Source organism: Oryza brachyantha, chromosome 2 (genome assembly GCF_000231095.2).
Source record: "Oryza brachyantha chromosome 2, ObraRS2, whole genome shotgun sequence".
NCBI lineage: Eukaryota > Viridiplantae > Streptophyta > Magnoliopsida > Poales > Poaceae > Oryza > Oryza brachyantha.
Window position 1 is genome coordinate 18,800,815 of NC_023164.2, and position 115,001 is coordinate 18,915,815.

General features: G+C 40.8%; 14 protein-coding genes, 1 long non-coding RNA gene and 1 pseudogene across 16 annotated transcripts in view; 7 read left to right on the top strand and 9 right to left on the bottom strand.

Moving 5' to 3' along the window:
- Positions 1–2,487, bottom strand: part of LOC102722928 (wall-associated receptor kinase 4-like) — a 3,987-nt gene extending 1,500 nt beyond the window's left edge. Inside the window, exons 1-3 of the mRNA XM_006647498.3 lie at positions 1,587–2,487; positions 579–1,097; positions 63–203 (exon numbers count right to left, since the gene is read on the bottom strand). Coding sequence (XP_006647561.2) covers positions 63–203; positions 579–1,097; positions 1,587–2,487 — 1,561 coding nt within the window. The remainder of the gene's footprint in view (positions 1–62; positions 204–578; positions 1,098–1,586) is intronic.
- A 7,786-nt stretch (positions 2,488–10,273) lies between these two features.
- Positions 10,274–16,299, bottom strand: LOC102699373 (wall-associated receptor kinase-like 6). Its single transcript, XM_015833663.1, is given in 6 exon segments — positions 10,274–10,462; positions 10,464–10,719; positions 10,721–11,522; positions 11,620–11,772; positions 14,311–14,829; positions 15,384–16,299. Coding segments are annotated over 6 exon segments (2,835 nt in total).
- Positions 16,300–24,538: 8,239 nt separating this feature from the next.
- Positions 24,539–27,918, top strand: LOC107303579. The gene is made up of 2 exons (XR_001549540.1): positions 24,539–24,748; positions 27,750–27,918. It is a non-coding gene; the product is annotated as an uncharacterized LOC107303579 (long non-coding RNA).
- Positions 25,534–28,846, bottom strand: LOC102699657 (annotated as a pseudogene).
- A 3,801-nt stretch (positions 28,847–32,647) lies between these two features.
- On the bottom strand, positions 32,648–45,396 carry LOC102699931. Its single transcript, XM_006647500.2, has 18 exons — positions 45,023–45,396; positions 44,209–44,614; positions 44,046–44,117; positions 43,887–43,949; positions 43,472–43,657; positions 42,444–42,828; positions 41,391–41,482; positions 40,491–41,240; positions 39,972–40,250; positions 39,081–39,236; positions 38,597–38,961; positions 38,023–38,485; positions 37,604–37,948; positions 36,153–36,978; positions 35,977–36,035; positions 34,653–35,099; positions 33,084–33,122; positions 32,648–32,962 (listed from the first exon to the last, which is right to left on the bottom strand). Exons 1-18 carry the CDS (start codon positions 45,394–45,396, stop codon positions 32,780–32,782), a joined length of 5,490 nt encoding a protein of 1,829 aa, XP_006647563.1. The 3' UTR covers positions 32,648–32,779.
- Positions 45,397–45,804: 408 nt separating this feature from the next.
- On the top strand, positions 45,805–47,408 carry LOC102700212 (pentatricopeptide repeat-containing protein At4g36680, mitochondrial-like). The gene has a single exon (XM_006647501.1). It carries the CDS (start codon positions 45,830–45,832, stop codon positions 47,189–47,191), a length of 1,362 nt encoding a protein of 453 aa, XP_006647564.1. The 5' UTR covers positions 45,805–45,829; the 3' UTR covers positions 47,192–47,408.
- Positions 47,409–54,397: 6,989 nt separating this feature from the next.
- LOC102717411 (probable metal-nicotianamine transporter YSL14) lies at positions 54,398–59,615 on the top strand. The gene is made up of 6 exons (XM_006648796.3): positions 54,398–54,954; positions 57,257–57,420; positions 57,495–57,592; positions 57,688–57,822; positions 58,050–58,239; positions 58,320–59,615. Exons 1-6 carry the CDS (start codon positions 54,474–54,476, stop codon positions 59,427–59,429), a joined length of 2,178 nt encoding a protein of 725 aa, XP_006648859.2. The 5' UTR covers positions 54,398–54,473; the 3' UTR covers positions 59,430–59,615.
- Positions 59,616–59,694: 79 nt separating this feature from the next.
- On the bottom strand, positions 59,695–63,306 carry LOC102717686 (replication protein A 32 kDa subunit B-like). Its single transcript, XM_040520454.1, has 10 exons — positions 63,072–63,306; positions 62,878–62,988; positions 62,360–62,457; positions 62,233–62,274; positions 62,068–62,145; positions 61,370–61,448; positions 61,168–61,260; positions 60,993–61,081; positions 60,349–60,417; positions 59,695–60,233 (listed from the first exon to the last, which is right to left on the bottom strand). Exons 1-10 carry the CDS (start codon positions 63,198–63,200, stop codon positions 60,149–60,151), a joined length of 873 nt encoding a protein of 290 aa, XP_040376388.1. The 5' UTR covers positions 63,201–63,306; the 3' UTR covers positions 59,695–60,148.
- A 2,214-nt stretch (positions 63,307–65,520) lies between these two features.
- On the bottom strand, positions 65,521–66,864 carry LOC102717963 (putative protein phosphatase 2C 23). Its single transcript, XM_040521496.1, has one exon. The coding sequence runs from the start codon at positions 66,862–66,864 to the stop codon at positions 65,860–65,862; it is 1,005 nt and encodes a 334-aa protein (XP_040377430.1). The 3' UTR covers positions 65,521–65,859.
- Positions 66,865–68,666: 1,802 nt separating this feature from the next.
- Positions 68,667–69,641, bottom strand: LOC102700497 (putative protein phosphatase 2C 24). Its single transcript, XM_006647502.1, has one exon. It carries the CDS (start codon positions 69,639–69,641, stop codon positions 68,667–68,669), a length of 975 nt encoding a protein of 324 aa, XP_006647565.1.
- Positions 69,642–71,545: 1,904 nt separating this feature from the next.
- On the bottom strand, positions 71,546–75,575 carry LOC102718245 (UDP-glycosyltransferase 82A1-like; the record flags this gene model as incomplete). The annotated part of the gene is made up of 2 exons (XM_006648799.3): positions 71,546–72,627; positions 75,077–75,575. Coding segments are annotated over 2 exons (1,530 nt in total), but the record flags the coding sequence as incomplete, so codon positions are not given.
- A 5,162-nt stretch (positions 75,576–80,737) lies between these two features.
- On the top strand, positions 80,738–82,008 carry LOC121053594 (ATP-dependent Clp protease proteolytic subunit-like). Its single transcript, XM_040521170.1, has one exon. The coding sequence runs from the start codon at positions 80,901–80,903 to the stop codon at positions 81,786–81,788; it is 888 nt and encodes a 295-aa protein (XP_040377104.1). The 5' UTR covers positions 80,738–80,900; the 3' UTR covers positions 81,789–82,008.
- Positions 82,009–84,491: 2,483 nt separating this feature from the next.
- Positions 84,492–87,615, top strand: LOC102701057. The gene is made up of 4 exons (XM_006647504.3): positions 84,492–84,655; positions 85,023–85,135; positions 85,554–85,810; positions 86,232–87,615. Exons 1-4 carry the CDS (start codon positions 84,626–84,628, stop codon positions 87,047–87,049), a joined length of 1,218 nt encoding a protein of 405 aa, XP_006647567.2. The 5' UTR covers positions 84,492–84,625; the 3' UTR covers positions 87,050–87,615.
- A 5,787-nt stretch (positions 87,616–93,402) lies between these two features.
- Positions 93,403–101,895, top strand: LOC102718524 (serine carboxypeptidase-like 34). The gene is made up of 10 exons (XM_006648800.3): positions 93,403–93,725; positions 99,610–99,717; positions 99,805–99,900; positions 100,009–100,101; positions 100,221–100,309; positions 100,401–100,706; positions 100,811–100,947; positions 101,052–101,144; positions 101,279–101,384; positions 101,487–101,895. The coding sequence occupies exons 1-10, from the start codon at positions 93,440–93,442 to the stop codon at positions 101,637–101,639; spliced, it is 1,467 nt and encodes a 488-aa protein (XP_006648863.2). The 5' UTR covers positions 93,403–93,439; the 3' UTR covers positions 101,640–101,895.
- Positions 101,896–102,745: 850 nt separating this feature from the next.
- Positions 102,746–106,643, bottom strand: LOC102701332 (protein PEROXIN-4). 2 transcript variants are annotated; one of them, XM_006647506.3, is made up of 6 exons: positions 106,507–106,643; positions 105,853–105,888; positions 105,220–105,339; positions 105,000–105,128; positions 104,555–104,684; positions 102,746–103,056 (listed from the first exon to the last, which is right to left on the bottom strand). In XM_006647506.3, exons 2-6 carry the CDS (start codon positions 105,856–105,858, stop codon positions 102,968–102,970), a joined length of 474 nt encoding a protein of 157 aa, XP_006647569.1. In that variant the 5' UTR covers positions 105,859–105,888; positions 106,507–106,643; the 3' UTR covers positions 102,746–102,967. The 2 variants fall into 2 exon arrangements, with proteins under 2 accessions (XP_006647569.1, XP_006647568.1); XM_006647505.3 differs by having other exon boundaries at positions 105,853–105,907.
- Positions 106,644–106,810: 167 nt separating this feature from the next.
- On the top strand, positions 106,811–111,458 carry LOC102718808 (proteasome subunit alpha type-2). The gene is made up of 11 exons (XM_006648801.2): positions 106,811–106,969; positions 107,090–107,166; positions 108,092–108,156; positions 108,265–108,311; positions 109,077–109,152; positions 109,290–109,357; positions 109,971–110,040; positions 110,200–110,285; positions 110,435–110,497; positions 110,581–110,646; positions 111,205–111,458. Exons 1-11 carry the CDS (start codon positions 106,929–106,931, stop codon positions 111,251–111,253), a joined length of 708 nt encoding a protein of 235 aa, XP_006648864.1. The 5' UTR covers positions 106,811–106,928; the 3' UTR covers positions 111,254–111,458.
- The last annotated feature ends 3,543 nt before the right edge of the window (positions 111,459–115,001 follow it).

The following is a 115,001-nucleotide window of genomic DNA, read 5'->3' on the forward strand; positions in this document are numbered from 1 at the left end:
ATTACCAGTTTGCAGTCCATGAATTCAAATAAACGGTGGAAGTTCAGTTGAATTTGACTTACCTAGTAGTTTAACTGATGTTACGCATTCCCTTTTTGCTGCGTCGAACTCTTTTCCATGCGAGCAACTCGTGCAATTATAGCCTCCAGGGAAATTTTTACATGGACCATTGCATGAATTTTGCAGTAGGCACTCATTGACATCTGTAGGCAAGAACAAAATAAGGAGTTACACTGAAAAATGTAGCTCTGCTTTGTTACTCTTATATAAAGATCTTTTTAAGTCAAGTAGCTAGCTAATATTAGGTGAGAGCAAATTTGTAATTTTTAGTATGTAAAATAAATCAGATAGAAAGCTAGATATATACATAGAGCTTAAAATTATGTGATTGATTTGTTCTGTAGGTTAATGCATAGTTTCCCCACATATCGCAAAAAAATAGCCCCACCTGATATTAGTCACATTGCTTCAAGATTCATAACTTTGCTATTAAATTTAGAAAAGTCTTGTTTTAATTGTCATAAACAATTTTCTATCATTTAGAGAGGGTATTTTCTTTAGAGGAGAGTGAGATCAACCTTTGCAGCCATCATGAACATATGGATTCCCTTCGTAACCGATAGAGCACTTGCAGCGATATCCAAGAGGTATTCCATCACGGGTGACATCTTGGCACCTGCTTTGCACACTGCGGCACGCGTAAGTGTCGTTCCGTTGCGTAGCTTCTTGACAAGTCATATTTGTGACACCCCACCATATCATCATGTCATAGTCCTGAGACAAATCAAAAAGATCCTGCAGAAAACTGTTTGCTTCCCTGTCCTGGCTGTTACCATTTGTTCTGGCCATCTCTTCATCGCTATATCTTGAGCTGTTCTGCAAGTTTCGGACGACAAAATACCCATCGTTCACTGATACGTTTGTCACTAGGTATGTCGCCCCTTTACGGTCCGTGAAGATAGTAGAATTACTTGATGTACAATTAAGTCGAAATTTTCTGAGTGCAGAGCAACCGTCTTCAAGCCCAAAGGGGAATGGGATGGGCAAGTTCCCACAAGACCTCGTGCAATATCCTCTGGGACTGGGATTGTAATCTGCTTCATCAGTACAGAATGAATGACACATGAGAAACGAGATAAGATATATGGTTTCAGGACTCTCTTCGAGCACAAAAGGGAAGGAATGATTCTTCAAACCAGCCTATTCTTAGTTTTTTCGTTGGCTTTTGTGTACACGCTTCATGAACCGCTAAACGGTGTTTTTTTTTCTTCAAAGTTTCTATATAGAATTTTATAGTCTCATCCTTTTAAAGTAGACTTTTAACTTTTTAGTAGTTATTTTATTGTTTATATCATTATATAAGTCTCACAAAAATCAGAAAATATTTCATAACACAGCCTAGTCAGAATACTTCATGTCCTATTATTATGTGACGTTCTTAACTGTGACCACTGACAATTGCAAGTGATGATACTAAAAGCATGTCGTAAATCTGAGTAGCAGTGTCACGAATGTATCAGTATTCTACTCTATTAGACTATTCAAAACACATATCTGTAATGAAAGCAGTGGTGCATGTTACGAACCTTCAATGCAACCATCCAAAATGTACGGGTTAGCACCTGATGAAGAAAGCGGATTACAGTAACACAAGTATCCTCCGCCAGGCATGTTTGCGCACAAGCTATTGGTGCTACATGCATAACTTGCCTTGTTCGCCAATGCGCTTTCACAGCTTGGCTGATCCATGATGAAAGCTTCTAAGCTCGTAAAACCCCTGTTGGCCATCCATGTCGAGTAAGGGCCACTCGTGTTAAAATTGTAGTCTTCTGACAAGAAAACACTGACAGGCAACGACTCTGAGTGTGCTGTTTGTTCATCTATCTGGGTCAGTGTGAACTCAAAGCCTCGAATGTAATCAGGCAGGTCAATTATGCAGCAGCCCAAACCATTGCAGTGGCCAACAACTGCCAGTTCCTTCTCCATGTTCCTTTTGTCGCCAATGCATATGGTCTTGCAAGAACCGATAGTCATGTTTGTATCATTGTCGAACAACTGAACCTCGACACCGCAGCCAACGACGTACAGTTTGGTGTCAGAATTGATGTAAAACCCGTCAGCAGGGGACTTCCAGGACCTGTGGTAGGCATTCGTGCCTGGGACCATGGTGATGTTGAAGGTAATCGAGGCATAGATGAAATTGCGATCTGTCGGGTCCGTGGAGAGAATCCGGGTATCCGTGTTGCCCCAGAATAGACTTGGAGGAGCTGTGGTGTTGTCGCAGGTGAGCCCGAAGCCTCGCCGGAAGCAGCCCGGCGACGTCCCGAAGGGGTAGAAGAATTTGGCGTCTCCGCAGCGGGAGGGGCAGCGAGCCTGCAGGTAGGCGGCGGAAGGGATGTGCGTGATCCCTCCGTCGCCAACTCCGGTGGCTCCTGACTGCTGCAACGCGACTCCCAGCAGCGCCCACAGCAGCAGGAGCAGCGACATCGCGCGCGTTTTGCTTCTGTGCTGTGTCACGAGCAATCGAGGGTCGAGGCCAAGCTACTACCTGCCGGATGATGGACGGAGTATATTATTTTTCTGAAGAGAAGGCGATGGATATCATTATATATGATGATATAGGCTGATAGAAAGGTAACCATGGCCCTTTGGCTTGCTCCACCGTGGTCTTTTCGCTTTCGATTATATGTTAGAATTTAAATTTTTAGTCCTAAATTTAAAGTTAATATTCGGGTTTTTTTATAATAGTTTATTTTTAGTATTGGTTTTTAGATCGTTAACGATATGTATATAAAAGTTTTATTCATAAGCTATTTTTCGTTTATAAATGTGTCATCTGGCTTATTCGTGGAATAAGCCAAAAATCGGCACTGTGTTGACCATTCCTGTTGAAGATGTGCACTCTCGTATTTTTGTTTATGTTTATGTTTTTATAAGCAAAAAAAATAAATTTTTAACTTTAAATTTCAAATTGATTTTAGAATTTTTTAATGAAGTTTATTTTTAGTATTGACTTTTAGATCAGTATATATATATAATTTTTTATTTATAAATTATTTTTCATTAACAAGTATGTCGTTTGATTAACATGATTAACATGATTCCTAGTGCAAGGCAGCTAAGAAACAGGCTAAAAATATAGCCAGCAAGTTGACTTAAGACTTTTTTACTCTTAGCCCACCCATATAGCAATTAGTTCTTTATTATTAATATATGACTCACTTGTTTTTCTCATAAGCTTGCAACCCATTCTGCTCTCTCTCTCCTCCCATCTTTGCTACCCCTCAATATTTAGCCGGTTTACAACGAGCTATTATACATACTCTAATAAGTCTCATCAGATAGCTGAGGTCGTTGCCGGCCGGGGCTGTCACGATTCATTATTAAGCTAGCTTGTCCGCGCGCACATGTTGCCATTTCTTTACTACTTTAAAATTTCTTTACTACTGTTTCGCCCGTCCTCCGTCCGTTCACCCCTCCCCACCCCACGTCGCACCTCACCCCTCCCCTCCGCACGTGCGATCTGTGCACCAGTGGATTAAGTATAGGGTTAATTAAATTAAAGCTCAACTATACCATCAATTAGCTTCATAGCTTAGTGGTAAGGTCTTCTTCTCTTTAAAGGGAGGGGAGATTCTGGATTCAATTGTCCCGTAAAGCATCATTAAAAATTTAATTTTTTATTATTGGACAAAGTTGACAAGCAAAAAAAAATTTCTACATAAATATTTTATTTATGTATACAGTTATGGACAAAAATATTTTATTTATGTTTAAATTTTGTGACTAGAAATATTTTATTTATATATAATGTTTATGAATAAAAACATTTCGTTTATTTATAGAGTTTACCGATGGAACCTATTTTTCCTATATATAATTTTAAGTAGAAGTTTGAAATTTTTTATTCACTTTTATTTGATAAGAGAACCCAATCTAACAAAAAAAATGCTGAGAAGGTTTCATACTAAATACAAGAAATTATATTTTTATTTTCCATAGATTTTTTTACGGTACAATGAAAATATTTTTTAAAATATCTAGTAGGGGTAAGTTAACAAAACCTCAAATTAAATTGTTAAAATAATGACATAAAAAATTGCATGTATGCATGAGCTTTTGAGTTACTCTTTTATGCACTAATAGAACTAATATCCATGATGTGTTGAAGTATTCATGGATTCTTGACAAACACAACATCTAAATGGAATCAGTAAATGAGAACACAATTTACCTTTTACTTTTGTAAAATCCAAGTAAAAATACAATTAACAATAAATCTAGAATCACAGTAGCACTATGATTATATTCTACATTTTTCTATAAAAAAACAAAACATATATTTCGCCTGAATAGGATGAGAAATTCTTGTTCAATATAGCTTTTTATCCACGACTATAGAATTTGCGTGGGGTAGAAAGGCTTGCACACGGGGGGAAGAAATGAAAAAAAAGGAAAATGAAGGATAAAAGAAAGAAAATGAAAAAAAAAGAAGATAAAAGAAAAACAAAAAGGACAGAGCATGTGCCTCGAGATTTACGTGCCTGGTGCGCTGCAATGGCTCGGGGGGTCCTCCGCTGACGGCAACGGCGGCGGGGTTGACGGCACGAGCGCGTACCCGAAAAAATACGATCTCGACCGCCAAGTACACGTTGGTGAGTTTTGTGTCTAAGTCATTGGTTGAGTAGTTCCGTCGTGCCACCAACTACTTCTTCCTCGTCGTCGTCTACTTCTCCTTCAGCCCGTTCCTGCCTTACCAGGCAACCTCCGTCTTAGTTATGCTCATCGTCGTCGTCGGGGTTACCATGGCCAAGGGGGGCGTCAAGGACCGATGGCGCAAGTAACAATTGTCTGTCACATATACATGTATCTTTGTAAATATAATCTTTTATTTATCATAAAAATATAGTTTTGTTGCGAAGCATGGGCATATAACTAGTATGATTAATATCAAAGGCAGCCAATGACAAAATATCACTATTTTAAGATTATTTCTTGACTTTTGCTCATAGATTTTTTAATCTTCTAAATGGTGTTTTTTTTATCAAATGTTTCTATGAAAAAGTTCGTTATCTCATCTTTCTAATTTAAAATTTTAACTCTATAGGAGTTAATTTCTTTATTTATATAATTAAATAGCTAACATAAAATAAAATTAGATATTTTGTTTATCTTTTATGCTTTGTCTTTTCGTTAACAAAAGAACACAATCGCAGTCTACATCTGACAGGACGGCTTGACTGGTAGCGTACGTGACTTCAAAGGAGGCTTCCATCTTGCATTCCTCCGCTGGAGTGGAAAGGCCAACCTGTTCTACCATCTCGGTACACATTCACTGGTAAGATCGCCGCAAGATGGAAGGGGTGTTTGGTTCCCTTAGCCTTTTCTAATTACCTGTCACATCTAATATTTAGAAATTAATTAAAAGTATTTAATATAGATTATTAATAAAACTCACCTCATATGATGGACTATTTCGCGAGACGAATTTATTGAGCCTAATTAGTTCATAATTAGTAAATACGATGCTACAGTAAACATTTGCTAATCGTGGATTAATTAGGTTTAAACATTTTGTCTAATGAAATAGTCTATATTTATGCGATTAATTTTGTTATCGGTCTATATTTAATACTTCTAATTAATGTCCAAATATCTGATGTGACAAGGGACTAAAAAAAGTCTCTGGATCTAAACAGCCCTGAGACGGGCCGAAATGGATCAACCCGGCGTTCCGCCGAAATTTTTTTATTTTTTAAACCTTTTTAATAAATAATTTTATTACTAAACCTTTAAAAAATTCCACTGTATGAACCTTTTGGCCTCTCCACCAACATTATCGGTGGACATTGGCGTAACAAGATTGTCACGCCATACCATACCAATCAGGCTGCTTGATATCGTTGTCTTGCCACACCACCAACACTCGCGTGACCGAAAGGTTTAGTTTTAAAATTTTTTTGTCTGGTGGTTTAGTAATAAAATTACTTACTAAAAATATTTAACTAATAAAATTTTTTCGATCTCTCTCTCTGTCTCCAAACCTCGTTGCATCAGCGGCTCCATATCGCCTCCTCCCACCGGTTACAATTGCCTGTATTTAAGCGCGGTGTGTGAGTTACAGTCAATGTTAAATTTTAAAATTAGTTTACAAATATTCTGGTCTCTTCCATCATGCTCGGCTTGTTTCTAGACTAGAAAGAGAAGAATAATAATAGTCTTATTCTAAATCCTTTTTCATTGCTTTTGTTACTCATCTCTCGCTTATAAACGATAGAACATAGCTAGCCTAAAAAACTAAAAATAATGAGCATCTCCAAAATACTGCTAATCTCACCTATCATATTAAATTTTGGTAATTTTATATAAAAATTATTCTCCAATAGACTGCCTGTTTAACTTACCATGATATTTGAATAGTTAAACATAACTACTTACCGACTAAATCTGACAATTCATTTTCCCACTAGCAAGATTGATATCACGTGGATGAAACCCATCCGTCATCCTCCCTTGACCAAATTTGGAGAGTGAAGATAGAGAGTTCGTTGAAGTGCACATCAGAATTAGAGTTACTAAATATAATATTAATAGCTAAATTTAGATTTAGAGAATTAAAATTTAGCTATTTTGTTAGAGCAGCGCGCTGACTGTGCTATCACGGATGCCCGAAGACAACCTAACCCCGCCACCGCAATCCCATCTGCCGTCCTTTGCCACCGTCGGAGTGGACTCCCACCACCACCGTTGCAATCGTCACCAGCTGTCTCACCTTTATGGCCGCAAGGCCCGTAAGGCCGTAATGGTGCTACTTATGGTATAGGACGTGAATTCGTCGTCTCAGCGTCCAGCCACTGCGAATCGACCCAACCGCTGGTATTCAACGTGGTTGTTGGGGCTCCTGTCCTGCTACACGTGGCCTTTAATATAATAATAAGAGTAAGGTATATGGTCGATTATTAAATATGTGACGTGGTATCATCTAGATCTATATAAACTTAAAAAATACACGTTTAGGTATATGAGCTCTTTTTAACATCTAAAATCATGGATCTGGATGGTACGTTAAAATGAGTTTATGGGCCTGGATAGTACATTTAAAATAATTTCATGGATCTGAATGATACATTAAAATAAGTTTATGGACCTAAATATGTATTTTCTAAATTTATGGACCTAAGTGGTACTACGCCACCAGTTTAAGGAGAGACGATAAACTTTACTCTAATAATAATTAGTTTATGCGCGACGCATCGCCAAAGTGCCGGGAAATACGTACTACAAGGGATACGCTACGTAAGTGGTCGTTGGCACCGAGAAGTGGCTGCCGCGGCGGCGACATGGTGGCATGCGCCAGCATCTGCCGGTTACATCCTGTGGTTGCCGCGCGTCTGTTCCCCTGCATGCCCTGCCCAACCAAGGAAACGCACACCCCGATGTACTGAGTAATCGATCGATCTCGGTGATGACAAGGTCTGGTGAGGTGTTTACCGGATGCAGCGACGTGTGTGGGCATCCTTGTCTATGGAGCAGTGTGGATAGGAGACGACGACACGCGCTCAAGCCCTACTCCTATACCTGTGCCGGCCCGGCCAGGGTGGAGTGGTGTGCATGGTGAAGCCAGATGTTGCCCCATCGCCTTGGAGAAAGATGATTCGCATGGTCGCGGCCTTTCAAGACGGGTGGAGGCAGGAGCAACTATCGTTAGAGCAAATATAATAGCGGGCTATAAGTTGACTATATACTTATGTGAAGGAGAGAGAGGATGAGAGAGTGTAAATATGCTGTTAGCTTTGTAGCTAGTTTGGGCATAGAAACCAAGAAATTCTGTGAGAGTGACATGTAGGTCATGTATTAATGATGAAGAGCTAACTAGTATATGGGTGGGCCAAGAAAAGGCTATAAATAGTGTTATAACCAGTTTATTGGCTATATTATTAGCCTTGCTCTTAGAGCAGGTACAATAGCAGGCTATAAGCCAACTATAAGCATATTTTAAAGAGATAAGAGAGGAGAGAGAAGAGAGGTGGGCTACTAATTTGTAGCAAGCTGTACACAGACTCCAAGACACATTGTGTGTATGATATGTGGGGTCATGTACTAATGTTTTTGTAGGTAACTATTGTATGTGTTGGCTATTAGATTGACTATAGATAAATTGGAGCTAGTAGTTGGCTATGCTATTGAACTTGCTCTTAGAGCATTCAGAATTAAATAAGTTATTACATATAGAATAAAAATGTAATAATGTATCAAGTGTGTAAATTAATAAAGGAAAAAAATACATCTAACATGATGCATAGTTTGTACAACATTTAATTATTTAATATATAGAGATTGGTTTTCGTGGAGAAGTGAAATGCATTACATATACAACGGATTTATTACTAGAGCCAAGAAATCGGTACTCAAAGAACATTAATCGGTGTCCCAAGTACGGATGCCTCCTTACTTTTGAGATGAACCTGCATCCCTCCTAGTCCTTGCCTGATTGCAATCAGCCATAGAGAGAAAAGAAGAGAGAGTGAACCGTTCCCAATAGTTTTGGATGTAGAATGAGCCAAAAAAATAGTTTAGGAATAGAGTTAAGTGCTTCAATGAAATAGTTAGAAGGAGTAAAATAGACTTTATTTTAATGAAAAAACAAAATACAAACTAGTGTGGAAGGAAAATTCATAAATATTTATCATTAAACGAGAGATGGTTGAGAGTAGGAGCAAGGTTCAGGGTACTGTACAACCAAGGCAAATTTGACCAAGGGATGATTGGAGGGAAAAAAATGGTACTTTAGAATTACATTTTTTAGGATAAAATTTAATATCATAAGTTTATCTTTTGGACAGAGTTAGTATAAGTTTTTACACCACATCCTATTTTTCCCCAATCACTCTTTCTTGAACTAGCGAGAACTAGAAATATAAATACAAGAGTTATATATCTTAAAAAATATCGTCATATCTTAAAAAAGTTCGCAGGCCAGATAGAGTTTCTAGGCCTCATCGAGGCCATTAGCCTATCCTCAAGACCATGACCACTCGCATGCGCAACAGGAGCCTGCAACTCTGGATCTCAAGTCCAAGAACATCTGGGCAGCAGATCCCCTCGGCCCCGTAGCGGTAGCGCCGCTCGTCGCTCTCGCCCTCACCTCACCTCAGTACCTCACCACCGTGCGCTGCACTGCGCCACAAGCAGTTGGCCACAACCGCAAGAGTGGTCGGCGGAAGGGGCCCGTGGATCCGTCCACCCCCAGGTTCCAGCACCTCCTCCCAACGGAGGTAGCGGCAGGCCATGCCGATGAGCGCCCTTTGTAGCTCAGCGCCGGTTTGCTGCTTGAAGTTGGTACGCTGACGCCCTCTTGTCAAACTGCAATCCGCATGTTTTGCTTGATGCATTGGTTGTTTTTTGTGCGTATGTCCTACGATCCATGCTGAAGTAGTTCTTAGAAGAGAGATGTTTTGCGACCATTAGTTGTTTTGATGCATTAGCTGTTTTTATGTGCGTATGTCCTACGATCCATGATGAAGGCAGACATGTTGAGGAGATGCCCTAATAGTGGTTAAATGTTGAGGAGTAGTATAGTATTAACTTAATTAATTAGAGGCTACTGGCTGGAACTGTCCTCTTCCATTAGAGATCCAGATCCCTATGCTTGTTTTGTATCTCTGTATGAGTAGATTCGCAAATATAGTTGTGCAGACTGCAGTCACCTACCAGAACACTAGGAACACATGACTTTGTATTTGCGGGATGAAAAATATGCCAACTTTGTCATGCTCTAAAACAGAACTAACATTTGTGCTCGTTATTCAAAGCTGTCCAATTTAAGAGATCACTCTGTTCTTATTTTGCCTAGCCTACTACTGTTATGTTCCAAGTTTGAAGTCATTAAAAATGTCAGTGCTATGTGAAAATTGAAAAATATGATATATGTTTCTTTAAAATAAATTATATTCTTCAAAAAGAAAAAATGTCAGAAACCAGGTAAGTTTCCCAATAGATGAATGGAACTTGTTGAAACTTGACAATGCTACAAACTTGTTTTTTATCCACCACAAGAGCTTAAATAGAATATAAAGTGTCTTAAAGTTATCCCTTACAAGTATATCAATTGCAGAAAAATGCGACAATATACATCTGCCATGGGTGCATATATATTTATAAGGCATAACGTCATCCAAACTGAATTATGCATAACATAATATTCCATAGAAAAGATATGGCAACTCGAGTAAATCCTATGTCACCCGCTGTGATGCACACTGCACAGACATAATTAGCGTGGGATATTGATTGAGGATGAAAATTCTTGTTCTAGCCTGTAGCTACTAGACTTTCCTTGAATTCCTTCAGATGTTGAATCACCAACATTGCCAGAGTTGTTCTGTGCATGAGATTTACTAGACTCTTGGCATATAAGTTCCTTAATCTCTTCATCACTTCCTGTAGGAAGTTGGAATTTTTTTTAACCTCTTGGTTCTCAGGAACTGCAGCCTCATCTCGACTTTTTTCATAGTAGGCCTATCTCCTCCTCTAGGTTTCAAGCATACCTCTGTAAGTGAGGCAATATCATTGATCTCTTCCTTATTTGCCTCTTCAACAACCCGCGGATCCATTATTTCGATGAAAGATCCCTCTTGAAGCCCTTCAACGAAATAATGAGACAAGCTCTGTTTTGCACCTTCATCATTGATAAAAATAGGTTTCTTTCTTGTCAAAAGTTACAAGTATCACCCCAAAACTATATACATCACTCTTTTCGGTTAGTTGTCCAGTATGATAGTAATCTGGATCTAGATAGCCAAATGTGCCTTGGACAATTGTTACCACATGTGTCTCATCAAGTGAAACAGATCTCGAAGCACCAAAATCAGAAACCTTTGTAGTGAAGCCGTCATCCAAGAGTATGTTAGAAGACTTTATGTCTCTATGAAAAATTGGTATTACAGTAGCTGAGTGTAGATAAGCAAGTGCCCCTGCTGCTTCTACAGCAATCCTAATACGATCATCCCATGACAACAAGCATTTGGCACTTACTTCGGTATGGAGGTCGTATAACGTTCCATTAGATATGAACTCATATACCAACAATGGTACCTCGGATTCAAGGCAACAACCGAACAACTTCACCACATTGCGGTGGATAATTTGAGACAATATAGCAACCTCATTGATAAACTGATCTATCTCTGTTTGTTCTACAATTTTTGATTTTTTAATTGCCACCACACGCTGGTCAGATAGAATCCCTTTGTAAACTGTGCCATGTCCTCCACGACCAAGAACACGTGTAGCATCAAAGTTGTTGGTCGCCTCCTCTAATTCGTCCAAGGAAAAAATCTTTGTTTTGTTTGTAGCACTTTCATCAAAGATTAGTTGCTCTAACAGTAGCCCTTGGTTTTTCTTAAAATATGCTCTTCGGACTCTCTTCTGGATACCTTTCTTCCACTTACTGGCAAGCATAGTTGCACAAAATGCAAGATTCCATATTGAGCCAAGGCTACAACTGATTCCAACCGCAACACCTTCAGGAAGATTTCATTGCTTAGACAACACAATTGCACACCTACATCATATTTCAATTTGATAATTGCAGTGCTCGAATGTTATGTATCACTTTACCTACGAAAAGATTGTGCTTCTTAGCTGATGTAATGCATCTTCTTTTTGTCTGGTCAAACTCCTTACCTTGTGGACATTTGGTGCAATTATAGCCCCCAGGATAATTTATGCATATTCCATTACATGAATTTGGCTGTAAGCACTTGTCAATGTCTGCAAACAAAATGACATGAAGTGAGCTCTCATCGTGGTTTATTTCTCAAATTTATAGTTTGGTGGTGACAAATGTGTACTTCTTTCTGAAAGTGGATTGAATGTAGATTTTCCTATGAGAAAGTTTTAATGGTAGAGAGAACTACTAACTATAATATATGACAATTGCGTCCAACCACCACATTTATGGCGATGGGAGGGAGCCTGGCGCAACGTGCCGCACTCATGATGGGCGTAGGCATGTGCTCCGTGCACGCCCCTCCCGAGAAAAGGTGGGGGAGAAGGGACATCCCTGACAATACAATGACCTCGCTGTCACTGCAGGGATAACCTGTCTCCCTCGCATCACCATTGCATTAAATGCGACGGACGACCGTGTGAGAGCAGGGGCGGTTCGCCGTTCAGACCGCTGAGTCGAACGTGGGGTGCTGCCCACTCATCACCGACTGATTGACGGGACCCCATCAGTAGCAGCATGGCGACTTGTTGACCTGTAACGGTGTCCGCAACAGTCCCAAGGAGAAAGATTTTCCTGCCCATCATAGAGGAAAAACCAAGACCGTTGTGGTGTCCCCTTGTGCTATAAAAGGAGGCCCTGGCCAGTAGAATGAGGACAGGAGAAGACAGGTAGAACATTCTCATACAAGCTTGTAACGCATTTACTGTCAGAGTGCATAAGCGACAGAGTAGGGTATTACGCCTCACAGTGGCCTAAACCTGTATAATTGCCTGGTGTCCACCGAGAGGCCCGACTCCTCAGATCTCTCCTTCTTTCACTTTCCTCTCTTTGACGAGGCTTTCGGGCCCTAGCCTGTACCCCTGGGCCAAACTCATAAAGGGGTCCCACAGACTCCTACTCGAGGAGCTCACACTCCGACACCTCGATACCTTCATCCTCCACTCCACGTGGGAGGAATGCAGTAGAGAGGGAACTCTAGAGGGAGAGAAGCATACAGAAGCAAGCATGACAGGCAGAAGATAATGAGGGCAGTGAGAAGCTCACAAGTAAAACCATCTCATCTCCTCCATCCCTCCTGCACACGCATGGCATTGACAGGAGCGAGTGGGACGTGCAAGGCAAGCTCCCTGCACCGGCCGCGCTCAGTGCTTGTCGCGAGGTCGAGGACATCCACAAAAGCTTAAGTTGCGCTCAATGCTCCTTACTTCCACATGCCCTGGTCGAGCAAGCTCTTGTGGTATTGGAGAAAGGAAGAAGAGTCTAGGGTGGTATTTTGGCGTAGACACTCTGATTGAGAGGGTCATTTGAAGTTGAACGGATCGCTTTTAAGTGATAACATTCCAGTGAAGCCACTTATTTTTTTTATACTATAATTTCAGTTCTCTCTCCTCAGTTGGCTAAGAGATAGAGCTGGTGCAATGTTTGGAGATGGTGTTTCAGATGAAGTGGTTGTGGTTGTCTGGCATTCTCATCATGATGGAGGGTACGGCAAATCAAAGGCGATAGGTGACAACCCTACCTGGCTTGCTCGATGTCAATGACAGACAACATATTCGAGTCATTCTTCTCTATGAAGGCATCATTGCAATGTGTCTATAACGTGTGGAAGGCATCATTGGCTACTCGTGTACTTAGAGCATTCTCAACAGATACTCTATACCATCATATATTCTAAAAATAGAGTATGTGAGGAGGAAAATGTTGTTTTAGTATATACTCTATCCCATCATCTAAAAATAGAGTATCATCTATATTGGAAAGAGAAACTCCAAATATGGATGTTGTCTCCTCCCTTCATATCTCAACATCCGATCATAAGATGATAGATCAATAACAACATGCGAGAATGTCCGATCAAAAACAATATAAGAGAAGGCGGTTGCAAAATATTAATAAAATATATAAACGATGTAATGGATATTCTATTGGAGTAATAACTGATATGGATAGATAATATATTTTGGATGTTCATCCAAATATTAATATGGAGGAGAAATTTTGGATGAGATATTGAGCATACTCTTAGAATACCGATCTTTGGCAGGACAACTCTAACATCTGGTGTAACGATTGTTGTTGCATGAGAAAGAAGAAAATTTGAGGCAAGACAGAAGAAGATTTTAAGCTTAGTCTTCTAGTCTTTTCCATTTTGTTTTGTCTGATATTTCTCTGTTTTGAGAATTGAAGTTTAAGTACATGTCTAACCTCTAGTTGTGTATATCTACTTGTGGATATAGACGGAATTTCCATCCTTTGTCCGGCATAATGGCATGGCAGTATAGGTTCATCTTGTTTTGCTTTAGTCATTATCTACTCTAGTGATGAATTTTGATTCATTTTGTGTTATTTTTAGAGCATTTTTTTCATCCTTGAGGAGGTATCATTGTTTTCTATGTAAAATTTATACCTTCTAGTATCTAAGGTATCAAGAGGTATCAAATTTTAAATAGAAAACAGCAGTGTCTTCTAATACCTACTTAAGAATGGTAAAATTGCTCTATTTTGAATGGAATACCAAGAGGATATAATTTATGTTTATGTGCAATTTTGCGCCCAGTGGGAGGTAAAGAGAGATATACCTCTGCAGCCATCTAATTCGCCTTTGACGTATGGATTTCCATCAAATCCTTCAGAGCACTTGCAACGATATCCAAGAGGTATCTTCCCGCGCGAGACATTACGGCATTCACTGTTGGTGCTGACGCACGCATATGTCGCTCTCTTCTGGGAGGCTTCTTGGCACGTTAGATTGGCAATCGCCCATTTCATATTCATGTCAAATTCTTCAGAGAACTCAAACTGATCTTCCGTGTCGTCCCCTAGGCGGTACGGCTCATTAGTTTGAATTATGACCAATTTGTCCTCGTCTTGGCTGGTCCCATTGAGCATATTGCTAACAGTCAGGTACCCTTCGTTCACTGATACCTTAGACACATGAAATTTTGTTCTACCTCTGGCGATAATGGTAGTATTGTCTGATGCACAGCTAAGTAGAAATTTCTTGTTTGCAAAGCAGCCTTCTTCAAGCCCAAAAGGGTATGGAATGGGCAAGTTTCCACATGTCCTCCTACAGTTTCTTTTAGGATTGGGGTTGTAACCTGATCCAGGCCATATATAAATATATGTGTCAAGTAAGCAAAATATTTGAATTGAAATTAAAGATATTACTTGTTTCTTTGATGAATTAGGTAATTCTATCCTTTTTGGACAGCTCAATTGTGGAGGTAATAAATATTAAGTAAACCTAGAGTGATTCTAGTGCCTACTAGGAGTTGAGGAGTAATGATTTTGAAAATGGGTGATTACTAGTTACCATCGAGAATTGTAGACAGCATGTTTAAAAATAGAGTTTTTTTAACATCCTTCAAAAATACCTCGGATACCATATTTTTTAATGTAAAAATTTTATACCTCGACGTATAATGTACCTTAAGATATCTGAATTTTGTATTAAAATTTTTAATATCTCAATATACTTTTTAAGGATGATAAAATAAACCCATAAAAATAACTTGTTATTTTAAGAAAGAGCTCTTTTTTTTGGCATTCGTCGAAGATAATTGTACTTGTTAACCAATCGCACCATACCATTTCCTAAGGAAACGGTGACTATATAATGTGAAAATTAATTTTAACGGGGAGTATCTCAAACCTTCGATGCAACCGTCTAGAACGTAGGGGTTGCCAACACGATTTTTGCAGTAGCAGGAGTAGCCTTTGAATGATGCATTTCTGCAGAGGCTGTTAGTATCACAAGCATAACTTGTCTTGTTTGTGGAGGCTATTTCACAGCTTGGCTGGTCAACGACAGCAAAGTCAAGCAACGTATTATAGTCAATATTGCTTGTATTTATCCAACTTGAGTAAAGATCATTTGAATCAAATTCATAGTATTCCGCTACGAGAATCTTGACGGTGGAGGGCACCGTGATGCTATCACGGTGAACTAGCTTGAGCCTAAAGCCTCTTAGCCCTGCACCTTCCAACGCATAGAAACTGATTTTGCAGCAGCCCAATCCATTACAATCATAAGCACTTGCTAATTCTCTTTCCATGATTTTTCTGTCGCCTATGCACTTGCTAATGCAAACACCGACGGTCCGGTTTGTATCAATGTCAAACAGGTAGACCTCGACCCCGCAGCCAACAACATACAAATTATTGTAATCACTAATGTTGAAACCCTTAGCAGGAGACTCCCAGGACATGCTGTAGACACTCGTACCTGGAGTTATGGTAACGTTGAAGCCAGGGGAGACACGTACATCATAGAAACCCGTTTGTGTGATCTCGGTCGTACTGTTGCCCAGGAAGAGCTTAGGACGATGGGTGCTGTTGTCGCAGGTGACCTCGAAGCCTTGCCGGAAGCACCCAGCCCCTATTCCAAATGGGTAAGAGATGTTCGCGCTCCCACAAGTGGAAGGGCAGCGAGCAAGGGAGTCATTAGACGGGACAGACAAGAGCCCCCCGCCAACTCCATAGACTGCACCCGATGCTGGGGGCGTAGCCGCCGAGCACACAAGCACATAAGAAATGGCACAAACTACCAGTAATAATCTCGAGCTCATCTTTGCGCCAATCGGCTTGCCTTTGCGGGTGCAGATGTCTGTTGGCTACACGATCAGTTTCATTCGGAGGCAGACACCGTCGGTCTCTTTGTACCCGGCCGTGAGCTTGCAGACTTGTTTAGCACACTCGAGATAAGGACACGTTTGAGTGAGTTTTAGATTTTAAAAAGCAACTATTTGGTATTTGGTATGGTAGACAGATTCTGAGTATCTGAAAAAACTCTAAAAACTAAATGTTTGGTAGTCAGCTTCTGAGTATATATCTGAAAAAGCTCTAAAATTCAGTTTCTTTAACTTCTAGCTTCTTAGTTTATTTTTCAAAATTTATAACTATAGATTTTTATTAGAAATTATGAACCGTTTAGAACAGCTTCTAAGACTGAGATAAGCTTCCCCAAACATACTGTAACTGTGCAACTTGTAGACTTCTTGAGGACTTGGAAGCAAACAATTCTTGTATTGACGTAAGAAGTCGAGGGGCGCTAATTCCTTCGAGATGCCACTGTCGTTGACTCGTTGCTGGGGCCAACGACTCACCCAGCTGCCGGTCGCTGCTCGCTTCTACGTTCTGTTTTTTTTCACACATCCAAATTAATGCTACAGCCCAAATGCTAGTATTCCTGTTAAATTCCAAGGTGATGATCGAGTTTTTTCATCAACTTTCAAAGGGAATCTTAACATATCATATTTTTCAGCATAAAAACTTTATATCTTTAGACACTAAGTATCTGGAGCTATCAAATTTATTATAATTTGGTTTATCGATGTATTTTCTTAAGTATTATAAAATTTCTCATGATGAAAATACTAATTTTTTACTTCGTTCAAGAACTATCTGATGAAAATGAGTTTTTTTCCATCCTTGAAGAGGTAACATGAGATACCACTCTTTTCTATATAGGTACTAGAAGGTACCAAGTTTTACATAGAGAACAATGGTACCTCTTGATACCTCCTCGAGGATGGTAAAATTGCTCGATGAAAATAATAGCGTTTGCCAAACTAGAACTGTAATACAAGACACAGAAACTTCTGTAGGTTCTTTTGCACTCCAGCAGTTAATTAGGCTGGGTTTGAAGGTGATGGAAAAAGAAGATGATGATCATATAAAATAAGATATTTCATCAGTGAATCACTAATTAAGTATGAACTTATTGTAAATTTAAAAACAAATTAATATTGTTTTTAATTTTTTTGCAAAAAAAACACATTATTAACCAGTTCGAGAGGCATAGAGGCATATTTCACCCCTTCCTACAGTATTGCACCCTCAGCACTTCTTTGTGTTCTTCCCCAGGCATCCTGCAGCCAATTCACTCACTATATTCATACTGAAACTACTCGAAATAATCCTTATTATTGAAAAAAAGATAAGGTAGGGTGAAAATAAGTTTAGATATTATATTAAAGAGATGTACTAAATTTTACTGCACTTGACAAAATAACTAGATGCACTAAAATTTTAATATAAAATTTTGGTACCTTCAGGTACTAATTTAATTTTATGTATCTAGTACATAGATATATCAAATTTTACACCAAAAATATCATACCTAGGTATCTCCTTGAGGATGTTAAAAGAATTGTTATTTCAAAAGGTGATAGCCACATATAAAAGAAATAGGTGGTTGACACAAAATGAGTTAATTTTTTAGGAGAAAAATAAGTCAAATTGAGGTGTGAACATATTTAAACTTGGGTTCTTGGCATTTTCATGGAAAAAGTCCAATGACATTTTTGCAAACTAAAAAGAATTTATGAATAAACTTTTATATGCTTATTATTATTGATCTAAAGTCAAATAAAAAATAAACTATGGTGAAAAAAAAACTAAAATCAACTTAAAGTTTAAATTTGAAAAAAAAATAAATTTGGCTTATAAGGCCTTGTTTAGTTGCCAAAAAATTTTGGCCAAATGGCCACGTCGAACGTTTGACCGGATGTCGAAAGGGGTTTTCGGACACGAATGAAATGATTACGTTTTCTGTACCAGGGTAAGTTAACTTACCGGACTTATAAACGAAAGCGGCATAAGTAGAGTAATAACTGGGTAGCTGGACTCCGTTGATCAACGCCCCCGGATGTGGAGGGCGTTGATCAACGGAGTCCAGCTACCCAGTTATTACTCTACTTATGCCGCTTTCGTTTATAAGGCCGGTAAGTTAACTTACCCTGGTACAGAAAACGTAATAATAGATTAATACATGATTAATTAATTATTAAAAAATATCAAATAGATTAATATGATTTTTGAAAATAACTTTCCTATATGTTATATTTGCAAAAAATACAACGTTTAGCAGTTCGAGAAGCATGTGTGCGAAAACAAGACGGATAAGTTAATTTATAGGGGAGGCCGAACGCGGCCCTAGCACGCCTGATCGATGTAATCAACTGAAATATTGTACTGGAGTTGAAATAGATTACATACAAAGCAAGTCCACAAAGATCGAAAGCAGTGCACCTCGACCAGCTGGAAATGCCTGGAATGACAGCTAGGACGGTGGAAATTTGTTTTAGCTGAAACCTATGGGAGCTCTGCATGCATTAGAGCAGGTAAAATAGCAGGCTATAAACCGGCTATAAACATATTTAAAAAAATAAGAGAGGAGAGAATGGTAGCGGGCTAGTAATTTGTAGTTAGCTGCAACACGAACTCCAAGACTTATGTGTGTATGACATGTGGGACTGGATATTAGTTGTGTAGTCTTATGCTATTGTATGAATTGACTATTAAATTAACTATAGACAAGTTAGAGCTAACAGTTGGCTATACTATTGAACTTGCTCTCAAGGCTCTTCTTAGTTTCTAAAATTTTTTTTCTAAAAACATCGCATCGAATCTTTGGACATCTAAATAAAGCATTAAATATAGATAAATATCAAAACTAATTACACAATTATAGAGAAAATCGTGAGACGAATCTTTTGAGCCTAATTAGGATATGATTAGTCATAAGTGTTACAGTAACCAATATGTGCTAATGACAGATTAATTACACTCAAAAGATTCGTCTTGCGATTTTTAGATAAAATCTAAAATTTATTTTATAATTAGACTGTGTTTAATTCTTTAAATATATGACCGTACACATCGACGTGACTACTCTTAAAAAAAATTGGGATGTAAACGGTGCCTAACTTTGAACTAGGACATCGACGACATGACGGTCGGCCGTGTGTGACCAGGTAGATGTGCTCCGGGATGCTCATGCAAGATGTCGCAAAACCGCAAGCGTTTCTATCAATACGCTTCTGGCAGCAACTGCTGCTGACAAGTTGTGAGATCGGATTAGGCTACAGAGGAGAGGTGAATATAGCTAAAGTGTAACTATTCTCGAAAAGAACAAAATTCTAATTCGATCGTAAAACTCCGAAAAAGATATCTTCGTGAAAAATAGGAGGACAGGAATGGAGATATCAAAAATAAAACAGAGCAGAAAATATCGACGGGAATTTAAATACGGAAAGCGTAAAATTTAAATACGGTAAATAAAATTCATTTCACAGGTAAACTTCAAATTTCATTTTTGAAGTTTATAAAGCTTGATTCACAAGCTTAACAATAACAATTCAGGAGAGTTATTGTCACATCTAGCCAACACAAGCTAGAGTAACTAACCACTCTCGAAAACATTTTTCATTCCATCACAAAGTTGCAAACTCAAGCAACCATCGTTCCCCTATTTATAGGACTAATCCTCCATTGCAAAATGACCAAAGTACCCCTAAAACTTGGCGGCTACTCTTAAGTCCTCACAACCGTTCAATCTAAAATCGGCGCTCCAGAATAAGCCACGTAGGCTGCCACAATTGATCCCATCAGCCATAGACGATCCGGTCTCCAGCCGGCCCCAGCATACGCGCACGGGAGATTGCCTCTGCCACGCGTCAGCGATGGGTTAGCCTTCTCCTTCCCCAAATCAAAGAACGCCACGTGCCCTCCTCTGCCTGAAGCCGATTGCTCCTTTGCATGCACTGCACCGAGTCCATGCATGCATGCTAGCTTCCGTGCACCAGCTATCTAGCTTGGCCACAGAAGCATGCATGTGTGAATAGTTGACCAGGTCAACTATCCATGCACGTGTATGCATGCACCCATGCAAAGTTATATGCATGCAGTGCTCCTCCATTTCGATTTTCTTTGCTATTTTTTTTCGCAAAATCCGACGCTTTCGCACGATGTCCGTCCAATGCATACGTGCATGTGTCCCACCTTATCATCCGACATCCTCGATCGTGCTAGATCACAACTCTCCCTGAGTTTGATCTCAATCTGTAATTAACCAAGGTTGACCCTAAACACCTACACATAAACAATTCGAACCATTGTTTTGCGGGTACAGTTTTATGACCTGATCCTCGTTAGTCAATACATATGTTTCTCACACTTATCAATTTTCCATCACAATTAATCAAAACCACTCTTGGTTTTACACAAGTACGCGACTGTACTTGGTCCGGTCGTCCCGGACAAGCCAGCAAGTTGATCGGAACAACCGACGAACCCCCGACGCGCACAATTAATATAATGTTTCTAGGCGATTGAAAATGTATATTCTGACGAATGAATTTCGAGCTGAACTGGGACGGACAACCCACAAATTTATGAATTTATTCTATTGGGGTTATGGAAGCGGTGTAGACTGGATCAACTACGAATTTGGTGTTGCAATCGTAGTTCAGCATTTGTGAATGCAATTCCGCAGACTACACAATTCCCTATACGGTACAAGGAAAAGTGGAGATTAATGTTTGATTTATTCAGAGAAAAAGACAAACGACATATTTATAAATAAAAATATTTTCTAAATAAAAATTTTATATGTGTATTCTTAACGGCATAAAAGTTAAGGATATAATATAAATTACGGTAGGTAGGACTTTGCCCAACGGAATAGCTATATCTTCTCTTCTCTCTTCTCTCTTCTGGTTCTTGCCCGCTAGTTCTCGGACTACCTCAATATTGAATATTATTACTTCATCTTTACTACTATAAAAGGCTCTAGTGATGGTAGTTGTGAATCTGCCACCGGCACTACACCTACTCCTATTGCATTTTTACATTTTACCCCTTAACTTTGTAATATTAAAAACCAATCAAATCTAGATGGATATTCACATAAAATCAAGTTGATATGGATATTTCCTATATAAAAAAGATGGCCACATATTTCATGAAAAATATTTTTCTATTTATTCTAGGAATAGCATAATATGTTTTTATCCTTTACAAAGCACGTGCATTCAGCTAGTAATTCATAAAATCAGTTTACTTATGTTGTGTGCTAGAAAGACTAGGGGAAGTATATGATGAGGCCTCTCGGGACAGTAGGCAGCAGGAATTCGTGGATATAAAGAGTGTGGACATTGGACAAGGAACAGGAAGAGAGGATCAGAGGAGGAGGAGGAGGAGGAGGGAGGGAGGATAACCTGATAAGTCACAACGACGCATCAAACCTCTTAATAGGGTGGCACTTACAAGTTGGACTCTAAGACCATTTCATTGGGGTTTCATTTTTATCAATCATAGGGTTATGTTAGCGCTTTTGATGTGACAATGGGTTAATGAAGAGAGATAAAAATGAGTTTCATCTCTCTTGCATGTATTCCCTAGGAGGCAACAAAATGAAACAATGCATTGTATAGGCCATTTCAATCATCAGTTGTTACTTACATGGCACTCTTAGAGCATCCCTAATAGCTCATCTAAATTTGGTCATCTACATCTTTATTTGGACGATCATTTAAAACAATTTCATTCTTTATATCGCTTTATACTCCAAAAGATCATCCATATATGACATCGTTCATATCTCTTTAGAGGATGAAGAGAGAACATCTAAATATGGAGTTTCTCTCCTAATATTGATGGCATCCAAAAATAGAGGACGAGATAAATGTTCTGCTGAAGCTTAATTTTTATCATCTATCCCTTATTTTCAAAATAGATGATGGGATAGATGGATTGCTAGGGATGCTCTAAGGTAGTGGAATGACCGTTTTATTTTTCAAATATAGATTGGGACACATGCATGTGCACCACACTCATACGGCATACCCACCCATCTCACATCCGAACAATAGTAATGCAGGCCTAACCTCGAATATACAAGCTGTATTTATCTGTGCACGAAAGATGAACGATGAAAAATTATTGGTATTTTTATTTAATAGTATAAATAATGAAATTAACTATTACTAAATTGAAAACCTATTTAAAAAAGTAAGATAATAAACTTTAGTATAGAAACAGATTTGCAAAACATGTACTATTTAATAGCTTGGAAAGTGTGCACGCAAAAACTAAGAAAAAATATAAGGATAATCTGGTATAACAAAGGCAGCGATATAGCCAAAAGTTTTGACCATGGAACACACTCACGTGTGTATATACTACCTTTTAGAATTTAATCCCAAGGAAAATGTGAACATTGATGCTGAGTCCTGAAGTTTGTACGTAGGTTTTACGTTTCCTACCCCTTTCGTATTTCTTCATCTACCGCTCTCGTCTTTTTCTCCATATTGATATATTAATAGCATCCACTAGTGAAAGGATGCAAGCCAACTTGCAGAGGAGAGCCCAACTGCTCCAAATTCTTATCCATGGAGCAAAATGAACCGTCCTGACAAAAAAGGCCTCATAGGCTAATTTGGAAGTGTTGGTTCCCAAATTAGTAAGCTTTCATAGCTATTGATCCGGCACCTCGTTTAAAACCACATCCTGTGCCAACTCCTGAACTCAACAATACTCTGTAATGGCCACAACAGAGAGAGGCCCTTTGATATCTGACACCCATTTACAGATCTCCAAGACTTGCTCCACCGTACACTTTTTGACAACTTTCTTTGAAATCAACTGAACAAGATTAGGCGTTATCTTCATGAGAGACCATAGCCATTTTAAAACGATCGTTCGCCATGCGGGGAACCTCCACCAAAAGTCCTTGCCAAGCCCGGGTAGAATTCGTCTTTCGCAACCAAAGCCAACGGATTTAGAGTACCCAACAGATGCTCCCTCTGTCCCAAAATAAATAAATTTTTCACTTTTTGCCTTTAATTTTTGACTCTTCATCTTATTCAAAAATTTCTGTGATTGATATTTTTGTTTTTATTAGATGATAAATCATAAATACTACTTTACGTGTGACTAATTTTTTTCTAATTTTCTGAAAATTTTTCAAATAAGACGAATGGTCAAACGTTGGACACGGAAACCGGAGAATTCATTTTTTTTTTTGGACAGAGGAGTATACTCTAACTTCAGAATTCCCAAATTGCCATGCATGAGAGGATGACATGCCCTTTGTGTTCTCCCTTTAGAAAGTATAAACAATCAACTAATAGTCGTTATAATTTTTTTCAGGATAAAATTTTTGGTGTGGGTAATGCATAAATTTTTCATAGACCCGGAACATATATAGCTACATTAGTACTATGAAAAATCTTATGGTCCTCGAAAAGATACATATAAATATCATATTTTCTATCGTAAAAATTTGGTATATATTAAACTATCACTATATTAACATACGTATAAATATCATATTTTCTAGTGTAAAAATTTAGTCATCCATATATTCATTTGGATGATCATTTAAAACAGTTTCACATTTCATATCTCTTTGTAATTTAGCAGATCATCTATATATGACATTCTCTATATCTATTTTTGAGGATGGAGAAATAACATCTAAATATAGAGTTTCTCTCTTCTAATATGAATGGCATCCAAAAATAGAGAATGAGATGAATGTTGAAACTCAATTTTTACTTTTCATCCTCTATTTTTAGAATAAAGGGTGTGATTGATGTTCTGCTAGGGATGCTCTTATACTGTTGAAGCTCATCCTGCAAAGTACGTAGTACTAGAAAGAGCGTACAAAGAAAAGAGTGCATTTGTGTGTCTACTGGGCACATTCGCAAGCAGCCTCCTGCCAGGCATAAAACGTCCAGATATTAGTGGCAAGCGGGCTTGCAAAATATCACAGCTCCATCAGACGGTCATTAGACGACCGGCATTCGTTGTAAGACATATCGAATTTCACGTTTAGAGAGTATATTTCGCCCACCCGCTAGGCGGAAGGAAAATAGATATGTGACTTTTTCTAAAGAAAATCTTAAAATTTTCAATTAAAAAATATAAAAATGAAAAGAATTCTTCATGGCCTGCCAGGACGTGTAGGCCGACCGAAGACCACTAGCCTGATCGCGCATAAGCCCCCGTGGGCCGTGTGGCCTGGCACAACCACCGAACTCAACTGCGGTGAAAAACGCTCTCGATTCTGTGGATCCTGCAGTGCGAGTAGGGGAAAGGGGGCCTCCGCTCGCCGCCGGCCCCTTCTCCCCGACGCAGCCGGCAGGTGGTGATCCGCCGCTAGCGCAGCCGCAAGTGGAGACGCGCAGTCGCCACGGCGGCCGCACCGGTTGTCTGTTCGAACCGAATTTGGTACGCTTCCTCGTCAAACGGTAATCTCCATGTTTTGGTTGGTCTATTAACGGCTGCTGTGCGCCAAAGCTAGGTTGGGGAACTGTCCACTACTCCGGTAAAGTAGAGGTTAATAGTCGTACCAGTCTAGAGTTAACTTGATTACAGGCCATTGGCCGTTGCATTTTCACTGTTACTTAACCAATTTGTCTTTGTTAATGGTAAATCAGTACATCACCTTTCCTAGTTCAGCTTTAATAATACTTACTAGTACTTCATAGTGCATAGTACCTGGCTGGCTGGATCCGGTTGGGTATTGGGAGGGAAATTCTGATACCATAATCCAAATCAATTTCTCAGTTGCTAGGCCACACTGTGACTGTGAATGCAGTCTACGGAAACGGATTGGGTGAAAGAAAAATTCCACTGTGCCATTTCTAATTTATGTAAAGGACATTAATTTCCTTCCTTTTGCCTAGCCTAGCCCAGTATTTCTATGTTATATTAACGATGTCGCTGCTATGTGGTAAAATCAGCAAATTGCAGTGCCTCATACCTCTAGACATGGTAATTTTTATTAAATCAGCCATTGGCAAATTGTGCAAGTCAGACAATTAACTACTGAAATCATTCACAACGAGATGTGTTTACTTGTTCACCATCGTAGTTTAAATACAACGGTTGTATCTCAATTAATTCCTTACAAGCATATTCATGGCAAACAATTGTAGTATATGACTACCATGAACTATATACATACATGCTGCAAATATTCAGGCAGTGAAACAATACGACATACTCTCCTCTAAACTGAACCCGCATAATATGCATAACACTGCATAGAAAATATATAGTAACTCAAAGCCTATGATATATATTGCACATCTCGAGTTAGCGTGGCAAACTGACTGAGGATGATAATTCTTGCTCCAAACTGTAGCAAACGGAGATCCCTTCAGGTGCTAAATCAGCAGTACTGGTATAACAACTATATGCATGTGACCTAGTCTTTGGGGCCATTAGATGCTCTATTTCTCCATCACTTCCTGGGAGAAGTTGGAATTTTCTTAACCTATTAGTCCTCATGAACTGCAGCCTCATCTCTACTTCTTTCATACTAGGTCTATCTCCTCCTCTGAGTTTCAAACATGCCTCTGTAAGTGAGGCAATATCATTGATCTCTTCCTTGTTTGCCTCTTCGACAACTTGAGGATCGATTATTTCCATGAGAGATCCCACTTGAAGTGCATCAACGAAATAATGAGACAAACTTTGTTTCGAACCTAGATCATTGATGAAAATTGGCTTCTTTCTTACCAAAAGTTCCACAAGTATTACTCCAAAACTATATACGTCACTCTTTTCAGTTAGTTGTCCAGTATGGTAATACTCTGGATCTAGATAACCAAATGTACCTTGGACAATAGTCACCACGAGTCTCATCAAGTGAAACTGATCTCGAAGCACCAAAATCAGAGACCTTTGTAGTAAAACTGCCATCCAAGAGTATATTGGAAGATTTAACGTCTCTATGGAAAATTGGTATTGCAGCAGCCGAATGTAGATAAGCAAGTGCCCCTGCTGCTTCTGCAGCAATTCTAACGCGATCATCCCATGACAGGAAGCATTTAACACTAATATCAGTATGAAGATGGTCATGAAGTGTGCCATTAGATATGAATTCATAAACCAACAGAGGCACTTCAGATTCAAGACAACAACCAAAAAGCTTCACCACATTGCGGTGTATAATTTGAGATAAGATTGCAACCTCATTGATAAACTGATCTATCTTAGTTTGCTCCATAATTTTTGATTTTTTAATGGCCACAACACGCTGATCAGAGAGAATACCTTTATAAACTGTCCCATGTCCTCCACGACCAAGAATACGAGTAGCATCAAAATTGTGGATCGCCTCTTCTAGGTCCTCCAAGGAGAATATCTTTGTTTTGTTCGTGGCATTTTCATTTGATATTAGTTGCTCCAATAGTAGGCCATGATTTTTCTTGAAGTATGCTTTTCTAATTCTCTTTTGGATGCATGCCTTTCTTCCACTTATTGACTAATATCATTGCCCCCAACACAATAATTATTGATCCAAGACCACAACCAATTCCGATTGCAGTACCTACAAGTATATTGTCATCATGAAATCATTTTGCATATTCCTAACTGTATTTGCAACTTAAACTTCTTACCGAACAGAAGATTGTGTTGCCTAGCTGATGTGACACACCGCCTCTTTATTGGATCAAATTCCTTTTTACGCGGGCAACTTGTGCATGTATAGCCCCCAGGGAAATTTTGACACAAGCCATTGCAATAGTTTGGCAGTGAACACTCATCAATGTCTGTAGATAATTGTAACTGGTCATATATTGGTTATGGTACATATGCTAATATTTCTAGTTTCTAAAAACAAACAATGGTGTTGAATTTTCTTCTCATATTGTTAATGTGGTTTATTGAGCTATGACCTTCTGCATACAAGATGCATCTCTGTTTGTTAGATTATCTGCAACTTTGATTATTTTTCAGTACAGTTGCTGGTGTGAACATATATATTTGTTACACTGTGTAGTGTGGGATGGAAACGAACCTGTGCAGCCATTCTGGATGTATGGATTTCCTTGAAAGCCAGGAGAACACTTGCAACGATATCCCATTAATATTTTCCCATGGGTGACACTAAGGCAATCGCTGTGGGTGCTGCAGCATGCATATGTAGTGTCCTTTTGCATGGCTTGTTGGCAAGTAAAATTGGAAGCTGCCCACTTTATAATAATGTCGTATTCCATAGAGAAATCAAATTGATCTTCTACCGGGCCCTCCGTGGATAGTCCTCCATATTGATTTGTCTTAACTATAAATTCCTCCTCATAACTTGTATCGTTGATTATGTTGTTTACAGTTAGAGTCCCATCTTCCACGGAAATATTACTCACATGATATTGTACATATCCTGAACTGAAAATTGCCATACCTGCTGTACAACTAAGTTGAAACTTTTCATTTGCAGAACAACCTTCTTCAAGACCGAAAGGGAAGGGAATGACCGTGCTTCCGCATGATGGCAGACAATGTTCTTTGTGCTTGGGGTTGTAATCTGCGGCTCCTCACAGAAAGAAAAGGAAGATGAAAGTTAGATATGGAATTTCTATAAGTACGCCTTAATTTTCGGGGGAAAAGATAAGCAAGAAGCACCTTGCATGTTGCATCCTTCTAAAGTGTAAGGATTGGTGCCTTCTATATAACGATTGGTGCAGTCACAGGTGTAACCTCCGGATGATATATTTTGGCAAGTAGAACCGATGCTACTGCAGGCATAACTTGTGTTTTTCACTCGTGCGCTTTCACAGCTTGCTTGGTCTATATGATGGCAAATTGAAGCAAGGCTCCATAGACATTGCTCGCGTTGGTCCAACTCGAGAAAAGATCACTCGCATTGCTTACGTAATCGTCATCGTATGACATGAAAGCCATGATCCCATGGGGAAGAGGATCTGATATCGATTGTGCTGCAGTAGCATCAACTTGGACAAGTGTTGACTGAAACCCATTCAGGTCCCTTGATAACTGGATGGAGCAACATCCCTTCCCATTACAAGGCCCTTCTGTTGGTATCTTTTCACCATCGCATCTACTCATGCAGTAACCAACAGGGTCCCTCGTACCATACTCGAACAAGGTGACATCAATATTACAACCGATAATGTAGAAGTTGTTACGGCTATCAATGGTGACACCCTTGGCAGGAGATAGCCAGGACATGTTGTAAGTATCCATAACTGGCCTCATCGTAAGGTTGAATTGCATGGGTGCATAAACATAGTTGTAAATTTGGTCTGTGATCTGGGTGGTACCATCTTCCAGAAAGAGAGTAATATTGGTGCTAGTGTTACACTTTAGCTCGAAGCCTTCCCGGAAGCAGCCTGGCCCAATCCCAAAGGGGTAGGTGATGTCAATGTTCCCGCAGATAGAGAGGCAGTGAGCCAGGGAGTGATTAGAAGGGATAGACAAGAGCCCTCCGCCAACTCCATAGACTGCAGATGATGCTCGCAGCGTGGCTGCCGAGCACAGCAGCACAAAAGCAATGGCCACTAAGCTCGAGCTCATCTTTGCGGCCGGTTGGCTTGCCGTTGTGGTGGATGCCGGTGTGTCTCTGTTAACTACACGATTAATTTATATTCAGTAGTCATGCGTTTGTGGACTTCATAAGTAAACGCGAGATTAAAAAAAGATCGACTCCACAGGAGCTATATAGGGGGTGATCGCCAAACGTTATATTTACAAACAAAAATTATTTATAAATAAAATTTTATATATATGTATTCCTGGCGATTTAAAAGTGAAGATTGAAAAATAAGTTTTGATAAAAAAACTCTAAATTTTCTTAAAATTTAAATTTTAACTTATAAGCATAAACATAAGAAAAATGACGGAGATGATAACATATATGAGACATTGATTGATAGGTACAACTAGACAATTTTATGGCAATTGGCCAATGCTGAATATTGACGAATTTAGCCTAGGCGCACTCGTCCCATCAGATACGGTGGTCGTTGTTTGGGCTAAGTCGCCAACGACTTACCCAACTGCCGGTCGCTGCTCGCTAGAGTACGTTCAATTTATTTCCACACGTCTAAACTACTTTCTCTTTTTCAAAAAATAATCATCTCTGATCTTTAAATCATGTACTACAGTACTAATAGAATATAAGCATTTCTACCACTATCTATAGTACTACTTATCTCATTGATCATTTATCATTAAAGATTTTTGTTTCTATTTTATCTTCACCTACCCCTCCACCCATATCCATTGGTTACTCATTAAAAGCCATCATTGTCTTTTTTTTTTTCTAATCTATACTAATAATTCAAAAATCCTTATATTTTTAGAGTATCTATCAAGACATTTGGGTCCTAATACTAGTGATCCTAATGCACAAACGTGATGCCAATAGTTATAGCTGACGTTGCCAAACTAGAGGCTGTAGCAGTACAAGACAGCGGACTTTTGTCGGTTCTTCTGTTATATATTCTCTCTTTCTCCAAATAAATGAGATAGATTCCTAAAACCCCCATGCAATATTAGAAGAAAGAAATGACCAAAACACCTATACATAATATTGATTGATAGGTAGATAATGAATGGTAAGTGGTAAAGTATGGATGAGTAACAAGCCAGCTCGGCTCGAGCCTCGTTAGGCTCTTTGACGAGCTTTGCATCATTTAAGTCACCTCAATAATTTGAAATTTATCAATTTTATATCACATATATTAACATAATAATAGTGAACAACAAATAACTCACTGGATACATATAGTTTGGATGCAATTATGAGACATAATTAGTTAAGAGGCACTAAGTATATGGAGATATAGTGCTCTTTTGTACTTAAGAGCTAAAAGCCAGCTCAGCTCTACTTGTTCAAGCCGACCCGAATCTAGCTGGATCCAAGTAGGGTTGGCAACTTTCCTCTCGGAGCCAGGGCCCCGTCCCTACGGGGACGGCGGCGGGGGACGTTTTCGTCCCGCAGGGAGTCAGGGCCGGGGCCCCGGGTTTGGTCGGGGCCGGGGTCGGGGGACGTTTTGTACCCACGGGGACCTGAGGAGGCAAATTAGACTTGTGAATAGAAGGCCCAATACATAAAAGCCCATTAAAATTACTAACCCTAGCTCCTCGTCTCTCACTCCCTCAAAGCCTTCCTCACTCTTAGGGATGGCAACGGGGCCATGATACCCAATACCCAACTGGTATTTGCTCCATTAGGGGACGGGTATGGGATCGTATCTCTCCCCGCGGGTATCAAAATGGACAAGAATCTATCCCCAGCGGGTATGGTGGGTACGGGGACATTCTCTGTATACCTGTCCCCGTTACCCATTGGGGAACCTGCTACTGCTATTCATGCCTATATCAAAATAAGCCTAGTAAGCATATATTGGCCCAAGCCAGTACAACCAGAATTCTAACCCTAAGTGTGGTTGTGGCCTTGTGTTCCTATCTTCTGTTTTTTTTTCATTTTAAAGTGCATAATTTGTTATCTTTATTGCCATACAATAATGATTTTAGATGAGTATGTACTCGGGTGTGGATACCCGACGGGTATGCAATACCCGGTCGGGGACGGGGATGGGGAAAAATCTGTCCCCGCGAGCGGGGACGGGGATGGGGACGGGACATATTTTAACTCGCAGGGATGAGAATGTTCTGCCCATACCCGACGGGTATATCCTCGTTGCCATCCCTAGTCACTCTTAGTCTCTCTCCCTCAAACAGAACACGCAGGCGGCGGCGGCTGGGGCAGCCCGGCGCGGCGGCGGCTCGGCGGCCAGGCGGCGCGGCGCTGGCGGCAACGGCAGCGTGGGGTGGCTCGACAGCCAAGTGGTACGGCGTTGCGGCGACGGTAGCGCACGGTAGCCCGGCGCAACGGTGGGAGCGGCCGCACGGCAGAGGGGTGTCTCGGCGGCCGGCCGGGTACGTAGCGCAACGGCGAGGCTGGGGCTCTCGACGACGCACGGCGGCGGGGTGACTCGGCGGCCGGGCGCGGTGGCGCGGCGTCGCTCTGGCACGGACGCACGGTGAGTCCTCTACTCTTCTCTCTGTGCTTGGCTTCTCGGGGATGTCGGAGCCCCGTTCGGGTCAGGGGACCCAGCGGGGGTGAGGACGAGGATCGTTTTCACCCCGAATTTCATTTAGAGGCCGGGGCCGGGGACCCAATTCAAGGTCGGGGCCGAGGGCGTTCCAATACTCCCCGTCCCCGTCCCCGTCCCCATCCCCGTCCCGTCCCATCCCGTTGCTAACCCTAGATCCAAGCCACAAGATCCAAAGTCTTGGCCCACCCCTATGTTAAAGGGGCTTTTTAAAAATCGATGGTGCACGGGAGTGTAGAAGTCAATTTATTTGGGGATAAAGTTTAAACATTAGAAATTAGTTTATTTTGGGATAGAGATTAGCTTGCAAGTTAGAATTCTAATAACACATCAGTCTTCCTACAATGCAATTAGCACTCCGTTGTTTCTACCCAGCAAGTCATTTCGTCCCATACTTGTTGAATGTATTACCTCCGTTTTATAATGTAAGATGTTCAATTTTTTTAAACGTTCGACTATTCGTCTTATTCAAAAATTTAGTATAAATATAAAAAATGATAAGCTATGCTTAAAGTTCTTTGATAATAAATAAGTCACAAGTAAAATAAATGATATTTTTATAATTTTTTGAATAAGACAAATGGTCAAAATTGTTAGTAAAAAGGTCAAACATCATATGTTATAAAATGGAAGGAAAATGGAAGGAGTAATGGGCTGCAGTAGAAATATAGCGTAGAAACTATATGCGACACAGATAAAAGAAATATGTGGCTGAGATGAAATGTCATCTCGACCTGTGTAGATGTGACGGTCGGCCGTGTGCGACAAGGTAGATGTGCGCCGGGAACGGGATGCTCCTGGAACGAAAACTACCCACACCCAACACGCACTAGTGCACAACTTTTCTAGATGATTGGGAATGTCAATTCTGAGCTGAACTGGGATGGGTTACTCACAAAAATATTGAATTTATTCATATATTGGATTTAATGGAAATGGTGTAGACTGGATCAACTCTGAATTTGATGTTGCAACTTGCAATCGTACTTCAGCAATTGCCAACGCAATTCTGCATGCTGCACTGGCAATGACTATTGCCCAAAGGAAGAGCTATTCCTAATCTGACTTTCTTCCTGATTTTTGCCTACTACTTTCTTGCTCCAACTTTTAAGCCAATTCTCATGTTGTATATGCAGATGCAACATTATATACATACACCGTACATATGTCAAATTGAACCGCATAAAAAAGCTACATGAACCGCATCTCGACCGGTGAACCATTGCCTTTTGGATTTGTGAAAATATTTCCGGTGTTGCTGAAAATACGCAGAACTTGTTTAGCATTCGGCTTAAAAGCAAGTTCATACCAGAACCAGACTATAAAAAGCATGTTCACCAGCTCATAGCAGATATCACTTCACACTGGATGGAGCCATCCGCGTCCATTACAGCAGAAATGTACTCGTTGGATTAGCAAAGTAACGCTTTTTACATTTGGATGCTTCTTTACAAAGATCTTGCTTCAAAAGACTCTGCAGTATGGTAGGACCTGTAGGGGCAGGTTCATCAAACACCCGAGCAAATAGGTGTTTATCAAACATCAGCTTTCCCAACAAGGTCCGGCAGCTCTGCGGAAAAGGCAAAGCAAACCAACGAGGGAAACAGTGTAAAAATATTATTACTTAAATCACTATCATTTGAATATCGAATATACAAGTACAACAGGGAGATAGTAGAGGGGCAACGTACCTGCGGATTCAACACATCCATCCGATGGATAATATCCTCCTGGCACAATTTGAGCAGAACAAACGATCAGAGGGTGATTGTTCCGTTTATTCATGAAAAAAGCCGAACGGCATATTTACAAATGAAAAATAATTAATAAATAAAACTTTTATATACGTGTTCTTAGCGATCTAAAAGTCAGACTGAAAATAAACTACGATGAAAAACCCCAAAATCTAATCCAAATACTCCCTCCATTTATTTTTATTTGACGCTCTAGTTCAAACCGGAATCGTTTCTTTTGTTTGACGTTTGCAGTTAAGCCCACCTCCTCTCATACGCGAATTTCCACCCTTGCCCCTGATGCCTCCATCATCCAACAAAACAGGACGAACAAAACAGGACGCAAGGGATAGGAAGGAAGGGCAAAAGCGTCAATTCACAGCTTCCTTAATTTTGTAAATAAATAGAGGGAGTATAAGGTTAAAAATTCAAATTTTGGCTTATAAACATATGCAGAAGTGAAAGGGGCTGAGAACAATTATGTTGTTGATAATGGAACTGGAATAATAAATACATACAGGGATGAAACAATCTGTCAGTACATAACATTCAAAAGAACCACCTGGCAATTCAAGACAAACCAATCATATCATGCTACTGGAGGGATACGAATAACTTGAACAGTAAGAGATGAACGAGTAAACAGAAGCATACAATGATATAGGCGGCATATTTGCAAACAAAAAATATTTTATGATAAAATTTTTATACGTGTTGTCAGCAACCTAAAAGCAAAGGCTGAAAAATAAACTATGATGAAAAAACCCTAAAATCAACTCTAAATTTATGATTGAAAATTCAAATTTTTGGTTATAAGCATAAGCAGAAGCGCAAAGATGAGGATGATATACCAAACAAACACTGTGGAATAACAAATTCACAGACATACAGGGCATGTTAAAACCATAAAATACTCAACAAAATTTTCACCACTTAATTTAGACAAGAGTACATTTCATAAAACTGCAATTATCTTGTCAAAACTATCAATTTGCTACAGCTTTAGCTACTATACATTTCACAAAATGACAACAATAGTGAATTGTTCCATCAGAAACTACAACAGTGCAAGTGTCTTACTGGTAGGCCCAAACTATTCGATAAACAAAGTTTGCAGTTCTCTGACAAAATCACCAACTATTGTTACAGTCTTTGAAAAGCGCTGCTAACATTGCAGAAAACCTCTTTCAACAATAATTGAATCTAGCGTTGAATTACCCACTGTTCACTTGAATTACTGAATAAAATGGATTTGATTCAAAATTCAGATTTATTCTTGCAAAGTTCAGACTTCCAGAATTCCAAATATTGAAGGTCTCGTGTCTTGCTTTAAGAATGGCACTTTTTTTCAAAAACAAGGATAAAGGTGAAGAATGTCATATAACATTATTGCAAAACTTTTTGAGAAACATATGGATAAACAAAAACAAATGCTGGCTGATCCAAGAAATCACAACCTTCAGTGGCATATATAAAATTTTCCTAATGCAAAAAACAGGTATAATAAATAATAAAACAAACACATACCTCTACTATTCCTGGATATTGCATGATATATCCAATAATACGACGACTTAGACCTTCATAGACAGTGTTATTCATGCTTCCATCACCATTTATCCATGGCAATATTGGGTGATAAATATGCCTTTCACTGCCCCTGTTGTCTTGTGATGAAGTAAATGACCTTTTCTGACCTACAGGACTTTGACTGCATATATGAGGTGAGTTCGACTTGCTTTGGACATTAAGAACTGTCACAGTGTGCCCATCACCAAGCATTTTCACAGTCCCCTGAATATCACTAGACATTCCATGCTTCTCTTTCAGTAGATTTTCTGTATCTCCAGTGTCTACCATTTCAAAAGCAGGAGCTTGCAAACAACTGCAATGTCTGCAGTCTCCAAGTGTAGTTATATGATATTTTGACTTATGTATAGAGTCAACAATCTGTACACCATCATACGCATTGACCTGTAAAGCAAGAAAATAGAGTAACCCTATGAATGAGTTAATGGGAGAGGGAAAAAATGTAAACGAGGAAACAGCAGAAAGTATAGCTTCTTATATGCAAGCATTGCATTGTTAATCAGTTTCACATAAATATTTAACTATGTCAATGATATGAAGTGTTTATATAGAATTCTAGAAGTACAGAAAAATATGTCAGTAACAAGATTTGCTTGTTGACATCTACAGATCACTGGTAAGTGGTGACAAACAAAAAGAATAAACAGTGAAGACATTCATAATTAGGCACGTAGAAGAAAAAAAGATTGGGGCAATTTCGTTTTTACCCCTGTTTCGATTTCTAATGCTGATATTACCCCTCCTTCTTAGGGTTTTCATTTTTACCCCTGTTTTTTTAAACTCAGTTCACATTCTGCCTCTCTTTTGGATGGAGTATACTAACGATGTTAACTTAGTCGTTAAAGTACCATTTTACCCTTTGTTGGGAATTTCATTTTTATCGTTGTATTCTTAATAGTGCATTTGTTCATGTATGTATATGTTGTGGTTTAGAACGGAGGGAAACACACAAATGATAAAAAATACAGAGATAAAAATGATATTTTCGACAAAGGGTAAAATGGTACTTTAATAGCTGAGTTAACACCGTTAGTACCCTCCATCCAAAAAAAGGGGCAGACTGCTGATTGAGTTAAAAAAAACAGGGATAAAAATAAAAACCATAAAAAGAAGAGGTAAAATCAATATTAGAGATCAAAATAGGGGTAAGAACGAAATTATCCCAAAAAGATTTTGCATAATTCAACCAATAAACACTAATCAAATAGAACAAATGAGTAGACTACTAATCTACTATATGCATGCATGCTTACAGGTTTACCTTAATAACCAGCTGAAATCTCTCAAGAGTATAAACAATCACATCGATGAACTGCATGCCTGCAGGGGGTAACAATAAAAGAATGAACTATACTAACCAAAAATAATAATGCAGCTTAGTCTAACAATCTTAAGTTCTACGGAAGCTACAAATCTTTGTTCATGAGTAATGAATACCTAAAGGACCCAGCGCTTGTGACATCTCTCTCAAATTAACTCCTTGTTCACCAGATTTATGAATAACACAAAATGCATTTCTGAACAGATCAGAAGACAATATGAGTGGTTCATTTTTATTGGATGGTAACTGCTCAGCATATGTTTTCATAGCATCCCAAGGCCATCCACCATAAGAGTTCTCCAAATGAGATTCTGACAGTAAACGCCGACATGAACTGGAGTTGCTTGGATACGATGAAGACATATTGTGGCTTTCTACCTGTGACTCAACATCCTTTCTCCCCATTTCCCAGGCTGAAGTAAAAATAAGGCATTCTTTATCATGCAACACTTGCATGAGATTACTTGTTTGGATTCTTTCTTGATTCATAGCCACTTGGAGACCTGGAAAACCTTTCTCTCGGCGATAGCAAAAGTCACTTTCTATCTTGGGCAAAGGTTTGTGTTTCTTAGTTTTATTACTGCTTTTAAGTTTAACCATATCAGCATTGCGTTTGTGAGGTCTATCATCCAATTCACTGTTATCTTCAACGAACAGACTAGAGCTATTAGGCTCATCAGCCTCACCAACTCCTTCGCTTGGCAATGAGGGTGAAATGAACAACTCTCCTGACAAAACCAGAGAAAAAAGCTGAACAATTTCTCCACATTGTAGATCTGGATACAAACAAACTCTATCATCCATGGTATCCTTTTGCTGGTCTATAACCCATTGGTAAAACTCAGAAGCCTTTTTCCCTGAACCAAATGGGAAGGGTGAATGAGAAGCATTAAAAAAGAACTTTCCAGAGAGGGTGTACGGCTTTGTTCCATCTCCAGTTACCTGCAAAATAGGAGTAAAGTAGATGAACAGTTAAAGCTGCCTTAAATTGCAAGCTTTAAAGAACTAAACCTTACCTATGCTGGCTATGTACCAAAAATTGAGCATACAATATCATTCCCTTTTTCTTAGAGGTATAATATAATACCTAATAGGGTTCAACGTATATATGCAATGGGGGCCAAATGATTCTTCCTAGTATCTTACAAATATAATGACAGTGGAGATGCCATATCAATCAATCAATCTTCACTGTGCATTTAAAGGTAAGAGATTATTAACATAACTCCACTGCAAACTCAGATACTTATACTACAGGGCAAGTAAAGGCTAGAAACTTTCAACTACACAACACAAGCATAGATTATAGATATGTGAAGGTGTGAAGCGTAAAGAAATCCACAATGTAGGAACACAGCCTCATCGCATTTATACATATTGGTTTCAGAGCCAAAGAAGCTGGGTACTGCACATATGATCTTAAATTTCACAGAATGTTGTTAATGCATCTATTTTTCTATCGTGTTTTCCAATAAATGCAGATCAAAAGGCCTGACAGAGCAGAGCATACTGAAGTAGAGAAAAATAATAGATTCATCGATGGGAAGATGAGTTAGCAAACTCTAACCATGAAGTTTTTCTCCCTGAGAAAGGAAAAGGCAGTAAAAATTTCAGTCTCTGAATAAAGCTGGAGGGTTGCTGCTAATGAAGCTTGTACTTCTGGCCCTGATGAGGTGCTGAGGAAAGTCAATTTTAGAAGCTCTAAGGCATTTGCAACTGCCAAGGATCTGCATACATCTCTTTTAGCAATTTCATCTTTATTGTGGTTAATGTCCTTCTCATGAGATTTGCATGGAATATCCATGTTTTTGCTTGCACGGATTGCATTTGAACGCCTGAATTTCACATGTTCATGGAGTCCACTTTCTGCAATTCCAGTGCTTGCACTGGATGTACTTGCACCTTGCATAACCTGATATATTCCAAGGTAAAGCATCAGTATTAAATAAAAAAATGTTTATTGAGATTAAAGAGATCATTGCTTACTGGCTGTTCCTGGCCATTTGGAACTTCCTTGGTGACATCATTTTCATCATTATTCCTTTCATTCTTAGGCCCAACTCTCCTGGTCTGCTCCATTTTTTCTACTCGGATGAATTCAAGGACTTCATCAAGTGCACTTTTTATTTCTGGATCCTCAAAATTATCCCAATCAAATTGCTCAGAATCTGGATTCGTGCAGTTCTCGTGACCAGAATTTGAGATTTCAGATGGTAATCCATTCAATTTCCATCTCTTTTCCTTTTCAAGGTACCTAGTGTATTGTACCCCTAATAGGTCACAGACTCGGCTGACAGCTGGTCTTATGTTTACTTTGTTTCTCAAGTATGCCATCCTTCTACGACATGCAGCTGGTGGAGCTGGAAGATCAGAGAGAGAGTTCCAATCTACGCGATGAGTTCCTGCTCCAAGCATTACACGGGATCTAGTGTATATCATCAGCAACTTTCTGTAGATAATAATAGCCAATCAAGCTCCCACAGGCCAGCATCATGGAAAACATTTTAGCTCCTGTAAGGACTAACTGAAATAAAAGAATGGATGAACAACCAAGAAATACCTGTCAGAATCGTATGTCCACATAAATCGTTTCCCTCTCATGCAACTTCTTCTTAAGATGGTAGATCGACTGATCCTTGGGCTGCTTGTCTTATCTTCATCCGCATTTTGGGGAGAACCAGTGCGGAATGTGGATGGAGAGATTGTCCCAGATACCTCCTCGGCCGGGATAGACTGCGCTGCTCTGGGTTCAGTGGATTCACCGGTTTCAACATGCTGTTTGATAAATTTCTGGGTAATCTCACCAGCAGACCTTTTCCTTTTTTTAGAGGTTGATCCTGAACTAACTTTTCGCTGATTTCGTGCAGCAGGGATGCTAGACTGTCCATGAAGTTGCCTATTCTGAGAGGAGGAAGCACAGAGCACCTACATAAATCAGTTCATCAAATGAGTGATACTGGATAGCAACCATGTACATAACAGAAACATAAAAACATAGTCTTCATATCTCTAGATGAAGTTGGAGATAAATATCATAGGCACACCTGCTGTACAGAAAGATTCAGTTCCCTTGCAATTATACGACAATCTCTAAAAGGAAGTTTTCCATTCTCACTGGCATTCACAATGCGCCGTTGTAACTCCATTCTTTGCTCAGTAGTCATTACTCTAAGTGAACTCCATGAACGAGGATGAGAAACCTACATAAAACAGGGTGTCATATAACAATTTGTAAAACAATAAAAGTGAAAATCACAACTAAGATGTAATTATCCAGCAAAATAGCCAATTCCACCAAATATTATTTACACCGGGTATAATGGGCTTCAAGAATAACTAAAAAGATATTGGAAAATTTCACAACTACTCACATACTTGCTGCTCACAACAATACAGTTAAACAGAAAGTACAAACAAATATTGGCTGAAAGTCGCAACAATTATTATCATTATTATTATTATTAAAAGTCATACAGTTAACAATATACAGTTAAATAGTGGTCAATCATGAATAACAATGCAACAATAATGGTAAAAGTCACATCAGATGGCAGAGATCAGATACCATGAAAACACAAAATAATATTGACACAGGCCAGTATTGCCATTCAAAATAGTTCACATTTTAGTGGAAAGCATCTTATAGGTGGAAACTTTTACTGCAACAAGAAAAGAGAGCAGAGGAGATATCTCCATAAAATGCAGGGTATGTAGATAAAGGAACAAGGGTTAGCATAAAACATACAGGAGAGGGAAAAAAATGCACAAATACACACTGTATATTATGGGATAAAAAAAAGAAAATGGTCACTAAAATTGGACAGCAGATACTGCTACTGGTACTGCTATTATTATTATCATCATTATCATTATCATTATCATTATCATTATCATTAGGTAATAATATGCAATGATAAACATCAACGATGACAAACCTCTGGTACGGAACAGCCAGGAAAGGTACTTGATGGCTCAGCCAAGCCAGCTGTTAAATAACAGTACTCTAGCGTTTCCCAGTAAGCATCGACAAACTCCTGCCTTGAAAGTACAAAATCATGCCGAATTTTTGGTCCATTGTTTGCATTAACATGGGATGATGGAAGAATTCTTGGTGTAGGTTCTTCAATGTAAGGCCTCAGCTCCATCGAATGTGTAGGCAAGGCATCTGATGGCCCACCAGAATCCTCTACAAGTTCCTTTGCAAGTTGGACCAGCTAGCAAACAAAACAAAAGAACTAATCATTTAAATTCTGCTGTACCCTTCGCAATCAAGATGGCATGCAAGCTGAATTGCAATAAACATAAACTAAAATTGATAAGCCAGAATATACAACAGGCCAATGTAAACCTAAAAATATCCAGTCTTATACTCTTCTTTAAGGAACATCCCTAAGGTTCACAGGTTCACTGCTCGCACAATGTTAATTGCAACATCAAAGATAAAAAAAAAATACCTTGAGCTTATCTAGAATATTTATTAAGCGTGAGAGTCGGCCTTTGGCATGAGTATCCATGAGTTGGTTGTATTCCTCGGTAGGAATTTCTGAAAGTGTTTTTCCAAGCTTACACTTAGTAGTCATGTGATCTATCTTCTTTGCTGATCCCACAACTTGCAGAAAGAGTTCAAGTGGCATTTCTTTTGTAGCTGCCACCATTGAAAACAACACAGACGATTGATTAAGGTTCTTGTCATGATGTCCTTCTTTGACATTGTCAAATGGGTTACACCAATTTGGCAAAGCACTAATATATACCCATAGAAATTTATGGAATAGCTTTGCTCGAATCATCTTTGCACCAATGAATCCATTGGCATGCATAGCTTCTAATATCAATGGTTTGCTATCTTTAACTCTGCGTGGAATCCTAAAATCAAGTACAGCAGTTGTATGTTGATTTTGCTTCACTTTACCTGCTGCACCTGAGCGAATTTCAGTATCAAAGTCCCTTTGTCTATTCCTAATTTGATCCACAAGTTCCGGTGACAAGTCTCCAACATTAGAATGCAGTATTACGTCAATGAGGCGACTGCGGGTGTAGTTCGTAACAAGAGGGATACTAACTTTGATGCATCTACAGCTGCCCTCTTCCTGAAGCTTATTCAAAGTGCGAGTCAATGTCTTCCTATCCATTATTTTTCCATTTTCCTTTTCAAGTCCCTCTAACCATTTATGCAACTCCACCTTTAGTACAAATTTCTTTTTCTGCGAAGTGAAAAGGAAAAGTTGTCATATAATACGCAGTCATGCATGCAAAGGTGCAGTTACACCATGCATGCACATGATAATGCAATTAGGCATTTTGACACATTATTCATATTAAAACTTTTGAGTGTTGTATACTCAACGAGCAACCTTTAACATGTGAAGAATCCTCCTATGTCGTCGATCATCAGAAGTCAACGGAGGGCAGCGACGCCTCTTCCTCTGACCCAAAGCAATTTTATCTAAAAGAGAGAAAAGAAGGGGTTTGATTTTAATAAGATGCTCATATGTCTCAACATGCAAACTTAGTAATGCTTTTACCAGCACTTAATCAAAACTGCATAGGTTCACTTGCAGTGCAGCATAGAAACTGTAAAACAGATTCATATTCAAAAGTACACTCAGGCCCCGTTCGGTAGAGGGGTGGATAAGTTAACTTATCCGGTACGGAAAACGTAGTAATAGATTAGTACATGATTAATTAATTATTAATTATTAAAAAAATATAAAATAGATTAATATGATTTTTTAAAACAACTTTGCTATAGAATTTTTTTGTAAAAATACACCGTTTAGCAGTTCGGGAAGCGTGCACGCGGAAAACGAGGGGGTTAAGTTAACTTACCTAGGGGGCCGAACGTGGCCTCATATGTTCATGTTTTATGTTAGTATGAAAAGTACTAAATGAAATTTATGATCAAAGTTCAGTTTGGCTGTCATGCTAACTCAAAACTGATCCTTACAAAAAGACAGAAACAAAGGGAGCACAGATGAGAAGTACAAATAACTCAAACTTAGTTCACAAGAAGTTTGGCACATACAATTCTAAAAATTGCACTCCACTAACTGGATGGAATATAACTCAGCCATATAAACCCCAAACTTTACGAACTTGCCTTTACTTTGGATCTGACATGGACTACTCGAAAGAAGAAAAAACTAGGTGCAAAGTTTGAAATAGATCATCTACCTAGCTATGAATGTATTAAGCAGTGCATATGAATATATGATTGCACATTTACCTGGATGAAATATGTGAAGCCATTTTGATATATGCAACCATAGGTGTTCAAAAGCAAAGTCAAAATATGTGAAAGTTTTAGGCAGCACAAAATACCACAAGCATGCCACTTCCCAAAGAGGTACTAAACACATTATTTAAAAAGAATAAATAGAATCAAGCAGAAACTTAGATCGCTATACCTTGTTCGACAAGTTGAGAAACTCCAACGCGAGCTCCATGGTTACTCTGGAGGTGATGCCCTGCTGATTTATTGAGACATTCTTCTTCCAACAAAACCTTGTTATTATCAACAAATAAATCACCCTGTGATCTTGGAGATTCTGATCCTTTAGATGGAACTAGTGACCACAAATCAGAACACTTGTCATGATCATCTGGCGGTTCCTCAAAATTATGCAGAGCAGTACCAGCTTTGTAGTGTGAGAAGTTTTTCAAAGTCCAAACTCGGTATTGTGATGTCTTGTCTGGAACTTCAGCTTCCCAAGTCAAATTGTATTTTTCAAGCATGGATGACACTCGCTTATGAAGCCTTTTTGAATTGTTGTGCCCAAGACGTTTGCCAAGCTACATGGAAGTTACATGAGAACAAGAGTTGCAAACTTCAAGAAATACAGAAAACTAATATGCTGCACTAGATGACATAAGAAGCATTTGTCCATATTACACTAGCAAATAGCATGTGCATTACAATGGAACTCAAATGAGTACATGATAACTCTTACGCTTTAAAAATGCAAAAACAACTATGCTCAAAACCTAAAAAGACTTGCATCATAGTATAGAGATGATGACACTCGATTACACTATATAATCATCAGCATTAATCTTGCCATGACAGGATGTTTTGCAGATGAGGTGGTTTTTTTATTAGGGACCTCAATCCAGAAAATTATTGTATCAGAAAAATATATATATATATCATAGAAAAGCTTCTTATCTATTTTAATTTAGTCAGTCAAATAAATATATTTGTTATAGGCAAATACATCAAAGAGTCTATATGTTATGCTACGGAAAATGAGACAGGTACAACCCATGAAAATGCATGCATATATGCCATTCAGACAACTGTTCATTGCCTGTACGCCCAAAAAAAACAGTTTGTAGGCTTGTATAACAGCTCACTGAAAAGCACAGATGTTGGTCTGTGATTATACAAGAAGGTCATATCCAGGTAAATTAACTCCTGAAAAGTTAAGATAAATACCTCAACAAGGGTTATTCCTTTTGGACCTTGAGCATTGATCATATCGTATATACAAGTCTCTAATGGGAGCTCCATAACTTGATCAGTTGACTGGTCTTTCTTTCCAAGTTTGTAATTTGAGGTTGTACTTTTTGGCTGAAATTCATTTGGATCAAATTTCTTCAACAGACGTAAACAGCGAATAACCTGAACAAAAGGAATATCTTAAATGCTTGTTGGCTGACAAAGTATACAACCAGGTGAAAGATAAGATAACAGCAGAAAAGGGGCTTATATGGACATGATTAATTAGAAGCTCTTTTAAAAAAAAATCCAGTTCCTTACAGGAAGCACTGAAAACCACAAGAATGAACCCCAAAACTATTAGAACATTATTGACTGAAAATACCTACAGGAGAGGAAAGATCAATATCACCTTGTCATCAACTTTGGCATCAAATTCTTCAATAAGTTGTGCATCCTTTAGCCTATGCAGTACCTAAGCAAAAGGTGTCACTATAAACCCCGTAAGCAGCAGAAAAACAGAGAAGAAGAAACTAGAGAACATGCAATAAGTAATTCGAAGCAAACTTACATTTCTCCATGCTCTGTGCCCATATGCCATCCTGTAATTGAGATCTACTTTTATATCCGACACAACAAGAGTCTACATGAAATAATTGCACAACATTAGTAAACTGGTAAAACAAAATAAAATCCAGCAAATTACCAAATCGAAAAGAACAAGAACAGCTAACCTTTCCACTAGCTTCTTCTAGTTTATCGCATATGGCTTTCATTGCTGGAAGATAATCATGAATAGATACATCGTTCTTGTCATTTACACTAAAAGCCCCATCTTGCAAAACATCTGCATTGGTCTCTTCGTTGCTGCCCAATAGTTCAGGCTTTATGATCTCAATTCTTTGGTGTGAATTCATATTAAGGTTTTTGGCATAACGTGAGAGATATAGTGAGTTAGTATTGATGATTTGTTTATTCTGGGCAGCATCATCGACATCAGCTCCATGGTCTTTAACCTTTATGATAGTTGAATGCCGAACAATTAACCGCTGCGATTCAAGGCTCTTTACAATAAAATGGAAGTTGTTTCCTTTCATTCGGAAAGTTTTGCTTAGATCGTTTTGTGTTACACCAGAAGTCCTATGAGAAATACAGGAAATAAATCGTGGCACAAATTATAATCAAAAGCAGTCAAATTGTTTGCGTACATAGACATTAGAGAGCAATGTATATATGGCTAACAGAAAGGATAACACTGCTATTTGACAATGCTTATTATGCTAGTATGATCTGCATTAAACTTGAGGTGTGAAGGTAAGACCAAAATACATCTAAGCAACTTTGATAGGTCCATAGTCCAACATGGTGCTTATAACTATGCGAAATTCTAACAAAACCACCAAATTTTACTTTACCAGGACAATAGTGCAAAATGTAAATTAACTGACCAATAAGAAAATTTTCCCAATTCATAGGATCACCTGCTCATAGTAGCTCAGCACTTGGGGGAAAAGAGGAAGCATAGGGATCATATGATAATTTGCGCACCTGCTTGCCCCGATACGTTCGAGCGTAGCCTTCTGGACGGCGCTCAGCTCCGATTTTGCGAGCCTGCGGTCATACATCCCGAGGAAGTTGTCCCTGAGGGCTGCGCTAGCAACCAACCGCACGCTCCGCCGTTCGGCCTCCTCCACGTTCTTCTCCACCGGGTCGACGGGCACCCCGTCCCCCTCCCCCACCACGAGGCTGATGACGGGGAGGGCGATGAGGCGGGCCCAGAGGGCGCTCTTGACAGCTAGGCCGAGAGGGAGTCCGGCCGCCTCGAGCGCGCCGCGGAGCGCCGGCCAGAGGTCGGTCACCGGGAGGCCGGGCGAGAGGCGGGCGCACACCTCCTCGAGCGCCGCCGAGACGAGCGCGTCCATGCCCGCCCGCTCGACTAGAGGTTTAGGGTTTTGGCTCTGCTCGCATCTGCTTCTGCAATCGAGGAAGAGGTCCCCGTGGTCAGAGGAAGTAAGAGACGACTACTCGCTCCGGCGAGGTGGAGGAGGCGCTGCGCCGCGCAGCGCGTGCCGCGCTCGCCGGTGGGGGTGGCCGCGGTGGCGATGATGGCAGCAAATCGGCGAAAAAATTGGAAAAATACGACTCCGTGTTTCGCAGATTTGTCTGGACTCAACACTCCGAGTGTCAAATTTACAAACGAACTACGATTTCTCGTACGAGGAGTTCGGGTTAGCAGCGCACGGCCCATGTAGGCCCAGTAATGGCCTCTCTCCCGGAAGTCCACAAAAACCTAGTGGACGCGGCGGAGCAGAACCCAAAACCCTTTGTGCGCTCGCCGTCGCCTCTCCCACGAAAATGGCAGCGCTCGCCTCCCTCCTCCTCCGCCGCCGCCGCGGCGGGCGCCGCGCCGACTTTCTCCTCCGCGCGCTCTCTACCGCCGCTGCCGAGCCGGCCCTCACGGCCTCGGCCGCCAAGACCCGCCTCCGCCGCGAGCACGACCCCGACCGCGTCGTCTCCCTCTTCGAGGCCATCGACGACGCCTCCCTCTCCGCCTCCTCCACCCGCCACGCGCTCTCCCTCGCCGCCCGCCGGCTGTCCCGTGCCCGCCGCTTCGCGGACGCCGAGGCTCTCCTCTCCTCCCACATCCCGGCCTCCCCCACCGAGCCGCAGCTCGCTGCTGTCCTCTGCTCCTACGCCTCCGCATCCCTACCCGAGAAGGCTCTCCCCGCCTTCCGCTCCGCCGTGCCGTCCCTCCCGACCCCCGTCTCCCCGCTCCCATTCAACGCTCTCCTCTCTGTGTTCCTCCGATGCCGCCGCCACCGCCGTGTCCCGGTCCTCTTCGCCGAGCTCTCCAAGGAGTTCTCCATCACCCCTGACGCCTCCTCCTACGGCATCCTGGTCAAGGCCTACTGCATGCTTGGCAAAGACGCTAAGGCACACGAGGTGTTAGATAAAATGCGTGGGCAGGGTTTCACACCGACCACCAGTATCTACACCACAATGATCGATTCCATGTATAAGCAGAAGAAGATCGAGCAGGCAGAGCGCTTGTGGAAGCAGATGTTGGAGAGTGGATGCAAGCCTGACCAAGCGGCATATAATGCAAAGATCATGCACTACAGCCTCCACGGTAACACGGAAGATGTGCTTGAGACGATAGCAGAAATGGGGGCAGCTGGAGTGAAGCCGGACACTATCACATACAATTTCCTCATGACTAGCTATTGCAAGGATGGTAAGATAGAGTCTGCCAAGGAGTTGTACAATTCACTAGGTGAGAAGGGGTGCTCGGCAAACGCTGCCACGTACAAGCATATGTTGGCACAGCTGTGTGCCCATGGAGATTTTGACGGTGCATTGGAGATTTTCAAGGAAAGCTTCAGGAGCAACAAGGTGCCAGATTTTAGGACAATGAGAGGATTGGTTGAGGGATTGACAAAGGTTGGCAGGGCTGCTGAGGCAAAGAATATTGTTGCCAAGATGAAGAAGAAGTTCCCAGAGCAATTGCTGTCAGGGTGGATAAAGCTTGAGAGGGAGCTTGGGTTGAACTCGGATAGCGGAGATGCAAGTCAGGCAGAATGCATATCTGAAGAAACTCCTGCTGAGGCTGGGACTGCTACTTTAAAGACACTTGAGCTGGAAGATCCTTCTGCGGATGATACAGAATGTACAACAGAGGCATCCACTAATGAGAAAATGCCACAGGGTTTTGCTTGATCAGATATTATTATGAATTTCAAGTTTAATTCAGTTAGTATGATTTTACATTGTGCGCATTTTCTTCAAGGAAGAATCTCTAATGTTGCCATGTACAGAGGTAAACATTAGTTTCTATAGGTGGACTACTGAGCCGCTAAGAGTTTATTATGCTGACAATGCTTATATATTTTGTCGTTATGGTTATTGTGGTGTTCACTTTGAATAATAGCTGTTAATAATAATTTGATGGCTGAACTATTTGGCATGGAAGTGAATTTCATAATGAAACACATCACTGCCTAAACTTCAGATATCCTGGAGTTTTCATTCATCACCTTGAACAATAACTGTTACAGTAATTTTAATTGATGGAACCATTCGGAATGGAAGTGAATTTCACAAAGAAACACATCACCGCCTAAACTTCAGATATCCTGTAGACTTCATTTCAGTTCCTGCTTGGTTTTTTTGAGTAATAGTTCCTGTGCGATTCCAGGCATGCCTATACCTTTAGGTGTTGATAGAAAAATTGTGCTGCTCGTGAATGCTTCTGGTTTCTGAGTTTGTACTGCTGTAAGATTGTACGTTAGGGGTGTTTAGTTGGTGAAATAAAAATTTTTGTATGTCACATCAGACGTTTGACCGGATATCGGAAGGGTTTTTGGATATGAACGAAAAAACAAATTTCACAGAGGGTATGTAAACTACGAGACGAATCTTTTGAGCCTAATTAATCTGTTATTAGCACATGCGGGTTACTATAGCACTTATAGCTAATCACGTATTAACTAGGCGATTTTTTACATAATTGTGCAATTAGTTTTTCATTTTATCTATATTTAATACTTTATTTAGATGTACAAAGATTCGATGTGATATTTTTATAAAAATTTTTGGGAACTAAACAGCCCCTTATTTCCCAATACATTCAACTGAATTTGCTCAGAAGTCGAAAAATATGCTCCTGGTGATGCTTGTGGTTTCAGAGGTTATGCTGCTGTAAGATTGTATATCCTGTTTCCCAATACATGCCACTAAAATTGCTCAAAAGTCGTAATAAACAAACGTTCTGCCGAGGTTGCATACGCATCCGTTCTTGCAACAGTAATGTACTCCTCGTGTTTCGGGTAACTATAACAGTATACGGTTGTTATCTATTTGATATATACAGACAGCAAAATAGACAGCTTGTATAATAACTTGTCTATTGTCTATTTGTTTGTCTGCAAAATATTTAATTTATCCTTTGACATATAAATCAAGGTAATCAATAGTATTAGCGGATAGACGAGACGTAGCATACAACAGTGTTAGCGGTGTCGGTTTGGCATTGGAGCACGTACCCCTGTCGTCTCTTCACGAAAAGACGCTGCGGTCGTTTGTTAGATGGAGAGGGGTTTTTTTATAAATTTCGTAACATCCAGACGGCCTAAAGACAGGCGTTATACGTATACAGAGAAAAAGAAATGTGCTCGTTGGATTGGCGAAGTAACGCCAAACAGATACTTTTTTTAGGTAATAATTACTCGAGAGCCTCATGTTTTATCCTAAAAGGATTTCACCAAATCCCACAATAACCAGAACACATGGAGTTAAGGGCCAGTGAGTATAAAACGTGAGTTTTTATATATGCATGTAGTACAGTAGAAACATCCGGTTTCTGGACACGAGTGCATTACATCTATACAAACTTTCAAAAGTTCACAGGATCGTACATTTGAAGACGGAGGAAGGTTCATGATAGTGCTTAACATACCCAACAGTTGGTCTCTCTCACCTTTCTGAGATATTTTCCTTTGGTATTACTATCATTCTGTTCATTCTTTTTATGCTTAACGCAGTTGATTTTTTGTCTTATTTAAATAAATTATATAATTATAATTTATTTTATTCTGGTTTGTTTTATTATTGAATAAACTTTAAGCATTATATATTCATACAAAATTTAATAAGGCAAGTGGAATACAGTGACATATTTTTAAATACACTACCTGAAATATACTATGCTAAATATACAATACAATACAAGTATAGAATAAATCAAAAAAATCACTATCACATATTACTAAGGGATTTTTCTTTTTTCTCTTCACAGGATTTTTTTTTCTTGTTCACATACATACGTGTCTTGAATTAGGAATTTTTCGGTGGCCCTAGCCCACCAAGACCATCCTCTGGGTACACCATTGATTGAATAAATATTTAAAGGTAAGCAATGCCAAATATTAAAAATGAGTTTTTTTACCATCTTTAAAAAAGTATCTCAAGTTAACACTTGTATCTTAATGTATAAAAATTTGTACTAAAATTCTTGGTAAGATATTTTTCAAGAATGATAAAAAAACCCATTAAAAATTGTAGCTTTGCTATTTATTAATCGCTTGAAAATTTTTAGTCTATTAGATTTGCTTAAAGATCTTTGCTCGTTGCCCACATAATTGATAAATTCAGTTTTTTTAACGATTGTCTAATAGATGGTCCCTGCAAATTGGGGTAGTAATTTAGGATGTACTGCAAAACACTGTGAAATGGAACGACATGCATACATCCTATATGATGAGGCTCATGCGCCCCTCGGTTTGCGGGGATCATCGTCCCCAGGATCGACTAGACTAGCTAGCTGGCTGCAGCTTGCACAAAACGATCGAGAAGGTAGCCGCCCTTTCGGCGATGATGCATGGGAGAGCTCACAGTTTCCTTCATAAATCCAGCACGCAAGTTGACAGTTGAAACAAACCTTTACCACCTATCCGTGAAAGACATAAACAGCGCTGCCTGTATTTCGCTGTCGCAGCCCCGGTTCATGATATGTGCATGGTGCTTGGATCCTGGCATCCTGCTGATAGCACAGCTGCACAGGTGCAACCAGGCACTCTCACAAGCCAAACAGATTAGGTTCTTCTACAGTTGAAGTGAAGTGATTTTGTTAGTGGCATGTAAGGTCTAACAGACTCTAAGCTTATATATCAGTGACAAAAGTAAGATAACTTCAACTGCAGCAGAGGATGCCAATCCCAAACTTGCAAATGCTTTCCAGTTTCTCTCTGGCTGTCAACTCCCCTGACCTCTGTAAACTTGCTCTTGTCTCTCTGGAGCCAGCAAGAGAGAACGTATCGTTTTGCCTTCTGCAAACCAGGTCTCTAGCCCAGAAAGAACAGGTAGATTATGCTCCATGATTCCATCTAACCGCTACTCCTATGGCAGGTAGCCAGGTATCAGTCTTTCAGAAGATGTGTCACAAACGGTTGCTTTCGGCGGATCTGGTGCGTGAAAGCAACCAATTTTTTGTGTGGACAGAAGGATGCACGAGCCACGGCATGCCATGATACTTCCAGCACTAAATGGTTTACAGGTTTAGTGCTGGAGACGTATTGCTTTAGCCGATCCAGACGTCCCATTTTCATTTCGTACAAATTGTCCACCATTTCTCAATGATAAGAGTACTATCATAGCATGCTGTCATGGATATGCGGTCATGGATTCCTAACTTGTGTTTTAAGATGAAAGATCCATTTAAAACAGTATAATGACAACTTCTCGATAAAACAAGAGTTAGACCAGCGTTGTGTTGCCGTCACTCTTATCTCATATGTTGCCAGTGTACTACTGTATTTAGGGGGTGTTTGTTTATAGGGACTAAAATTTAGCCCCTAGTCACATCGGATGTTTAGATACTTATTATAAATAGTAAACATAGACTATTAATAAAAACTTATCCATAATCTTGGACAAATTCGTGAGACGAATCTAATAAGCATAATTAATCCATGATTAGTCTATATGATGCTACAATAAATATTTACTGATTATGGATTAATTAGACTCAAAAAATTCGTCTTACGGATTAGCTCTCATTTATGAAATTAGTTTTTTATTAGTCAATATTAAATACTTTAAATTAGTATCCAAACATCCGATATAATATGAAACTAAAAAGTTTAGCCCTATCTAAACAACCCTTTACACACTGCGGATTTCTTTTGTAGTAGTCAGCTTTGTGAAAAGCTCCCTCCATTTCAATTGTCGATAAGTCTTCTCTATCCACCATTCCGTTGACGCTAGTACAAATTCCTTGCACATGAAAAACCTTAATATATGCTTGTGTTCTTGCAACATCGCTCAGACACACCCCATATATATTTTGTCCTAAAGGAAATTGAGAGGAAAAACAAGGTTAAGAATTCTATGCATTGGAATAATGGAACCCTTAGCAAAAGAATTTTGTAAGCCAGCATAGCCGGCAATTAATCATGCAATACTCATCCATAGTACATCAGTATTCCTATTTCCATCGCTTTTCGTGAGAGATCGCGATCATGGACAGGCAGACAGAGTAGCGTTAGCACCCGTGCCTAACTAGGATCCAACCGCTGCTGTTTGATCGCTTTCACATGCCAAGCTAGCCGCTACGAAATTATCCAATAAAACATATTTTTGTACATAATTTATATATATAATTATTAGTTATTCTTAAACTTTACTAGATCAATTATAATAAATAATTATATATTATATATTTTTAAATTAAGACAAGTAGTCAAACGTAACATGAAAATCAACTGTATCAAATAAAAAAAGGAAGGAGTAGAATTCAAGAGCAGAATGTAGACTGTTGTGGATAATCTATATCTCACTATAGTTTAATTAAATAAATGCCTAAATTTTATCTTCAAGGGTTGTTTAATTGCTTCAAGAATCAAGACATGTTCAGAGTATGTTCTAGATCATCACGTACAAAGGGTTGCGATCGGTAATTCAATAATAATGTGTGTTTGGTTGCAAGGTTTTAGTGCATCTTCGGTTTGAAGGATTTTCATAGGAAAAATGCAGGAATTGAACTGTTTTCTCTGAAATTCCTGTGATTCGAAGAAGCCTTAGTGATTTAGGTCAGAGTAATTTTATTTTTATGGGTATTTGGTTTATAGATGAAATGGGATGGGATGTCCCATTGGAGTTGGACCCTGATAGAAAATATTCACTAAGATCCAGGCGCCAAAATTAATCTGACAGTTTCATCCCACTTTGTCATTGATGCATAATTATTTGTATTGATCTAACTTTTGGTGAAGTGGCATATAAAATTCTGTTTCTTATTTGTCTACTATTATTTAAAATGACACCACAATTCAAATATTCCTTGTATTAATATTAATACAGTTATGTTAAGTTACTTTTAAAATATGAATAAACATATTGTTTTATTTAAAACTATTATTGTGAAGGTAAACTTACCAATATAATATGAGAAGATAAATATCAAGTCATTCCACCTCCGTCCCTCATATCATATTATCCCTAAAAAACAGGGTTCAAATCAACTCATCTCACAATCTTACCTAGGCCGTGTTCGGCTGAGGGGGAAAGAGGGTAAATTATCCGGCAAAAAAACGTAGTAATAGATTAGTATATGATTAATTAGTTATTAAAAAAATATAAAATAGATTAATATGGTTTTTTAAAATAACTTATCTATAGAAAATTTTCGTAAAAAATATACCGTTTAACAGTTCGGAAAACGTGCGCGCGGAAACGAGGACTCTTATCTAAGAGGCTGCCGTACGGGCCCTAGTGTGCAAACCCGAACTCATACTATAGGAGATTTCTGATATGAAGCAGCGATCAAATGATTCGATGCCAGTCACCAGGCAAGAAAGTGTGGGTTTAATTGGGAGAGCTTTTCCTAACTGTAGCTTTTCTAAAAATTGTTTCTACCAAAAGTTGCCCTAAACGGTTTACAATCTTTGAGAATCTGTGGTTACGGATTCTTAAAAATAAACTAAAAATACAGAAGCTGGGTTTATAAGTTTTTTCAGATTCTCAGAAACTGACTAGCAAACAACTACTTTTTAGAATTTAAAGTTCCGCTAGATATAAGAAAAGTAGTGAGCTTGTGGTCACGTTTTTGCTGGTAGTGCTAGCCGTGGAATGGGAAGCTATGCGAGGAGCTAGCTGGACACATAGCGGGCGCCTGCCAAGAGCTAAACGCCCGTGCATTGCGGTGGTCCATGTCACTGATCGATCCACTGATCCACGCGCACCGAAACTCGAAAGGCGGAGGGATATTTCGGGCTTCGATTTCACGCAATATCCATTTCCCAAATTAACACCAGTGCATTAGTGATAGGATTTTTGATACTGGTGGTAACTGTGTTTAATTGGGTAAAGTAATGACAAAACCATGATAAACGTACTAAACTTAGGCCGGTTCCACTCAAGATTTTATAATCTAGATTATTATGAATAATTTAAAATAAACAGATAAATTATTATGATAACTTATTACAAAGGTTACTGTAATCTGATAAGTATCTTCGTAGATGTTTCTTTCGGATTATTGGTTGGCTAAAGACCCACTGGTCTTTTGACATTTTAAAGTAATTACCCATTTTACCATCGCAAATCCAATAATAATTGAAGATATTCTAGACTTTAGTCATGCAAACCCAGTAATCTAGTCTATCCAATAATCTGATCAACAAACAGATTATAACTTATTCTCCAACAACTTATTGTAATATAGCTTAATAATCCAACTTACAATAATTCTAAGTGGAAACAAATAGAGCATTAAGCAAGTTTTAAAAATAATATAAAATTATGAACTTCATTTGTTTTTTAAATATATAAGCTGTGGTTTTTAATGTTAGTGATCTGGTCATAAATCCTCGGTGAGAAAATGATGTGGTTTTTAATGTTCAAACTCAATCAAACAATGATGGAGACCTGGGAGCGACGGGAGAGAGAAAATAAGCTGCCACTCGTGGAACATATAATGCAGTTTGCTACTATCATTAGAGCAACTTATCCGTCACGAGAGATCATCATTTTTTTTTCTCTGAGGGCAAGTTGATAAACACGGCCGATCGATCCTGATTGGGTTAAGATCCCATTTCAGTCCAAACCGGTGAATCACCTGTTAAATAAACAATCATTTCTGAAATTTTAATCTATTTTAAACAACCCCAATATAATCATTTAATCAGTACTCCTGCCGTTACGGCTTTGGTCAACAGTTCAAAACGCAACACCTATTTCACTACCGCCCACTGCGCCCGACTGATCGCGGCCGTCCGATCCCATCTCGACGGCTACTGGCTGCAGCGGAGGAGGTGGGCCCCACGGGTCAGTGTCACATAATGGGCTACTCTGACCGCCGCCTGCGGGGGCCACGCCCCCACAATAAATTCGCACAGCGCACGCGCTCTCCCACCCATCGCCTAGCCCCCCTTTTTTTTTTTTTTTCCTTTTTCTCCCCCACCATTTCGAAAAATCAATCGCGAGGTTACCACCAACCAACGGAATGGCGCAGCACACCGCCGCGGCGGCGGGCGGGGACGAGGAGGTGGCGGAGGCGGCGGCAGCGGCGGTGGGGGGTGCCACGCTCCGGCACCGCCACGCGGGGAAGGGCGCGGAGGAGGAGCACGGGGCGGAGGGCGGGGTGGGGCGCAATGCTGCAGGCGCCGACGACCCCGACGCGACGTCGGTGGAGCGGGTGTTCGCGGACAAGGCGGTGCCGTCGTGGAGGGAGCAGCTGACGCTGCGGGCGTTCGTGGTCAGCGCGCTCCTCTCCGTCATGTTCAGCGTGATCGTGATGAAGCTGAACCTCACCACGGGGATCATCCCCTCGCTCAACGTCTCCGCGGGGCTGCTCGGCTTCTTCTTCGTCCGCCTCTGGACCTCCGCCGTCGAGCGGATGGGCCTGCTCAGGCAGCCCTTCACGCGCCAGGAGAACACCGTCATCCAGACCTGCGTCGTCTCCGCCTACGGCATCGCCTTCAGCGGTAATCGTCTCGACGCTTTCGGCTTGCTGATTTCTACTGTAGCGCGTTTGTTGGGCTGGTACTGCTCGAAACTCCTCGTTGTAGAGAGTGTACTGTGTTTTGCTTACGTCTAGCTCCGAATTGAATGGAATGAATACGAGATGAATCCATTTGGTTAGTGCGTGTAAGCGTGTTTCTGGTAGATTGGTACTCTGGTAGTTGCGGTTTTGGCCTGTGGCATGTGGGAGTATGATACTATGATGCAGATCTGGATGTGGGAGAGTCACTGGGGAAGCATAGCATTTCGCGGTAGTAGGTAGCTGGGGAACATCAAGGAATCGTTTGTTCTTTATCCCTGAAGTAAAAAAGCAACCACAATATCGTCTTAAAAGTGACCTCTGATAAGAGGACTGTGCCGAAAAACTTGACGATTTCTTATTCTTGGATTTGGACTTGCCGACTTGAGTCCTATAGTCGCAGTTTAGTGGACTACGCTGTTTCTACCTTTTCTGATTTCACGAAGTAGATGCTTGACTTCAGTGAACCTGGTTTGAATTGTGTAGCGTACGGGACGAACCTGTAGAAGATTTTGAAGTTGGTTTATTAGGTGAACCAACAAGTTGTGGATAATAGATAGTCCACGCTATTTTTTCCGTGTACTGGCAAAGAAAGATCTCTGCATGCTCTCATTTGATGGGAGAAGCAAATTGCGTATAGGATGATGCGTTTGCAGAAGTAAGGACAAGCTGAAGTGGACCAGCTTGCTTGGTTTGAGTGTTTGACTCCTCACCCATAAAATTGATGCATGGTGCACGCTCCCTTTTATTTTTCTTTGTTTTCGCAGACATGGCACATGCATCTGAAAGTATTTGAATCGGCATAAACGATTATAATGGTCTGCGCGCTTATTTGAGAACCATGCTACGTGGTACACTGATGATCATTCGAATAATTTCATGTGGCAGGCATGGCTTTTTAGTGCATATGCTTGAGTATATGAGGAATTTAGATGAAAGCTCGTAAGGATGTTCCATGTGTATAAGTTAGTCTAATGGATATAAGTTATTGTTTATGGTTTCCTATTTCAAAACAGCAAAATAATGCAAGCAAGTATTTATAGGAAAGTAGTGAACTACTCCATCTTATATTAGAAGTCATTTTGGCTTTGTATTAAGTCAAATCTCTTTAAGTTTGACTAAATTTATACAAAAATATAACAACATTTCAAACATAAAGTTAATATGCTATAAATATATTCAATTGTGGTTTTCATTAAACTAATTTGGTGTTGTAGATGTTAGTATATTTTTTTAATAAACTTAGGCCGCGTTTGGTTGGGGGGCTAAGTTATCTTAGCTTCCTCGTTTTCCACGCGCACGCTTCCCAAACTATTAAACGGAGTATTTTTTGCAAAAAAAATTCTATAGGAAAGTTGTTTTAAAAATCATATAAATCTATTTTATATTTTTAATAATTAATAACTAATTAATCATGTGTTAATCTATTACTACGTTTTTCGCGTCGGATAACTAACCACCCTCTCATCCCAAACGAACGCGGTCTTAGTCAAAATTGTAATGGTTTAACTTAGGATAAACTCAAAGTGACTTATAATATGAAACAAAGGGAAAAAAAAGTTAACTACTCCCTCCGTCCCAAAAAAACCAACTTTTCAGTTTTTGTGTCGAGCGTTTGACATCCGTCTTATTTGAAAAAAATTTAAGAAATTTTAAAAAAATTAGTCACATATAAAGTACTATTCATGTTTTTTCATCTAATAAAAATAAAATTATTAATCGTAAAAAAATTTGAATAAGACGAAGAGTTAAACATTGTATCTAAAAACTGAAAAATTGATTTGTTTTGGATGGAGGTAGTAGTTATCTATGTTTTTAAAGTGGTAATAATATGTGAATGCATCACGGATTCACGCATGAGATAGTTGCTTGACTCCTTACCTTAGGTGCTCAAAGCATGTCATAAGGCCCCATCTTTTTGCAGATGCAACTGCTTATAAGCCAAAATTTAAATTTTAGAACATAATTTTAGACTTGATTCTAGGGTATTTTCATCGTGGTTTATTTTACACATTTTGCTTTTGAGTCGCTATGAACACGTGTATAAAAGTTTTATCTATAAATTATTTTTTGTTTGCAAAAATGCGTTTTCACTTATTGCTCCGAAAAGCCAAACGATGGGAGCCAATTTACTTTTCATATATGTTTGCTTTTATGAAACTGTATTTGCTAGAACGTCAGAATGTATAAATAGAAAGGTTTTGCTGGCTGACATATTACTGTACTTGTTTGTTCCAATTGATCAGGTGGGTTTGGCAGTTATCTATTTGGAATGAGTGAGACAATAGCTAAGCAAGCAACAGAGGCTAAAGATGCTCAGAATATCAAGGATCCTCACCTTGGATGGATGATAGGATTTCTTTTCCTTGTCAGTTTTATTGGGCTATTGGCACTTGTGCCCCTAAGAAAAGTATGCCTGTTTACCTTCTATGTTCTTTCTGAATTGATGTATGCAACCTATCCTAAACTTAATTGTTGTTTCAGATTATGATTGTTGATTACAAGCTGACATATCCAAGTGGCACAGCAACTGCTTATCTCATCAATGGTTTTCACACACCAGAGGGTGCCAAGCTAGCAAAGTATGCCTACAAAATGCTAATTTTTCGTAGGTGTAGCCAGTATATCCGTAAATGTCATGCAATTTAACTGACAGCAATAACCATCTTTTTTTAAGGAAACAAGTAAAGACATTGGGCAAGTACTTTTTGTTTAGCTTCTTCTGGGGCTTTTTCCAGTGGTTCTTCACTGCTGGGGACGACTGCGGATTCAAGAACTTCCCAACGTTAGGCCTTGAAGCTTATAAAAACAGGTCAGATCTCAGAAGTATACCATTATATTGTTTTCAACAACATCATTGGTTATGATGTCGGCTGTCTCAAATTAACATATAGGTTATAACAGCATTAACTTTGTCCTCTCTTGCTATGGTGAAAACTGCAGTTATTTTTTGTCTAGTGTCTGGCCATATGGATAATAGTTAGTTCTTAGTTCCAAGCCTTTGGTCTCCCATATTAAACTTGACCTGTTGTCTTTCAGGTTTTTCTTTGATTTCTCTCCTACCTATGTTGGAGTTGGCATGATCTGTCCATATATTGTGAATGTGTCAGTTCTGCTAGGTGGTATCCTCTCATGGGGTGTGATGTGGCCTCTCATTGCCAAGAAAAAAGGGAGTTGGTACCCTGCTGATATCCCAGACTCCAGTCTCCATGGGCTTCAGGCTTACAGGGTAAGCATTCACCTTTCTTCTGATTCTCGTTGGAGTATAAAGATTACAGAGCAATGTTTACTGTTTCCTTATCATTGCAGGTTTTCATATCCATTGCTTTGATCCTTGGGGATGGTTTATACAACTTCCTCAAGGTGCTTATCCGCACAATTGCAGGCTTCATATCAATGGTTCAGAACAATTCAAAAGGCATGCTTCCTGTTTCAGACAATGGCATGTCCATCTCCACCACCGAAGCGGTATCCTTTGACGATGAACGTCGCACTGAAATCTTCCTGAAAGATCAAATTCCAAAGTCAGTTGCATATGGAGGCTATGTCGTAGTTGCTGCTCTATCGATCGGTACCCTCCCTGAAATCTTCCCACAGCTCAAGTGGTACTACATTTTGGTTGCCTATGTCGTTGCACCTGTGCTGGCCTTCTGCAATGCCTATGGGAGTGGTCTCACTGATTGGTCTCTTGCATCGACCTATGGCAAGCTTGCTATCTTCGTGTTCGGCGCGTGGGCAGGCCTTTCTCATGGCGGTGTGCTCGTAGGACTTGCTGCCTGTGGTGTCATGATGAGCATCGTGTCCACTGCTTCTGACCTGATGCAAGACTTCAAGACTGGATACTTGACTCTGGCATCACCGAGGTCCATGTTTATCAGTCAGGTGATCGGCACTGGTATGGGCTGTGTCATTGCTCCCTGCGTCTTCTGGCTCTTCTACAAGGCTTTCAGCAATATTGGTACAAGCGGCACCGAGTACCCAGCGCCTTATGCCATCGTGTACCGCAACATGGCCATCCTGGGTGTCGATGGCTTCGACTCGCTTCCGGAGAACTGCTTGACTCTCTGCTACATCTTCTTCGCCGCGGCGATCGCCATCAACCTGATCAGAGACTTGGCGCCGCACAAGGTTTCGAGGTTCATCCCTCTCCCTATGGCGATGGCAATTCCTTTCTACATAGGATCGTACTTCGCGATCGATATGTTCCTGGGCAGCCTGATACTCTTTGTGTGGGAGAAGCTGAACAAGACAAAGGCAGATGCGTTCGGACCTGCGGTTGCGTCAGGGTTGATCTGCGGTGATGGGATCTGGACACTGCCCCAGTCCATTCTTGCGCTTGCCAAGGTGAAGCCTCCCATTTGCATGAAATTTTTGTCTAGGGCAGCCAATGCCAAAGTGGATAGCTTCCTTGCAGGCTAGTCGTGGCACTGTGGTCAATTGTGATCCTGAGGGGAACATCCTGTAATTACTTCCTCCAAACGTATTTCCAGATCACCTGTTTTGTAGATAAGCCAAAAACTCGGTTTCCTCCTCGTAGGAAAGAAGCATCCCCAAATCCAAATGTAAAAACGAGAAAAACAGCTGCAACCAAGAAGAGTTTTATCATTTGCACATGGGTTCATGTTGACATGAGATTTTTCCTTTTAGCTAAAAGGGCATAATGAACTGATAATCTGTGAGGTGCAGCCGTGCAGGTCACATTCCAAAACTGAGCTGTCCTGGAAACTCACTTTGAGCTTATTACTTTGGAGCTAATTTACCATCCTATTATTGATTTCTTACCATCTTGACGTTATAAGTGCAATTGCGCAACGAGCATTGATAATTTTAAGTAGTACGAGGCATGAAGGTATCTTGGCCTGTACAAGTGCAAGATGCTTTAATTGCAAGAACAGGCATAGCTGTTTGAAACACAAAAGAAGCTCCTAAAGATCTAACCTGCTATTAAGCTGCTTGCCTAACTGCTAATGGAGTAGTAATTTAGATAGGCAACTTAACACTTAAGTTGCTTGCCTAGTGACCTTCTGTAGAAAATCATACGAGGCATTCTGCAGTAAGTACTCTCGCGGAGTGCATACATTTCTTGGCTTCACAGAGGAACTTGAAGCTGTGAAGCATGCGTATGGCCTTGAATACGATCAACCATTCATCGTGGACTTGTAATGGTTGTCATCAATAGTTGCATATAAATGCCCCATTTCAACTTGTTCTTGAATGATCTTCCTGTGAAAGAAAGCAGGACTATGTTGAAAATTCAAATTTTGGCTTATGAGCATATGCAGGAGCAAAAGGACATAGGTGTAAGTAAAATAAGACAGTGTGATGGGGAGGGATATACCTGACTGTATCCTCTGGTAGATTAAGTCGACTGCTGAGATACTCTGCGTCTATTCCATGGTCATTGTTTCTGTACAACACAAAGATCAGTATAACTAAACCAGTGAAACTCCAGACCATGTCAAAATAATGACAGTACCAAACTTGAATTTGGTATTAGCATGGCACTAGAAGCTTCCCATTCACAGCATACATCATTTGCGACAAGGGGTTTTGGAGAACCATCAGTCCAAAACTTTGAAGCATGTAAAAGTTACTGCGAAACATCTATATGAAAGATCAACCACTGAATCATGTAAATTCTATATTGTATGGAACATATATTTTTTCACGTCTGGTGATATGAAGAAACGAAATGTCAATTTATTATTCATATAGTCATATATGAACTAATTTATTCGACCTTTCTTATCAGAAGAACCATGCAAGTCATGAGAGTGTACTGCATATCTAATTAATAATTTCAAACTTGGACAGAAATGGTCAAGTGTTAAGGACAAAACCGCATAATATTGTTAGCTTTTCCATAGGGAAAAAAAAGCATATTCAGGAAAGTTCATGCAGCTTAATTACAATAATGGATCAAAGACAGAAACTGGCAAGTCAAGCGATATCTATGGGCAGAATCATCAGCAATTAACTTACATAACTGATGGGTCATGAAAAACATTCAAGACCAAGTTGGACATATCTGTTCCAGTACCAGTATTTTGTGGTGCAGAAAATGTTGAGGCCTGAGTAGATATGAATGAGAAATTTCAGACAAAAAAAGGTCAGTATGTCTTTCTTGGCAAAATAAGAAGAAACACAAAAAAACTACCTGATTAAGGTGTGAACCTTGGTTATACGCCATACCATCCCTAAACATAGTTTGGTTAGGAGTTCCTGTTGTTATATTAGCATTTCCTTGGGGCTGTCAAGTATTTAAATAACTCAGAAACATGACATCGCCACAAAACCTTGGTAGATGTTGTACTGTATAAGCTAAATGCCAATAAATGAAATATTTATGATCGCACTACCTTTGGCCTGGTAAGCTCCAAGTGCACATGAATGCAGTGAAGAAAGTGATGTGTTACATCATTGAAGTTGGTTACAAGCCTGACAACAGACCAGGAACAAAAACATAAATATAAGAATATTTGCAGAAAAATATTTGTCTAGTCTGGATAAGCCTCTGCCCTGAAGGCCTGAAGCAATATAGTATTGAGCTATCCTGAGTTTATATTATGGCCATCTGATATAGTGACATAGAAGTTAGTCATTAGTCACAAACTTCTGCATGAATACTACTCCCTTTTTTTCTAAGTACTCGGCATTTCTGGCAACTGTTTCCTACCTAAAAGGCTAAAATACTGACAAATCCCAATGCATACTTTTACTAAATTATTATATTAGATATATTCACCATTTCCTCAACCCGTTCCCTGTACCTTAGCTTTAAATAAGGTGCATTTTGGCCACTTTTTGGCCAAAATATGATTGTCTTGGTAAGCATGTTTTAATGAAAAGAGGCAAATACTTAGAAACGTACGGAGTATTCTACTTACAAATCATTAGGTATTTTATTATAGTGCTAGTTAACCACAAAATAACATTATTCAATATAATGGGGCAGACAATTTGCAGTTTTGCACACAATTCAGTATACTCAAAAGCAGCCTTCAGTTATTGGAAACCCACATCACAGGTATTATATACGGAAGACCAAAGTGTTCACCTCACAGAGTAAGCAACCACTTGACGCTTCCCTTGAAAACCTTTTAGACCACCATTAACAATGGCATAGTCACCATTCCTTGCAAACATAATAGAGCAAATCTATCAGCTTTGGGGCATAGCAAATCAAGTTCCCAAGACAAGTCAAATACTATGTAGCCCTTACTGAACGTCAGCCATCTCTTTAGTGTCAGTACTATCGTTTTCCCTGAGGAAAAAAATTAGAAGTCAGTACAAAGCCTAGCGACAATCCAAATTTTGTTAAACAAAATAAAGCAGACACAGCATCCCACCAGCGGTTCACAGGTATCCTGCCTGTACCATCGTCAAGAGTGAATGATACATCCGTGACCCGATCAACCTTATTTAAAATGCGTCCTACAAGCCTAACCTGCAATCCAGTGTTATAAAAATTCAGTACACAACATATTATCTTTGCCAACATCTATAGAAAGCAAACTGATCAAAGTGAAACCTCTCAAATCAACAGAATTAGATTCTAGAAAAAAAAACAGTATGAAAAAGCAAAGTACAATTATATAACTAGGCTAAACAAAATCATAAAGGGAGACAGAATTTTATTTTGAAAGGACCATACATATTTTCAAGGAGCTAGTTTCAGATCCAAGGAATCATTTTAATCCAACTAAAATTGCTCTATCAATACTATAGGCGACCTTCCACCGAACCAACGCAAGCACAAGTAATAGTGTATAAAAAGTGTTATTTCCCAAAAACAACTCTAATTACCGCCCGATTGAAGTTTACTTTCAAACACCAATCACCACAAGAACAGGTATAAGATCGATACCGTGGATACTTCCAAGCCATTGACAGCAAAATTCGACTTGTCGTCGCTGGTCTGGGACGCATCCATGATCTGCTTCACGGTGAGCGGGAGCAGCGTCTGGGCGTTCCGAGCCTGACCACATCGCGAGTCCACGGAGCGTCAGCGTGAGCAGCGCAAAAGATACCCAAACAAACACACAAACGGGAGAGACGGACCTTGGGGAAGCCGCCGCCGCCGCTCCCCTCCGCGGGGTTGGTCGACTGCGAGGGCATGAACCCCCCGCCGCCGAACAGGGAGTTGGCGTTCCCGGCCCCGCCATCGTAGCTCCCGCCGCCGCCGTACATCGGGAGGGAGGTTCCCGCCGCCTAAACCCTAGCCCCGCCAAGTTCCAACTGAGCCGAGCCGTCGAACAGGTGAGCGCGGGAGAGGAGGGCGGCGGTTCGGTTTTTCTTTTTCGTCGACGAAACACCGACTTCGCGTGGGCGTTTTTTCGCCACGTGTCGCGCAGCATTCGCGCCGTGCGCCGGGGTCGCGCGGCGAGACTACTGGTTAAACGCGTCAAGCGACAAGCGTGGGTGCGCGGCCGCGCCGCGGTGCGAGGTGCGGGCGGGCGGGCGGGCGCGGCAGCCTGCACGGCTGCGCGTACGGTGTACCGGTGGGCGGTGGAACAACTGCGGGTAGCACGCCCGGCTACTAGCGGTGTATCGGTGTGCGAGGCAGAGATGGGGATCATGGTGCGGTCTGGCATGTCGCTTGGGGGGACTTGGGGTGGAGGGATCGGCCTCGCTCTCGCATCGCAGCTCACAAGTATCGCAAGTTCGCAACTGGTGTAGGTGTACTGCACGGGCCGATTTCCCGGTTGGGCTTACGCGATCTCATATTTTCACTCCTACTTATATCTAAATTTAAATTTATAATCTGAAATTTAAAGTTTTAGGAAATATTTTGTTATAAGTCTATTTAATTTTTATTCGTAAATATGCCACCAAAAAATTACCCCTCCCGTGTTCCAACGAAAGCACGGCACGAAACACATGGGATCCACTACGCATTTAAAATTATTCAATAATAGTGTCATTACACATGAATAAAAAATAATTTTATATGTGTGTTTTTATTGATTTAGAAGCTAAGGCTAAAAATAAACTATGATTAAAAAACTTCAAAACCAGTTCAAAACTTAATATTTATATTTTAAGTAATGGGCATGCGCAATCAGCGAATAATGTGACACCAAATAGGCCGGTGGAAAAAACTCCAAACCGGTACCCAGAAAAGCGAACTTTTTTTTAGTCGACAAGGCAAACCTTAAATCCCGACAAAAACCCTTACTTTATACCACGTATCGCCCCACCCCCCCATGTGCTCCACTCACACTCATCTGCATTTCCATCCAGCCTATCTAGCCTTTGCCGTTGCTTCCTTTTAGTGCATCTTCTTCTTCTTCCTCTAGCCTGTTGCTTCCTTCTTCCTCACCGCACATTTTTCTTTCTTTCTTGGCCTTCTACACGGTGCAGCTTGGTGTACGTCTTGGCGATGGATCCCCCACCGGCTCAGGCGATGAACACAGACGACTTCCAGGACAGGACCATGGATGAATGGTAAGGATCAGTTCCTTCCTCCTGCTCTATTTTGTTCCCTTTTCTTCTCGTCATGCTCTGTTTTAATTTCTCTTTGATTGATTGGCTACTGCTGTTGCTGTGTACCTCCGTCGTGCGTCTGCAGCTGTTCTTGCTGCTACGATTGCTGCTCCAGCATCCTGGATTTCCTTTGCTGTTCTTCTTGATGCTGCTCCTCGCGGAATTAAACTCCTGACGAGCAGTGGAGGTCGTCGTGATTTGGGTTCTGAAAGTTCTCGGGGTTATTGGATGGCTCCCTATTTAGGTTGTAGTACCTGCGATCTGTTTGCAATTCACTTATTTAGAGATGATCTTGGGAGGAAGTCCGTGAAATATTGATTTGTCTTCCAGCGTTTGTGGTATATCAATGAAGTGCTCTATGGTGAAAATCTCTTGAAAATGCGAGTTCGTATTTGACGCTTCATGCCATCAGGCATCAGCTAGTGGAAAGTCACGAAATCCAAGCACTACGATTATGGTTGAAGGTGCAGGTTAAATTGGAGCACGATGGTTAGCTAGCCTTCTTTTGAGTAGCGTTCTCTCTTTTGCTTAGATGACATCGTGTCTTCGTGACAACTGACGTCTCATCTTTTTACTTTTGTTTATACTTATAAGTCAAATTTTAAAGTTTTAATCTTAAATTCAGAGTTTATTTTAAGATGTTTTTATCAAAGTCTATTTTTTAGTTTTGGATTTTAATCATTAAGAATACATATATAAAAATTTTATTTACAAATTATTCTTCGCTCATAGATATATTGTAGATATATCGTTTGTTTTTTTTTAAAAAAAATAGTCAAACAATCACTGCGTGCTTAACTGGCTGACAGCCTGATCTGATGGGAGACCGACTTTTCTGTCCCTTGTTAGCGATGATGTCAAGTTGTCCACGAGTACTTGCACTAGAAGTGTTTCGTAATAAGCAATTCATTGTTTCTTGCCGCGGTGCGACCTCAAGAGGGGCAAATATTCATCGAGGCATCGATCATCAACGAAGATTGGTCGTTTGGTTTTTGAAATTCCTGTTGATAACGATGACAACAATCATAACGAAAACGAGAAAACAAAAGAGACACATGGCCGGATAGGTCACGAATCCGACTAGACGACATGGACGCCGATCCTCTCGTTAGAATTTCATGAATGAGATTTGCTTCAGTTCAATAAAAAGTATCTCGAGATACCGGTACCTCGCGGTAGCAAATTGTTTTTGATCGTTGAATCTAACCGTGCACATTCTACTTAACTAGATCCACTGGTAAAAAATGATTTGGTATCTCGAGGTACTTTTTGTTTGGACCGAAACAAATCTCAATATGAATACATGATCATTGATCATTATGTTTAAGTGATGGGCAGCCTACTCTGACGAGAGGATCGCAATTTACAGTATACGTGCGACGACAACGGTGATGTCATCAGCCTTTCCGCCGTAACGATGCCGCTCTACCCTTTCCTGCTTCCAGCTCTCGACGGCGAACGGCGAGTCTTTCCCCGTGCAGCGCGACATCTCGAAGGCGGCGCCGCCGATGACGTCCGCCATGGTCCTGGAAGAGAAGCCCAGAGCCGTCCCGATCTGCACGATCTTCTCGAGATCCGCGTCGGACATGTTGTCGAACAGCCCGTCCGTCCCGGCCACCACGACGTCGCCGTTCCTCACCCGCATCTCGCTCGCCTTCACCTCGGTGATGCTCTTGCCGCCCCCGCGGCGGAGATAGTAGGGCGCGTTGAAGTGTTCCTGCTGCGGCACGGAACACTCCACGACCTTGCCGCCCCGCAGCACGGCGAAGCCGCTGTCGCCGATGTACGCCCACTTGAGGACGTCGCCGGCGAGAGACAGGATGACCGCCGTGGACGCCCCCGGGGCGCCCGACTCGACCGTCTCGTCGTAGGCGCGCTCCAGCAGCGCGTAGGGGCAGACGGGCGTCCCGGGCTCCATCGCCACCACCTGTGCGAGCGCGCTCGTCATGAGCCCGCGCGCGAACGCGCCGGCGTCCTTGCAGTACCTGCGGAACCCGCCGACGCCGTCGGCCACGCCGACGACGCCGGGCCCGTCGTGCCCGAAGTGCGCGTCCTCGTCGTGGTAAGGCACGTAGCACGACGCCCAGTCCATCCTCAGGGCCTTCTCGCCCTCGCCCTCGCCCTCGCCCTCGCCATCGCCATCGCCACCGCCACCGCCATCGCGTCCCTCGTCGTCGCCGTCCTGCTCCTGCTTAGGCTTCTGCGGCGAAGAGGTCACCTCGCTTCCAGTCTCGCCGCCGGTCCCCGTCGAGACAGCTTGGAAATGGTGCTCGAGGCCGACGGCGGCGCGCAAGATGTCGGGGATTAGCCCGCCGATCTCCTCCAGGGTTCCTTTGATCTGCACCAGCTTCTCCATACGTGCCTCCATCTTGGCTAGAGTTCGCGCGGGAACGTGCATGTACCAGGCTGCGTCAGTATTAATGTACCTTTATTATATAGGCGAGAAACCGGCGAAACTCCGTCTCTATGTACATGTCCTGTTCGGACTGCGTGGGACATACATACTGTCCGGTATGCAGTCGGAGTCGGAGCACAAGGCGACGAGCAGCTTCACGGTGGTGATGGTTGATCGGACGGACGCTCCGCCGGCGTCACCAAGCTCGATCGACCCCGTCTTCTCCATCGCCATGGCTGTTACTCGGTGATGCTTCCAGAAAGCAGTTTTTTAGCACACGGATGGATATTCACGTGTTACTTGTATGACATTTATATATGTATAAAAATATTTTTTTTGATAAAATATGTTAATATGAGTTATATCACTTCAGAGACATGCAAGTTCAAATTTGACCTCTACGTGTTTTAACAAAAATAAAAAAATTATGAATATGTGTATATTAGTTTTAGTTTAATTAGTTTAATATTGGTACAACTTGTAAAACTTGAATTTAACTTTGCATGTTTGTGGAGTGATATAACTCATATTAATATATCTTATCAATTTTTTAAATATTTTTTATTACTATATAGATACATATAAGCACACGAATGAAAAGAGTTTCCTGATGCTTTGACAACAGTAGATGAGAAGTGAGATGAGCAAACATATTTGGACATAGGAGACGGTGTCGCAAGACATTCGCCCCATCTTTTCGTTTCTGCTTATACTTATATTATAAATTTAGTTTTTCAACATTAATTTACCCCTATTGCCGTGAAGCAGCAATTATAAAAGATATTCCCGACATTATTTTTGTGTATACAAGCCACTTTTTATTGAAGAAAATATATTATTTTCCTCTAAGAATTCCAAGAGCTTTATATATATAATGGCGGTTTCTCTTTGCGGCCCTGGTAACCTGATTAGTCGATCATACATTGCACGATCACACCTGTCATGTTCGAATTCTACAAGAGGGTATCTCTTCACGTGCAAATGGATTACTTAGTTCATAGCCTAATTAATCAAGACACACGTCAATTTTTATTCATAGCCTTATTTCATAAACAAAATTTGTTACTGTATCATTGTTTCTACAGCCATGATCCAAATTATGCATTTTACAGTATATCTTCCGATTGGCCTAGGTAACATATTGATCCACATGACGGACGTTAAGAATATATTCGGATAAAATGAAACGTATGCTCCTTGGAATGAAACTTTAAGGATGGCCTGAATATTCTTCCCCCACAAAAAGAATATTTGTATCAAAACACTGTGAAACTTGGTGAACAAATAAAAAAGATTAATTAATAAATGTGTTTTTTAAGGATCACCGGGGGTAGAGACTCCCCACCTAAACAAAATGCATTAATAAAAACGTTTTAGGGTACAAGTTGCAAGATACAAAGAATGAACCTTATTGCCATGAGCCCTTTGAACAAAGTCAGGCTCAAATTACAGATTAGCAATTGCATTGCAGAACACATTTTTACAGTGGCAAGTGACACTAATTAATAAATGTTACCTCATCCAACTGAATCTTACTGCATTAATAAATGTTACCTCATCCAATCCAACTGAATCTTATTGTAAAACAGAACGAATAATGCACATCTTATACAAGTATTATTTGCTCGAGACATCGATCGATCGACAAACTAATCGATCGTGTCAATAGAATTAGTACATTACACGCATCGACTCGACACGGTGAATAATTAGAGATCACATACACTGTCAGAAATGCACACTAATCCTGCGAGAAACTAACCCTAGGGCTACAATCAGACGATGTAGGCGACGACGACGGTGATGTCGTCCCTCTTCCCTCCCCGGAAGGACGTCCCGTTGTGTGCCCGGCTCTGGGCGCTGAACGGCGTGTCCCTGTTACTCGTCATCGACGCCTCGTAGGCGAAGCCGGCGATGACGTCCGCCGTGTGCTTGGGCGACAGCCCCAGCGACCTGCACATCGTGACGATCCGCTGGAGCTCCAGGTCGGACACGTTGTCGAACAGCCCGTCCGTCCCGGCCACCACCACGTCGCCTTCCTCCACCTCGACGCTGCCGCGCGCCGCATCGGAGGCGGTGTTGCCGCCCTGGGCGGAGAGCTGGAACGGGAAGTTGAAGCTCCACTGCTGCACCTTGGAGCGGACGAAGAGCCTGCCGGCGCGGAACACCGCGAAGGCGCTGTCGCCGACGTAGGCGTACCTCAGCGTCGTGCCGGCGAGCGACAGGAGCACCGCCGTCGACGCCCCCGGCGTGCGCGCCGCGACCGCCTCCTGGTGCGCGTACTGCAGCAGCTCGTAGGGGCAGATGCCCGTCCCGGGCGCGGCGGACACCACCGCCTCGAAGGCGTTGTACATGAGGGCGCGCGCGAACGCGGCGGCGTCGACGCCCCGTTCGCGGTACCCGCCGACGCCGTCCGCCACGCCGATGACGCCGGACTCCTGGCGCATGAAGTGCATGTCCTCGTCGTGGTCAGGCAGGTAGCACGACGCCGGCAACAGCTGCAGTGACCGCGGCGCCATGACGCACTCCAGACCTCCAGATGCACCCCCGGGGGAATCGATCTCCATGGGGTCGTCCTCCTCGGGCTGGTGCTGCAGGCAGGCCGCGGCGAACCTCGCGATGTCGTCGCGCGCGCCGGGGGTGAGCGCCGGCGTGGCCCAGAACCGGACGCCCATCGAGACGCGGAGCGCCTCCGGGACGCGGCCGTCGATCTCGCTTAGGGTCTGCCGTATCTGCGGCAGTGCCTCCATTGCTGGATCGATCGGTCGCTGGCTGATCGAGTGGCGTGTGCGTGCGCGCGCGCGCGTACGTTCGCTGCGTCTCTCTCCCCGGCTTCCCGAATTCCGAGGTTTTGGGGGGTTCGTGGTTGGGGGATGGAACGCCTGAACTCTCGACACGACGCTGGCATAATGGCATAAGGGCGCCGTGGTTATATAGCCCTCGCGTGCCCGGCCCGTCTCGAGTCGGACTCGGGCCACCCGCCTAGACATGCACGGTACGCCGGTTGTGACCCGAACTCAGCTTCCGAGTCGGACTGCAGGGCCCGTACATGTCCCGATCGATCTCAGGTAATCCGATTCGGATCAACTCTAGCTATCATCGAGTATAGACTGGGGTTGCATTGTCTTCGGGGAATCCGGCTGTGTGGTTTCAAGGAAAAAAAACTTTCTGCAAAATTTGTTGCCTGTTTAGGTGAATGATTAATACTATTTATTTTGTAAATGTACAAAAAGAGTGACTTTCTTTTAAAAAATCTAACAAATATCATAGACAAACGCATAATTCTAACAAATGTCATCGACAAGTATGATTTATATGAAATATCATTGTACCGGCAAATTTGTCTCTAAAATACTATTGCCGATAAGGTTCCGTCATTAGTCATCCGTTAAGTGCTATAATATAAATAATGTATTTAACAACACAAGTTGAATGAAACTCTAACGACGATAATATTTTTTTATTCAAACCCACACCATACTTCCTCAAGTTCATATCTCTCCAAGGTCAACGGCACTGTACTTCCCGATTGTGTTTAACTCTTGTTTCGATTCAAACCCGCATAGTCGATAGTATTGTGTTCTTTTTTTTAGCTTATTTCTTTCTACATTATTTATCGGTTTTTATATGCGTGTTTCTCGAACTGCTAAATGTTGTATGTTTTAAAAAAGTTTCAATAAAAGTACACCATCTCACCTTTCTAAAGTATTTTTTCAATTTTACGCTAGTTAATTTTATTATTTATATTATTAAATAACTATAAAAATATAATCTTGAGCAATTTTACAGTCTTTAAGTAGTTACTGAGAGGTACCAAAATTTTAATGTAAAATTTAGTACCTCCTATTACCTAGGTACCTCATGGTCACTTCTCAAGGACCGTAAAATTACTTTATAATCTTTCATTTAAAAAGGAACAATACAACCATAGTGCCCTACCGTATTTGTGTTGGTCACATAACTGATGGGAATAAAAAACATAAATCTGAGTTAATTGTGATTATACCAATTAATCTTGAGTATATATCGCAACACAAAAGGCACAGATGAACATATACTGTGGAATAACATAATAATATGCCTATGTGAAGCATGCACGGTGGAAATGGACATCTTCATCCTTAAGTAAGAAGATCTTTATTTAAGCAAACGAGTCAACGGCATGACACAAGTTGTTATAGCACTCATAAAATATATACGCTCTCTGTCTTATATTAAAATTATTTTGGGTTTATCCCAAATCAATAATTTTGATCAAATTTATAGAAAAAGAATATTTTTAACATAAAATAAACATACAATATAAATATGTTTAATAAAGCTAATTTAGGCTGGGTTTGTTGGAGTGTGAACTAACTAGCGCGGAAACACTCCGGTGGATTACTATATGTTAATTATTAGCTTAAAAAACTTGAAAATTGATTAATATAATTTTTAAAGCAACTTTTCTATAAATATTTTTTAATAAAAAATACATACTTTAACCGTTTGAAAAACGTCAATACGAAAAACGAGAGAATCTGATTTAGTTAACAAAAGAAAAAAAAACACGGCCTTAGTGTGGTAGGTGCTATTTCATTACTTCTATCAGCATAGTCAAATTTGAAAAGGAAATTCTAAAGTGAGTTATAATATAGTAGTAAAATAGAGGGAGTACTTTTTTTTATTTCATACGAATTAATAGTCTTTAGAGATCTATCGAGTATCAATATTTATTATCCCAAAACAAACCCAGCCTTGGCCCCTTGATACCATCAACGAAAGCCTCGATATTCCTCTTTGCAACGCAGCTTGAGCTTGCCTCACCCGCCATAACCCTCTCCCTCAGCTCGTCCATCTTCTCCTGCAGCCGTCTCCCGTCCTCGCCTTCCATGATCCTCCCGACGCAACGCTCCACCTCGCCTCGGTTGGTGCTGCCCAGCCGGAACCCAATCTCCCACACCCTGACGATGTACGCGCAGTTGATGAACTGGTCCCCCGCCATCGGGTAGCACAGCATGCGGACGCCGTGCCGTATCGCCTCCAGCGTCGAGTTCCAGCCGCAGTGCGTGAGGTAGCACCCGACGGCGCCGTGCGCGAGGACGTCGTCCTGAGGCGCCCATGCCACGATCTTGCCGTGGCCGGAGATGGATATGGCCTCCGCGTACCCGGCGGGGAGGCCGGCTCGCCATGACGGGTCGTCCTTGAGGACCCACAGGAAAGGCCGGCCGGTGGCCTCCAGACCGGCGGCCAGCTCGGTGATCTCGGCCGGCGCGATCGGCGCGACCCAGGTCCCGAACGAGACGTACGTCACCGAGCCGGGAAGCTGCTGGTCGAGCCACTCCACGCAGGTTCTGTCTGCCTGACACATGCCGCCAGTGTTGTTCAGTGGCGAGCGCTGCAGGTTATTGTTCTCTTTTGGGCGATCAAGAACGACGTTGGCTAGCAATGGTCCGACTGGGAGGATTTGCGGGTGCTGCAATGGCTGTTGCTGGTCGTGGTAGACGTCGACGCCGCCGCCGGGGGCCTCGCCGGGGAAGGAGTTGACGAGGATGCAGCGGAGGCTCCTCGCACGCTCCATTGTGCGGAGCCAGAAGGTGAATCTTGATTTCTGGGTCGCTGCGTCACCGACGAGCCATGGCAAATCTTTGGTGCTTAGCTCTAGTTGTGCAGGGAATAAACTGATGATTTCAGCATGGAGGTTTGCTTTTACTTTGCTCTGGTCTTCGTTGAATCCGTTCGCCAATATGGGAATGCCTGTTTCCGAAAGGAAAACGTTAGATTGAAGGTGTTAATCTGTAACCCTAATCACAGCAGTAAACTGAATAGGGGCACAACTACAAAAGTACCATGACCATGAAGATAAAGAAGTGTTGCATATATACGGCATTACGGCATTGCCATACTTTTCAGAGTACGATGGTGCAAGTATTCTCTAACCATGGATAGAGATTTACGGCCCCATCACTTCTCTTATAAGCAAAAACTTGAATTTTTAACCTTAAAAATTGATTTTGAGGTATTTTTATTGTTGTTTATGTTTCAACATTAGATTTTAGATTGACGAGAACAAGTATATAAAAGTTTTATTTACAAATTAATTTTCGTTTACAAATATATTATTTTTTTCTAAAAAAGTTCAAACAATCACCCCTTAATAAACTAAAGTTTTTAATATTTTCTAATATATACAATATCGACTTTTTTTCCTAATTTGGTATGTTACAACTTTAACCGGTAAACTTTTGTAGGATGCCATTGCTTGGCCAAACGACATATTTATAAAAGAAAATGATTTGTAAATAAAACTTTCATGTGCGTATTTTTAGCGAGCTAAAAGTAAGACCAAAAAATAAACTTTGGTGAAAAAATCTCTCAAATCAACTCTAAATTTAAGATGATTATTCAAATTTTGGCTTATGATAGTTTATGGCTAAAACTCTCGAGCTGAAGTGTTGAAATTTATTTCCATTATCAGATAAAAGAACTGATCACATGGGCACATGGCCGAGAGACTATTCTGACAAACAAAAAGATCGAGAGCAGATATATATAATGATATAATAATTAAGTTGGTTAGAGCAATATTGAACGTTGCTTTGAAAAACAAAGACACGTACGGTATACAGATTGCTAATAAGGCTACCAAAATAATTACAAGTGAACAAACGTGGTGAGTTGAACACATCTCAAGTTCTCAAAGACCTGGCATACCTTGTATTCTTCTATGAACTGTCTCCGTACGGAATGCATTTTTAAAAATCCGATCTGTGTTTTTAAAAGTCTTTTACGGTACCTCTTTGGTACTATAGTATATTTGTGAGCGGCTAGTACCGTTAAATAAGGCATGCTAACATTTTGACTTCATAACCTACCATTTTGTGCTAATTAGTACTCTTCATGTCACAAAACACATGCCATTTTAGACAAGTTCCAAGTCAAACTTTACAAACTTCGAACATCAATATATATCACATTAAATATTTGATTAGATGTAGGAAAATTACACGCGTGATTTACTTCAAAACTACATTTTATATATGGCTACACTATTGGGTTTTTTAATTTTGAAAAAAAAGATCAAAATAGTATTTTGAAAACTATGATGATGTTAAAAACATTTTCTTTTTACTAAAGATTATAATAGTAGTCAACTTTATATAATATATAAGACTTTGCAAACTACTATTACTAAACAATGTGTATTTTGAATAAAAGCAGAAAAAAACTATAATTAATCATGTGTTAATGGCCGGACCACCTCGTTTTTTTCGTGCTGTGTAAAATCTCACCGAATCTTCACTAAAGAACAGGGCTAGCTAGTTTATTGCTGTTTCAACGCTATGTTATGATGTGTCTTTATCATAATTCAAAAGTCATTAATTGCAGAAATGATATTTATTATAGTCCACCACAATGCCAGACGGACATTAAATAACCCATTAAAATTCTGGCGTATTAACCTGTGTACTTTTACCATTTTCATGTTTAATTTCCTTTTCAAATTCATGCATGAGCGTTGTGGGATGGATCGCTCACGTGGTACGTTGTTTAGTCGTGAGCTTCTCTTTACTCCTATGGCTGTAGGATGCATGGTGTCTTAAGTGGCTCATTTAGGATGCGTTCATGAGTCATTGGCATTTTATGTCAACCAGGATGCAATCAAACCACGTAAACATATATCAGTTCTTATGGTTAGACCATGACAAACTATATCCACGTGGTGCATATGTATGTTTCTTGTTTCTATCTTTTGGTTTGGAACACGTAGGATCGTGATCCGGAGCACAAAACTACATAGGCATTGATTATCTTGTAAGGATTTTTTTTTATTTTTTTCATTTTTCAATTTGTCTTTATTAGAATTGATATATTTTAAGATATTATTTACTTAATTTTAGACTATTATCTTAGTATCGACGTGTATCATGGTATCAATTGTTGCCGATAGGTTATCCCTCGATATCATTCTAGTATCGGTACCAACTGAGTATTAACTGGTACTACTTTGATAATAGATCTAATACTGTTAACATATCATATTTGGTACCTTACAAAGATCATTTCGTTCTAAAATATGATACCGTACTCTAACAGTTGTAAACTCCCTATGCTACTGTATTATCGATCGAAAATCGAAATTAATAGGTTGAAGAAGAAAAAGCAGAAAATGGATGCATATGGGCGTACGTGTAGAAGCGAGTACCGTATTCTGAGACGAACCCTTTGTCAATAAGCTCGGGTATGGCCGCCACGGCGCGGTAGCTCGCCAGCATCGCCGGCCAGAACCCCACCGCCTCCACGCCGCACTTCGCGGCCACCGGCACGGCCCACGAAGCCAGCACGTCGACGACGACGCACGCGGCCCTGCGGCGTCCTCCTGGCAGCGCCAGGGCGCCGCCGTCGTCGCGCGTGAGCACGCGCTCCAGGTGCGCCGGCACGTGGTGCTCCATGGCCCGCACGATGCTGGCGAAGCACGGGGCAGTGTCGCCGTCGCCGTCCGCGACGACACCGCTGGGGAAGGAGGCGAGCGCCACGCCGCGGGCGCCGGCCTGCACGGCGACGCGGCGGTGCACGAAGTCGGGCAGGACGACGGTGGCCGCCACGCCGCGCGCGGCGAGGGCGCGCGCCAGGTGGAGCATCGGCGTAACGTGGCCCTGCGCCGGGAACGGCACGAGGAGGACGAAGGCGGCGGCGCCGTCGACGTCGCCGACGCCCACGCCCACGCCCATGCCGGCGGCGGCGATCGCTACGCTAGCTTCGATCGCGTCGTGCGTGGTGGGAAGACTGGATCGAACCGGAATGGATGCGTGGACTCGCGCAACGTGATGTGTCTGAGGAATTAAAAGATCGATCGGTCGAGGGGCCGGGGGCGCGGCGCGCGGCGCTTGGGAGGGGCAAGCTAGCCTTTATTTTGCCAGCTGGTTTTCTAGCCCGTTTTGACATTCGTTTAATTAAACGCATGTTATATCTTGTCATTTCTTAACGCAAAGTAAACGCTCTCCATTCTTATCAGCAGCAAGCACCTGACGACACGGTTGTCCATCAGCTGATACAGAGTTATCGTCGAAACGGTGTGCTGAATTGCTGATAGCCTGATACCATGCACCACACGCACCTGATGACGGACAAGCGGGAGAGAAGGTGACGGTGGTTGATTTAACAGATGGTTTAATAGACCGATCTGTAGCTATATATTACGCATACAATAAATTGTTACATACACAAATCTGTTACATATAATTATATAGCAGATAGCATGTTGTCCCAGTTGACTATGCACAATTTTAATATGATATATTATATACTGGTCTAAAATATAATTAATTATTTCTAGTTATTTAGTATAAACTATGGCCACGTTGGTTTGTAATGTTTTTGGGCAGGTTTTCCGGCAAAAAAAAATAATACATTAGTAAATAATTAATTATTAATTATAAAAAATTAAAAATAGATCAATATGGTATTTTAAAGCAACTTTCCTATAAATTATTTTTTTAAAAAAACCATTGTTTAGCAATTTGAGAAGCGTGCGCGTGAAAAACTAAAGAATTTGGATATCTAACCGTCATAGCCGAACACGACCTAAGTAGATATAAAAAAAATTCCTTTAATTAATTTAGTGGTCAATTTTTAAATTTTGAATTGATTAGATTTCCTTCCTATGTATCTTATTGGCTCTGTAATCATTATAATGTTTAAAATCATGTGTTACCTTATAGACATACTTATATATAGTATAAAATTTGAATTCTAAAAATGGTTTTGGAATTTGGAACAGAGGGAGTAGCTACATAGCTAGCACCTAAGCAGCCATCTAATCAACAACTTAGCTCTTGTTTATTTTATTTATGAATTATTATATTCTAGATTATTGAGTTAAATAGTTCTAGCTAGATTATTATAAGTCAAATGACAAAGGCCGGTAGTTAAAGTATTCAAGGACGGTGACTTCACCAAAATGTCATGGTTGAGCGAGGTAAATGAGGGATAACTGATTTTGTGGTTAAGCGAGGTAAATCAAATCTCGCTCTATAGAGGTATTATGGACTTTCTCTTGTGGTAGAAGTCACGGTATCCGAAAGCCCATAAATTGGTGGTACTAGCATGACTCATGGAGTAATAAACATGGCCTTAATTCTAAAAGAAAAAAAAAGAAAAATACGGCAAACAGCCCGAAAAGTTGGATAGAGCGACCGAGGCAAGAAAGTGCAAAAATCAAACTTGCGAGCTTAGCTTTCACCTGTAAAGAGGAAGAACCAGCGACGGACCTAACCAGCGAGCACTACGTTAGAACCCTACATATATGACGGGATAATAGTGACGGATCTAAGGATTGGTCAGAGATGCCGGTTACCTTTGACGGGTCATTCGGTTTGCCGTCATCGGTGAGCCATCCGGCCACAGCCCGTCACAGGTATTCCCTCATCTGTGACGGTCTTAAAGAAAAAAACCGTCAGAGATGACTCAGTGACGGATTTCCCGACTAATCCGTCACTGGTATCCCCTCATATCCCCTCACCTGTGACGGGCCACAACATTATAAGCCGTCACAGGTGATGGGCCGCCACCTGTGACGATTTGTTTTTCGACCTGTTACAGATGAAGTCATAACAGTGAGGGAGGAGATTATATTTTCTCCTAGCGGGACCCGTTAGAGATGAGGTTTACTCACCTCAAACGGGTTTAAGCTCTCACCCGTTTAAGGTGAGGGAGGATATTTTATTTTCTCCCAGCGGGGCCCACAACAGGAGGAGATAAGATCGGCCGATCTCTCGGTTCTCTCCCCCATTTCTCTCGGTTCTTTCTCCCATTCCCCATTTCACTATCTCTCCCTCTCTATGTGCGTGAGCGGCGGCCAAGCAGGGGCGGGAGGGGCGGCGGCGCCCTCCCTCCAATAGATCCGGCAGGGGCGGGAGGGGAGGTGCGGTGGGATCAGACGGATCTGGAGCCGTGGCGTGGTGGCAACCAACGACTGGAGGAAAGGCGGCGGCGGCCTGATGGCAGAGCCCTCCACCTCCGGCCGCCGCTTACGCCACCACCCGTGGGCTCCGCCGCCTCTACTACCACCCGCGTCTCCGCCTACGCCTCCACCGGCCCAAGCTTGCATGCGTCGGCCGGATTTGGAGCTCCTGGGCGGATCCGGGCCCTAACCGCCAGATCTGACAGTGGTGATGATTTTTTTTGATTTTGTTTTGTGCCCAAATGATTGTGAATGTGAAGTAATTTTGTTCTTTGGCTAGATGAACGTGGTTGTGATGTTTTTTATGATTTTGTTTTGTGTTTAAATGATTGGAAATGTGATTATTTTTTGTGATTTATGAATGCCTAATGAAAGTCTACGACTAGCTATGCTTATAATTTTTTTACTGTCATGTATCTGTGTATTCAGAGGGCATGGCTAGCGAATCCTGAGGCTAGCCAATTTTTAGCTTTTTTTTTTAATTTAACTCTTCACTTACGGGTCTATAGTAAAATCCATCATAGGTACTATCTCCTCTGACGTGTTTTCACTAACGAACTATCACATGTGTGTTACCTGTGACGGGTGCTACTCTTTGGGCCCGTCACAGGTGAGTTACCTATGACGGGTCCTAACTGGCCTAATGGTACCGACGATGAACACCTCCGACGGACGGACAAATATACACTCGTTAGAGGTGGGAGTCACCTCTGACGGCTTTCTACCCGTCAGAGGTGACTCCACTCACCAGTGACCACTGATCACTGACCATGGTCAAAACCGTCACAGGTGAGAGTTTGGGCCCGTCACAGGTGACCATGTCCAGTGTAGTGGAGATAAGGGTTCTAAATAAGCTAGGGCCACGCTCGGCTCGAGGGTGTAAGTTAACTTATCCTTGGCATGGAAAACGTAGTAATAGATTAGTACGTGATTAACTAATTATTAATTATTAAAAAAATATAAAATAGATTAATATGATTTTTTAAAACAACTTTCCTATATTTTTTTTGCAACAAATACACCGTTTAGCTATTCGAAAAGCATACGCGTGGAGAACGAGAGGGTAAGTTAACTTATCGGGGCAAACGAATGCGGCCTAGCCTAGATAGAGTTTTAGCTCTCTCTATTGATCTTTGCCATAAAATTTTGTAGGGTCTTTGTAGGAGCTCCAATAGATTTAACGGGTATCTTTACCCTAAAATTTTATAGGGTCTTTATAGAAGCTCCAATAAATTTAACGGGTAGTTGATGTTTGAGCCATGCCTCTCATTAAATCCGTCCCGGGAAGAACCGAAGAAGAGATGGAACGGCCGTGCCATCCTAGCAGCTTGTTTGTTCTGCTTTCTGAAAAATATCCAAGAGAAAAAAAAAACTGACCTGTTTCTCTGGCTGCAAGGCGGTGAAGTAGCTGCACAACTGGCCGGAAATCGCCGTAGCGGACAAGCTAGCGGCAGACAGAAGCCCTGAAAAAAAGCACACAACATATTTACAAATAAAAATAATTTATAACTGTAGCTTTTATATATGTGTTTTTAATTATCTAGAATTAAAACCAAGACTAAAAAATAAAAATAAAATAGAATAAATAATTGTACAATTTACTTTAAATTTAAAGTAAAAAATTTAAATATTGGCTTATAAAAATATGTGGAAGAGAAAAATAGGGCTGCTACTTTATCCCAGCTAGGAGTTGGAGGGGTGATTATTCGGCGGGAAAAAACTAAACAACATTTTTAAAAATAAAAAATAATTTACAAAAAATATTTTTATATACGTGTTCTTAGGAATTAAAAAATAAACCGTGATAAAAAACCTCAATATATATATATAATTTAAAGTTTAAAATTTAAATCTTAATTTATAATGAAATGCATATACTAAAAAATGGGACTAGGAGTGTGCATGGGGACGGCGGTGTCACCTTGGCGGGCCCACAGCCTCACCTCACCCGCAGGCAGGGAGGAGCGCCAATTAAATTTAGATGTGGCTAAACTTTTCAGTCCATATCACATCGGATGTTTGGACATTTATTTAAAGTATTAAATATAGATTATTAATAAGATCCATCTATAATCTTAGACTAATTCGTGAGACGAATCTAATAAACCTAATTAATCTATGATTAACCTATATGATGCTACGGTAAACATTTGCTAATTATAGATTAATTAGGCTTAAAAAATTCGTCTTACGGATTAGCTCTCATTTATGAAATTAATTTTTTATTAATCTATATTTAATATTTTAAATTAATGTTAAAAATCCGATGTGATTAGCGACTTAAAATAAGTTCAGAAACAAACACCACCCTAGAGTCGGAGAAAATCCAAAGTGAGAGGAGCCGCCTTTCACGCATCAGCTTCGCGCCGTACAGCCGCCGCCACTCGCCCACTCCTGCCACATCGCAGGCTTCCGAGCCACGAGGTGCCGCGCTTTCTCGACCAAAGGGACTCCCCTGCCGACTTGGAGCGGTGCCGGCCGTCGATCTCTCATGGCGACCGAAGATAAGGTGAAGGGAATGGATTTCAACGGGAAAGGGGTTAGCTTAAAACTTGCTTGTGTTGCACAACACTGTGTGTACGCACGCCGGACCGAACAATCTCCGTCTGGCTACTATGCCTGCCGCTCCACAACAATCTCGGTAACTCAAGTTGAAACTGCATGCACAGGGTGCACAGTACTAACACGACACTACTACTAGATAGCTGCAGCCTGAAATCTGAAGTCTGAACTTGTGAGCAATCCATCATACTCCGAACCTGACGGAACAAAACAAAACAACATCAAGAGGATCAAATCCATGAACGCAACGAGCATCTACTATTCATATGGGCCTAATTCTTTCTTGCCACACAAGCAAGGCCCAAGACGACAAGCCACCGCAGGAAAAAGAACACCAACCCCACCACTCCACCGAGAAAAAAGATCCAAGCCGAGGCGCACCGTCTCGACTTCTCTCCCCTCTCGCCCTATCCGTTCCTCGTTATAACTTGGCTGCCTCACCATCTCGTCCCCAGATTTCCATTCCTCCGCCGTTCGCCTCGAATCCAATCCGGCAGCGGCAGCCATGACGCCCACCGCTCTCGCGCACCTGGCCTCCGCCTCGCCGCTCCCGGCCCTCTCGCCCAGGAACAGGGCGAGGCCCGGGCAGGGGCCCGCGCTGCGGCGGCTGGCGGCGGCCGTGCCCCCGCCGCGGGCGTTCTTCTCGTCGTCGCCCGCGCCGTACCAGCCGCCGCAGCAGCCGGCGGGGTACTCGTCGCACCAGGCGTTCGGGCTGGTGCCCATGGTCATCGAGACGACCTCGCGCGGGGAGCGGGCGTACGATATCTTCTCGCGCCTGCTCAAGGAGCGGATCGTGCTCATCCACGGCCCAATCGCCGACGAGACCGCCTCCCTCGTCGTCGCGCAGCTGCTCTTCCTCGAGTCCGAGAACCCGCTCAAGCCGGTCCACCTCTACATCAACTCCCCCGGGGGCGTCGTCACGGCGGGGCTCGCGATCTACGACACCATGCAGTACATCCGCTGCCCCGTCACCACGCTCTGCATCGGCCAGGCCGCGTCCATGGGCTCGCTCCTGCTCGCCGCCGGCGCCCGCGGGGAGCGCAGGGCGCTGCCCAACGCGCGGGTCATGATTCACCAGCCCTCCGGCGGGGCACAGGGCCAGGCCACCGACATCGCCATCCAGGCCAAGGAGATTCTCAAGCTGCGTGACCGCCTCAACAAGATCTACCAGAAGCACACCGGGCAGGAAATCGACAAAATCGAGCAGTGCATGGAGCGCGATCTGTTCATGGACCCTGAGGAGGCTCGTGACTGGGGGCTCATCGACGAGGTCATTGAGAACCGCCCCGCTTCCCTGGTGCCCGAGGGCGTCGGTGGTGGCGTTGACCTGCCTATCCACAGCGGCGGCGTCGGCGGAAGGGGCAGAGATGTCGAGGAGCCCTCCGCGGTGTGAGCGGTGGTCAGAAAGGTGAAACCTTTTCGTGTCCAATGGCCATGTTGTTGTTGTTAGATCTAAGGTTCAGTTCTTATACTACATAAAACTTAACTTGTTATTCTGGTTGCCGATGCGTTCGGTTCCCCACATGTTGTCTTCATTGCCTGAATTGAGCAGAGCTATTGCTGATATTTATTGCAAAAATCTTAAGGAAATTTTATTCCGGAAATACTGATTAGTACTCTTCGTAAGGTTCTTTGTGTGGTTCTATGTCAGCTACGAATTCCACGCGAAGGCATTATTTTTGCTTTCTGCACAAAGTTTACTTATGCAGAATTGTTTGTTAGGCTGTCATATATGGGCATAGTGTTCAGAGATGGCTGGCATAATTGATTTCCAAGAAAACCATCTACTAGTAAATACTACCTCTATTTCAGAATGTAAGACATTTTAGTATTGTCTAGATTTATATGAATGCTAATGAATCTAGGCATATATATATATAAACAATATATATTCATCAATAGATTAATCTAGGCATGCCAAAACGTCTTACAATGTGAAACGGAGGGAGTAAAACTTAAAGAGAATTGTATGTTTTACCATTGACAAACAGATAGAAGATTTGAACATGTAAGCTGACTACAGATTGAAGATTTTATAAACGGATACTAGAAGATTTGACAAACATATAGTAGTAGATAAACAATTTGTGTTGGTTAAGTTTTGAGTTGGCACTTGGCACTCCATGTAACCAATAGTACTAGTATTTTTATCACTAGGTTCTTCAACCTTGAGCAAGTTCTGGACATTGTCCAGGAGTCCAGGAGTAATCAAATAGGGCTTGTACTAGGGAATAATCATTTGATTTTCGGTTCTTAGGAGACTAGGAAAGATACTGATAATCTTACAGTAGTTAAAACACGCCGAGTTACAGAATAGTGATATACTATAAACTTGCAGATTTTTGTAACATTCACTATTATATGGTCAATATGTTGCACTTATGTGCTTATGTAGTTTACTAGTAGCATATTGTTCATGCTTTGTAACGGAATTTTGTTAAAAAATATCATTAGCATGTTATTAAAGTAGATCTAATAAAAATATTTTGATATATTGCCCATGCTTTGCAACGGGATTTTATTAAAAAAAATATCATTAGCATATTATTAAAGTAGAGCTAATAAAAATATTTTGATATATAAGTCTTAGTTATTTTTTCTTTTAAAAAGTACGAGGGAGTTGGTGGTCGAGTAGAGGGCAGATTCATCACCACCACTAATATTTATAGGAGTATAGATAAGGTATAAGCTATGAGCTGCATATGAGCTAGACCAAATGACAAACGTGGATTGTCTTCAATGTATGGATAATTGGGGTTAACAGGGATGGATCCACACTCTGATGCTTTTTGTAACTTGAGAGCTTCATATGAATTGCAAAGCAGAATTTTCCCAATCGCTTCTTCCTCTCCAATCTGAATGATTGGATCACGCGTTAAGTTGCATTGAGGTAAGCATTTTGCATACGAATACATTTGGACGAGACGGAAAATTCTGCAAGGGTGGGTAACTGAGGAAAAGCCATGTATTCTGATGCAATTGCCTCAGATCTTGTCACTGGTTCATGCCATGGTGACCTCCGTCCCAAAATACCACCAGGAAATGCCACATATTCTGCCATGTGGTAACCGAGGAAATGCCACATATTCTGATGCTTTTTGTAACTTCGGAGATTCATTTGAGTTACAAAGGTAGTAGTATTTACAAAATTCCTTTCGTGTGTATTTATCTGATTCATTTTGGTTTTGGGTAGGCCTTTCGCGCTGTTAAAAATGTTTTTCTTTAATCCAATGTCTGGTTACTACAGCCTTTCGCACTGGACACTTATAGTTTGTTGAGGCCATCAGCCCATCACCATGTTCATGGAACGCGTCCTTCAGAGAAGTTTCATCAATCATCATCGGAGCATAACACAATAGCACTTAACAATTTCACCATCGGAGCACTTACCAGAGGTTAATTGTCTTTCGAAGAAGTTATGCCTTCGCGGTACTCAAGACAAGACATACGTGGAGCACGAATGGAAAGAAGAAAAGCATCGATCAGGGGAAGAACATGAACATTGTCATGTAAACCAGCAGAAAACAGAATGGTTGCTGGTGATGCTTGGATTTTTGTAGGACCGAAATCCATGAAAAATGTGTCTATTTTTTCCCTCTGTGTTCCTTCGAAACAAATGAATGGGCATTTTGAGATTCCTATGGAATGGTTTATCTAATCCATGGGATTTTAGAGGATTCCTAACATGAGCTTGGACCTCATGGAGTCGTGGAAAACTTTTCTTAACTTTATCTCCCAAAATACTATAGTTTCAGTATGAAGCATCCAAACAAGTTGCACACTTTTCCTGTATTTTAATATTGGAGTCCCTAGGAAAAGATTATGCCCTATGCCTTTCTCCCCATCTCCGTCAAAATTTGGATTTACGGTGCGAAATTTGACCGAAATCCAGCTGATTTCAAATCATTCGACTGTTTTTAGCAACCTCGAAGAAGAGAAAAAAAGGACAAAAATGCATAGCCGGCCCAAACAGTGGTAATCATCTATCTACCAAGGCCTCTAATGGGCTGAAGATATGGCCCGGCCCAAAGTTCCGAGGCCGAAACCCTTCTTCTCCCACCTCCGCTGCTGGACTGATCGCTCGCTCGCCCGCCGCCGCCCGATTCCCGAAGCCTTCCACCTCACCGCTACGCCGGCCGGCGTGTGCCCGGCTCTTCTCGCTCCGGCCGGCCCGCCCGACCAAACAAGCGAGCAGCCAGCGGCGGCCACCGCCAGCCAAGCCAAGCCGGCATGGCCTTCCTCTTCAACAGGTTCCAAGAGGTACGCTTCTTCTCGCCTCCGTTTACATCCCCGCAAAACCATCGCCGGATCCCGATCTGCTCCCGATTCCCCCTTACGCAAGCGAGAGAAGCACCGTGCGGGTTTTTCTCTATCTTGTGGGGATTTGGTGGCATTTGATTGTTTTTACTTTTTAGCAACTCTTACCTCAGTCGCTCACTTGCTCTCCATCGTTGGGAAAAAAATGCACTTTGCTACGTTGATCAGTTGATGTATGCTTGATTTCCCCCAAGCTCCGTCTAATGCCGACCCAAATGAGAGCAGTGCTTGTCCCATCGAACAACATTATGATTTCCTCCATTGTCGGTATTTTATTTTGTTTTTAATTCATTAACTGATGCATTTCCAGGCCGTCAAAACACTTGCCAAGAATCCAATGTTTGCTAAGAGTCCAATTTTTGCACGAGATCCAAGGCACCTTCAGTTCGAAGCTGATGTAAATCGTTTATTTCTCTACACCAGGTTTGCCAATATCTGAAGAAACAGACCTGTTCCCTTTCACTGTATTGTGCCGTTGTGGATATCTTGTTGTGTGCATGCGGCGTCTAGTTTTTGTATTACTGTAAATGGACAATTGAAACCGATATTGCAAATCTAGTTTAACATTGTAAATCTCCAATAAGCAATACAATCCCATTAAGGTGGTCATTGGATTCTCATAGTTTAGATGCTACACAGTGTTGATCTCCTAGTTGTTCAACCCATTGGTTAGAAATGTGCATCTTTTAAACCCTTCTCTTATCAGCAATTGGCAGATCATCCCACTAAATATATGTTTTATTAATTATTATTACTATGTTTGAAATTTTAGTTTACCACAGCCTTTCAACATCTCTTTGAATATGACCATTTTCCTAAGTTCTTTTCAATGTGTGCTCAGCTATTACCGTTTGGGGGATAATGCTGAAGAGAAGGATGCAGAGGAGATTATTGATATGGCTAGCAAAGCTTCTGTTTCTGAGCAGCAGAAGCAAGTGCAGGAGAATGTTCACTATCAACTTACAAATATGTGCCAAGCAATGGATAGCATTCTTCTTCCTGATACAAAAAATGGTGCTCCAGAAGCTAATAATCATCCTCGACGTAGTGGATTGAGTTTCGCTGTTGGCACAGAGGTTGCATCTGCAAACAAGCCAGGTAATTTGTTCTAACTATACGCATTCAATTGTCACATCCGCAGTTCTGCACTTACATGATAGTATCAGACAAAATATTGTTTGCATAAATGCCATTAGCACCTTAGATACTTTTGACATTTTTCTGCATCAAAGCATACTTTTGAGTTTAAATATGACAATCACAATATATTTGCCTGTATTTTCATTTCAAATCTCTGGCATTCATTGGAAAGAGAGAAAATATAATATGGTTACACATATATGACAGGTACTTACTACTTAGTTAAGCAGAAATAAATATATCCATTATGCTAACCTCGTATCCATGTTTCCAGCAAAATATGTGTGCTGTTTCTTTGTTTGGAAGCACAATTTCATATTTCCTTTTAGCAGTTGAATCCCAAGATGCTTAGTTCTGATCTATTTACTCTGCAGTGCAGATGTCCCTGCTACCAGGCCTTTAACTCGCACTGAATTGTCAAATAAATTTAGGGATCACTTTCAATACACCCTTGACATCAGGCCTTCACAAATTCCTCACAAAGATGCAGGGCAAGGTCTGTTCTTATCTGGAGAAGCTAATGCTGGTGCTGTCCTAGCCATCTACCCTGGATTAATATATTCTCCTGCTTATTATCGATATATCCCTGGATACCCAAGAATTGATGCTTGCAACAACTATCTGATCACAAGGTATGATGGAACAATAATTGATGCTAAACCATGGCAATTAGGTGGTGATAGCAGAGAAATATGGTATGGCTCAGATTCGGTAGATTACAATGCAGCGCTACCCAAAAGCCAAGAGAGCAACTCTGACCGGGCATGGAGGATGCTCAGCAAGCCTCTGAAGAAGGGTCACAGTGAAAACTTCAGGGAAGTGCTTGAACGACGAAACCCACTCGCTTTTGGTCACTTCGCGAATCATCCACCAAAAGGGACAGCTCCCAATGTCATGATCTGCCCATATGATTTTCCGTTGACAGAGAAGGACATGAGAGTCTACATCCCTAACATTACTTTTGGTGGTGAAGAAGAGCCCATTACAATGAAACGATTTGGTTCATTCTGGTTCAAGTCTGGGCGTTCTGGTAATAAGGTTGGGGAGTCTCCAGTTCTGAAGACGCTAGTGCTGGTGAGTACAAGGTCCATTTGTGATGAAGAGCTCTTCCTGAACTACCGGTACAGCAACTCAAAGAAGCGACCAGAGTGGTATACACCAGTTGATGAAGAAGAGGATAAGAGAAGATGGAGCTAGTTTTGCACATCTTAACTTTAACAATTCTAACTTTTTTTGTTCTGGTTTCGACCCACAAATTGCACCAGGGAGTGAGTAAACTCCTGAATTAAGATGACAATTTTATTTATTATGCTCCCCTGGACATTAGTTAACATTTTGGTAGAGTGCCTCCGGTATACTGTCCTTACAAGGCTTTTGTAGCGCACAAGGAATGGAATACTAGTACAAACTACCAATTACATGGTCATTGTCCTCGGAATTATGTATTCTTCGTCCCAATAATCTCACAGGAAAATAATTCAACAATGCTTATGGATCTATTCCTGATGAGGAGTCATATGCTGAAGTTTCACCCAGTTTGGTTATCAGTTGCTAACTTGCTATTGAAGTACTCATTTAAATACTTACATGAAAGGTTCAATATTTTGTTTCCGAAATTTGTACCTTATCATTGCAATTGCTATAAATCAATATAAGTTTGTGCATTGAAGGAAAAAGGAATTCTGACATTTTGCTGCCTTTTTTTTTTTCATTCTTGTACATGCAAGAAAGCAACTTGTGTTTCTGATTGGATTGATTCACTATTTCTTTGACTGCCAAATACTAGAGTTTTCTTGAAGGATTCCTAGCAAGTTTTTGAGTTCTTTCATCGTATGTCAAACAAAGATTAGCTCCTTGGTGCTATAGCCATCCATACATCTGAAACATGAAGGATGACATTATTCTGTCTTTCTTATCTAGGGACTTCCTTGGGCAGATCATCAAAGAGTAGCCCTAGTAGGGCTGCTTCAAGTTTGGTCAATATCATGATGCGAGTCCAGCATTTTTGTGGTCATCTGTCCTGAATTGAACTCGTGCTATAGTGCACGGCCAAAATTTGTTTCTACTTGTTGCCTTCTTTGCCGTGCTACCCTTTCTTCCTTGCAACTCCCGCTTCACTGAAGATCATGCAAAGTTGACTGCTGACTATGCACTCCAGTGAACCGTGTTTCTATTGCTGTATGCAGATAGACGTGTCTCTGCTCTTCCTTGGAACATGCTTGCCTGGTGACAGGTTATCTTGACGAATCTGAAATAACACACTACTCTTTAGAAAAAAGATAACAAGAAATGTAATCTGGTCAAATGTTTGCTCCGGGAAACCTCAAGATTTTGAGTTTGCTTGGACGCAGCCTAGCTGTATCTTATGATCTCTATGATTTATTCTTGTCATGTTCCCCATATCAGATTGGTAGCAACATGCTGAATAGTGAATACTCGTTCTGTTGGGCCTGAATATTCAATCGATAGAGAACATCAAATCAATCAAAGTTTATAACTATAGGAAGTATCTATCCTCCTGTGAGTTAAGCTGCCAAGTGCCAACTCATTTGGGAATGGAACAAACCACCAAATTATTGTGAGAACAAGCAAGTTTGCTGTCAGCTCGCTTCAACAACGTGCTGGCATAAAAAAACTGTCTTTGTGGTAGGACGAGGACAGTGTGCATTTTAGTTACGCAGAGTAAGTCGTCTTCGAGTGATTGTATCATCTTGATATAATTTTTTTAGATAAATAAAAGCTTCCTTTATCTTAAAAAAAACGACGTCACACATTATACTGAGTTCGGTTGGGTTTGTCCTTTGTCCTTATCAGATCATAGATTAATACGGCAGTAGATTAACAACAATTAACGAGATATCTTGAGAGGATGATGATTATCTATGAAATGGTCCAGCATGTGAGTCATGAGAAATAAATGAGTTGTTGAGTGCCTTCTTATCCTTGAATATATCCAGTAAAAGTGATCGACGTCGGCATTTGATGCAATTCTAAGGTTTGTGTCACGAAGAAACATTTGTTTCAGCGATCGATTCACGGTACTTTTCTTTAAAACATGGTAATGCATCCTGATACTTCGACTAAAACTGAAGTTTCTCCAAAATATAGGATGCTTTGGATTTTCTTTATACTGAGTTCTCATTGGCTCATAAGTTGCAACGAAATTTGAATTTTAGAACCTTTTATAATTATTGTATGACTATTATTTTTATTTTTCAGTTTTGGCTCTTGGACCGTAAAAAAGATAGTCTTATTTAGATTCATCCATTAATAGATGTATAATTTATATATATATGTCTAGCTAGATCCATTAGAATTCATATTAATCTAAGAAAGACTAAAAAGTGTTACGTCGTGAAACGGAGAGAGTAGAAGTATAGAGGTCATTAACCAAAATTATTTCGCGTTCCTTAATTAGGTCATGTCACTTGCCTTCGGCTTATAAGAGCAGGTACAATAGTAGACTGTAAGCTAGCTATAAACATATTTTAAAGAGAAAAGAGAAAAGAGAGGAGAGAGAGTAGTGGGCTACTAATTTGTAGCTAGCTACAACACGGGCTCCAAGACGCTTAGTGTGTATGATATGTGAGACCATATATTAATGTTTTGTAGGTAACTATTGTTGAAGCTAGTAGTTGTCTATACTATTAAACTTGCTCTAAACTGGCTATAAATAGCCCTGTTTAGCAAAATTTAAGATTTTAACTGTATATTCTAACAGCAAATGGACAGAAATAATAAGAAATATATATTGCGTAAGTGTAGCACAAGGCAAATTCGACGATTGACATTACTTTCATGTCAAATACTTCTTTTATGAAAGAGTACATATTTATCCACGCGTGTTAATGGTCAAAATACAAATTAACTTGTACCACTTATATTTTGAAATAGAGAGTATTAAATTAATTGAACCATCTAGGATAAACACGTTCTGACCAAATGACAATTTGCTTGTACATCCTTTCTGGTGACGGTTAGGAGCTCATGTGATTAGCACCCACACTTTTGATTAATATTGAGTTGCACAAGTTTAACAATCGCTTGTCTTTCGCCCCACGAGTCACAATTGAGAGACACGCCACATTTTCAGTGATGATGTCAGTGTATTTGCAATTCTTAGTTTGCATCATGGATAAATAAATATTCGCTTGCAGCATTAGAATAAATCTAGAATCTTAGTACTTCTCCTTTAAAAAATAATATCCTCATTCTTTGAACTGAATACTTAATCTTTCTGTCTTTTTCTTTGAGAGAGAGATATTGAATCTTGTTTCATAAAATAAAAAAAATGCTGATGACTAAATCAGAATTGCTTCATGTTGTTCGCCCATCTCTATCTACTGATGGCATAGGATTTTGTTTGATTTGTGGCCCTACTTAGCCCAACGAGGCATACCGTATACATGTTTGACAGAGTATCTAGTTTCTTGCAACATGCCATACTTTTGTAGCATATTACTAGCTTGTCATGGGTACATAATTTGTCAATTTGCCTAGCTTGCAGAGAACGAATTTTCTGTGCTATACAGTGTGGAAAACAAAAACATTCAGAAAAGTCATGTGCCGGCCGAAATACCCGATCAATGCCTGGAGCTTGGAAGTACATTCTCTGTAATTTCCAAACGAACAAAAGGATGTAGCATACTGCATACATGCACCACCTTCTTGCTGTGATTTAGCTTAAAATTTAGAGATTTACTTTGGTCCAACAAAAAGTAACAAAAAATAACTCGAGGTACCAGTATCTCGCGGTACCAAATTATTTCTGATCGTTGAATCTAACGGTGCACATCCTACTTAGCTAGATCCAATAATAAAAAATAATTTGGTGCCTCGAGATAGCCTTTAAAATTTAGGCAGAAACAAAGCAAAGCAAAGACAAGACAAGTTCTCCGGCAACGCACAGTCAGGCCGGCGCAAAGTTCATCGAAAACGTCGAATCGATCTCAAAACAACACTGTTCTTACCGTCATCCATGCAATGCTTTGGCATGTTCTATTAGGGAAAAGAAACTGTTCTTAGTTCTTGTTCGTTAGCTATACACGCTAAATCCATCCACAAAACGTCAAGCTCGAACACTTGCTTTTATGCTCTCCTGAAGTTAGCAAGCAAGCACGTAAGTTCTCTGCATGTCAGCTTCGACTATGTGGTGCCCTCAAAATAAGTTATGATCCATTTTATTTACTTGTCACTCAATAGTTGCTTTATACTACAAGATAACAAATGCTGTGATCCCAAATTACTGGAGAAGCACCACATGTGATTCTATCTGGTAAAAGAAATCGTATGGGCAACAAATTGAGTATGTGATAAATTTCAGTTATATAAAAGTACTCCCTCGGCATTCTAATAGCTGACGTCGTTAACTTTTTGGCATACATTTAATCATCATCGTATTTAAAAAACTGATGTAATTATCATTTATTTTGTTGTGGTTGGATTTATATTTTAATATAACTTAATGGTCACATGCGTATTAAAATGTTAACGATATTATCAATTAAAATACGGAGCAAGTATTAGCAAACATCGTGCATAGAGTATAATGACGAAACGATACAGAGTATTTGACAATCAAGGGAAATAGTGATATGCACTAATTAAAGGGTTGGAGTGAAATCAAGGTATAGGATAAAAAGAATACTCCAGCGTGACCTAAATCAAATGTGTGAAACTTTAAGTATAAAAAAATGTTATTTTATTTTTTAGCGATAAAAAAGCTTGTTATTTTATAAGTAGTACATGTAGTATCAATAAGCATTATGATCATTCAACAAGAAAAAAACTAAAGCAAATTGATAGGCTAGTTTTAGGGACATCACAATCATCTAACTAGGAGTAAAACTCAAAATAACATTTATATTTTTCACCCAAGATTTCCATTTTCATTTTACTTACAAGCTGTTTTAAAAATATATACATAAATATACATACAAGAAGAGAAAGTAAATTTCGGTACGTCATGCTACTTAGTACACTGAAGTACTAAGTTTTTATATAAAGTATGATATGTTAATTTACTATTTTAATAATTATAAAAATGATTATAAGTATATACTTGAACAACCGAATTAATTATAAACGAGCAATTAATGGCTCCTTTGAAATACATGATCCAAAAAATACAGTAATAAAAAACATAGAACTTAGGATGTCATGCTAATTTGATCCTATGGAATGCCAAAACATAGGACTTACTCAATCATGTTGTTTGGTTGTTTCACTGGAAAATCGTATATGAATTTGGAGAGACGGTAATACAAAGGGAATTTTGCAATAGATTTGAGCTCATGTTAGATTATCTCTCAAAATACATGTTTTAGGTCATTTCATAAGAACCTTAAAGGATTCATTTCTTTGATCCAAAGGATTATACAGTTAATTTTCCAAATGATTTATATCCTACAAAACTCCTTTAATCCTTTTCCCAAAGGAGCCCGAAACTGTGCGAGAGAGTAGAAAAAATCCTCCAAATTGCCGAATTAACGCAGTTTTGAATTGAGCCCTTCGAGGACGATGCTGTCGATGCATAGGTCCTTCCATTAGCTTCTTCGAGAGACGAACCATTTACATGAGTTAATTAAGAGTATGTGCTTCTGTTTCATATCTCTTGGCCGGGAAATACCAAGCCCTTTATTTTTAGCTTGACTTTCTCACTATTTTCCGTTATTCTGTTGGTGTGTCTGACAGACATGCCATTTATCCTCAGATCGAGGCATGATCATTCAGAAACTCTGCACTTATCACCTCGACTGTGCAAAACTCTACTGGAGTAGCCGTAACAATCAGTCGATCAATGTTCATATCTTCTCAGGATACTGTTGCAGTATTACATGACGCGAACACAATGGGGGACGACTGTAACGACATATTTGCAAAAATAAAATTATAAATAAAAATTTTATATATGTATTCTTAACGATCTAAAAACCAAGATTAAAAATAAACTTGAGTAAAAAACCCAAAATCAATTTCATGTTTAAGGTTAAAAATTTAAATTTCAGCTTATAATTATAAACATAAGCGAAAAGATAGTAACGCATACGAATACGCATAAGAATACCAAGTACGTCATAGTTGATTATATATACAATTCTTTCATAGAAACTGATGATATTCTCCTATGCCATGGATGCATATCCTCTATAATTATATCATTGTTTTTACTATCACTAACATTTGGGTCATATTCTTCTACATGTCCATGTGTCGGTGCGTATAATGATATTGTTATTATCACAGATGATATAATCCTTATGCCATTGGTGTTTACAGTTATATAATTAAGGTCGCTGACACACTGATGATGGAGTAGGATGCTAATATAAATCCTCAATTTCAATCCAAAATCCAAAAGACAGGTAACTGATAAAAAAATTTTACTACTAACTTTTTACCCACCTGATTTTTTACTATCATCTCAGAAAATCTAATAATTTTTAGCATTAAGAAACTGTCCTCCTACTCTGCCTATAAATAATCCTCCGAGTATACGAGACGATGCTGCAGCAGCAACTCCAGCTGCTATATAGCCTACCGTAGCGGTAGGCAGCAGCTCCAGCGCACAAAAACCACACAGCAACAATGGCCGCCTCCTCCTTCCTCGCGCTCTCGCTCTGCGTCTCGGCCACGGCCGCGGCGGCCGCCGCCGCCTACGGCGGCTCGGCGCCGGCGGTGGACGCGGAGGCGGCGCGGCAGCAGGCGGCAGACCGCGTGGCGAGGCTGCCGGGGCAGCCGCCCGTGCGGTTCGCGCAGTACGCCGGGTACGTGACCGTGAACGCGACGCACGGCCGCGCGCTCTTCTACTGGTTCTTCGAGGCCGCCGCCGCCGCCGCCGACAAGAAGCCCCTCGTCCTCTGGCTCAACGGCGGTACGTAGATTCACAGAATTAACCAACCCTACCACCGAGTCACCAACCGCCATTTCCCCCTCTTGCTTCACAGATTTTTATTTTTTGCGTGCATTAATTCCGTATTGATTAGTAGTACTATCACAGCTCTAGTATGTACGTGGATCATTGCGATTCATCGTTCCAATACGTGTGGAGGTGAGGTAGAATGACGTCACTTCGCTTACGGACTGTTGAGTAATTTTTTCTTTTACTTTATTTGAAGAATCACGAGATTTTTAAAATTTTCGGTGTAAAATAAAACTTTATATTGGAAAATATGGCATGTACCGATATGTCAATATAGTATTAGGATTACTGTAATGTTAAAAAGACTTTATCAAGAAGCGTAAAATTTATTGGATATTTTTATAGAAGTTCTATTGGAAATTATCTAATCCCAAGGGGATGATTGACACCTTCTGGCAATAACACCTTAATTTTCATTTTGAAGAAAAAGTCCACCCGCGCGCACACAAAACAAAAGTGTGATTTTATCATTATATTTAGGAAAAAGTCCAAAACTCAAACTAGATATTTCTCCTTTAATATTTGGTACAAGTATACATTAATTAAAGTATACATTAATTAAGAGCGTAGTGTTTAGGTTACCCGTGCTGGCTAAACGAGAGATAGATGACCATATATACCAATATGGCCGCGTTCACTGGGTTGATAAGTTAACTTATTTTCATCGTTTTCCGCGCGTACGTTTCTTAAACTGCTAAACATTATATTTTTACAAAAATTTTCTATAAAAAAGTTGTTTTAAAAAACCATATTAATTTATATTTTATATTTTTAATAATTAATAATTAATTAATCATGTATTAATCTATTACTATGTTTTTTTTTCAAGTTAGCCGAACGCGCGGCCTATGTGTGAATTGCGACATGTCGTAAGTATACATTGATGACTACATGTTTCCAGTGTGGACAATAGTACGATCACCATGCCCAACTAACCATGAAATTAATCGCCATCTGAAGCGAAAGATGAGGCCATCTGCTATCCCATCATGTAGTTGTACTCCAGCTAGAATAATTCACTGTTGGCAGTTCGATGGAGTAATCGTCGTTACATTATAACTAAATCCAGTGAAGTACCTGCTCTAGCCACACATACCTTAATTGCGTTTAGCTTCTTTCACTGATCAATGTGCATTCGTGTTATCACATTTGTGATTTTTCTGACCAGATTTGCCAAACAGTACTACTCAGCCGGCCACACGCTTAACCGGCACCGGCCGTAGCTAATTAAGCTTTGAGCCAGTGGATACAGCCCTGTTTGTTTCTTGTCAGATTTGATTTTTTAGAGTTATTTAAGGGTATAAATTAGTGTATTGGATACTAAAAAAATTAAAATTCTATTTTAAAAAATATTACAAAAAACTTTTGTGTTAAACATACCGTTTATATATAACAACATATATACCCGTGATAATCCAAAATTCAGATTTGGTCACATAATCCATGAAAAGACTTTGAGGCTACTACGTTATTATCACTGAGATATTAGTGACCACAGGATTCAAAACTGGGCTCACAAAAACTGACCAGAGAATTCCTATACAAAATGAACCATATAAGTGAGAAAACAAAACTATCTGGCTAGTCTATATTTGGTCTTGTAAAATTCAGGGTCTAAAACTCTTCAAAAATAAAATCACTCCCTGAGAACTCCAAAAATGAAAATCACTGTCTGGACATTGTACATCAAGGAGTACCTCAAGCTACTTCTTTTAAGGATGATAAAAAAAACTTCTAAATTTAAGGTTGAATATTTGAATTTTGACTTATTAGTATAAGAAAAAGCGAAAAGGCGAGGTTACAAAACTACCCTGTCAATCTGTCATCACAGTCTTATGACTTCATTTTATCCTGATCGATCTTATCTAAGTGCGCATATTCTAATTATACGTAATGTCAACATCTCTGTCTGCATCCCTCTGTAGAAAAAAAGAATAAAAACAAGACTAACGAAATGCAACTAGATGACATATATATGTAACAGCTGTGAGACGCCGTCCCAGTCGAAAGTGCTGGAGACAGAGAGTTGGAAAAGTAAAGGGTTGGAAAGTACTAACGAGCTACTAGTTTGTTCGTTTGTTCTCTTTAGGAGAAAGTTTGAATGGCCCTGAATGTGTAGTGCTTCAGACCTTCAGTTTCTTGCAACGAGATAACTTAAACTACTAGACATGACAAGCCGGTCGAGTTTTGAATCGAGTTCAGTACTGTTCGTCTCAGTTCAATTATACAGCAAACTGAGCCCCATATCCACCGCTCCAATTTCGAAAACTAGTCTGAGACGAGGACCACCACTACTGTGACTGCCTGCTCATCCTCACAAACCGGCGAATTGATCCACTTGATGATCAACAAGCTAGCTAGCTGAATTTGCTGTCCAGGCAAGAGCAAGCAAGCATGTCGTACTCTCCTACTGTGGCATGGAAGCATTTTGGCCAGCAGCTCAGCTGGTCCATACAACTAGCTAGCCAAGCCGCCCGGGACCCCCCACGACATGGACTGCTGCTGCATGCATGCCCCGCTCGAGGAGGATGGGCACGCGATCGATCGAGCTAGCTAGCTGCAGCACGCGATGCGCAGCAGCAACAGTACGAAATGCTGCTCGCGATTTCTGCATTTTCGATCGATCGGTTTGCTGGTAGCAGCTAGGTAGGACAACCAAATCCTTGCTTGCCATGGTCAACACGAGCTGAGCCAGGCTAGCTAGCTTGCTCCGGGAACAAAGGGAGATCCATGCAGCCAATGGGGCCTCACGAAGGGTGTGTCTGTTTCCGAGTGATCATAGGCTGATCTTCAGGCACAATTCACATCCTCATGGGGGATCTGAACTAAAATTCAGTTTGCCAGCGTCCCAAGCAAAGTGGCAGAGGTGGTCTGGGTAGTATGGGTAGTGGTATTACTCTGTCTATATGTCATTTTTGCTTGCATGCATCAGTTGAGTGAATTGTTTAGCTTACTCAAAGGGCGTCAAAGCATATGCGATCTGTCAGTCAGAACCTAGTAGCATTGAAAATTCTGTATGATTAGGGTCGTTCGTTAGGATTTGTTAGGAAAGAACAATTGCACACCATCCGACAAGTCCAATTGGTTCCTCAGCTGGTTAGGAGAGACGGTTCCTGTTCTTCGCCCTGTTTTGTGCGGGATTGACAAACTATTAGCCTTTTTTTTGCTTTTTTTTTAGAAAAGACCAAAACCAGCTCGAATATGCCCCACATCTTTCCACAGCAACAGCCAAATTAAGGACGTTGAATCAAAATGGTCTAAACCAATTTGCTCACGCAAAATAAGATAGGTTATTAGTACATAATTAATTGTGTATTATATATTTTAAATTTAAAAATGTGTTCATTTGTGATTTTAAAACAAATTTTCTATAGAAAAACATAATTATACATATGCTAATAACTTATCTTGTTTTACATAAGCAAATTGGTTTAGTGTGTTTTGGCCTAATAGCAAGTTTAATTATAGAGTCAACTACTATACTAACTATAAGCTCATCTTAGACCTAATATGTATAATAAATTAGTTATAAGGTTAACTCTATTATTTGCCCACGTCTATTTCTCTCACCTAACATTTAATGTATAATCTTAGAATATGCGTAGAATTAACTCTTATGAAGAGCACACACTTCTCATTTTTTTCAAGTCTATGCTCTACATGTGCTTATAGTTAGCATATAGCTTACTACCTCCAATTACATAACAAAAATGCTAACAAACGTTACATCGTTAGAATGAGATACGTTAATACCTAAGTATTAAACCTAATGTATATGTGTATCAAATCTAATACCTAGATACATAGGTATACTTCCGGAATTGTATACCATCCCAGAGTCTCCTTCGTAATTTTTATCGTTTTGTTAAGAGTGATTGTCAAGCTTTTAAAAATTTAACTATTAATAATTTAAGAAATTGTTTCAAAACGCTAGGACTACATGTATAAGTTATAAATTTTACTTTAATAAAAAAATAAAATATTTTATATTTTATATATTTTAATATAAAATTATAGTCCAAAATAGATTGGGTCCAACTATTGATCAAATATTTGAAAATTTTAATTCCACCAATCGAATCCGATCACTGCTGTTGGGCGATAATCTGAAAGCGTGCACGCAAGTCAAAAAGTCTATACACGCTCTCTCCAGTCCCTATGAATTGCACACGTTACACGCTCTCTCCAGTCTCTATGAATTGCACACGTGTTTGATAGTAGAAAAAAAATCAAACGTTTAATCAAAAGTAAAATAGATTTAGAAAATCACGGTGTTGTTCACGACAAGAATTGTCAAACCTGGGAGGGACTATTGTACTTACTCTAAAAGAACTCGAACCGGCCCCTCTCTGTCGACCGTCATCTGCTAGCGCCGCCGATTCCATTTTTACACCCCAGACATATGCACGAATCAAGGGAAACTCTTTTAAACTCTTAAGTGACAATCCTCTCGTATATTACATGTCATTTAAATAGTCATAAAAAAATTCAAAACAATTTATAAAGATAGATTAATATGTGATATATCACTGCTCAAACATAAACATATAAGTTAAAATATGACTTCTACAATCCATAGCAAATATAACAAATATATAACTGTGACTATGTGTATACTATTTATAGTTTAATTTGTTATTTTTGTTATAGATTGTAGAAGTCATATTTTAACTCGCATGTTTGTGTAGTGATATATCATATATTAATCTATCTTCACAAATTTTTTTTATATTTTTAATGACTATTTGATAGTACGAAAAGCCGACGAGAGTATGCCCCTCGAGGGCTTAGAATCCACGTTCCACGAATCAAGTACTAGCTCGGAGCAAGCTTCCATGGTCTACGGGCAGAAAAGGTTCTCTGATCCCTCTCTGTTGTCTCTGGCTGTATGGAGGCTGGAAACCACACCAGGCGTACGCACGTACCCATCGACCCCGGAGAAAGGCATGCGGAGGGAGGCGCAGCCAGCGAGCACGACCGCGCGGCCCGCGGGAGTGCTCGCTTGCGCACGGCCCGCACGCACGCACGCACCCACCCACCGTATCACGTATCGCGACAAGATGCAAAGCAGGCAATCAGGTTTGGTATGGCGCCGCTTTCACGCGCGCGACCGATCGAGGAGAGGACGCGTACACCACCACCACCACCACCACCAATTATCACCTCACCCTCTCGAGCAAGCAGCGCGCTGAGGCGTACGCCGCTACTACTACTACTACTGGGCTGAGGCGTACGCACGCACCACCACCCCGCGCGTCGCGCGTCGTGACACGGTCACCACGGCCGGCCGGGCACCCGGCCACCACCTCGCGTGCGGGCGTGCCCGCGCCCCCACCACGGAACGGATCGAAGCTACCGATGCCTCCCCTGCCGGCGAAAAGAAGATCTGGAACGCGCGCGCGGCTGTGCCCGTGCTTATTAGATCTCACCGAGCGAAAATGATGCATCACATGCAGGCAGAGAGAGAGGGATCAGGAACGCGCGAAAGATCTTGCCGGCCGGTCCATCATGTCCAAGTGAGCTGTGTCTAAGCTGCTGCTGCTGCTGCTTCCGCTGTGGCCTATGACTGGAACGCTCGATGGCGACCCGTGCCGTGTCGTACTCGTGCTCGCCTCGTTGTCTCTCGCGCGGGGTCGACCCGGCTACTGCTGGGTCTCTGCAACGCTAACGGCCACGTTCCTCCACCATGCATGTGAAGATTTTTTTTTTTGCCCCCCTTCTTTTGGCTCATGATTACGAGCTAATGAAGCTTGACAGCTGTGTAATTGTTCGTCACGAGTGTACTGTCTCTGTGTCTGAGGTAGGATGATAATGTCGCCGCTGGTTTTTGCTGCAGGGCCTGGGTGTTCGTCTATTGGGTATGGAGAAGCAGAAGAGCTGGGGCCATTCTTGGTGCAGAAGGGCAAGCCGGAGCTGAAATGGAACGAGTACTCGTGGAACAAAGGCACGCACTGACTCGCAGTAAACAGGGATTCAGAGAATGTTCTCTTTTTCACAACTGAAATGCTAACACTGCTAACAAAATCTGCAGAGGCCAATCTGATGTTCCTAGAGTCCCCGGTGGGCGTCGGCTTCTCATACACTAACACAAGCTCTGACCTGCAGCAGCTTGGCGACAAGATCACCGGTAAATTTTGTATCCACTAGAATGATCTCTTCGAATAAGAAATAGCTCTGATCCCAATAACGGGTCAATTTTTGATGATTCTGAACCCGTAAATTTCCATGCCCGCAGCTGACGATGCTTACATATTCCTTCTTAACTGGTTCAAGCGGTTCCCCCAGTACAAATCTCACGACTTCTACATCGCCGGAGAGAGCTACGCCGGTAACTGAACTTTGTCATACACACACCTGAACATCTGGGCTTTCTCACCGTTCAGTCAAAGAATGTAGCTGAAAAATTGTGACCTCCATCTCATAATTCCGTCATCGTGTCCTTCTCAGGGCATTACGTTCCACAGCTTTCTGAGAAGATTTTCGACGGCAACAAGCAAGGGCCCAAGGAGAACTACATCAACTTCAAGGGTTTCATGGTAGCTAGCTATACAATTCTGCCTCCAATTAACACTGATCTCATACCATTTTTTTTTTCGTCGATCACATCATCTCATTACCGTGACGCAGATAGGGAATGCCCTGATGGACGACGAGACGGACCAGACGGGCATGATCGAGTACGCATGGGACCACGCCGTCATCTCCGACCGCGTGTACGCCGACGTGAAGAAGTACTGCGACTTCAGCATGGAGAACGTGACCGACGCGTGCGACAGGGCGCTCACCGAGTACTTCGCCGTGTACCGACTCATCGACATGTACAGCCTCTACACCCCCGTCTGCACCGAGGTCTCGTCGTCGTCGTCGGCGGCGGCGCTCGGCCAGCGCAAGGTCTCCGTCCACGGCGCCGCCCCCAAGATCTTCTCCAAATACGTACGTGCATTCAGACCACGTTCAGAGAGAAGAAGAAACAGCACGAGACAGAAGTATAGTTGTGTGGTCTGGTAACTTCTCTTCTCTGCGTCATTTTTGTACAGCACGGGTGGTACATGAGGCCGGCGGGGTATGACCCATGCACGTCGGACTACGCCGAGGTGTACTTCAACCGGCCGGACGTGCAGGAGGCGCTGCACGCCAACGTGACCAAGATTGGCTACAACTGGACGCACTGCAGGTGCAGTGCAGCAAGCGTTTGCAACGCGCGCAGCCTCTGTTTTTTTTTTCCGAGCTTTTCTGAAGCCTTGACAGAGGGTCGCTCGTTCTGTGATTGTGTTGCAGCGACGCGATCGGCAAGTGGAGAGATGCTCCCTTCTCGACTCTCCCCATCATCCGTAAGCTTGTCGCCGGTGGCATCAGGGTCTGGGTTTTCAGGTGAGAAAGAGGCATCACTCACTTCAGCCTTCTCAGTCAGTGCCGCCACATGCAGCGAAAGCATTCGATTGCACGTACGTCCGCACGGCGTTTGAGACCGAAACTGACAATGGGTTAAAAAAACTGGGGTGCAGCGGTGACACCGACGGAAGGATCCCCGTGACGTCGACGAGGCTCACCCTGAACAAGCTTGGGCTGAAGATGGTGCAGGAGTGGACGCCGTGGTACGACCATCAGCAGGTAAACTGAACAGACCATCAAAATGGTCGCTGTGACGAAGAAATTATATTCAGAAACAGGTTGTTGTGACGAAGCATCAAAACGAGGACAATCCAAATGCAGGTTGGAGGCTGGACGATCATCTACGAAGGCCTGACGTTCGTGACGATCCGCGGGGCCGGGCACGAGGTTCCCCTGCACGCGCCGAGGCAGGCGCTCAGCCTCTTCAGCCACTTCTTGGCTGACAAGAAGATGCCGCCGACGGCGTTCCCGTAGCCGCCGGCGGTCGTCTCATCTGACGACGGGGAGGGCATCACGCGTCGCTAGGTTGTTTTCCAGCGATACCAACTGATCGGAATTTTTCTTTTCTTTTGGTCTTAGCCCAAGTAATACAGAGGAATTCGATTGGAACAATCGATAATAAAATCATAGAATTTTCTTTTCTTTGGTCTGGGTCAAGTAATAGTGGAATTCCATTGGGACATTCTATAATAATAATAAAATCATATATAGTGCTGATTGGTTTGACGCTCACAAATATACATTCGACATTTCGACGTGAAATAAACTCAACATCGGAGTTATCAAGGCATCAGAGGTTCAGAACAGGAAGTGCAGCTCTACGGTGATGGCACTAAACTGAAGAAAACCAATGTTGAGAACTTGAGATAGGATACGGGAAGAGTCGTATCCGTCCGTATGTCGTGTTATTAGACACAATAAAATCTATTAAGAGTCCATTTATGAACATGAAAAAAAGAGCTTTCTTAGACATAATAAAATCCACCACGAGTCCAATTATAAATAGGACAAAAACGAGCTCACAAATAATATTACACGCGTTTTCCTTAATACACCATCAAACAGCTAATCCAAACTCTAATTGCATCCATTGGTTCAAAATCTATGAATTAGAGATAAAAACTATGCATTCCCAAATCTAATTCCACATAAAGGACCAACTCTGAAGTAAAATAAGGGTTATGATACGTGAATGGGCTGATCCGACCCTTGATCCGAATTCCATACGATCCTGTACGTATGACGATGGCAGAAGCATATACAAGATAAATATTCTTTATCCACACAGACACAGGAGAAGAGCGTGCCTAAAATGCTCTTGCAGTATTATCTTCAGGTGAACAATGTCAACCGTTAATTTAGAGTTCAACTACAAGTAAAGAATATGTACATGTTCTACTACTAGCAGTTAATGTGTGGTAGTATAAATAAATTTGATCCATTGGATTAGAATTTTTTTTAATGTGATAGTATAAATAAATTTGATCCATTGGATTAGAAAAAATAAACAGTTAAATTAGTTCTACTACTAGTAGAGATCGTGAACATGGTAAAACACCTAATATTAAAAACGGGACAAGTAATTGAACAGCGGCCAGTGCATTAGAAGTACCGAACCAAGTTAGTATCCATTGCATTACATCATATAAACCAAGCGTTGCAATGCATATTTACTTCCCTTCACGAGTCAGGTAAGAAAACAGGAACCACATTACACGGCGACAGCGAGAGTTATACTTAACAGAGCATACATGAATCAGACAAGCCTCTGCTTGGCGCATATTTCCTTTTGAACCCCAGGATTAACCTTTCTTTGGCATGGCAGCCAACCTAGTATACATTCGTGCCATGGATTGGTAGCCTCTGATGTCGCCTGACCGTAGGAGGTTGCCTATGTTTACAGAAAAGAAAGAGCAGAAATTACGATAAGAATTGGACTTTAAAGCACGATATGGTCAATCAGAAATTCGACTTGCAAAATGCTTCAAGCGACAAACTGTATATGATAGACCAGATGTAGGATTTGCAAAAGGGCTTCCTAAGTTTTCAAATACTTGATACTTTGGTCCCAAGATGATCATATTTTTGGATGCAAAGTGACCACTGACCAAATTTCTATCTAACAAAATATCAAGCATAAATCATGAGGTGGTAGAGCAGACAGCGATCCAAAAAAATCCCAAGCATAAATCATGAGGTGGTAGGGCAGGCGATGAAGGGAACCAATAGAAATCTACTGGGAATTACATTGTAATTCATAATGAAGAATTTTGTAGTGACACGTCTTATCTCACAATGTGCAAGTGTGCAAGTGCATAGCAATGATGAAATCTATAAAAGGCAATCCCTCGACCGATATTACATAAAATGGATTAACAGGAATGGTTTCTCGGACTACCTCTATTAAATATTATTACTTCATAATTCATAAAATCAGTTTACTTGTGTGCTAGAAAGACTAGGGGAAGTACATGATGAGGCCTCGGGACAGTAGGCAGCAGGAAATCGTGGATATAAAGAGTGTGGACATTGGACAAGGAACAGGAAGAGAGGAGGGAGGGAGGGAGGATAACATTATAACTCACAACGATGCATCAAACCTCTTCCAAATTTTAATAGGCTGTCCCTTACAAGTTGGACTCTAAGGCCATTCCTAGTGGGAGTTTCATTCTCATCAATTATAGGGCCATGTCAACACTTTTAGTGATGTGGCAATGGGTTAATGAAGAGAGAGATAAAATGAGTTTCATCTCTCTTGCATGTATCGCCTAGGAAGCAACAAAATGAAACAATGCATTGTATAGGCCATTTCAATCATCAATTAAATATCTTGTTGCTTACATGGCACTCTTAGAAACATAAAAATGAAACCTTCTACTGGGAATGGTCTAATTGATAAGAGGAAAGACTGAAAGGGTTACTATTTTAAAGTAGCAAACTAATCTAATCAGTGTTTCTCCCAAGCACCACATCACCTGGGCTGGGATCAGCTTTCTCCCGTGGCCTGTTGCTCCTTAGCTCTGGCCTAGGGCCTAGGTCAATGGTGATACTAGAGTTCAACCATATCAATTGTCACTTAATATTGTTATACAGAGGGTTTTAATTCCTTTACTAATATACAAGTACACAATGGGGCTCAACTAGAGTAAATAGTCAAGTGTTTCTCCCTAGTTGTTAACTTGCTAATGTACGGTATCGTTGAATATATTTAGAAACATTCTCTTGTCTCAAACTACTTAAAAAACACATCACAAAGTCACTGAAACCTCAAAGGTGGAAATCTCATCATAGCTCACTTCAGTGGGAACATGAACATCTATTACTTCTGCATTACAAAATAATGACTAAAATATATACGGCAGAATTAAAAAGTAGGAAGGTGGAGCTACCTGAGTCACAGTTAAGTGGACTGTCTGGTTCAGGATGAGCCATCAATGCAATTATGGCTCTACAAACAGATTGTAGCGTCCACGCTGGGCTCCATGCATTCTTCAAGATATCCAGGCATATTTCACCTGTCTGGAAACACAAATAAGGTAAACAAATCAACAACAAAAATTAATTGTTCAAATATCTTAGTTCAAGTGTAACAATCATAGAAGGGATTTAACGACCATAACAATAACAGGCACTCAGGAAGAACTGTTTTAAGACTACGGAAATAAATTCTGTCATTTTAGTACATTAAAGCTGTTACAGTAAAACCTAATAAAATGAAGATAATAGCAACTTCATGTTTTCAGTGTCGACAACACTCAAAAGAGAAACATCTTCAAACAGGTCAAAAAAATTCCTAAATTAACATGTATGCAAAGAAGGCTATCCAGATGTAACCTTGAAATGCACGTTCGGGTGGAAAATTTTGGTCAAGAAGCGAACTTGTGGAGGCAGGAGAGGATATTGCTCAGGAATAGAGAATGCAAGTTGAAATACACCACCTTCAAAAGGTGTCTCCGAAGGGCCCTAAGAACATATACAATCAGAAAAGGTGTTAGTGAAAGGCTTATATTGCTGGTTCTAGCATCACCATGCAATTTGCAATGTAACAAAATACCTTGATAAGAGCAGTCCACTTGAATATGTTTGAATCATCACATATTAACTGGATGTCTGGATCAGCTGACTTTTCTCGCTGCACCTCCTTATACTCCTTGAAGAGCCTAGCTCTAGATGCCTTTGGATAGAAAATATTTTTAAGAGATGCAGATTGCATTTAGTAACTCAAAAGGAGTCTTTGGAATAGTAGTTTGAGCTCATTCCAGTTGACGATAGTAATAAACATGTCTTGGACATGATCATCCAAACGGTCAATTCATTGCAGCAAATTGTAATCAAGTTATGTAATAGAGTCATTCAAAAATCTAAGGGATGCACATAGATGCACAAAACTACAAAAAAACCAGTATGAGTTGGCAACCGTCTGTAAAGCTCTCCCTGTGTGCCAACTCTAGCTCTTCCATGCAAGCCCTATACTACACGCCAACCTAGCAAACAGGCCAAACCGTTTTGTACAAGATAAGACAATTATTGATGTCAAATGAGGAACTATTAAATTTTGCCATCTTAGCATGGAGATCTTAGTGATGCATGAGTAAAAGAGGATCAAATAATTAGTTGTTTAAGAGTTGACCTTCACATTTCATGACTATGCAAAGAAGTGTGCTATCAATGTCGAATGAGAACTGACCTGCATCTGGTCTCCTCTCTACTGTCAACTACAAACCTGATCAAGCAAAGTTCTTCTGTCAAAATATAACCAAAAACATAAATAGAAAAAGTTAGAACAGTTTGATCAAGCAACCTTGATGGAGCTAAAAAGAGATAATACATGGAATGAAAGGACTAAACCAGCAAAGATTAAATGCATTCCCTCTCTCACAACTGACTCAGTTTTACTAGTTATTGCAAACCCAATCAGGTTCTCTAAATGTAGCAATAGCGTAATCAAGTTCTTCCAGATACCCCTTCAAAAAAAGTTCTTCCAGATACGTTTACTGGGATATGCGATTCAAGCATTAAATCTGCCATCTATCTCTATATGTATAATGTCATAAATATAATAAACAAAACCGGTATACAACCTAATCTAAACGGGCTCCTAGTTGCCTAATACATCTCCCCGGCTCCCCCAATCTGGACACTTTGCCGACCAAGGATCACGGCAGCAGTCGGGGGCAGCACCTTCCTCCCGGCTCCGGATGATCCGACATCCCCGGAATGCACTGGTGGTCGGCCACATGGGTCATCGCTCCCTCAACGCTGCCAAATCCCCCTACCCCCACCCGATCTACGAACGATACACGGTAAAAATCGCGGTGGCAAGGGAAGAAATCAAGCGTACCAGCTCCCCAAATCCCCTCCGGGAGGGGTCACGCGGCCTCGCGAGCTCGATCCGGGCAGGCGTGGGGGGAAAGTGGCGTCGTCAGGCGCTCGGGTGGACGATGGAGAACGAACTCGCGATGGAGACGAGGAGCCGTGGCCCGTGGGGAAATTGCGAGGACGACGACGTGACGAGGAGGTGGGTGAGTCATGGGCCTATGGGCCCACTGGCTCGCCATGGTGGGCCAGCCCAACTAGGGTTGGGCCATATTTCCGGCCCAAAAACCCACCACCTTCTTGCGCAGCACTCCATCGTTCCAGTCTCTCATCTTCTTCCTTGGCGAGTTGTACTCTCCGCTCCCTTCCCACGCCGTCTCGCCGCAATCGCTCGCTCGTTCCCCCTTCGTCTTCCGCCGCGGCACACGAAGAGCTCACTGGTCGACCATGGGGGACAGCCAGTACTCCTTCTCCCTCACCACCTTCAGGTATGTGCTGCGCGGCCTCTACCTTCTGCCTGTCCCTCCCGTCTCCCTGAGATCGGGCGTGATCTGGTGCGGTTTTGGTGTCGTCATCTGGGGGTTTTTTATGTGGCGATTTCGTTGCAGCCCGTCGGGGAAGCTGGTGCAGATCGAGCACGCGCTCACCGCGGTCGGATCCGGCCAGACGTCCCTCGGGATCAAAGGTGCGTCCCGTCAAGCGATCCCTTCTCTGCACTTCTATATTGCTTTATGAGATTGAAAATCGAGATGGGGAGGGGAGTTTCGAGATTTTGGCTCGTTTGATTCATGACGAAGTTGCGGTTTCGGGGATTGCCCTTTGCATAACTTTAGGTAATGGCAGAGGGCGTACTGTTCTTTGTTCTGGAGGCCTTTAGTGAAGTTAACTACGGTTTAGGGTTCCATGCCATTGCATCTGCTTTAGTGATACTTGGGAATTTTGTAATGTTTGCCTCCTTTTTTGCTTACAAATGCTTGCAAATCCCATGGAAAATCATTAATCGATATAATTGCATGTTGCAAGTAGTTGTAAGTTGTAACAGCAATGGGAATTGCTTCCCTTTATAACCACATGAGAAATACAAGCTGTTTGGTTTCATTTGTGATGATCAAGTTTCCTATGCCAATTTAAGGCTATCAGAGTATATGCTGACCTAGTTCCCATTAATAATTGCATGTGTGTGTAATCTGTTCTAGTGCCTGTTAGGATTTGGACTTTTGGAAGCTCATTTTAGTATCAGTGCAAAACGCCAATTTGTTTGTCCCGTCAATACCCACCTTACTGATAACTTTACCTACCTTTAAAATCAGCTTATGTTGTCACTTATCAGTATCTGTGCAATTCTAAGTCTTGATTTTTTTTAGCACATAAAATTTGCATTGGTATCTGAAATTAAATGAAACTAATATTTGACATGCATTTTTCCTGCTGATAGATTTAAGTGTTATGTGTAATAAATTTGTAGCATAGAACATAATGTATATATTTTTACCAGATTGTTCTATTATATATTTTCGTGCAGTTACTTCTCATAGATCAGTCTATTGATCCTCTTCATTACACTTTTTGCATAGTTTATTTATTCTGAGATATATCTATTATGTATGCAGCTGCTAATGGTGTAGTTATAGCTACCGAGAAGAAATTGCCTTCTATTTTGGTGGATGAAACATCTGTAAGTTTAATATCACTGTCAATGCTTGTTTCCTCTTTTATTGGGTCGAAAAATGCTATTCGTTGTTTTTTTCCTCAGAAGTACTAATACATACTTATGCAAATTCAGGTGCAAAAAATTCAGTCATTGACTCCGAACATCGGAGTTGTCTACAGGTAGCTTTGTATGCAATGCTTCATTAGTGCAATTGATTTTTCTATTTGTTCTATATTATGGTTATCATGTACGTTTTATCGTGAGTTATTCAAACTTAATACCCAATTGGTCATGTTCTTAATCCTTTATGTGAGCTAGTTCTCTGCTAGTGTGTGAGAATATAATAATATGAATAATTAGTTTGAACCATATGTGAACAAGGGATCTAATTTGCCTTGAGAACTTCACGGATACTGATATCCCTAAAATTGCACAGATTAAAAGACCTATCTTGCTCTTGAAACTTTACAAGAGGATATACTGATTGGTATTTTACTGTATGATATAGGAAGGCATGCAGATTGTAGTAACTTTGAAAATCTGTATCTAGACATTTTTCTTGGGGCAAAGATGGCCTATTTGTCCTTTTTAGGCAACTTGGTGAATGAGCATGCAGACGACAGAACTTTTGCCCATTATTAGCTTTTAAGGTATGCGTAATTGATCAATTCACTGGACTAAAGCTAAATAAATTGTTCTTCAGTCCATCCGCAGCATTGAACAATGGGGTGGGTCGATGAAGTTTTCTAACCATAGAAGTGCCAGTTAGAGGGGAAAAAACAGTTGGCTTTGTGGTCTGAGCAATCAGAAGAGCTGCATGCAATTCGTCTTTAAATTATTTTTTACATCTGTCAGCCTGATGCTATAAATATTAGATGCAATTCAATAATGTGTGCTTGGCTCCTTGCACATTAGTCTTGTTCTTACATGTGCACTTCTTTCAGTGGGATGGGTCCAGATTTTCGTGTTCTTGTGAGAAAAAGTCGGAAACAAGCACAGCAGTATTATCGGTTGTACAAGGTACTTTTTGACAGTTCATTAATTTATACTTCGGCCATGTTCTTTTGTTTCAATAAATTGCTATGTCGGATAGCATGCAATTTTTAATGTACGACAGCCATGATCTTTAATGATTGTTCTTCCTTTCTTTAATGTAGGAAACTATCCCTGTTACCCAGCTTGTCCGAGAAACTGCTGCTGTTATGCAGGAGTTCACACAATCTGGGTATGCCACTTCAGAACTTCTCATTTATATCCATGAGATTGTTAAATCAACATATTCATGTACTTGCTTGGCCTAATTAATTTATACTGATATTTGTAGTTTTTTCCTATAACTTAACGGTGCCATTCAATGCATTTTGTATTCCACAATTTAGAATTTTTAGTACCCAAAACTTTCAGTGTGCACATAATGTTGATGTGTGCTGATGCAGATGCTTCCTTATTACTTCCGTCTTATACATCAATGTATTGCTATCTCTTTAGATAATCAAAATATATTATCTGGGTGAACTTTCACTTGTTGGATTTTCACTGGATGATTTTTTTTTTTTTGAAATTGGCCTGTGGATGATTAAAGTTTTCGAGCAAGTTGGCTAGTCTTACATGGAACATGCAAGATTTTCTAGTCATTTGCATTTTTTAAGTTCATTTTGACATCATAAAAAAAACTTCAGAAGAATAATTAAGATATCCATGTTATTATAAACCATGTGCTAGGCTCTGTGGTAGGTGGCTCTTATAGTGATTGGTGAAGCCTGAAGAAGTCCACTTTACTCATTACAGATATGAATATAGGATGTAGGCATGACTCGTGTCCAACTTGTTTTTTGCAGTGGTGTAAGACCATTTGGAGTATCATTATTGATTGCTGGGTACGATGACAATGGCCCACAGTTGTATCAGGTATGCCAAAGGCTACATGATAGGGAACCCTTTTTTCGTTGCAATTATTTCAAGTTTATTCTGTATGTTATTGTTGAGCCACATCTCAATAACTGCAAAGTGCATGCTAGTTTTGTTCCTTTGGGCTGATATTTTTCCTGCCGTATTATATTTCTACAGGTTGATCCCTCAGGATCATACTTCTCCTGGAAAGCATCAGCTATGGGGAAAAATGTCTCCAATGCAAAAACGTTTCTAGAAAAAAGGTAATAGCATACCACTAATATTCTACAACATGCTGCTTTCCTCGATCTGATCATATATAAAGTGCATATGTTTATGGGGATATTTCCTTTCCAAAGATGTATGACTGCACTTGTACTGTTGTTCAACCTTATTTGTGGCCTTGTTGCAGATACACAGAAGACATGGAACTTGATGATGCCATCCATACTGCCATTTTGACTCTGAAAGAAGGGTATGTCTTGTATTTGCTTCTATTTCTATTTCTGAAACATCCTTACCGAGTTACTGGCTGGTTCTGGTCTTCTGGATTTGCAGATATGAAGGTCAAATCTCAGCCAACAATATTGAAATTGGAGTTATTCGATCTGACCGTGAATTCAAGTATGTCATACAGACTCAATCAAGCTGTTTTTACTGCCACATACATGCAATGCAACTTTTGTCTTGTGAACATGCCATAACAATTTGTATTTGTTCCCTAACTTGTTCTTCTGAGTCTTTTACTACTATGGAACCTCTAATCTTGATCAACAGTCAAATCTATATTTATCTTGGTCATGTAGTTGGTATAAGGCCGTGTTCTTTTGAGGAGTGGTAAGTTAACTTACCCTGGTGCGGAAAACGTAGCAATAGATTAGTACATGATTAATTAATTATTAATTATTAAAAAATATAAATAGATTAATATGATTTTTTAAAACAACTTTCCTATAGAAATTTTTTTTGCAAAAAATACACTGTTTAATAGTTCGAGAAGCGTGCTCGCGGAAAACGAGAGGATAAGTTAACGCAGAGGAGGCATAAGTCCTGGATCTTGTCCGTAGGCACTGTATTTTTTTCCAATATGCAGAAACTCATTGGCTAAAACTGTTTGATTTGACTTTTTTCCCATTATTCAAGTGGTTTGCTGACAAGTTATACTTTCCGTACAAAATGCAGAGTTCTAACCCCAGCAGAGATCAAGGATTTTTTGGAAGAGGTGGAGTAAATTGTCTGTTGGCACTTAGCACTTCTGTGTTCTGAAGAAGAAAAGTGACATTTGCAAACCGTCGTCATGAAGCTTGTCTCTTATCGTTTGTCACTTAAACCTATTGTAAACTGATTTGCTTCAGTGACATGCATGAGATGGAGTAATGAACCTACATTTGAATCCTCGTGAATGCCTATCGTAGACAAAGGTGAATGTTGTATTTGGTTCTCATCCAGATTTGTATGGCGCGTACTATAATGTCTCTCCCCTCGACCTGTCAGTTGCCCTGGCAGAAATTTTGGAGTACTTCTGTGAAACAGATCTAAGCCTGGTAATGGGTCATGGCCCAACCCAAACCCACCCCTGCTCCATTTCTATCAATAGAGTGCCCTCAACTCTACCCCAACCCACTAAATAAAATTTTAGCCCAAACTAACCCCAACCCTCACATATCTTAGCCCTTAGTTAATCTCAGCCCGCTTTGAACCCTTGAACAACCCATCAACAATGAAGAGAATAGTCCCATTGGACCATTGAGCATGTTGAGTGTAGTAGCCCACCAAAGCACAACATAATAGCTTGTGGACTCCAAAAGGCTAGCTCAAATAAACACGAGACTACGAGAGAGTATGTGCAAACTGAAAAGTGAGTGAACAAAACAAAAAAAAATCTAATTATGATGTTCTAATTAGTGCCCACGATTAACTCTAGCTTGAATTTGGCTGTGCATCACTGCATCATGAGAGAGTGTGTCACTGTATCTGATGTGTCATCAATTGAATTTGGTTAGGACATGATGCATCTCTGATTATTTGAAATAGAGGACGTCATGAAGATGATAAGTGATCAACATTCGCTGAAACAGTAAACTTAAAACAATCCACTCTATGCTTATGAGACAATTAAACTATTTATATTAAAGGATTCATTTTAACTAGACTTGGAAAAATGCAAGTAGAGAATCTTCCCCTTCTTTTCTAATTTTGACAAGTTGTCACTGTGATTAGAGTTGGTCAGTTATTAATTTAGAGCAACTCTAAATGGTATGGTATACATGCATGCAGAGACCAGACCACACAACATGAGCAGCAAGGGTTTGGTTCTGTTTATCATATTGTAGATGATCAATCGATTTGTGGCAAAGTGAAACAGCTAGCACTACTCTGCTTGCTTTTGGTTGAGATGCATGCATGACAGAAAATGTTAGAGTTTGCTATGTGACAGGTTCATAAATATTACTTTTTTATTTGATATCAAGGGCCAATATATTTAGAGATGGAAAAAGTGAGTGATACCATATCATGTAACATTCAAAGATCGTCTTCCAAATCACATATTCGAGTTCCTTCCGTTGCATAACCTATATATTAAAGCACACGAAAACATATCAAATATATTATGTAATGAAATACATACACTTAAAAATATTAAATTTTACCTTTTTCATCGTCATCAAATCCAATTATCCAATCCTTAGTGCATATTACAGCCTCAAGGGTTTCAGGGGATAGGGAAGTTCGATATTTACCAAGTATCCTACCAGCTGCACTAAATGCTGATTCAGATGATACAGTGGTGACAGGTATAGCAAGAAAATCCCTTGCCATTAAGGACAATACAGGATACACATCTGAATTTCTTTCCCACCACCCTAGCACATCAAAATTCTCTTCGGAGTTGGAGTGTAATCTAGGCTCTTCTAAGTAAATGTCCAATTCAGATTTCTTTGCTTGTACATCTATATTTTGTGAAGTGAATTGAGCAAAGGCAAGCTCTATGCGTCTTTTTCCAAGAAGTGTGCCTCCTAAAGAGCTTGAACTAGGCTCATTTGCAAGATTATGTTTATCACGTTCTGTAAACGTGGGAAGTTCACGACTCCTAACAACTTTCTCATACTCCAAATAATACTTGTCTAAGAACCTACGCAGCTCCGTTATCTTTTCTCCAACATTAAGTCCGATGGTATGAAAATAGAACTTGAGATAGTCCAATTTTTGTGTTGGGTCCATAACAGCAGCTATCTTCAAAACAATATTAGGCTCATCCCAATATTTTTGAAACTTGACATACATAGTATTGGCCATCTCATGCAGCAACATATCTTTCAACCACCGTTCATCAAGTAAAACATCACGGATGGCCAATACCAACTTCAGAAAGAGATGCGCTGTTGGATGTCTATCCACTGAAAATGCCTTTGTGGCATCACTAAAGGCTTGCAAAAAAACCATGTAGAGACTCGGCCTTGCACCAATCTGAATCACTTGGAGCCTCATAGTGTTGTTCAATAGCATATATATCAAGAGCAATTTTGTACTCCAATGCTTCATGTATCATGTCATAAGTAGAATTCCAGCGGTGTGGCACATCAACTATTAGTCCAGACTTAGTTTTGAGGCCTAATCTTTGGACAAGTGAATTAAAGGTTTGCATCCGCGAAGGTGTTGATGTGATTGTCTTGACAATGTCTCTCACTTTGGCAATTGCAGAAGTAATCAACCTTGTTCCAGTCTGAACCATAATATTTAGAATGTGTGCATTACACCTCACATGAAAATGATCAACTCTAGAAAACATCTCAGCACCTAAGGTATTGCACAAATCCTTTGCAGCTTTATCATTAACCGTTGCATTATCCCGTGTCAACGTAAATAATTTATCAATTAGACCCCATTCAAGCAAACAAGAGGTAAGCCCATCTTGAATAGCATAAGATGTATGTGGATAAGAAATCTGCTTAAATGATATTATGAACTTCTGTAACTCAAATTCTGTGTTGATAAAGTGCGCAGTGACACATATGTATCTTAAATTCTGATTGGAAGTCCAAAGATCTGTAGTCAAACTAACATGAGACCCCAACTTTTCAATGGTACGATTCAACTGTTTCTTAGTTTCCTCAAACAAATCAATACAATCTGATTTAACCGTTTGTCATCCAACTGTCCGAAAAGATGGATGGATGTAGTTTAGCAATTTTTTCCAATTTGGATCATCAGCTTTCCTAAATGCGATTTCAGCACTAATAAAGAACTTGGCGATTAGAGCACGACAAACTTTAGCATCAAAGATAGGTTGATCACCATCTAAAGAATGAGGCTTCCAATGTAATAAGAATTTGTCCCTCTCTTCAGTTGGAATACTTGGACAATACATCCCAATATGCCTATTGAGATGATTTGTTCCTTGACTAGGTTCAGAAGACAATTTCAGCTTGCAAAATTTGCAGATTGCCTTTTCTTTTCCATCAATTAGTTCTGTCTCAATATGCTCCCAAACTCTAGCCCTTTTCTTATGTGAGCGTTGTAAAGAAAGGTCAACAGATAGACTGTCAACCGAAACATCTGATGTAGAAATAACTCTTTCCATGGTATGTAAAGAAGTTTCCTTGTAATCAAGAAGTAATCTGCAATGTGAATAACTAGATTCAAAATAACAATCTGTAGGCTTATACAACTCAGAGAATAAAAAATTCCAAATTTGAACAAATGGGTGATGTCAATTCATCAATATATACTAGTATATATCTCTCCTTACACTGCATATTGGTTAATGATGATTAGTTAATTATGCTCCCAAAATTTAAAAAAATGATGATTAATTAATGGAGTAAAACAGATAAAAGAGACAAAATCTAAGATGGTTGTATCATAAAAGAAAGAGGAAAACTCACTTCGGGATCACTCAAACGTACACAAAGGGGTTGATTATGTGCATATATGCAAACCTAATTAGATAAACGTACACAAAGGGGTTAATGATAATA

Excerpts from the sequence above, each read along its gene's own strand:
- LOC102701332 (XM_006647506.3), bottom strand. Across the intron at positions 104,685-104,999 it reads ACCCGAACGTGCATTTCAAG|ACAGGTGAAATATGCCTGGA; the intron begins GTTACATCTGGA and ends TTGTGTTTCCAG. Across the intron at positions 103,057-104,554 it reads TCCACTTAACTGTGACTCAG|GCAACCTCCTACGGTCAGGC; the intron begins GTAGCTCCACCT and ends CTGTAAACATAG.
- LOC102718524 (XM_006648800.3), top strand. The coding sequence starts at position 93,440 with ATGGCCGCCTCCTCCTTCCTCGCGCTCTCGCTCTGCGTCTCGGCCACG. Across the intron at positions 100,102-100,220 it reads CGCCGGAGAGAGCTACGCCG|GGCATTACGTTCCACAGCTT; the intron begins GTAACTGAACTT and ends TGTCCTTCTCAG. Across the intron at positions 100,707-100,810 it reads CCAAGATCTTCTCCAAATAC|CACGGGTGGTACATGAGGCC; the intron begins GTACGTGCATTC and ends ATTTTTGTACAG.
- LOC102701057 (XM_006647504.3), top strand. The coding sequence starts at position 84,626 with ATGGCCTTCCTCTTCAACAGGTTCCAAGAG. Across the intron at positions 84,656-85,022 it reads TCTTCAACAGGTTCCAAGAG|GCCGTCAAAACACTTGCCAA; the intron begins GTACGCTTCTTC and ends ATGCATTTCCAG. Across the intron at positions 85,136-85,553 it reads CGTTTATTTCTCTACACCAG|CTATTACCGTTTGGGGGATA; the intron begins GTTTGCCAATAT and ends ATGTGTGCTCAG.
- LOC102699931 (XM_006647500.2), bottom strand. The coding sequence starts at position 45,396 with ATGGACGCGCTCGTCTCGGCGGCGCTCGAGGAGGTGTGCGCCCGCCTC. Across the intron at positions 38,962-39,080 it reads TGAATCTTTCTGTACAGCAG|GTGCTCTGTGCTTCCTCCTC; the intron begins GTGTGCCTATGA and ends TGATTTATGTAG. Across the intron at positions 36,979-37,603 it reads TCAGGGAGAAAAACTTCATG|GTAACTGGAGATGGAACAAA; the intron begins GTTAGAGTTTGC and ends CCTATTTTGCAG.
- LOC102717411 (XM_006648796.3), top strand. The coding sequence starts at position 54,474 with ATGGCGCAGCACACCGCCGCGGCGGCGGGCGGGGACGAGGAGGTGGCG. Across the intron at positions 54,955-57,256 it reads CTACGGCATCGCCTTCAGCG|GTGGGTTTGGCAGTTATCTA; the intron begins GTAATCGTCTCG and ends CCAATTGATCAG. Across the intron at positions 58,240-58,319 it reads ATGGGCTTCAGGCTTACAGG|GTTTTCATATCCATTGCTTT; the intron begins GTAAGCATTCAC and ends TTATCATTGCAG.
- LOC102717686 (XM_040520454.1), bottom strand. The coding sequence starts at position 63,200 with ATGTACGGCGGCGGCGGGAGCTACGATGGCGGGGCCGGGAACGCCAAC. Across the intron at positions 62,458-62,877 it reads ATGGCTTGGAAGTATCCACG|GTTAGGCTTGTAGGACGCAT; the intron begins GTATCGATCTTA and ends ACTGGATTGCAG. Across the intron at positions 61,082-61,167 it reads AAGGTTCACACCTTAATCAG|GCCTCAACATTTTCTGCACC; the intron begins GTAGTTTTTTTG and ends ATATCTACTCAG.
- LOC102717963 (XM_040521496.1), bottom strand. The coding sequence starts at position 66,864 with ATGGAGGCACGTATGGAGAAGCTGGTGCAGATCAAAGGAACCCTGGAG.
- LOC102700497 (XM_006647502.1), bottom strand. The coding sequence starts at position 69,641 with ATGGAGGCACTGCCGCAGATACGGCAGACCCTAAGCGAGATCGACGGC.
- LOC102700212 (XM_006647501.1), top strand. The coding sequence starts at position 45,830 with ATGGCAGCGCTCGCCTCCCTCCTCCTCCGCCGCCGCCGCGGCGGGCGC.
- LOC102718808 (XM_006648801.2), top strand. The coding sequence starts at position 106,929 with ATGGGGGACAGCCAGTACTCCTTCTCCCTCACCACCTTCAG. Across the intron at positions 108,157-108,264 it reads TTTTGGTGGATGAAACATCT|GTGCAAAAAATTCAGTCATT; the intron begins GTAAGTTTAATA and ends ATGCAAATTCAG. Across the intron at positions 110,647-111,204 it reads CGATCTGACCGTGAATTCAA|AGTTCTAACCCCAGCAGAGA; the intron begins GTATGTCATACA and ends TACAAAATGCAG.
- LOC121053594 (XM_040521170.1), top strand. The coding sequence starts at position 80,901 with ATGACGCCCACCGCTCTCGCGCACCTGGCCTCCGCCTCGCCGCTCCCG.